General features: G+C 41.8%; 1 protein-coding gene, 1 non-coding gene and 1 pseudogene across 11 annotated transcripts; all 3 read left to right on the top strand.

Annotated features, from left to right (window-relative positions):
• The first annotated feature begins 22,984 nt into the window (after positions 1–22,984).
• Positions 22,985–94,390, top strand: INTS6L (integrator complex subunit 6 like). Of its 10 annotated transcripts, XM_064277632.1 has the most exons (19): positions 22,985–23,476; positions 23,603–23,680; positions 51,389–51,538; positions 52,553–52,642; positions 52,876–53,059; positions 53,690–53,818; positions 56,855–57,018; positions 65,706–65,759; positions 66,350–66,502; positions 70,641–70,773; positions 79,513–79,607; positions 80,792–80,902; positions 83,162–83,380; positions 84,404–84,527; positions 85,533–85,675; positions 88,669–88,903; positions 91,305–91,679; positions 92,689–92,782; positions 93,369–94,390. In XM_064277632.1, the coding sequence occupies exons 1-19, from the start codon at positions 23,366–23,368 to the stop codon at positions 93,490–93,492; spliced, it is 2,766 nt and encodes a 921-aa protein (XP_064133702.1). In that variant the 5' UTR covers positions 22,985–23,365; the 3' UTR covers positions 93,493–94,390. The 10 variants fall into 10 exon arrangements, with proteins under 10 accessions (XP_064133702.1, XP_064133699.1, XP_064133704.1 ...); XM_064277629.1 differs by having other exon boundaries at positions 22,987–23,680; positions 93,369–94,389; XM_064277634.1 differs by lacking the exon at positions 65,706–65,759 and having other exon boundaries at positions 22,987–23,476; positions 93,369–94,389.
• LOC111747811 (U6 spliceosomal RNA) lies at positions 88,031–88,137 on the top strand. The gene has a single exon (XR_002783762.1). It is a non-coding gene; the product is annotated as a U6 spliceosomal RNA (small nuclear RNA).
• An 18,154-nt stretch (positions 94,391–112,544) lies between the features above and the next one.
• On the top strand, positions 112,545–114,449 carry LOC111747806 (integrator complex subunit 6-like; annotated as a pseudogene).
• The last annotated feature ends 13,445 nt before the right edge of the window (positions 114,450–127,894 follow it).

The raw sequence follows: 127,894 nt of genomic DNA on the forward strand, positions 1-127,894 counted from the left end.
CTTAAAAGCTTGCAAGTGGCCATCCAAGGCATGACAATTAGTCTGTATTCGCCTGGAGCAACAGAGGAAGATGGAAAATCAGGAATAGGAGGAGGAAATGGAATGCATGCCTATTGCTTCCATGAACAAATACCTCCTTTCCCATGAGACCACAAGGACTGAATGGTGCCCGGCTACCATTACTGAACAATTTGATCAAAGATTCTATAGAAGAATCTTGATCAAAGGAGGAGGGGTAGAATGTGGAACACAACTCCAAATTCTCATAGAATCAAGACTTTCTGGAGCCATTGAGGCTGGATAAGCCCCTGAAATTTTTGCCCTGAGATAATCTTTAAACCTTAAAAAAAAAAATTCAAACCCACTGCCATCAATTCCAACTCATAGCGACCCTATAGGACAGATTAGAACCGCCCGATACAGTTTCCAAGAGCGCCTGGTGGACTGGAACCGCTGACCTTTTGGGTAGCAGCCGTAGCACTTAACCGCTATGCCGCCAGGGTTTCCTCTTAAACCTTAAGTTAAAAAAAAAAAAACCCTGAAGTCTTCCTTAGACCAAACAATAAGTTTGCTTATTTAGTTAGGAATGTTTGCTTTGAACATCATGTTCTTTTGAAGAACTATCTATATGGAATCAAATTGACATTAGCAACTGGAGAGGGCAGATAGGAAGCTCAGGGGTCAGTGAGTTCATGTTAATGGGTGAGGAACAATTTGGAAAAGGAGGATGAGATTGGTTGCACGACTCGAAGAATGTAATCAATGTCTGTATTATAAATACAGAAATTGTTGAATTGGTGTATTACTGTATATGCTTTCAGCAACAACAACAACAAAAAAAAACACTGTCCCTGCCTTTGCAGTTAGGGAGTATACAGCTGAGGAGAGATGGTTCCCTGGCCAGGACAGGACAGCAGGAAGCCAGAGACTGAAGCAAAAAATGGCACAGCCAAAGGTTTAGACACCAAGGTAAACGCAAATAAGTTTAAGAAGACAAATTCTTAACTGTCAAGGTCAAGTTTGAAGGACAAGTAAAGACTGCCCTTGCTTAGAAAAAAGACAAATGTACATAATTAAGGCTTTATATTTAGCTAGCAGCTTTAATGGGTATCACATTTAAAGTTTTGATACTTATAGAACTATAATAGCTAGATATTTTCTCTTGGTGAAAGTTGAACTTGGTATAGAAGTTTGACTCTAGCTCCAAGGAAAACTCTTCATGTTTTCCCCATTATTTAGTGGCCCCATTAAAAACCAAAAACCCAGAGGGTGCAAATTACAAGAACAATGACAAAATTTGGAATAAGGATCTCCAGTGAGAGGGAAACTAATGGGGGGTGGGGAATGCTTCCTAGCCTCAAGGAAACAACGGCTTTAACTTTGGCTTAGTCAATGATAATAATGTATCTAAAAAAACAATATATGTAGAAGGCAGGCGAGAGAAAGTGAGAGACTTGTTTATGTGCAGCACTGTCTAAGGGAAAGAGAAACTGAAACTCCTCATATACTGTTAAGTGAAATAAACAGGATTCTAACCTGTATAGACGATACGATCCATTGTCTTTAATTGCAATGTATACCCATAGAAAAATGCATGGAAAAAAACCCACCAATATGTTATTCAATTTTTAGGGCCTGCTTTTACAAATTACCACAAAGTGGGTGGCTTAAAACAACAGAAATTTATTGCCTCACAGTTCTGGACACTAGACATCGGAATTCAGGGTGTCACCAGGGCCATGCTGTCTCTGAAGGCTCTAGGGGAAGATCCTTTCTTATCTTCCCCGGGGCTTCTGGTAGCTCCAAGTGTTCCTTGGCTTGCAGTGGCAGCATAATTCCAATGTCTGTCTCCATCACATGGTGTTCTTTCCACTGTTCTCCCCCACCCCCACCCCTGCAATGGTGATCATGGAATTATAGGCAATAAGCAATTTTTATTTCCTTTTGTCTAGTTTTCTGTATCTTCTCAATTCTCTAGGGAGCTTGTAGAACTTTCACAGCATAAAAAATAAAAATACTGTCAAAGCCTGTTATGTCACTAGTGAAAAAGGCAGGTATGGTTAAGGTTCTCTGGATTCTTGAAGTCTACCTTGGTGCCCACCCACAGATTTCTTAGAGTATGAAATAGGTACAGAAGATGCCCCAGGAAAGAGACTACCTAATACTGAATCTCTAAGTAGTCACATATCCTGGTAAACTGGGCTGTGCTATGTGTGAAGTGAGAGGACTCCTTTTGCCCCTTAAGCTAAAAAGGAACTTAGACTAAAGACAGGCCTAAGAAGTTGGCTTTCTTCTCCTAGGCCCCACCCTGGGTAAGGTCAGGTGTGCCTGTTCATAAGCGGGAGGCAACCCTGGGCTCTCTTGTCATACCCGCCACGTGAGATGGAGAGGTTAAGGGAGAATTCCGGGAGAACTTGCAACATACTGAAGAGATTGGCCCCAGTTCTGTTGTAACTAAAACCACTTTACTCTTCCCAGAAAAACCCCAACCTCTAATAGGGGAGGGAAAGGGGAGAAGCCCTGGGCTTCCCCTAGAGCAGGGACTCTCAAACTCTGACGACAACCCAAGTACACACATACCACACACTCAAGTACACACCTGAAACAAAACTTCCACAAAACAGTCCCTCGTAATCTGGGCCTGCTCCCTGGACATATGACCTGCACAGTAGCACAGGACCCTGTGCACAGTAGGGCCCTGCCCTGGGTTTAATGCTCTTTTGTCTTAAAATTCTTAATAATTTTATTTTTGAACTTGTGTTTTATAAGCGAACGCGGATGGAGCAGTGACGTATGTACCTGAGCAGAGGAGAAGACGCTGACAATCTGTCTGTCAGCTGCCTTTCCCTGGTGCCTCATTTGCATATAGCGTTCACCGGCCCCATGAGCACAGAACTCTGGCAGACCCACAGTGAATGTGTAGGAAGGAATTTAGTGAGACTCCAAGCCAGTGCAAGATAACTATGTTCCATCCACAACTGAGTAGGGGTGGCGGGCAGGGGCTGACAGCGCAGCGAGGCCATGCTTTCCTTTCCAACCAGAACTTCTTTCCAGTGTAGAAAGAATGCAGCAGAGTTCTAAGAAACATGAAGACCATGGAACCCTATCATAGCCGGTTGCATTACTTTCATGTATTAGCCAACAAGTTATGCTGACAATGATGACATAGAAGGAAAGGGAAAGGTAGGGCAGCTCTTTCTCTTTCAGTCCTTCCTTACTCATATATTAGCCAAAGGTAGGGAGTACTGGTAGAACGTGTGTGTATCAAGAAATGAAATGAGTTCGTTTTGTGGAATGTTTCCACTAGTCTAGTAAGAACTAAATACCTAAGCATGTACAAACTACAAAATCCGAATTGTGTAAGTGTGGTGATTCTGTATATGAGTTAAAGGCACTTACATTTGCCTTTTAAACCCGTGCTGCAAAATATAAAGATGAACAGTAAAATCCATGCTAATGGTTTTAAATTTTGAATTTTCTTTACTTAGAATGATAATGAATAGCAAAGAAAAAAAACATGACAAGCAGAAAGGGAGGCCACAGAAGAAAGGAAAAAGCTGTCCTGCATTTTCATTTTGCATTGGGGCCTGCAAATTATATAGCCGGTTCTGCTGACAGTGTGTGAGGCCCTGTGTTACCTTCTACTCTAGTCATCGCTATCTCTTTTTAAATGCTTGTCAGGATCCACTAAATTGACTTAATGACCCCTATCGGAAACCCAGAAACCCTGGTGGCATAATGGTTAAGTGCTAGGGCTGCTAACCAAAGGGTCGGCAGTTCGAATCCACCAGGTGCTCCTTAGAAACTCTATGGTGCAGTTCTACTCTGTCCCACAGGGTCGCTATGAGTCGGAATCGACTCGACAGCAACGAGTTTTTAGTTTTATCAGAAACCCTGGTGGCGTGGTGGTTAAGTGCTACGGCTGCTAACCAAAAGGTTGGCGAATCGAATCCACCAGGCGCACCTTGGAAACTATATGGGGCAGTTCTACCCTGTCCTAAAGGGTCGTTATGAGTTGGAATCGACTCGACAACAATGGGTTTGGTTTGGTTTTTTTGTTTAATGTGTCGTGAGGAGCCCTGGTGGAGTAGTGGTTAAGAGCTCATCTGCTAACCAAAAGGTCAGCAGTTCAAATCCACCAGCCACTCCTTGGAAACTTTATGGGGCAGTTCTACTCTGTCCTATAGGGTCGCTGTGAGTCATAATCCACTTCACGGCACCTAACAACAACAATGTGTTGTGACCTGGAGTTGGAAAAACACTGCAGAGGTTAGAGCTAGTGGTCAACATTCCCCCAAACTTCTTTCTCCTCAACTAAACCAAGGACTTACCAGCCAGGCCTGGGGTCAATCAGATGTAGTGGAACACCATGTTCCCCTTGAGGGAGATGATTAGAGATATCAGAAAATTCCTGAGAGAACCCTCACAAGCATGCTTGACTAATTATGTCCATGGCTTCTAGAACCAATGAGATGGGTATTTGGTCCCTCAAGGCCTTATGCAAATGTCTCTTTGATCTTACCCCAGAAGTCCCTGTCATCCATCAAAGCAAACCTTCAATTAAGTTTACCCCATGGCTATATAGGTATTAGATCAAAAAGTCACCCCCTAGTCTATTTCCTATCTAAAATGATGTTCAACTCTGTTATGCTAATAAGGTCATCAGAGAGGATTCATACAATGTGTGTTAGATTTGAATATCCCATAGAGGAAATGACATTTCTAATAAAATTAATACTATGGTAGGTCAGAGTATAAACTTAGAAGTCAATTGGACTCAGATTCCAATTCCATCTCTGCCACTGTCTTGGGCACGTAGCTCAACCTTTCTGAGCTGTGTTTTCCTTGTCTGTAAAATGGGAATATTAATACCTACCTCATAGTGCCCCCACATGTCTGTCAGTTTGTCGTACAGTGGGGGCTTGCACGTTGCTATAATGCTGGAAGCTATGCCACCAGTATTCAGATACCAGTAGGGTCACCCATGGAGGACAGGTTTCAGCTGAGCTTGCAGACTAAGACAGACTAGGAAGAAGGACCCAGCAGTCTACTTTGGAAAAGCATTAGCCAGTGAAAACCTTATGACTAGCAGAGGAACACTGTCTGATATAGTGCTGGAAGATGAGCCCCCCAGGTTGGAAGGCACTCAAAAGATGACTGAAGAAGAGCTGCCTCTCCAAATTAGAGTCGACCTTCATGACATGGGTGGAGTAAAGCTTTCGGGACCTTCATTTGCTGATGTGGCACGACTCAAAATGAGAAGAAACAGCTGCAAACATCCATTAATAACTGGAACCGGGAATGTACAAAGTATGAATCTAGGAAAATTGGAAATCATCAAAAATGAAATGGAACAGATAAACATCGATATCCTAGGGATTAGTGAGCTGAAATGGACTGGTATTGGCCATTTTGAATCACACAATCATATAGTCTACTACGCTGGGAATGACAACTCGAAGAGGAATGGTGTTGCATTCATCGTCAAAAAGAACGTGTCAAGATCTATGCTGAAGTACAACGCTGTCAGTGATAGGATAATATCCATACGCCTACAAGGAAGACCAGTTAATACGACTATTATTCAAGTTTACACACCAAACACTAGGGCCAAAGATGAAGAAATAGAAGATTTTTATCAGCTGCTGCAGTCTGAAATTGATCGAACATGCAATCAAGATGCATTGATAATTACTGGCAATTGGAATGTGAAAGTTGGAAACAAAGAAGGATCAGTAGTTGGAAAATATGGCCTTGATGATAGAAACAATGCTGGAGATCGAATGATAGAATTTTGCAAGACCAACGACTTCTTCATTGCAAATACCTTCTTTCACCAACATAAATGGCAACTATACACATGGACCTCACCAGGTGGAACACTCAGAAATCAAATTGACTACATCTGTGGAAAGAGACAATGGAAAAGCTCAACATCATCAGTCAGAACAAGGCCAGGGGCCGACTGTGGAACAGACCATCAATTGCTCATATGCAAGTGCAAGCTGAAACTGAAGAAAATCAGAGCAAGTCCACGAGAGCCAAAATATGACCTTGAGTATATCCCACCTGAATTTAGAGACCATCTCAAGAATAGATTTGACGCATTGAACGCTAGTGACTGAAGACCAGACAAGTTGTGGAATGACATCAAGGACATCATCCATGAAGAAAGCAAGAGGTCATTGAAAAGACAGGAAAGAAAGAAAAGGCCAAGATGGATGTCAGAGGAGACTCTGAAACTTGCTCTCGAACGTTGAGCAGCTAAAGCAAAAGGAAGAGTTGATGAAATAAAAGAACTAAACAGAAGATTTCAAAGGGCGTCTCAAGAAGACAGAGTAAAGTATTATAATGACATATGCAAAGAGCTGGAGATGGAAAACCAAAAGGAAAGAAGACGCTTGGCGTTTCTCAAGCTGAAAGAACTGAAGAAAAAATTCAAGCCTCAAGTTTCAATAGTGACGATTCCATGGGAAAAATATTAAACGACACAGGAAGCATCAAAAGAAGTTGGAAGGTCTGACTGAGACTAGAGGGACTCCGGTGGTCATGGCCCCCAGACCTTCTGTTGGCCCAGGACAGGAACCATTCCCAAAGCCAACTCTTCAGACATGGATTGGACTGGACAATGAGTTGGAGAGGGATGCTGGTGAGGAGTGAGCTTCTAGGATCAGGTGGATACTTGAGACTATGTTGGCATCTCTTGCCTGGAAGGGAGATGATAGGGTGGAGGGGGTTAGAAGCTGGTGAAATGGACACAAAAAGAGAGAGTGGAGGGAGAGAGCGGGCTGCCTCATTAGGGGGAGAGAAATTGGGAGTGTGTAGCAAGGTGTATATGGGTTTTTGTGTGAGAGACTGACTTGATTTGTAAACTTACACTTAAAGCACAATAAAAATTATTAAAAAAAAAAAAAAGAAGTTGGAAGGAATACACAGAGTCATTATACCAAAAAGAATTAGTCGATGTTCAACCATTTCAAGAGGTGGCATATGATCAGGAACCGATGGTACTGAAGGAAGACGTCCAAGCTGCTCTGAAGGCATTGGCGAAAAACAAGGCTCCAGGAACTGATGGAATTATCAATCGAGATGTTTCAACAAACAGATGCAGCGCTGGAGGTGCTCACTCATCTATGCCAAGAAATATGGAAGACAGCTTCCTGGCCAACTGACTGGAAGAGATCCAGTCTATTCCCAAGAAAGGTGATCCAACCGAATGTGGAAACTGTAGAACAATATCAATAATATCACATGCAAGTAAAATTTTGCTGAAGATCATTCAAAAACTGCTGCAGCAGTATATCAACAGGGAACTGCCAGAAAGAAATTCAGGCCGGTTTCAGAAGAGGACGTGGAACCAGGGATATCATTGCTGATGTCAGATGGATCCTGGCTGAAAGCAGAGAATACCAGAAGGATGTTTACCTGTGTTTTATTGACTATGCAAAGGCATTTGACTGTGTGGATCATAACAAACTATGGATAACATTGCAAAGAACGAGAATTCCAGAACACTTAATTGTGCTCATGAGGAAACTTTACATAGATCAAGAGGCAGTTGTTTACACAGAACAAGGGGATACTGATTGGTTTAAAGTCAGGAAAGATGTGCATCAGGGTTGTATTCTTTCACCATATCTATTTAATCTGTACTCTGAACAAATAATATGAGAAGCTGGACTATATGAAGAAGAACAGGGCATCAGGATTGGAGGAAGACTCATTAACAAGCTGCATTATGCAGATGACACAACCTTGCTTGCTGAAAGTGAAGAGGACTTGAAGCGCTTACTAATGAAGATCAAAGACCACAGCCTTCAGTATGGATTACACCTCAACATAAAGAAAACAAAAATCCTCACAACTGGACCAATGAGCAGCATCATGATAAACAGAGAAAAGATTGAAGTTGTCAAGGATTTCATTTTGCTTGGATCCACAATCAACAGCCATGGAAGCAGCAGTCAAGAAATCAAAAGATGCATAGCATTGGGCAAATCTGCTGCAAAGCACCTCTTCAAAGTCTTGAAGGGCAAAGATGTCACCCTGAAGACTGAGGTGTGCCTGACCCAAGCCATGGTGTTTTCAATCGCATCATATGCATGTGAAACTTGGACAATAAATAAGGAAGACCGAAGAAGAATTGACGCCTTTGAATTGTGGTGTTGGTGAAATACATTGAATATACCATGGACTGCCAAAAGAACGAACAAATCTGTCTTAGAAGAAGTACAGCCAGAATGCTCCTTAGAGGCAAGGATGGCGAAACTGCATCTTACGTACTTTGGACATGTCGTCAGGAAGGATCAGCCCCTGGAGAAGGACATCATACTTGGCAGAGTACAGGGTCAGCGGAAAAGAGGAAGACCTTCAATGAGGTAGATTGACACAGTGGCTGCAAGAATGAGCTCAAGCATAACAACGATTTTAAGGATGGCTCAGGACCAGGCAGTGTTTCATTCTGTTGTGCATAGGGTTGCTATGAGTCGGAACCGACTCGACGGCACCTAACAACAACAACAACAACCTCATAGTGTTGCTGGTACAATTAAATAAATTAAATCTGTAAGTGCCTAATAGTACTTAGTAAATGATAGCTGTTATTATTGTTGTCATCTATATGTCCAACAGAGAAATTTAAATAAAAAATCTACAAAAATATCTTCCTTAGAACACCAAGGTCACATGATAACTATGAGCCCAAGAGACAGAAAGGGCCACATGAACCAGAGACTTACATCATCCTGAGACCAGAAGAACTAGATGGTGCCCGGCCACAACCGATGACTGCCCTGACAGGGAGCACAACAGAGAACCCCTGAGGGAGCAGGAGATCAGTGGGAGGCAGACCCCAAATTCTCATAAAAAGACCAGACTTAATGGTCTGACTGAGACTAGAGGAATCCCAGCGGTCATGGTCCCCAAACCTTCTGCTGGCCCAGGACAGGAACCATTCCCAAAGACAACTCATCAGACATGGAAGGAACTGGACAGTGGGTTGGAGAGAGATGCTGACGAAGAGTGAGCTACTTATATCAGGTGGACATTTGAGACTGTGTTGGCATCTCCTGTCTAGAGGGGAGATAGGAGGGTAGAGAGGGTTAGAAACTGGCAAAATCGTCACGAAAGGAGACTGGAAGGAGGGAGCGGGCTGACTCATTAGGGGGAGAGTAAGTGGGAGTATGGAGTAAGGTGTATATAAGCTTATATGTGACAGACTGACTTGATTTGTAAACTTTCACTTAAAGCACAATAAAAATTATTAAAAAATAAAATAAGAAAAAAAAATATCTTCCTTACCCAACTTTCATCCTGTTTTGTTCAGTCCAGCCAGAAGGGTCTTTCTTGAGTGCCTGGTTCAGCCAACTGGGAGCAACTTTGCCCTACCAGGCAACATTTGGCAATGTCTGGAGATATTTCTGGTTGTCACAACCGGTGGGGAGTGGTATATGCTATTGGCATCTAGTGAGTAGAGGTCAGAGATGATGCTAAACATCCTATGATGCATAGGACATCCTACTATGTCCCCAACAACAAAAATTAAAAGCCCGCTGCCATCTAGTTGAATCTGACCAGTTCAAGATGTCAGTACAGCCAAGCTTGAGAAACTCTGCCTTGGTTAAAGCCTGGGCCAGCATCTATTGGAAACTACATAGTTCCTTCACCACCTCAAAAACTGGATTACACCAATCCCATAGCTCCTTTTTTCCAAAGTTCCCAGAGCTATGAGAACACATGGCATGAACAGAGGAAATTTTGGTCCATTCGTACTACATAATACAATGCAGGCATAAAAGGAATGAGATAGACCAATAACATAATAAAAAAAAAACCCGTTGCAGTCTAGTCGATTCTGACTCACAGCGACCTTATAGGACATAGTAGAACTGCCCCATAGGGTTTCCAAGGAGCGGCTGGTGTATTTGAATTCCCAACCTTTTGGTTAGTGGCCAAACTCTTAACCACTGTGCCACCAGGGATCCAATAGTGAACATTTATTGAGCAGTCATGTGCTTTATATTCAGGATCTCATTTAATCCTTATAGCATTATAAGATGTCATTGCTGTTGTTGTTAGGTGCTATTGAGTTGGTTCCAACTCATAGCGACTAAGGTATGGATTGAATTGTTTCCCCCAAAATATGTGTTGTAGATCCCAACCTCTATGCCTGTAATAAGGAGCCCTGTTGGCACAGCGATTAAAGCATTCAGCTGCTAACCAAAAGGTCAGTGGTTTGAACCTGGTTGATAACTGCCTTAGCTATCTAGTGCTGCTATAACAGAAACACCACAAGTGGATGGCTTTAACAAAGAGAAACTTATTCTCTCACAGTCTAGGAGGCTAGAAGTCCAAATTCAGGGTGCCAACTCCAGGGGAAGGCTTTCTCTCTCTGTCGGCTCTGGGGAAAGGTCCTTGTCATCAATCTTGTTTTGGTCTAGCGCTCTGCTCCTGGCTCTTCTTGCTTGGTGTTAATGAGGTCCCCTCTCCTCTCTGCTCGATTCTGTCTTTTATATCTCAAAAGAGATTAACATAACTGCCTCTAATCCTGCCTCATTAACATCATAGAGGTAGGATTTACAACACATGGACAATCACACAATACTGGGAATCATGGCCTAGTCAATTTGACACACATTTTGGGGGGACACAATTCAATCCATAACAATAACTAAGACAGCGACCTTACGTATAACAGAACGAAACGTTGCCTGCACCTGTGCCATGCTCGTAGTCATTGCTATGTTTGAACCCATAGTTGCAGTCACTGTATCAATTCATGTCATTGAGGGTCTTCCTCTTTTTCGATGACCTTCTACTTTACCAAGCATGATGTCCTTCTTCAGGGATTGGTCCCTCCTAACAACATGTCCAAAGTATGTGAGATGAAGTCTCGCAACCCTTACTTCTAAGGAGCATCCTGGCTGAACTTCTTCCAAGACAGATTTGTTTGTTCTTCTGGCAGTTCACGGTATATTCAAGATTCCTCACCAACACCATAATTCAAATGCATCAGTTCTTCTTTGGTCTTCCTTATTCATTGTCCAGCATTAGCATGCATATGAGGTGATTGAAAACATCATGGCTTGGGTCAAGAGCACCTTAGCCCTCAAAGTAACATCTTTGCTTTTTAACACTTTAAAGAGGTCTTTGGCAGCAGATTTGCCCAATGCCATGTGTCTTTTGATTTCTTGACTGCTGCTTCCATGGCTGTTGATTGTGGATCCAAATAAAATGAAATCCTTGACAACTTCAATCTTTTCTCCGTTTATCATGATGTTGCTCATTGGTCCAGTTGTGAGGATTTTTGTTTTCTTTAAGTTGAGGTGTAATCCGTACTGAAGGCTGTGGTCTTTGATCTTCATTAGTAAGTGCTTCAAGTCCTTTTCACTTTCAGCAAGCAAGGTTGTGTCATCTGCATAACGCAGGTTGTTAATGAGTCTTCCTCCAATCCTGATGCCCCGTTCTCCTTCATACTGTCCAGCTTCTCAGATTATTTGTTCAGCATACAGATTGAATAAGTATGGTGAGGGGATACAACCCTGACGCACACCTTTCCTGACTTTAAACCACTCAGTATCTCCTTGTTCTATCTGAACAGCTGCCTCTTGATCTGTGATCCAAAGAAGTTTGGAGATACCATTAACCTTATGGGGAAGCCAGGGGTGCTGGTTTTGAGAGGAAATCATAACTTCAGAGCCTAGCCAGGTGTATTAGTTATCCATTGATATAAAACAAATCACCCCAAAACTTAGTGGTTTAAAACAACAGTAACCATCATGTATTATCTCTGCAGTTTCTGTGGGTCAGGAGACAGACAGCACACAGCAGGCAAGATTTACTTCTGCTCCTTGATGGCTGGGCCTTCAACTCAAAGACTTGAGAGCTGGGAGCTGGAATCATCTGAAGGCTCCTTCACTCACATGTCTCACAACTGATAATGGTGTTAGCTGGAGGCCTAACTGGGGCCAAAACACCAATGTGTGCTCTTTCCAAGTGGCCTGGGCTTCCTTACAATATGGTGGCTGAGAGAGAGAGATCCAGGGGAAGCCATATTGCCTTTTATGACCTTGCCTTGGGTGTTGCACAGCATTGCTTCTGCTGTGCTCCATTGGTCAGTGAAGTCACAGCTCCCCTCTCCTCCCCCAGATTCAAGGGGAGGGAACATAGACCCCACCTCTCAATGGGAAGAATGTCAGTCCCATCATAAAAAGAGCATGTAGGGTGCAATAAATTCATAGGTGGGCAATCTGTCACACTACATAATGCCTTAATGAGAATTAGACTATTAATGGCTCAGTGGATTATCACTTTCGGGGAGATTTGCATTTAGCTAAAGAAAACAGTACCCCCAATGCTTTTACCCAAATAAGTAAATCACAAAGGGTGGGGAGGTTACATCACTAAAAGTGGGGAGAATGATTTGATCAAGGGCGCTTTAATGTACTGCTCACAGGTTTTTAATATGGCATAGAAAGTTCTCAATGATTGGCTCTTGCCTAATTCTTGGGCTTAAACTTCCAATTATTTAACTTAAGTACAAGGTATACCAAATTTCTAGAAGTTCACTGAACATGCTATCTAAGTCAGGTTCCCTAGAAGCGAAGCCTAAAACAGGGTTCTGGTCCTTGTAATTTACCGAGGCAGTGCTCTCAGGAAAAAGGGGGTAAGGGAAGCAGGATAGGTTAGGGAGCCCGGTGGAGCTCAGCAAAGATGTGGTCTCCTTTGGAATCTAGCTTCAGGCTGATCCCTAAAGCACAAATGGCACCACCAAGTTTATCCCATCTTGTGACAAGGGGGCTGGGGGAGGAGGGGTGGGCAGGCGGCCAATGCCAACACGGCATGGTGCCTAACCTCTGTGCCAATGTAGGTATTTCCCATTTCTGAGGGCAGTTATCTGGAGAAGGGGAGCACCTGTGAGCTCTCAGCAACCCACAATCAGTAGTTATGAGGTGGCTGTTCTGGCCAAGTAAAGGGGACCCGGTCAGTATACCACAGGGGCCATCGCATACTTTCAACTGTTTCAAGGCTTCAGATGCTGGCTCATACTAGTCCTTTTACCCAGAATACGACGGCCTCTTTTTTTTTTTTCGCTGACTCTTCTTCAAGGTGAAGTTCAGATCTCAACTCCTCCAGGAGACTTCTCTGATAACTGGCTAGCTAAATCCTATTCTTCTGTGCTCTCATGGAACCCTGTGCAACTCTCTCTTTATCTTAGGATTTACCACATTGTATTGTATTATTGACATACCGGCCTTCCCCAGTGGAGTAAAAGCTAAGCAAGGTAGGAGCCATGTCCTATTCATCTTTGTACCCCAGGCACTTAGCAAAATACCAAGCAGAGCAAAAACCTGTTGCCACAGAGTTGATTCTGACTCATGGTGACCCTATGTGTTATACAGTAGAACTGCTCCATAGGTTTTCTTGGCTGTAATCTTTACAGAAGCAGATTGCCAGGCCTTTCTTCCACGATGCCACTGGATGAGTTTGAACCACCAACCTTTAGGTTAGCAAACCATTTGCACCACACAGGGACCTTCTAGGCAGAGCAGGCCTAAGTTAATACCTGGTGAATTGAACACCAGTTAAGTGACTCCTTATGTGGCTATGAAGGTCAGCCTGCTTTGCTGTCGAGAGCTCTTCCATCTCCATGTGATAGGCGGGAAAGTGGAAGAATAACACAGTGAAGAATGGGAATTCCAGAACACTTAATTGTGCTCATAAGGAACTTGTACATACACCAAGAGAAAGTCATTTGAACAGAACAAGGGGATACTGCGTGGTTTAAAATCAGGAAAGGTGTGTGTCAGGGTTGTATCCTTTCACCATACTTATTCAATCTGTATGCTGAACAAATAATCTGAGAAGCAGGACTATATGAAGAAGAACGGGGCATCAAGATTGGAGGAAGACTCATTAACAACTTGTGATATACAGATGATACAATATTGCTTGCTGAAAGCGAAGAGGACTTGAAGGACTTACTAATGAAATCAAAGACCACAGCCTTCAGTATGGACTACACCTCAGCATAAAGAAAACAAAAATTCTCACAACTGGACCAACAAACCACATCATGATAAATGGAAAAAATATTAAAGTCGTCAAGGATTTCATTTTACCTGCATCCACAACCAACACCCATGGAAGCAGCAGTCAAGAAATCAAAAGACACGTTGCATTTGGCAAAAAGCCTCTTTAAAGTGTTAAAAAGCAAAGATGTCACCTTGAGGACTAACGTGTGCCTAACCCAAGCCCTAGTATTTTCAATCGCGTCATACGCGTGTGAAAGCTGGACAATGAATAAGAAAGACTGAAGAAGAATTAATGCCTTTGAATTGTGGTGTTGGCAAAGAATACTGAATATACCAGGGACTGTCAGAATAATGAAGAAATCTGTCTTGGAAGAAGTACAGCCAGAATGCTCCTTAGAGGCAAGGATGGCGAGACTGCGTCTTACATACTTTGGACATTTTGTCAGGAGGGGTCAGTCCCTGGAGAAGGACATCATGCTTGGCAGAGTACAGGGTCAGTGGAAAAGAGGAAGACCCTCAACGAGGTGCATTGACACAGTGGCTGCAACAATGAGCTCAAGCATAACAATGATTGTGAGGATGGCTCAGGACCGGGCAGTGTTTCATTCTGTTGTGCGTGGGGTCACTATGAGTTGGAACCGACTTGACAGCACCCAAAAACAACTACAGGGGTTGTTGCTACACCTAAATAAAAACATGGTTCTATTGTTACATTTTAAAGGACATGCTCTAATGTGGTTTAAACCTTATTAAAAAAAATTTTAATAGCCTTAAGAGAAAGAGAGAAGAATCATGAAATCTATGCTTTTGCAGGAATAGAAGTGTTTCTTTTTTTGATTAATGGAAATGGCTTGCTGTGAAAGCTTTTAATGAATATTTCACAACACTAATCCTCCCTGGAAATTAGAAGGGAAGCTAAAGGGATGTTAGTTTTGAACTCTGTAAGATGCCAAGGGCCTAAACCAAGGGAAAAGTGAGGAGATGAATTTGAGTAATACTTCAAAGGTAAAAACCTCAACAGTCCTTGATGGCCTAGTGGATGTGGGGGAGGAGAGAGCCGGAGGATTTGGTTTCCTAGGAAGCAGGAGAGGCTGAGGGCGGCCACGGCAGGCATCGCCTTCCCCACCACTGCACTGAGACCACTCCCTTTATATGATGGGCACCCCTGCAGCCTCATGGTGACACGGGGCAGGAGTCGCAGGACGGTGAGTGGAGGGAAGGGGACATCACAGGATTCCAGGGCCTCAGCCCAGAGCACCTATGCCCTGACCAGTGAGCAAGTTACCCAAATGGGAAAACCTGCTGGGGAGCTTGTCTCGGGGCTTCCCTGGGCCAAGTTTCATCAACAACTTTTATTTTTAGCCCACACCACCTCTTAGAGTTGTCATTTGCCATCAAGTTGATTCAGATTCCTAGTGAGTCTATAGGACAGAGTAGAACTGCCCCATAGTATTTCCTAGGCTGAAATCTTTATGGGAGCAGATCGTCATCGAACTCCTGACCTTTCAGTTAGCAGCTGAGTGCTTAATCATTGTGCCACAAGGGCTCCTTCCTCTTGGAGTAACCAGGTCTATAAATGTTCACACAACTTGCTGTACCTGGGCCGGAGCAGAAGGGAGCCACTTAAAAGTATTGTGGCAGGCCCTTTGTTGGGTGCTTTGGTGCTCTGAACTGCAGATGCCCGGGTCTAGGTGCCCCAGGTTGCCTTCTGGGCCACGAGCCTCAGTTCTCTGGGCACTCCATCATCACCACTATCTCATATCAGCCTTCTGGTTCAGAGAGTGGGGTTCAGTGAGCACAGGGACAATCAACAGGGGGCCGAAAGGCAGCTCATAGCAAACCCAGCTCCTACACCATCCCACAGGCTGGGTTATCTTTTCGGGGGTGAGGGAGGAAGGGCAGTCTCCACACTGCAGTGACACCTGGGCTGCCTCTTCCTGTCTCTTCTGGGCCCTCTGCACCCTGCTACTCCGGCTCCCTGGGCCCCTCTGCTGGTGAGCCGACTCCTTTCTGGGCTTCTTCTAAGACATGTCTGGGTTCTCTGGCCCCCAGCAGACACTCTGTCCCTCTGGTATTGCTCCTGCTGAATGGGAAGGGGAAGCTTGGGTTCAGGGGCCAGGAAGCTGCCCAGCTGAGGGACCTTGGACTCTTGACCCAGCACCTCAGTTTCCTCACCTGGTAAAATGGGAAGAGTGACAAGAGGACCTCCCTCACAAGATTGCTGCCCTGAAAGAAGGTTAGTGCTCAAGACATGAAGCATCTACAACCCTAATGTAATTCTGAAATATCTTCCTGGGTAGTTTCTCCCACTCTGAGACCTTTTAAAAGATATTTAATTAAACATTAATTAACTTTAATGTCACCATTGTATTGTCTTTAGTTTGCAGCCAGTACACAATGTTGGTACAATCTTCATAGGTCCATGTGAGTCACAGGCCATGCCAAGGCAGGAGGCCTAGGGGCTAAAAGCTGTGTGTGGAGACCCCAGCCCAGGAGGAACGGGGTCAGTCTGGCTGGAAAGGAAAAGGCTCTGCGTAGCTTCATCTACGTTGAGTCTCTGAAAGGGGCATAGGTCCCCCGTCCTAGGTTCACAGATGGAGGAAACAGCCGCCTGTACAATATGAGGAACACGATGGAGTGGGAGGTTCCCCAGACTCGAATGGGAGCCCTGAACTGGTGGTCTGCTGCCTGAGCCTTATTTTTATCATTTACTCAGCCAGCTTGCCTCCTAGTTATTTCTCCTTGGGTGTCCCACAGGCAATCCAAATGTACCTTGTCCCCCTGCCTGCAGACTGACTCTCCTTTATTTTTTCTCCATAGCATTTGTCACCATCTGACACGCTATATATTTGTTTATTTACCTGTCCCCAGGGCAGGGATTTGGGTCTGTCTTGTTTACTGATTTATATACAGCTCCTGGAACGCCTGGCACATAATAGAGGCTTAATAAATATTTGTTGAGTGAATGAATGACCCCTCTCCAAATTTGCATCTCTTCCTTTGTCCCCTGTCACAGTAAGTGGCTCCACCATTTCTGCCCAAGCCAGAACACTGGAAGGATCAACCTTGACTCCTCTCTTTTCCTCAATTCCTATCTTCAGTCAATGGCTAAGACCTGACTCTTCTGCCTCCTAAGTGTACCTTATACCCCCATATACCCTCTTGTCACTACAATTCAGCTCACCTGGATTACAGAAATAGACTAACTTGTCTTCCTGATCCATGTTTGCTTTCATCTAAACCATTCTCCATCCTAAGGATAGAATGATATTACCAAAACACAATCTGCTGAGAACCCTTCAAGGTTTCCCAATGTCCTCCAGGATTCAGTTCTAACTCCTTAGCAGGGCCTACGGGCTATTCATGGCCTGGCTCCTGCTCACCTCTCCAAGCTCATGTCTAGCTATCTCTCTCCTTGTCCTATTCCCCCACTCCTAGCTCCCCACACCCCAGCCAGGTAGACTTTCTTTCCTTTCCTCCAATGGGCCTCTTTCTCCCTCTCTATCTCACCATTGCCTGTCTGGAACATTCTCTGTTCTCCCCTGCTCTATTCCTCACCCCGCACCAGCTCTCCTTCACCAGGCTAATCCCTACTTTCCCTGAAGTGACAGCTTCAATATCCTTCAGAAAACCTTCCCTGTATATCCTCTAACTTCCCCAACCCCCCTAAAATATATGCTCCTTCTCAGTGCTCCCAGAGCGCCCTGCATTTCCTCTCTCATAGTCCTTAATATAATATTGCATCCGCTCTTTTGATTGTTTTCCCTATTAGAATGTAAGCTCTATGAGGGCATGGACTATATCCATTCTTGCTCTTATTTAACATTTATATAGAGCTTGAGTAGACCACAGACTGCCAGAAGAATGAACAAATCTGTCTTGGAAGAAGTACAACCAGAATGCTCCTTAGAAGCAAGGATGGGGAGACTACGTCTCACATACTTTGGACATGTTATCAGGAGGGATCAGTTCCTGGAGAAGGACAGGATGCTTGGTAGAGGGTCAGTGAAAAAAGTGGAAGACCCTCAACAAGATGAGTTGACAAAGCGGCTGCAACAATGGGCTCAAGCATAACAATGATTACGAGGATGGTGCAGGGCCGGGCAGTGTTTTGTTCTGTTGCACACACGGTCACTACGAGTTGGAACCAACTGTTCTGGATTGTGTCCCCCAAAAATGTAAAATGTATGTCAGCTTGGGTAGGCCATGATTCCCAGTATTGTGTGATTGCCCACCAATTTGTCATCTGATGTGATTTTCCCATGTGTTGTAAATCCTACCACTATGATGTTAGTGAGGCAGGATTACAGGCAGTTATGTTAATGAGGCAGGACTCAATCTACAAGATTAGGCTGTATCTTGAGCCTAGGAGGCTAAAAGAGAAAAGTGAGCAGAGACAGAGGCACCTCATGCCCCCAAGAATGAAGAACTGGGAGGGGAACACATCATTTGGATCCAGGGTCCCTGTGCTGAGCAGCTCCCAGTTCAGGGGAAGACTGATGAGAAGGATCTTCCCCCAGAGCCGAAGAGAAAGAAAGCCTTCCGCTGGAGCTGACACTCTGAATTTGGACGTTTAGTCTCCTAGACTGTGAGAGAATAACTTTCTCTTTGTTAAAGCCATCCACCTGTGGTATTTCTGTTATAGCAGCATTAGATGACTAAGACACTGACTTAATGGCAGCTAACCACAACAACATAAACCTTACTCTGCGCTAAGCACTTTTACACGCAATTTACAAACATTAATTCCATTTCATCCTCATAACAATCCTATGAAGTGCTATCATTATTACCGGTATACAGATGATGAAGCTGAAGCAGACAGAGGGTTAAGTAACTTGCCCATGGTTAGACTGCTAGTAAATGGTAGGGCTAGGACTTGAACCCTTAAATTCATGCTCTTAACCACTATAATATGTCATTTTCCTTGTTCACCAATGTATCCTCATTGTTTGTCATACAGAAAACCCACCCAAGAGAGAGCTGAATGAAAGAATGAATGAATGACTAAATAAATAGTGCAAATAATAAAGTCTTTTGTGGGGGCAGTGGGAGAAAAAGGGGTAGCCACAGAGCGAGTCTGAGATTAAGTTTCAGAGCCAGTGACGGTGAAATCAAATAGTTCAGGGAAGAGGAGGCCGACAGGAGACACAGCAGGCTTTGAAAGACAAAGTGAGCAGGGGGCCTCAGGAGGGCAAGTGACATATAGCTCCTCAGTCAACAAAGGAAAATATAGAACAGACCATGGGATTTGGCCAGGAGCAGGCCACTGGGGACCTCAGAGCAGTTTCCATGGAGTGCTGGGGAAACAAACCAGATTGCAGGCGCTTGAGGAAGAAGTGGGTGCTGGAGAAACCAGACAGCGAGCTTATACTCCCCTGGGAGCCATGAAAGGCTGGGGCTGGGAAGGGGTCGTGAGTAGGTTAAGTAAGGTCATTTTGTCAAGATGTGGTAATGAGGGTTCACTTACCGGCAAAAGATAGCAAATCTTTGGTGAGTGGCAAGTAGCTAAGCCCTGCCCCCTCCAAAGCAAAGCATCTGCTGTCTGGTTGTGGGCTACATACATAAAATGTAAACATGGGGCCAAGTATGCTAACATTTGTTCTGAAGGGAATGAAGGCCTGGAGAGCGGTGCCTGGTAGGAATGCCTTCCTGAGATATGTCTTGTAGCCCCGGACCTGAGGTGGAAAGGTCTGGAATGGGGGAGTATGGTGAGGTATTAAAGAGAAATAAAAGCAGATAAAGAGCAGAGACATGAGGAAAGAGGAAAGTATTTTCAAGAATCCATGAGTTCAAACAGCACGAGAAAACTGGAAAGACAGGATGGTTAGTGCAGGTCATAGTGCTGCAATGGAAAAAGAATTCCATCAACTGGCCAGTGGCCTGACAGTGGAAACAGGCCTGAAATTTGGGAGCAGCTGGGAAGAGGATTTAGCTGAGAGAGACAAACAGTGAGCAGTGGCTCAAAGAAGAGCTGCTTCACAAGGAAGCATGAATAGAACAAAAGGGGAGCTGCGTCAGCTCGGGAGGCGGGTATCAGGTCGAGGGCTTGGCCTGATGGCGGACTGGGGCCCAAACCTGGAAGGCCACAAGGATGGGGAGCTGGACCTCCCACTCCGCTTGGGTGGGAGCTGTCAGGCAGGGAGCAACAAGCAAGGCTGATGAACTGGAGGAGAGGAGCTACAGGCGATGTCTGAGTACCTGGGAAGACAATGAAAGGATGAAAGCCACAGCCTAGTCAACAATCTTGTTCAACAATCTTTTATTGAGCATGTACTTTGTATCAGGCGTAGGTTGTAGGCTCTGCCTGCTCTCAAGGAGTTTCCATTCTAGTATGAGAGACAAAGCCAAGCCATGAATAACCTATAACACAAGGTAGCTGATGTTTTACAGCAGAGAAAGATGTAGAAAGGGCTCTGGGGATTTTAGCGTTACTTGTGCCAAAAAAAAAAAAAAAACCTGTAATAAAGAGGTCTGCGCACACTCAGGCATAATACAGGGTCTACTTTCCTCCAGGAAACGAAGAAGAGAGGTTTTATGTTGAGGATCTGGGCTTTGGTTTAATTGGAATCAGTCTACAAATCGACTAAATGGTTATGGTTTATGTATACTGTCGCTTTTGTAGTTTCAAATGAGGCACGGATATTTTTCAGATTCTATATTTATATCATTACAATTCCATTTGAGTTATGCCAAAAAAGAGTCAATAACATGCCCTGATAAGAAAATAAATAAATACATAAAAAAGCATTCACCTGCATGGAGAGAATATCTTTTCCCCAGAGGGCCATCCTGGAGGACCTGCATGTCCTTAACCACTGGGGCACTGCGTGACTGAAACCATTTGTGCTTCCCTAACGCTGATAAGAGTCCCTGGGTGGTGCACCATTTAACACGCTTGGCTGCTAACGGAAAGTCTGGCAGTTCACGTCTACCCAGAGGTGCCTCAGAAAAAAAGCCTGGCCATCTACTTCCGAAAAATCAGCCACTGAAAACCCTGTGGAGATTAGACAGGAAACTTAGGGGGCAGTGAGTTTATGTTAATGGGGGAGGACCAACTCAGAAAAGGAGGGTGGGAATGGTTGCACAACTCGAAGAATGTCATCAGTGTCACTGAATGGTACATGCAGAAACTGCTGAACTGGTATATGTTTTGCTGCATATATTTTCAACAACAACAAAAAAACCTATGGTGTGCAATTTGATTCTGACACATTTGGGGTCAGCATGAGTTGGGATCAACAACTGGCGGTGGTGGTGGAATACTGGTAAATTGTTTTTGAAAATTATTTTAGTAGTATTCACCTTGGAGGGTTTAAAAAAATCTATTATATATAATTTTTAACATGGCGTCTAGAAAGTAGAACTGCCCCCACAGGATTGCTAAAGCTATAAATCTTTATGGAAGCAGACTGCCACATCTTTCTCCCTTGGAGCAGCTCGTGGGTTTGAACTGCTGACCTTTTGGTTAGCAGCTGAACACTTTAACCACTGTGCCACCAGAGCTATACATATGTGTAACATATGGAACAAAAAACAGAATGTGTTGTGTGTGTGTGTATGTGTATATATGTATGTGTGTGTGTGTGTGTGTATATATATATATATATGTATATACGGAAGAAGCCCTGGTAGGTACACAGTAGTTAAGCATTCTTCTGCTCACTGAAAGGTGGGTAGTTAGAACTCACCAGTGGCTCCACAGGAGAAAAGACCTGGCAATCTGCTCCCAGAAAGATTACAGCCTTGGAAACCCTATGGAGAAGTTCTACCCTGTCCTATATATATATAAACCCATTGCTGTAGAGTCGATTCTGACTCATAGTGATCCTATGGGACAGAGTAGGACTGCCCCCGTAGAGTTTCCAAGGAGCGGCTGGTGAATTCAAACCACCGATCTTTTGGTTAGCAGCTATAGGTCTCAACCACTGTGCCACCAGGGCTATATATATATATATATATACACACACACATACACTGGGTATTTATGTGTACATATATTTATTGAATTTATTGAAGCCCAGGCTTACGTGTTGTACACAGCGTACTGCTAGGAATACACACCTCCATAATTAAAAACTGTGTTACATACAGCCAAGGAAGCGTATTCTGCCACTGACTGAGCATCTCTCCAGAGCCAGACCTGAGAGCATCCTTCATTGTTACCGTAACCTCGCTGGGCTGCAGATTCCTTTACTGAAAATTGAACACAATGCCATCTAGCGTACCCATTTCAAAGATTACATGAGGTTACTGTGGGTGCCTGACACTTCATAGGTGCTCAATAGATATGAGTTGAATCAGAATCTAGGTTGACAAACCTCCCGTGTGTAGACCCAGCAGCTAGTGGAATTATCACAGGCAGGCAGTACTTCAAAGCGCTCAATGAAACTGAAGAAGGCTGGGCATACAACAGGCTGGTTTAGGCAACTGTGTTTAAACTTAAAAAAGTTTCCTTCCTAAGTAGATATATGTGGAATGTGAGGCCAGCAGCAGACTACAAATACTGATGGGGGCAGGGGTGGGAACTAAAGGAATGCGAGTGAGTAGGTCTTGCCAGGAAAGAAGTTTGCAGCTTCTGAAATGTTTTGATCTTAGCCACTGGCACGACTGATCATCGAGTGCAGTTAGCAAAGCGTTTTCTGTGCAGCCTGTGCAACCATCTGCTTCTGTACTTGTGTACAACTGTTGCTCAAACTCTCTCTTCCTTTCGCACCATCATCTTTGAAGAGCAAGAGAAATTCCATCCCAAATACCCGAATTAATCATCGTAACAGCTTCCAAGTCCTATAAAGGAGTATCCTAGCGAGGGTCCTTAACTTTTCCCCTTACCTCCTGCCTAGGTTCAAACTTCAACTCCCAGGGTTCGCCCAAGTCCCTCCCCTTGTTCTGTCATCTAATGAATATGCAAATCTCACATAATTGGCAGCCAATGGCGCGGGTCCTGGTCACATGGTGCCCATGGTAGGTGAGCGGACAGAAGTTGTGTGGCGGCGAACAGAGAGGGCTCTCAGTCTGGAGGAGCACTCGAGTGAGCGAGGACGGATGCTCGGGCAGTGGTCCTGGCAGCGGCGGTGGCGGCAGTAGTGGTGGCAGGAGAGAGGAAGGGGGAGGGCCCCAGGGCTACACAAGCTTCCACTCTCAAGTTCCCTGGGAGGGAGGGGACAGTGGGGCTGCAGAGAACGGCAGCAGTCCCATCTGCCCCGGACCGTCTCCCCCTCTGCTTCTTGCTCCCTGGCTCGGCGAGAGTTGAGGGCTTGGGTCGTGCAGCAGGGCAGTGAGGACCAGAGGGCCAGGCGAGCGGGGAGCCGGAGCCAGGGGTGCCAAGGAAGATGCCCATCCTGCTCTTCCTCATAGACACGTCCGCCTCTATGAACCAGCGCACTGACCTGGGCACCTCCTATCTGGACGTTGCCAAAGGCGCTGTGGAGTTATTCCTGAAGGTAAAGGGAGGGGAGGGGAGAGGCAGGGAGAGCCCCCAGGGATGGGTCGGATTCAGGTGCTTCTGTAACGTCCGTGTCGCCCCCTCCCTCTTCCCTGCGCTGCCCTCCGTCATCTCTGCTCCGCAGCTGCGCGCCCGCGACCCGGCCAGTCGCGGAGACAGGTACATGCTGGTCACCTACGATGAGCCCCCGTACTGCATCAAGGTAAAGGGGCCCTCTGGGTGGGTGGGCGCGGAGGGGGCAGGTCGGCGGGGCAGCTTACCCCCGTCCCCCGCCCGCGGCGGTCCTGCGTCGCCCGGGGGCCGCGGGGGCGCGCCCAGGGCGGGCGGAGCGGCGCCGGCTTCCGAGTCGCGGCGGCGCGGGTGGGGTGGGGCCGGGTGGCCGGCCCCGCGGGGAAGCCGCAGGCGGGCCGGGTTAGGAGCAGCGGTGAGCGCCGCAGCCGCGGAAGATGGCGGACATTTTGCTTTTGTATGAGGCGGCGAGAGGAAGACTGAGGACGGTGCTGAGAGGGAGGGAGGGAAGGAGGCGGGAGGGAGGGCGGCGGCGAGGCGGCCCAGCCCCGGGCGCGCTCCGCACGCGCTGCGCCCAGGGGCGGGACTAGCGCGCGGCTCCGCCCCTGGCGGCTGGTGGCGCTGCGCGCGGGCTTTCCAGGGGCCTTAGCTCCGCCCCCGCCCCGCCGCGCCCCTGCCTCCCCTCCTCCGCCACCTCCCGCTCTTCTCGGCTTCTTAGCCTCCTTCTCCCCCCTTCCTCCTGCTCCCTCCTCTTCCTGCTGAGAGCGTGGCAGCCGGGCCACCGGCCTTCACCAAGGCTGCTTTTTCACTTCTGTCGCCTCCAGCCCACCCCCACCCAATGGCAATTCTGTCCGCCCTGCAAGCCTCCCCACGCCCAGACCCGGAGAAACGCCTTCCGTTTCTTCTCTGGAATTTGTCCAGTTACCCTAGTTACTGCTACTGTTTCATTGGCGATTCCAGCGGAGCCACGATGGGGTGGGGGCGGGATGCCAGTCAGAATCCACCCGGACTGAGCATTTTAGGGACCTGGCCTACCTACTTATATCGTAATGGAGTTTGTGTTAGCCACGTGGGGGGTTGTCCTGGGAAAAAGAAAGAGAGGGAGGGTTGGACTGTGCACAGTTCTTACTGGCACATTCCATGATTTGCTTCCCAGGGTTCTGACCTGCAGGAGAAAAGTAGGGGGGACTTCACTTCTGTGGGGTCGTTAACAATTTATGTTCCTATAGTGAGGAGATGAATGGCTTTGCCTGTGGTGGCCAGGTCAAATAGAGCGCAAATAAGATCAACCTGGCATCAGAGTCCTGCTTGAATGTTTGAACTTTAAAAATATTACTACCATAATCCTTGACGCCCTTTGCTAGGCATGTTTTTTTCTCAGAATTATCTTAATAGTGCTGAGGGGGCGCAGTCTGGATGTGTTGTAAGCCGCTTCAGCAGAATGAGGTGTTTTAATGATTGGAATCTGCCAAACTGAAGAGTTGGCCTTAGAGAGTGTTCCTTCAGAAAGAAGAAGACTCAAGGGAGGTTAATTTTGTAACGTGTGGCTTCGGTTAACAGTTTGATTAATACGTTCCTCCTTAAAAGTGTTCTGGCTTTATTGCATTGTTACCGGTTTTTAATTTTTCTATTTAGAAAAATGAGAGTAAAAGTGACATCTTCCAAAATTCCATAAGCCTTTAAAAATGTCAGTTTTCCCCAAGGGTGTGACCATTTTTTTTCCCCGCATAGAAGAGCAGATGTTTGCATGTCCTAAGTCTGAAGGTCTACACCCTTTGACTACTAGCACAGATAAGAACCCACCATTTCTAGTGTGGATAATTGAAGTCTTGCTCTTTGATTTTAAGTAGTAAAAAGAATAAACTACAAAGAAGTGTGCCTTTCTTTTTTCTTTAAAGCAACAACTATTTAACATTTTCTGAGTGCCCAGATTGTAGATGGGCTTTTTTCTTTCTTTAAAAATACTTTTATTCTATAAAACTTAAATGGCAATATTTGCAGAATCCTTGAAAAAGAAGTCTCACCTCACTTTAATAACCACTGTCAAAGCTTCTTTTTACATGGCATCATAATCACACACACAAAAAATAAACTGTACATTTTACTTTGTATTCTGCTTTTTCCACCTATTTTATCCTATGAATTTTTCTGGGTTGCCACATAGTCTTCATACTTAAAATTTTTACTGTGTAAGTTATCTATGGTATTTTAAAGGCTCCAGATCATTCTATGAGCAGAGGGGGAAAAGCTGGGTTTTGTTTTTCGTGCAAATTTCATCCATTAACTTTTTATCTTGTCATCTTATCTACTACATTTGTTAAAGCAAAAAAATTCTTCCAAATTGAATTTGATTTTTTTTTCATATGTAGGTCAGACATGGGAAGATACTTTGCATAATAGTTTTATCATTAATAATCAGTTATCTTTGTAGTCTATGCTTTTCCAAGGTTATTCAGGTTTTTCATTTTAATCTTATATGATAACTACATGTACTAGGAAATGGTTTATGATTTTCATTATGTTCTTGTCATTTTGCTAATGGTAGGCCATGTTTCCGGAACATTTTCTTTTTCTGAGGCTCTTTTGACCGCTCCCCCCTGCTCACCCCCACCCCTCCCCGCAGCATGTGGTAACTATTTGTTCTTTTACATTTGGGGTCTAGCTAGTTTGGAAGGTTTGAAATTTTAGAACATCTGGTGAATTTTTCTTAAAACTTAGTCTAGTCTTTCACTTACTAATAGCTTGGAGCCATAAATGTCTGTTTTCTGTCACACTGGTTATCAGATAGGTCTTTCTTCAATTGTCAGCAGGCGTCTTAGTTCCCACTTAAAACTTCACTCTTTATTAGGATTCTGAGGTCCTTCCATCAGTGATGTTAGATAGGGTTTTATCTGTACCTTATTTTCCTGCAGAATAATGTGAAGTATATTTTCTTAATTTCTCTAAGGTGGGAGAGCCATCGTTTATCTCTTCTCACAATAGCTGCTTATTTGTCAGGCCTTGGTTATACCCAACTCTAAACACTGCAAAATGAATTTTATTTTTTACTCGTAGATTCCCTTCTACTGGTGCTGTAACAGGCATGAGTTGTGAATTTGGTTGGGAGGATTTTTCCTAATAGGCATGTAACTATTCCCAGTATATCCACTTACAAGCTCTGACAATAAATCTTGTTGTGAAAAACTACTGTAACTGGGATTTTTTTCATGAATATATACTGTTAAGTAGGTGAATATAGTATTTCACTGAAGACTTAGTAGCATTTTACTGCACACTCCATAGTACATGCTACATGCTCTTTTAAAATTAGTCATACCTGTTACTTCCAGTTAGCTCTGCATGGATGAAATTAACTTTGTTTTACCAAAAAACCTGTTGCCATCCAGTTGATTCCAATTCATAGCAACCCTATAGGACAGAGTAGAACTGCCCCGCAGGGTTTCCAAGGCTGCCACATCTTTCTTCTGAGGGGTGGCTACTGAGTTCAAACTGCTGACCTCTCAATTAGCAGTGGAGCATTTAACCATTGTGCCATCATATAAAAAGCATATGAAGTGCAAGCATTTTGTGCTACATCTGTTTCCACTGTTACTTTGGAGTCAACCACATTCAAACAATGGTGTCTTTAGTGTACACAGAATGAAACCCTGTTAATATTTTTAAATTTCCAATGTGTTCTTTTAAGACTAATCTGTGGTTTTAAAAAGTGTGTGTGTGTGTGTGTGTGTGTGTGTGTGTGTGTTTGTAGATGAGTTCTTAATAGCCTTGGCTGAAGTTCTGCTGTCATGTATGTTTTGTTTAGCTATGAATCATAACTTCCTTTTATTCAGTACATAGCAGAGGTAGGCTCGTTACTACTATTAACTGTGGGCAAATTGAAAGTACCAGGAAGAAAGTGAATCATTAGACAGGGTGTTCTGTTGAGAAGAAAAGTACTTATTTTAGTTAGGATGTAATATTCAAAGTAGTTTTACGTTTGGAAATACTTCTTAAAATGATATCCTTTTTTTATTGAAAGAAATGCTTTTTATCATAAAACGGAGCCACTTTTCTGGAAATAGCTGAAATCCACATATAGTGGTCAGAATTTTTAAAAAATAGGAAGAGAGAGTGTTTCAAAGAAATACCGTAAGTCTGTAATTTGAAAACATGCAACATTTGAACAAGTAAAAATTGTCCTTGAATGTCACCTTTTAACATCCTGTAGCTACCTTTGCTTACTGCTCTCTGCGTGCCTTTGTCAATGTGTGTCAGCAGGAAGAATTTCAGCTTACAGGTTTAGGAAGTAAACTTACGCTTTATAAAAAAAAAATTATCTGTGTTCCAGACATTTATTGGAATTTTAACTAAGGAATCACTTTTTCATATGCCCATAAATATATTCTATGGGACTTATTCGGAAAAGGACTGATTCTTAGGGGAGACTTTCACTGTAGTTAGGAAGCTAAGGAAGTGCTTTTGGGTGAAGCAGTAGTGACTTAGTCTGAGAGAGCCCTCAAAGAAAATGGAAGGTGCTTTTAGAACTCAAAATGCCACAAAGGCAGTGCATTGACTTTTATGATGAATTGTTTCTCTCGAGAGATCTTGTTTCCTTTTTTGCCTTCCTCATTGGCCGTTTTAAACATACGATGATAGTATTTTGAAATGAGAAAAGGGGAGAGTTATTGGTAGACCACTAGATTCATGGGCAAGGGCGTAAGTGCAGTCTTCAGACTTGTGGCACCAGCTGGAAGCTGACTGGGGAACACTGACAAAATTGTGAAGCATCTTAAATCTTTCTCGTATCTGTCCATTCTTATTTGCTCTTCCCTTGTTTCAACCTTCATCATTTCTCACCTGCACCATTGTTGCAGCAGCCACTCCATTGCCCTCCCTTACTCCATTCTTGCTCTCCAATAGTTCCCCCCCACCCTGCTGCCACCAGGTTGATCATTCTTAATATAAAATAAAGTAAAAAAGCAAAATAAAATGAAGTAAACTAAGGTAAAATAAAAAGTCGTCCTTCTACTAAAAATCCTTCAGGATAAAATCATAAGTCCTGAGCCTGGCCTCCAAGGCCCTTCATGATCTGTCCCTGTCTTACCTTTCCAACCTTGTATCCTACTCTCTTCTCACGGACCTCAGACTGACTCCAGCCACTCTGAGCTGTTAGACCTCCTTCCCCCCACACACAATGCCTCTTACTTCTGTTTTCATTGCATACGTTCTTTTCCCCCACCTGGAACACACTTTGGTTCAGCTGACATGCCTCAGCTCTTCATTCTCCCCCACTGCCCCATGCGGACTCCAAACAGGGTATAGCCACTCCCTCTGTGGTCCCACAGCACTTTATCCATACCTTAAATATAGCATTTAGCATGTTATGTGGTGATTATTACTGTTCATGTTCGTCGCTCTCATGTGAGCTCTTTACGGGCACATATTTGAACTTCTCTGTATTTGTATCCCCAGTACCCAAAGGAGTGCCTAGATGTTAGTAGGCACTCAATAAATGGGAAAAAGATTTCAAGCAATATACATTAAAGCCCCCAAGCCCCCTCCTATTCCCACTGACCTGTGGAGGGCAGTCCCCAGTCAACACTCATAGAAGCAGCAGTCAAGAAATCAAACGACATATTGTATTGGGCAAATCTGCTGCAAAGAACCTCTTTAAAGTAGTGAAAAGTAAAGATGTCACCTTAAAGACTATCGTGTGCCTGACCCAAGCCATGATACTTTCAATCACATCACATGCATGTGAAAGCTGGACAATGAATAGGGAAGACCGAAGAAGAATTGAGGCCTTTGAATTGTGGTGTTGGTGAGGAATATTGAATATACCACGATCATGCCAGAAGAATGAACAAATCTGTTTTGGAAGAAGTACAGCCAGAATGCTCCTTAGAAGGAAGGATGAAGTATAACTTATATTCAGTAAAATACAGGAATCTTGAGTGAACAACTGGATGACTTTTTAAATATTTACACATTCATGTAGCCACCACCATAGGCCAAGATACAGAACATTTCTATCACCCCAGAAAGTGCCTCATGTTTCTTCCTGCAATTCCCCTTCCCCTTCTGACTGTCCTGACTTTTATCACCATGATAAGTGATATGATAAAAATGGTGTGTTTCTGGAAGATTAGTCTGACAGTGGTTTGTGAAAGGGGACCAACTAGCTATGAGGCTACTACAGCAATCTAGACATTCATTCACCATATGTGTTGATTGAGCACTTCCTCAGTTCCAAGCTCCGTTATAGGGATCTAAGATGACACTAAGAAAGATCTGGCCCAAGGGACACCAGAATAACAGAAGACATGGTCCTAGCTCTCAAGGGTCTGAGAGGATAGCCAGAGGTAACTGGAGAAGGCAGGTTAAGGTATGGGAGGTGTCAAGAGAAGAGGAGATCTTTAACCACAGGATTGGAGATGAGGAAGAGAAGATACAAGGGGCCTCAAGAGAATACAGTTGATCAGGTCAAGATTGTGTCTAGTTGGGATTGGATGCAAAAGTGCTTTGAAGCCTACAAGCTGGAGTTTGTACATGTTCCCCTGGGGTGAAGAGCTATTTGGTGGATTTGAGGAGCTGGATGGCAACTGGTTTTTGGTTTGGTTGCCGGTATGCTCGCTTGCTTATTATTATGCAGAACTATAAATTGAGATGGGCTGGAGGGAGGTGGGAGAATGAAAGGTGGGAGAGACCCAGAAGCAGTTGCAATTGCCTAGTTTTGCATTAGTGCTGGCCTGGTTGAGAGCCTTTGGCCTGAGAGTTGGGATTGGGGTGGGAGGGATGGCAGAAGGGCAGGGCACAGGTAAGGAAAGGGCAAGTATATGCCCTTGCTTCAGGAAGATGATTAGAGACAGGATTCCCAGTTTTACAGAACGGCTAAACATGGCAGCTGTTCCACATCTCAGGGAGAAATGTGCTTTCCAGACAAGAGCAGGATGGAAGGACCCTCTGTATGGGAGGATGAATAAGGAAACCGACTGGTTTAATTTAAGTCCTTAAATGAAAAACTCTTATGTAAACATGGCCTCTAGTGTATTGGGAACTTGGAACACATTATCTGCTGAATACAATGTTGGAAATAGTGATTAGGTTCCCAGACTTTCCTCTTCAGGAAAGCCTTTTTAACCCTTAATGTCACTTAACCACAGAACTATTGTGTTTAGTATTGTTTCTATTGGAGAAAGGATTTGGATTTCCAACTTGGTTTGTTGAAAACATATCCTTCCCCCCTTCTTCCTGACAACTCTGTGGATGGTGAGTCCAGTGAGGGGTGGGGGCACTATAAAGACTGCAGGAACAGGGTAAGGGACTGAAGTGGCAGTGGGGGTAGGCATGGCTCCTCAGACTTACCAGTTATATCTGTAACTTTGCTATATTCGCACTGTTGCAGTGCAGTATCCACTAGCCACGCCACGTGTGCTTATTGAACACTTGGAAGGTGCCTAGTCTGATTCCAGATGTGTTATAAGTGTAAAGCACTGGCTTTTGAAGACTTTTTATGAATAAAAGAATATAAAATACCTCACTAAGAATTTTTATATTGATTATAAGTTTAAATACGATTTTGGATATTATTAAATTAACATTATATTGATATACTAAATAGGTATTAAATAAATTGTATTATTGAAATTAATTTCATCTTTTTCCTTTTTTTTAAATTCAGCTACTTGAAAATATAAGGAGATAGGGTAGAGAGGGTTAGAAACTGGCAAAATTGTCATGAAAGGAGAGACTGGAATGGCTGACTCATTAGGGGGAGAATAAGTGGGAGTATGGAGTAAGGTGTATATAAGCTTGTATGTGACAGACTGACTTGATTTGTAAACGTTCACTTAAAGCTCAATAAAAACTTTTTTAAAAAAAATTATGCAGCTTGCACTATATTTCTATTAGACGGTGTTAGTTGATACTCATTTTTAAGATAATTTATGATGTTCCTGTCCTAGAAATTGTTTCTGAGGCAGGATCCTTTCTCTTGAAATTCTGTTTAAAATTAACAATGCCATAAAGGACTCTTTATACATGAAAGGTTATCATACAGTTCAGAGTTGATGGGCTGATAACCCTTAGCCCTGGGGCAAAATATGAAAGCATCCCATTCTTGTTTGTATTGAAAGCCAGTTTGGTGGCTTAGACTTTTGGATGCCATTGGTGATCCAACTGGTTGGGTTAGAAGTTTTTTTTTCCCTGGGCTAAGTACAGTAGAATATACATATGAACTCTGGTTTCCAATGCAACTACAGTAATTCAAAAATCTGTTTGTAATATGTGCTCACCAGTGTCACTAAACAGTTCATGCTTTTAGTATTATTAGGAATATGTTACATGCTTCTTATCAGATTTACATAGCTATTCAGCCCGATGATGCTCACCAACAGTATTCTTCAAGAAAAGCGGAATAAAGAATAAATTCTGTAGCGCGGCTTAGTATAAAACCTAAGAAACAAAGAGGGGTCTGTATCACTGCTCTTATTGAAGGCTTTTTTGATGTTCTCTCGCAGAGCCCTGTCTTATGGGAAGTCATCAGTAGCATTAAAAGCGGGGAGGGGAGGGCCACGTGACAGGAGGGCTCCCGTGCTTATTCCTTCTGGCAGCAGTTAGCTCTCTCTAAACTCTGTCCTCCTAGTGAGGGGTACAGGAGTGACTGATGATGTTCATTTCTGTTACTACGACATTTTTGTTGTTGTTAGTTGCTGTACAGTCGGCTCTGACTCATGGCAACCCCCATGTCCAATAGAACTAAGCGTTGCCCCATCTTTGTGGTCATTGGTATGTTTGAGCCCATTGTTGCGGCTGTTGTGTCAATCCATCTCATCAAAGGTCTCCCTCACCCTCGTTGGCCCTCTACTTTACCAAATATGATGTCCTCCCTTAGCAATTGATCCCTCCTGATGGTGTATCCAAGAAAGCGAGTCAAACAATTTTCTGTTGTGATTCATGAAGTTTCAATTGGCTAGTTTTTGGAAGTAGATCACCAAGCCTTTCTTCCTAGTCTGCCTTAGTGTGGAGGCTCTGCTGAAACCTCTCCACTATGGGTGACCCTGCTGGAAATTGAAATACCTGTGGCATAGCTTCCAGCATCATAATAACACAAGCCACCACAGTAAGACAAACTAACAGACGGTGGTGGGTGGCTTCCATGAATTACCAATGTCTCATTCTGAGCCTGGATGAAAGTACAGGTATACTGATAAATGCCACAGATATAAGGTGGAACCATTTTATAGCTTTAGTTTTGGATCTTTCTAAATTCCATGTTACAGCCCCAGCTTTTCTAGCATATCCTTATATTTCAGATATGATTTGACTTAATATTTGTTTCCTTGTAATAATGAGCAGTATTATAATTGCTTCTTATAATAAAACAAACAAAACAAATTAAAGAAAATGTTGCTATTGAGTTGATTCCGACTCATAGTGACCCTACAGGATGGAGTGGAACTGCACCATAGGGTTACCGAGGCTGTAAATCTTTACGGAAGCAGACTGCCACATCTTTCTCCTGAAGAGCGGCTGGGAGGGTTCGAACCTCTGACTTTTCGGTTAGCAGTCAATTTCTTAACCCACTGTGCCACCAGGACTCTTTTTTTTTTTCTTATAATGGCAGTTGACATTTATTGAGTAGTGCTTATGTACAGGGCAGTGTGCCAATGAATATAAAGTGCTTATTTTGTTTATCTTCCCCACCAGCCTATATTATGGGTACTATTATTATCCCCATTTGACAGATAAAGAAACCCAGCCCCAGAGAGGTTAAGTCACAGCTGAATAGTAACCCAGGTCTGTCTCAATCCTAGCGTCTTAAGTAATTAACCACTTCACTTTTCCTATCGATCACAATAGAGCAGTCCTTTTAACAATGTCTCACTGGTATTTACTCATTATGATATATGTCCTGGAGCCATACGTTTTTAGACAGAATTATCATACAATTATTTATAGCTGTTTTTAATATAGCAATGCTGGGTATTATAGCAAGCATTCAATGAATGAAAATAATCACTGCTTAGTATTATCATTTTTAGTACAGGCATTCCCTGGGTTGCAAATGTCCAACTTATGTACAACCCGTAGTTACGAACCAACCCTCTTAAGCCTATTATATTAAAAAATTGAGGTACGTACAATGGTTTGTAATAACAAATGGGTGCTACTTTGTGATGCTCATCAAAACATTATTATTATTATTACTATGTTATTATGTTGAAGATGTTTTAGTCAAAGTTTTGAACTGCTTCAAACTGAGTCAGTCACGATCAACGAAGCGAAATTGGAACGGACTCAAATTTTTTAAATTTGGGTGAAGTGGAGCAGGAAAAATTACGGGTCAAAGCTCTGGAATGGGAGACTCAGACAAGCTGTAGTGAGCCCTTTCAGGAGCCTGATGCAGGAGACTGGATTCTTGCCAGGACCGTGGGGAGCGAAACACATTCAAAGCAGCACAGTAGGCTGCCATCTTTGAGTGGGGCACTGCTGTTTCTGACTCTGCAGGTCAAGAGATTTGGTTGCTATGCCACGTACACGCTGCTCTTGTTTTCTAAGAGGGAGATTAAGTTTCTAGCACGGCTTTGACCTTTAATTTTTCCTGGTCTAATTATCATTCCACTTCATCCACATTTTAAAAATTCATCCATTTGAGTATTGCTTCGTTAGCCATGACTGAACTGGGTAGAACTGGTTTGAAGCCCTGGTTTTAGTGTATCTGGAAGTGTTTCTTTAATGTTTTTTACGCATGGAAAACCAAAACCAAAACCAAACCCAGTGCCGTCGAGTTGATTCCGACTCATAGTAAAGGCTCTAAGAAAATGGGAGGGGGAAGTTCTCTTTCCCTTTTGGTACCAGGGAAAATGCTATATACATATATGTATATGCCCTTTGCCCGTCGAGTAGCTTCCGACTCATAGCGACCCTGCAGGACAGAGTAGAACTGCCCCATAGAGTTTCCAAGGAGCGCCTGGTGGATTTGAACTGCTGACCCTTTGGTTAGCAACAGCAGCAGTTAACCACTACGCCACAAGGGTTTCCTTATGCATAGAAAGGTACCCTATATACTGGATACTAAGACAAACATTTGACTCACTGATGTTAGATATGAACTGTACCTAACTGTTCTGACGTACATACAAATTTAACTTAAAGACAGATTTAAGAATGGAACTTGTTCATAATCCTGGGATTGTCTGTATTTCCTTGACTGAAATAAAAAAAACCAAACCTGTTGCCATCAAGTTGATTCCGATTTATGGTGAACCCACATGCTACAGAGTGAAACTGAACACCATAGGGCTTTCTTGGCTGTAATCTTTCCAGAAGCATGTCGCTAGGCCTTCCTTCTGCAGTGTCGATGGGTGGGTTTGAACCACCAACCTTTCAATTAGTAGCCGAGAGCTTAACCATTTATGACACCCCGGGACCTTGTCCCTCATATTGCATTTGTTTGTGACACACTTTTGCCTTTGATGTCCCACAGTTATGCCCCTACTCAGGGACAGCAGTGGAGTTGTTGATGGAGCCTGATGTAGTGTGTGTGTGTGTTGGGGGGTGGGGGCAGGTGACATAGGCTGAGTGGCCTCTGTAGGAAGAGTGGTAGGCTTGATAAAGCAACAGGTTAGACCTTGGCTATCAGAAACTGATATACCATCTTTGATTTATTATTCTCCTGATAAATGTATTTCCTGTGGGGGGGGGAGGGGTGGGGAATGAATGCAATGGTTTCCACATTAGCTATTTAGTTTTTTCTAATCTCCAATCTGTTGGGAAGCAGAAGTGTTTTTTTTTAAAGGCCTGAACGGACCATACTGCCTTTCCAGAGTTTTCTGTATCAGCTGTGCCTCACCTGCTGGTGCAGTCCTCATTTCATCCAGATCTCCCATTCTCCTCAAGGCACACCCCTGTCATAGCCAGTTAGCTTTTATTCACCTGTTTAGTTAGGTGCCCAGGGGCCAGGGGTGAATTTCAGAGAAGAAATGGAGATGCTGCTGCTGTAGTTTTCTAGGGCTCTCATAACAAAATACCACAGAGTGGGTGGCTTCAAAGAACAGAAAATTTCTCACAGTTATGGGGGTAGAAGTTCAAATTCAGAGTGTCAGTAGTCAGAGCTATTCTCTCTCTCCCTCTCTTTTGGCTCTAGGGAAGATCCTTCCTTTTCTCCTTCAGTTTCTGTAGGCCTGGGTATTTCTTGAGGTTCATTGGCTTGTAGACGGATCCTTACATGTAGTCTTCCTCTGTGTGTCTGACTCTTTTTTAGTGTTTCTCCTTCTCTTTTATAAGACATCACTAAGAAGAGATTAGGATTAGGACCCATCCTACTGCAGTATAACTTTGTTAATTTAACTGATAATATCTGCAAAGAAAGACCCTATTTCCCCAACAATGTCACTTACCAGTCCAGGGGTTAGGACTTTTTTGGGGGGATACACAACTCAATCCATAAAAGCTGCCAAACCAGGCACTGAGCTCTTAACCAGAGAAAAGTTACATGAAGACTTTTGTGGGGCTGTGCCTGATGTTCATAGAAAAAGGAAGTTTTTGTATTTTCAACCATGTTCACCTGACTATACTATTCATTAATAGCACTTGCTCTTTCGTTGTTTATTCTCTTTGCCCTTGACATTTGAAACCGTTTACTGCCTCTTTCTTAAAGATACTTATCTCCTCTATTCCATTTCTCCCCCTTCTCACTGAAAATTCTTTTCCTATCTTTGAAATTTTTTCCTTCGGTGAAAGCATCCTACCTCATTCATGGTTTCAAGTACTTTTTCTATGACGATGCTTTTCCATCATCAGCTTTTTATGAAGGCCATTTCTTAGTGATTATAGTGATTAATCAGCAAATGGTTAATGTGCTTGGCTGCTACCTGGAAGGTTGGAGGTTCGAGTCCACCCAGAAGTAGCTCAGAACAAAGGCCTGGTGATCTGCTTTTGAAAAATCAGCCATTGAAAACCCTATGGTGCACAGTTCTACTCTGATACACATGGGGTAACCACAAGTCAGAATCTACTCAAAGGCAACTGGTTTGGCTATAAGACACTCTACTTGGCTGTTTATCCTGCTATTAGCTTCACAGTTAGCATACCCAATCCATTACCCATTGCTATTGAGTCAAGTCTGACTCATAGTGACCCTATGGTGACCCTATATACCACCTTATATCTCTAAAACCAACCCCCTTTCCCATATTCCCCATCTTCTAGTTACCCAGGATTGAAAGCCAGGCATTGTTAATCTTTGATTCTTTCTTTCCATCTTCAGTTAGGCACTGAGGTCCATCTATAATTCCTCTGAAGTGTCTCTTACATATGTTCCTTCATTTCAGTTTCTACTGCCATCACTTTAATCCAGGTCCTCATGCTTCTATGCCTTGACCACTATGACAACCTTCTAAGTGGTCTCCTACCAAAAAAAAGACCCTATTGCCATAAAGTTGATTCTGAATCATAGCGACCCTATAGGACAGAGTAGAACTGCCCCATTGAGTTTCCAAAGAGCACCTGGTGGATTTGAACTCCTGACCTTTTGGATAGCAACCATAGCTCTTAACCACTACACCACCAGGGTTTCCTAAGTGTCTCCCAAATTCCTACTTACACTAACTGGTAGCTTTCTAAAAAAGCTGGTGTCATCGGATCACTTCCCCCTCAAAAGGCTTCAAAGGCTTCCCATGCCTGTGGAATCACGTCTAAATTGCTCAGCCTGCCATTCAGAGCTCTGTAGGATCTGCTCCCTGTGTCTGTATAAACTTATTAGTTGCTGTCAAGTCAACTCCTACTCATGGCAACCTATGTACAATTGAAGGAAATGTTGCCCGGTCTTGTGCCATCTTCACGGTTGTTGGTATGCTTGAGTCTGTTGTCATGGCCACTGTTTATTCTGAGAGCCTTCCAATCTAGGGGGCTCATCTTCCAGCACTATTAGACAATATTCTGTTGTGATGCATAGGGTTTTCACTGGCTAATTTTCAGAAGGAGATCACCAGGCCTTTCTTTCTAGTCTGAGTCTGGAAATTCCACTGAAATTTGCCCACCATGGGTGACCCTGCTGGTATTTGAAATACATTCACGTGTCACTTAACATCATGATAAAAAATACATTCTGTGAAATAGGACGTTATGTGACTTGGATGTTGTGCAAACATTATATTATATACAGGCAACCCCTGGGTTATGAACGTCTGATTTATGTACAACCCTTAGTTACAAACCAACCCCCTTAAAGCCTATTATGTTAAAACCTTATGGGAGCCCGTTTCCGGTCGTTCTCGTCACTGCAGCTGCGGCAGCTGCCGCTGCTGTCGCTGCTGCTGTCGCTGCTGCCGTTGTTGCTGCCGCTGTTGCTGCGGCGGCGGCGGCGGCTGCTGCTGGAGCTGCTGGGGAAGGCCAGAGGAACCGGCGCGGCTGAGAGGGTGACCGCAGGGCCGCGAAGCAAGAGAAAGCAAGTGAGGAGGGAGCTGAGCGCGCGCAGCTCCGCCCGCTGTTCCGCCTGCCTGAGGAGCAAGAGGTGCCTGGGCCCTACAACCCCTGCCACTGCTGCCTGCCTGCCTGCCGGACAAAGCCTGAGGGCTTGAGCCCAGAGTCATGTCCTCTTCCTCGCTTGCCTGTATACCACCCGCGGTCCAGTGATGCAAGAGTCTGGGCTTGGGGTCTTTAAAACAATTAAAACCAAACCAAAACCCATTGCCATGGAGTCAATTCTGACTCATAGCGACCCTAGAGGACAGAATAGAACTGCCCCGTAGGGTTTCCAAGGAGTGCCTGGTGGATTCGAACTGCACCACTGTGCCACCCAGGCTCCTTCAAATCATTAGGAGGACATAATAAACAAAAGGAGAGCTGCTTTTCCTTAAAAAAGAAAAACTTTATGGGACCACGGATGTATATGGAGTTGGACATTGCCTGAACGGACATTATGTGGCACATGACTGTACTGGTGGCATAATTTCCAGCATCTCAGGAACATGCAAGGCACCACAGTACAGCAAACTAACAGACAGGTGGTGGCTGTACAGACTTATATCCCATCATTTCCTCACAGGAGCCCTGCACTTCAGCCATACCTGTCTCTTTCACCCCCTAAACTGTGCCTCTCCATTCCTGATGCCAACCCTGAGAACATCATTTAACCAAAGGAAAAGAGGACACAGAGAAGGCCAGCAGGAGGCCTGGGGGAGGAAAGGAAGTGAACTGAATGCAGTGGCATTCCATTAAGTGTGTGCCTTGAGGGGGAGGATGTGACAGAAGGTGCTTTAAAACCGCTATTAGGTAATGAGATGTTGCAGAAGGAAGGGGGAAGGGAGCTGGAGTATGACCTTCAGTGGTTGATTAGCCTGAACTAGACCAACATGGTTTGATTTAAGTTGGCCTGAAGTTGCCAGAGGCGCTGCTGTCTAATAAGAAGCCCCGGTCTCTGCATTTTTGTCTCTGCACAACGGAGCCCACATAACTAGACATTAGACAATAGGGTCCTAGGGTGAATGAATGCCTGGCCTTTAATACAGCCATGACGTTGGAAAGTTGAGGGTACCTGCTGTTTTATTTCTTATAGGAGAATGATGGAGATGTGAGGATCAAAACTCTCCCTCTCTTTTTCTTGAAAGCTTACATATACGTACAAAACAAAAAACCAAACCTGTTGCCATCAAGTCGATTCCAACTCATAGCGACCCTATAGGACAGAATAGAACTGCTCAATAGAATTTCCAAGGAGTGCCTGGTGGATTCAAACTGCCGACCTTTTGGTTAGCAACCGTAGCACTTAACCACTACACCTACAGGGTTTCCACATATGTACAGACACTGTAAACTCTGTTTCATAGTGATGTGTTTGAGCTGTATATTAGAAGTATATTTAGACTGTTGGTGGTATAAACGGTTGATGGGCTCAGCTGCTAACCAATAGGTTGAGGTTCAAGTCCACCCAGAAGTGCCTCAGAAGAAAAGCCTAGTGATCTACTTCCGAAAACTCAGCCATTGAAAACCCTGTGGAGCACAGTTCTACTCTGACATACATGGAGTGGCTAGGAGTCTGAGTCAACTTGATGGCAGCTATTTAGATCCTTTTACAAAAAATCAGATTTTAAAAAGTGTTCTTAGTTCCACCGGTCTGGTGGATCACAGCATCTACTGCCATTTGAATAAGGCAAGTTGTATCACTTTAGACACTCTGTAAAGAGGGCTGGACTGGAAGGCAGGAAACCTGGGTTCTTATCCTGAATCTGCTGCTTATGAGACGCATGACCCTGTGCCAGTCACTTAACCTTTTATGGTGTCAGTTTCCCCATCTGTAAAATGAAGAGGTTAGACTAGATTATTTCCACTGTTCCTTCCGAAAAAGTACAGGAGAGAATTGTATAATTGCAAGGCAGGAAGTGGAATAATTAGGCTTGGAACTCGAGGTGATTTCAAAATTGCTTTAGTTTCCCTACAGAGCAAATTTTAGCAAACGGTTCCTGTGCGCGCTCAGTGTGCTATACCACACACTTTCTGGTTAAGCTGGTAAATGTCACTCCATCTGGTGATGCCATTTCTGTTTGCTGTGAACAGTTGACTGTTCGGGGCAAATTCCAGTCAATGGTTACCTGTGAAGAATGCACTGGGGAGAGTTTAGTGGTGAAAGACACTAACTTTGCATTTCTGCTGGGATTTTTCACCATAAATGTGTGTTACTTTTCTAATATAAAAAGCAGTTCATAAAAAAAAAATTGAGAGTTTTTTTTAAAAAAAGAATTAGTCTGGAGGAAAGAGATGCTATATAATATTTAGAAAGTAAAAAAGAGCCATTCCGCTACCTCATTTATTCCAACTTTTTCAAAAATATTTGGTTTCACTCCTGTCCTTGTATATTTTTCCAAGGGCATCTTTGTTAATTTTTATTTTGGGTATGTGTTCATAAAGAATTTCTCTTATTAAAAACCAAAGTCTAAACAATCGAGCACGCGATCTCCACAATAGCACCCCCGCCCCATGATAGGTATTGGTCAATAGCTACAGTTGAAACCGTCTGCCATCAGGAAAGGAAACTTTTTACCATTTATATCTGACCACATTTGGTAAATTCTTTGCAACTCCAAGATGTTTCTACTTCAATAATGGTGCAATTGACTCTTGGACAGAGAAGGAAAGTTTCTAAAATTCAGTTTCCACATGTTTACCATCCACTGGTGAAGACCAAATTTCTTTTGATCCTATCATGCTTTCAAGTGAACCTGAGAGGTGTGCTGATACAGAATTCTCTCCCAGCTCCCTGAAGTAAGAATTGAAAACTCATAAATGTATTTTGCAAATATTTTTACACTATTCCTTATAATTGATTATGCACTATAGGGTCACTAAGAGTAGGAATTGACCCTATGGCACACAACAACAACAGCAGCCTAGGTATTTTAAAGAAGTTAGTAACACAAAAGTAGAATCAAACTGTAAGTCATTTCTTTGCCCAGTCGACTTAAAAAATATGTGGTCATGAGAGTCTTTAACCATCTGAGAAAACAAGTCAGCAGGCCACAGACGGTCAAATAGGCTTCTGTAATATATTAGGGGGTCAATTTCTTAAGAACTTTTTAAAAAAGAGAAGACTCAAGTAAGCTAGATTTCTTTTATGTGGTCTTGACTGGCTGTGTTTCCTGAAGCATGTGGCTGAAAATTGGTAGACTAAACCACAGAATGGTAGCATTCAGTGTTCCCAGGAAGAGAACTGATTTAATCAAATAAGACGGACTTTGCAAATTTAAGATGCTAGTAAGAAGGGCCCTTGGGGAAGTAACTTTGAGACAAGGCACTGTAAGAGAGCTGAATACTTTTAAAACAAATAATTTTATAAGAACAAGCTATGCTAGTACACATGAAACACAGAATAATAAAATGCCTCCTTTAAACCTAGAAGTATGTCAGTACCTTCAGCCAAGTGAGAAAACCACAAAAAAGTGAAATCAGGCCAAATTGCTAAAGAGTATTAAGGGAAAAACATTGTGTCAGACAAGGTCAGAAAATATAACGCAAGAAGAGAGTTTTTAAAGGAGGCTGAAGAAGCAAGATAATTCCATTCTTTTAATGATACAGTGTCTTCCTGATGTGTGCTGCACGATTTTAACAGCCGCCTTTGTAGCTGTGCTAGCTGGACACGGAGCCGTGGTGGCACAACGGTTAAGCCCTTAGCTGCTGACCAAAAGGTTGAGGGTTGGAACCCACCAAGCAGCTCTGCGGAAGGGACACCTGATGATCTGCTACAGTAAAGATTGCAAAAAAAAAAAAAAAAAAACAATCCATTGATTCCAACTCATAGCGACCCTATAGGGCAGAGTACAGCTGCCCCATAGGGTTTCCAAGGAGCGGCTGGTACCTTCAAACTGCCCACCTTTTGGTTACCGGCTGAGTTCTTAACCACTGAGCCACCAGGGTTTCCCAGTAAAGATGATAGCCTAGGAAACCCTGAGACAGTTCTACTCTATTATAAACTTGTTGCCGTCGAGTCAATTCCTACTCATAGTGACCCTATAGGACAGAGGAGAGCTGCCCCATAGAATTTCCAGGCAGCACCTGGTGGATTTGAACTGCCCACCTTTTGGTTAGTAACTGTAGCTCTTAACCACTACACCACCAGAGTTTCCCAGTAAAGATGATAGCCTAGGAAACCCTATCGGACAGTTCTACTCTGTCATATGGGGTCGCTATAGGACAGAATCGACTGGACGGCACATAACAACAACAGCTGTACACACAATTTTAAAAGAAAATTTTAACCTTTTAAGGTTATGCAGCTGTCACAGTGCGATAGCTGCATGAGGTACAATTTTGTATGGTAGTCATGTTCTGTTTACCCAAGAGGGAAGAGTTGGAATCCATTTTCGTTGTGAGAAGAAAATTGTTGAAGTTGAAAAGTTTTAACTTGCTCAAATATTTGGTATAAGGCTAGGGCAGAGACCAAGGGAAAAGTCATTTGTCTCCTCAGGAGACAGAGTTAATGGGAAAAGCAGGGCTTCTTATTCTTACATACCACCCTGTCTCCCTGATCCATTTACGAATGCAAGGACAGTGGGTGATAACAAAGATGCTAGAATGCTAAACTGGAGAAGAAAGTACATTGCTTTAAGAATGCTGTTGAAATGGGTTTCTTCAAATTGGCTGTGTTGTTGCAGAGCAAGTATCCCCCAAACTTGAGGAGAGCAGATGGCAAAAGGAAAACAGTTTCTCTTTCAACAAGAGAAATAATGGCCCTGCTAAATTTAGACTCTTCAGCTTTAACTTGGGACATCTGGGAAAATACTCAAACTCGTTAACCATCTAGTTTGGAACCACCTAGAAGAACCCAAGTTCTCAAATGGGTTTATGCGGGGCAAATATTACCAGGCCGATTTACCTTCCTTTAATAAAAGATTTAAAAGTCTTCTTGATGAGAAGGAAGCAACATGTGTAGTCTCTTTGGATTTCTGCAAAGCTTTTTATTCATTCACTGTAAAGTGCTGGCTTGGACTGGCCTGCACTACTGTTTACAAGAGGGTCCAGATAGGCTACTGGGAGGTGTGTGGCTACAATGGGTCTCTTGTGCTGTGGGCAAGTGCCTGGCTTGTGAAAATCTATAATATTGAAAGATTGGTTTTTTTAGAGTATTTATTTTGTCTAAATATTTATAGTATTACTTGCTTGTTATTTTTTTTATAATAATCCCTGTTGTTTTGTTTATTCCATATGATTATGCCAGAACTAAAGAGATAAATACCCATAGCTCTTAACCACTACGCCACCAGGGTTTCAAAACAATATCCTGAAGAAGCCCAATTATACTCTAGTTGGTATAATAATTACTTTAAGACACTGAATAGAACTATTACACATGACTGTAAAGGTTAATGTTGTATGTCAACTTGGTGGGGCCATGATCCTCAGTGGTTTGGCAGCTATGATGTAGTTTGGCAGTTACATATTGATGTAATCACTTCCACGATGAGATCTAATAAAATGTAATCATTTTCATGATGAAATCTGCTATGAGCAGCCAATCAGTTGAAAGCAAGTTTCCCTGGGGTTGTGGCTTACATCCAATATATATGGACTTTGTGGCAAAGCTTCCTGGCTCGTTCCACTGCTCTGAATCCTGCATTTGGTTCCTTATCATCTGACCTCTGGTTCTTGGGACTTGAAACAGCAGCCTGCTGTCTTACCTGCCGATCTTGGGTTCGTCAGCCCCTGCAGCTACATGAGTCAGGAGAAGCCTCCAGCTTGATGTTTGATCCACAGACGTGGGATTTTCCAGCTTTTACAACCGCATGAGCCATTTCCTTGATCTCACTCTCTCTTTCTCTCTCTATATATACGTATGTATATACATACTCTACACAGGTTTTGCTTCTCTAGAGAACCCAGCCTAAGACCATAACAATAACCTGTGTTCACAAAACTATACCTGGTGAGAATTAAACTTTGAAAAGTTATCAATTTATAATAATGTCCACATAGAAACTTGGCTAGTAAATGCACATTTATGTATCCCTAGTTCCTCTGATTTTAAACAGGCCCTATGTGCTCATCATGGTTACTTATTCCTTTGTAGAGGTTCACTATAGATGATCCCCACCTAAAGATTTTCCTTATGCATAGGCCACACCATGCTTAGATAGTTAGAGAATAAAATGTCAATGTACATTGAGAACCTTAAGAGTTTCTCTAGATATTTACACCCATAATAAAAGTTTTCATTAGACCAGTGATTTGAAATTTTATTTAGCCCAACATAGCCTAACACCAGCAATTCCGTTACCGACTACCTCGGATGGAACTGGTCCTTTTTACGAACAACCATTCCTTGGTTTGACGCAATACAATTAAAACAGTTTTTTTTTCAATCTGTAACCTGTCAGCTACCATAGGTGAAATAGCTGACAATATTGCATATGAAATGACGACACAACTACAATCCCTTAATTCATTGGTTAAAGCCCACTAAAGCAGTAATTAATAATCAAATAGCTTTAGATTTTTTACTAGCCCAGCAAAGAAAGGTTTACACCATTGCTAACATCTCCTATTGCTCTCGAATTAATACCATTGGCAAAGTTAAACAAGATGTTGCTAAGATTCATCAAAAATCTGTAACTTTACCATCCTTCTTTAATATCCTCAGTGAGCTACCTAATAGTGTGAAGGATTATTTTTGCTCTTTGAAAAGATCCACTGCCAGTGCCTTTAAATAGCTAACCAAATGAACCAAACCCATTGCCGCTGAGTTGATTCTGACTCATAGTAACCCTACAGGACAGAGTAGAACTGCCCCATAGGGTTTCCAAGGAGCACCTGGTGGATTCGAACTGCCGACCCATACGGTTAGCAGCTGTAGCTCTTAACCACTATACCACCAGGGCTTCCCTTTAAATAGCTAGCACCCTGTTATTGTTGTTAGCTGCCCTCGAGTTGGCCCCTGACTCACGGCAACCCCACACACAATGGTATCTGGCCAGGAAAAAAACCCAGGTCTCCCTCATGGAAAGCAAGAATTCTGCCACTTAACGACCACTGCCTCCATCTTCCTTAACCTGTCGCCGTCAAGTCAATTCCGGTTCATAGCAACCCCATGTGTTACAGAGTAGAACTGCTCCATCAGGTTTTCCTGGCTGTAATCTTTATGGAAGCAGGTTGCCAGGCCTTTCTTCTCCAGTGTGGCTGGGTGGGTTTGAACCAGCAACCTTTAGGTTTGTAGTTGTCTTAGTTATCTAGTACTGCTATAACAGAAATACCATAAATGGGTGACTTTAACAAACAGAAATTTATTCTTTCACAGTTTAGGAGGCTGGAAGTCTGAAATCAAGATGCCAGCTCTAGGGGAAGGCTTTCTCTCTTTGTCCACTGTGGGGAAAGTCCTCATTAATCTTCCCCTTGGTCTAGGAGGTTCTCAGCACAGAGACCCCGGGTCCAAAGAACACACTCCACTCCCAGCTCTTCTTTCTTGGTGGCAGGAAGTCCCTCTCTCTCTGCTCTATTCTCTTCGCTTTTATCTCTTGTAGGGCAGTGACTCAAGATACATTTCATCCTAATCTTACCTCATTAATATAATAAACATAAACTAATCCTCATTAACATGACCTAATTCTGCCACATTAACATAATGGGCAGCTCGCTCCCAAATAAGACCATAACTACAGGCATCCAAAAACCAAACCTGTTGCTGTCGAGTTGATTCCGACCATAGCGACCCTATAGGACAGAGTAGAATGGCCCCATAGGGTTTCCAAGAGCAGGTGGTGGATTTGAACTGCCCACCTTTCGGTTAGCAGCCAAGCTCTTAACTACTGTGCCATCAGGGCTGCACCACAGGCATAGAGGCTACGATTTACAACACATCACAAAATGGAAGATAATCAGATTACAAAATGGAGGACAACCACACACTACTGGGAATCAGGGCCTAGCCAAGCTGTCACATATTTTGAGGGGACACAGTTCAATCCATGACAGTAGTCAAGTGCAAACCATCTGCACCACCTAGGAACCATAAATGCTGTTTTTTTTTTTTTAAATCTTGCTCCCCCTGCCTTGGCATCTCTAATGACTCTATTGTCTGCTGAATCAAAGGCAAGCTCTCCTGCCTGACCTTCAAGAACAGCTCTGTCCAATAGAAATGTAATTCTAGCCATACACATAATTTAAATTTTTCAACTAGCCATATTAAACATGTAAAGAGAAACAGATGAAACTAATTTTAATAATATATCTTATATAACCCAATATGCCCGAAATATTATCATTCAACATGTAATCAACATAAGCATGTTGTTGTTGTTAGGTGCTGTAGAGTCGGTTCCAATTCCTAGTGACCCTATGTACAACAGAACGAAACACTGCCTGGTCCTGCGCCACCCTCACAATCATTGCTGTGCTTGAGCCCGTTGTTGCAGCCACTGTGTCAATCCATCTAATTGAGGGTCTTTCTCTTTTTCATTGACCCTGTACTTTACCAAGCATGGTGTCCTTCTCCAGGGACTGGTCCCTCCTGATAACATATCCAAAGTACATGAGGTGAAATCTCAGCATCCTTGCCTCTAAGGAGCATTCTGGCTGTACTTCTTCCAAGACAGATTTGTTCCTTCTTTTGGCAGTCCATGGTATATTCAATATTCTTTTCCAACACCACAATTCAAAGGCGTCAACTCTTCTTTGGTCTTCCTTATTCATTGTCCAGCTTTCACATGCACATGATGCAATTGAAAATACCATGGCTTGGGTCAGGCACACCTTAGTCTTCAGGGTGACATCTTTGCTCTTCAAAATTTAAAGAGGTCCTTTGCAGCAGATTTGCCCAATGCGATGCATCTTTTGATTTCTTGACTGCTGCTTCTATGGCTGTTGATTGTGGATCCAAGTAAAATGAAATCCTTGACAACTTCAATCTTTTCTCCGTTTATCATGATGCTGCTCATTGGTCCAGTTGTGAGGATTTTTGTTTTCTTTATGTTGAGGTGTAATCCATACTGAAGGCTGTGGTCTTTGATCTTCATTAGTAAGTGCTTCAAGTCCTCTTCACTTTCAGCAAGCAAGGTTGTGTCATCTGCATAATGCAGGTTGTTAATGAGCCTTCCTCCAATTCTGATGCCCCGTTCTTCTTCATATAGTCCAGCTTCTCATATTATTTGCTCAGCATACAGACTGAACAGGTATGGTGAAAGGATACAACCCTGACACACACCTTTCCTGACATTAAACCAATCAGTATCCCCTTGTTCTGTCCGAACAGCTGCCTCTTGACCTACGTACAGGTTCCTCATGAGCACAATGAAGTGTTCTGGAATTCCCATTCTTCACAGTGTTATCCATGGTTTGTTATGATCCACACAGTCGAATGCCTTTGCATAGTCAATAAAACACAGGTAAACATCCTTCTGGTATTCTCTGCTTTCAGCCAGGATCCATCTGACATCAGCAATGATATCCCTGGTTCCACGTCCTCTTCTGAATCTGGCCTGAATTTCTGGTAGTTCCCTGTCGATACACTGCTGCAGCCGTTTTTGAATGAATATAAGCATGATTAACGAGATACTTCACATTCTGTTCTTTTTGTTGTTGTCGTTCTAAGTGTTTGAAATTGGGTGTGTTTTACAATTACGGCACATTTCAATTCAGACTAGCCACATTTCAAGTGCTCAATAGCCACATGTGGCCAGATGCTGCAGTGCTGGACAGTGCAGCCCCAGAATGTGACTTGCCGCCACCATCACCCCCACCAACAAGACATACCTAACTCTTACCTCTTCGTTGTTTGTTAAAAAAAATAGTAATAGGGATGTACTACTGTGCCTGTTTTATAGGGTTGTCCTAAGTGAATGTGAAGTGTGAAAGTATTTTGTAAGCTCAAGCTCTACAAAATGTATTGAACTTGTTATTGGAAGTGAGGGTTTTACTGATATGACAGTAAGGTATCTTCGGAGTAAAATAACTCAAAAGAAAAGACCGTATTAAGAAGGTAAATTATTAGAATTCATTGGTGAAAAAATTGACTCCAAGAAATGAATGGAAAGTATAAATGTATACTGTCTCCCCCTCTCTCTTCATAATTATCTTTTGGGAAGAAACTTATTACAGTAATAAGGTTCTCTAATTCTTTCTGTTCATCTGCAGGCCTTTTTTCCCCATGTCAACATTTTGAGGGAGGGGTTGAGGGCCATTTATTTTCTCTCTTGTAATAGGAACTGGACTGCTACCAACAAGTCGTGCTTTTGTAGCACGTACACTTTGTAGTGCTGAGGTGGGAGCGATGTTCGAAATTCTTTTGGATTGTTCAATTCATTGCAAAGAATTGAAATTGGCCTCCAAACAGAATGCCAGTGATTCAGACGCAGAAGAAAAAAATGCAGAAAGTACTTGTCAAATGCCTCCAATTCATATTATACAGGAAAATTTAAAGAGCAATTATTCTGAAGGCTGGATTAATAATACTCCTAACAGTCAGCATACATTATTTTAAATATTGATCGCTTGGTTGCTCAAGTGGTACACAAATCTTGTCCCAATCCATCACGAAATCAAATTGTTGTTATGGTTTGTTGCCCTCGAGTGAAGTCTGACTCACCTCGACCCCACGTGTGCAGAGTAGAACTGCTCCACAGGATTTTCAAGGCTGTGACTTTTCAGAAGCAGATTGCCAGGCCTTTCTTCTGAGGCATCTCTGGGTGGGTTGGAACCACCACCCTTTCAGCTAGTAGGTCAAGCACTTAACTGTTTGCAACCCTCAGGGATTTTGTTCAAATCGAATAGTCCATTAGTGTTTCTTTACTCATATCTTCCACTATCATGTAACTATAAGTTTACTGTGTGGAAGTAAGATTGGTAAACTAAGTAACTTTAAAAAAAAAAAAAGAAAGAAAGAAAGTTGGCTCTGTAAGGTGGCTTCAGGCTAAAGAGCTCCACCGTTCCCAAGTTTGCCCAGGCCAGAAACCTCAACCTCGTGTGTGACCCTTTCTCCCTTACCCATCCCTGTAATTAGTTACCAAGTCTTTATGACACCATCACTGAACTATGTCTTTAATCTGTAGCCTCCTCTTCAGCCCCACTGCCGGCACTCAGGCTCAAGTCACTGTTCTCAGGAGCTATTGCAACAGTCTCCAAACCTGTTTCCCTGCCTCCAGCTTCAGCCTCTCCTGCACCCCACAATTTATTCTCCAACTACCCGCAGAATGGTCTTTCTAAAACACAGATCTGATCATGCCACCCAACTAATTAAAAACGTCAAGTTATTCCCAGGGCCAACAGATAAAATCCAACTACTTTGCGTGCTGTGCAAAGTACTTGACAGTGTGATCCCAGCTCATCAGCCTAGCCTCCTGCCATGTACACAGATTACTAGATAATCATATCACTTGTGACTTCCCAGTAAGCCCTGTCCTTTTTTGCACTCTGTTCCTTTTCCTTGGAATGCCCCCTCCACTCCCCATGATATTCTCTTCATCCTGTAACCAAATCAGTTGCCGTCAACTGTGACTCATGGCGACCCCATGCGTGTCAGAGTAGAATTGCGCTCCATAGGGTTTTCAATGGCTGGTTTTTTGAAAGTAGATCACCAGGCCTTTCTTCTGCCAACCATTCAGCTAGTAGTCGAGCACTTAACTCTTTGCACCACCCAGGGTCTCTTCATCCCGTCAGGCTTCCTCGAATGCCCCATCTTCTGTGAGAAACCTTCCCTCACTCTATCATCACTCGTTCTTTCAGTCTCCATTATTGGAGTCCTTATTCCGTTGTGGCAGGAACTCCTCAAAGGCTAACTTCTCTCTATATCCCCAGCATATAGTATTCTGCCCAACATAGCATAGCTGCTTAAAAAAATGTGTTGAATAAATAAAGGAAAGAATTAATGCTATCCCTTCACTGTGCATCTTTTCTCTACCCCAAAGAGGAGAGCTCATTTCAGAATTCAATGTGATTTGTAATCACCTGCTAGTATTTCTAGGTATTTTATGAGTACAATTTAAGTAATAATCCTACCTTTTCAGTAACGTTTAGTTTGTCCAGTCCAATAAGATTTTCCTTAGGCCACAAGGAATTATTTTCATTTCCTACTTTCCCTAGCTAGTACATACAGGTACTATATACAGGTATGTGGCCAAAGGAACACATGGAAAGGGTTTACCTTTAGATCTTTAGACCCTTTGACCTATGGGATATGTTGGAATTTTTTTTTTTTAGGTACATCTTTCATTTCACAGAATCCCATACTATTAGACCCGGAATAGATTTTAGCCGGTTAACCTACCTTCACCTTGTATGGTTATGCATAGTGTACTTTTGAACACTAGGGGGCGCCATTCCCCTAGGTTACAATGAGAATGACACCCTTCCTTCCCTCCGCCTTTGTATCTTGCACAACCTTACATGGCAAACCCTGCTTATCTAATCCTTCTTCCTTTTGAAATGAGGAAGTTTAGGTCTTAAGAAGTTAACAGGTTTGCTCAAGGTTGCACAGATATTTCAAGGTAGAGTCCAGGCAATAACCTGCCCCCTCTCTGCCTCTCAGTCTTTCTATTAATCCAAATTACCCCTGGAAACCATGAAAGGAAAAAAGATGGGCTTTGCTATGATTGTGTGGATAATGGACGATATGCCTTCAGCTGAACATGAAATTTAAATCGTTTAGTTTATCGCTATACAATTTGCTCTTGCTTTCCGCCCCCTACCCCCCTGAGGCTGCTGTCCTGGCCTGGTTGGCGAGACTGCAGCATTCAGCATATCACACTGCAACCCCCAGGGCTACTGAGGCACAGGTCGCAGTTCCACCTTGCTGCCAGGCTCTGCTGCCTGCTCTGGCCCTTGCTGGCCCACTCCTCTGTAACCACCTGTTGGCTTCTGTTCTTGGCATTTTGTGCTGCTTTGTTTTTGTAGCTGTCACTGACCAGTTAGCATGATTCTTTCCTCCTTTCTCACTGGCAAACCAATGAATCAAAGCATGTTGACCTTGGTTAGAAAAATGCACGTAGGTCAGGCACTCAATAGTTGATTATTTGTCTATATCAAGGACCGTGCATCTAGAAAATAACTACCGCTTCCTCCTCCCTTTACTCCATGCGCATCACCAATGTCAAACTAAGGTAACAGGTGTTTTGGTAAGTTTGGCTGAGCCTGAATAGAAGACTCGACTTATTGAGCCAAAGCCCTTCAGCCGTAATGGATGAACACATCGTTGCCTTGAGTCCTTTGCTGTTTGTCATTAAAGATGGGAGATCCTTCTGAAACTGATTGCTTGATCAGCCAAGATGTACGATAGAATTAGGTCAAAAAAAGAGAAAAACCAGTTGCTGGCTGAGTTGATTCTGATTCATGATGACAGCTATTGATTTGTTAAAAAGGTTTGCTACTTGCTGTTTAGTGGTTGTTTGTGCTTTACATATTGTTCATTGTATAATCGGGAATTTCTTTGTAAATGTTTGGTTTTCAGGCTGGTTGGAAGGAAAATCACGCAACATTCATGAGTGAACTAAAAAATCTTCAGGCTTCTGGACTGACTACTCTTGGTCAGGCTCTAAGATCCTCATTTGATTTGTTAAATCTCAATAGATTAATATCTGGAATAGACAATTATGGACAGGTAAAAAAAAATTTGAGTGAGTACAGCTAATTTATTTTGATGGCTTGGGGTCAGAATTTAAAACTGGGCTGGTTACGAAGTTTTCTGCTACTTTTTATAATCTCCGAAAGGAGGTTCGTATACTTTTTGAATGCATTTTTTTTTTAAATCCCTCTTTTTGGGTCTTGTATGCAACTTAATTATAAAATAGCCAAAATCGCCTATCATCAGCTATCAGAGAATGGGACAGATAAATTGTTGAGGAATATTGGAACAAGACAATTGAAGAGAAACTTTCAGTATCCTTAACCCTTCCTCCCCTCTCCTCCAATTCAATGAAAAAGTTCTAGAATAAGATGAAGACAGAATAGCATTTGCTGCTGCTGCCATTATCCTTTCCTACTCTAAAAACTCTGGTCACAATAACCAGAGTCACTCTTGAGGGCGTAGGGCATAAGCCACTAATGTTCACCTGTCAGTGCCAAAGTTTCAACTCAGGTGAATGGATTCATGAGATATTCGTATGGATGAGACAGCCATTATCATCTCTTAAATCTCATTCTCTTGTGATTACCTGGAAAACAGAGAGAAGGGGGCATTTATTTGGATATTATACAGTTGAACCTGCGAGAGCCGGTACCTGTATAAGGTGGAAACCTGTCAGAGAAGGAAAACTCATATTTTTCACTAAAACGTATGATAGAAAAGGGGTGACTGGACCCTGTTGAAGGCAGAAAAACTTGGGAGACCTGGGAAAACAAGGCAATCCCTCTCAGTTCTGGCTCCCACAGGTTTCACTGTAGTTTGGGGAGTTCCCCGAGGAGAAGAATTGCTCGGTTGATACTGAAAGTCACGTCTTCAGGGGTTGTCACTCTGACTCCCACCTACTTCCTTCCCTATTCTTTTCCTTCTTATTTATCCAGGCAAATAAGCACTTTATCAAACAGTTGAGAAATCACTTGCAAGGCAAATGTCAAAGTTTAAATAAAATTGTATTTCTTTACACGGCTCTAATACTTCTTAAATGTATTTTAGGGTAGAAATCCATTTTTTTTAGAACCATCTATTTTAATAACCATCACAGATGGAAACAAGTTAACAAGTACTGCTGGTGTTCAAGAAGAGGTGAGATTGAATTTTTTTCTTTTAATTTCATTTAAATGGCAGAGAACATGCAGTTATTTCTGTGGGAGGCATATATTTCTAGTTCAGAAAAAGCTTCATCAAGCCTTCGAGCTTGGTAATCCATGAAAGATGGCTTCATTTGATTGAGTTACATGAAAGAAAAGTGAACCCCTTTAACTCTTCATTTTGGTCTGGCTTGTCAAGCTGAACCTTTTCACTTTTTGCTTTATCAGCTTTTTCTTCCTTTGAATTCTCCTCTGCCCGGAAGTGAACTAACCAAAGAACCTTTTCGTTGGGATCAAAGGTTATTTGCCCTGGTGTTGCGTTTGCCTGGAGTGGCTTCTACTGAACCAGAGCATCTAGGGAGTGTACCAACTGATGAGTCTGCCATCACACAGATGTGTGAAGTCACAGGAGGTAACGGTGATGTTTAATATTTCTGAAGAAAGCAGTCAGGGAGGCAGAGCATGTTCTTAGTTGCTGTTGAGTTGGCTCAGACTCATGGCAACGTTTTGTATAACAGAATGAGACGTTGGCCAGTCCTGCACCATCTTCGTGATCATTGGTGTGTTCGAGTCGCTCGCTATTACTCTATGTGCTGGCGGCACAACCGTTAAGCACTGAGCTGCCGACCCACAGGTTCGAACCCGCTCAGTGGCTCCATGGGAGAAAGACCTGGCGATCTGCTTTTGTAAGGATTACAACCAAGAAAATCCTATGTGGCAGTTCTACTCTGTCATACGGAGTCGCTGAGTTGAAATTGACCTAACAGCACCTAACAAAAACAACAGTACTTTTAAAATGCGGTCTAGGAGAGAAATCCCATAGTTTTCATTAAATGCCATATCTAATCTTTACTTGTTTGCCCTCAAAATAGTTAACAGGGATTTATTTTAACTCTGCTGCTTAAGCTTATCGTGGTGTAATGTTTGCTGCCAATGTAACAGTGATTATTTCAAGTCATATTTTAGGATTTCAAATGCTGTTATTATTAAATCATATTTTATTTGATCAAAATTGTGTTATGTGTTTCTCCTTCTGGTATAGGTCGCTCCTATTGTGTCAGAACACAAAGAATGCTGAATCAATGTTTAGAATCCCTAGTTCAAAAAGTTCAGAGTGGTGTCGTTATTAACTTTGAAAAAACGGGACCAGATCCACTTCCTGTTGGTGAAGGTACAGTACATCATCTCTTTTTTTTTTTTTACCCTAAAGTGTATATAGACATAATGGACAGTCTTCACTATCCACATGTATTTGAGTGATTACAAACATCTATCCAAAAACAGCTCCTGATCAAAAAATAATAAATATAATAAAGAACAAACAGCTGCCATTCCTTCACTGTCTATGTGTACCTGGCAGGTGGCCGAATTCTAAGAACTAAATTTAATGTCAAACCTTCTAAGAGATCCCCTTCTATTCCCTGGTCCCAGCCTTGGGATACCACTGGACCATTGACCTCTCTAGTCACAAACTGTGTGGAGATTCACGACGGCATGCCACTGAACTAGCTCTCTTGGTTTTGGCCTTGTGGGCCCCAAATGTGCCAAGCTGTCTGTGTCAGTTACCGAAGGGCGGCAAGAGGTGATGCATGTTTATCTAAGAACTACTAGTACTCTATAAGATTGTATGCTAGTATTTTCCAGGCTACTTTTTAATTACAGAATCTCTTTTCTTTTTAATGAGTTTTTATAGAAAGCTCAACATATAAGAATAGATAAAAGCAGAGCTATTTTTGGAGTCCCTGGGTGTTGCAAGTGGTTAATGCACTTGGCTGCTAACCGAAAGGTTGGCAGTTCGAGTTCACCCAGAGGTGCCTCGGAAGAAAGGCCTGGTGAACTACTTCTAAAAGATTAGCCCATGGAATGCAGTTCTACTCTGAGACACAGGAGGGTGCCATGAGTCAGAGTTGACTCCATGGCAACTGGTTGTTGGGTACTTTTGGATAGGGGGAAGGGGCCTCCATCTCTCCGAGTTTAGACCCCCTGTACCAGGCTTCTGTAGAGCACTACTGTGGGCTATTGCTCGTCCTCACTTCTGTCTGTTCACACACATCTGTACCTGTGCATATCTGGACTCTATCATTACCATGGTGTTTGTCTGATCTGATCCATAGACTTTAAGCACATTGGTCATGATCAGTAGTAGCTGCCTAGAGAAGCCAGGGGGACAAGTGTCTAGGGGAAGATAGACACACATTTCTGTCTGAAGCAGTGATCATCTGGTTCCTGACCTTTTTCTCTTCAATTCCTGGACCACTTTGAAAAGCTGTTGAAAAATGCAGACCCCCTCTCCCTCGAAAGATGGACTCCAGGTTAAGAACATCTGCCATATAGGACTGAGGGCTCACAGCCTATTTTAAATTCATTGTAAAGGAAAAAAAAAAAAAAAAAAACAAACCCAGTGCCATCGAATCGATTCTGACTCATAGCGACCCTATAGGACAGAGTAGGACTGCCCCGTAGAGTTTCCAAGGAGTGCCTGGCAGATTCGAACTGCCAACCTTTTGGTTAACAGCCATAGCACTTAACCACTACGCCACCAGGGTTTCCTCGTAAAGGAAAAAGGAAGGGCATGTTATATTGCTACCAATCAACTGACTACTCAGTCCCTAAGTTCGTGTTCATTACTTTAATGTGAACCAGGAATTTTCATACTGAAATCCTAGTGGGAGGCCACTTGATGTACAACTCAGATTTTCTTTCTAACTCCAGCTCCCCTTTGTCCAGAATTCTTAACCTTTGAGATTCTGATGAAAGCTAATAACCCTTTCCTCAGAAAAATGCACATTCCCAGAATTGTGAGCTCAACTTTAGAGGGGTCTTTTGGTCCCCTGAAGCCATTAAATGTATTCCCTAGGGCTCCATAACCTGTTGCCGTAGCGTTTCCAAGGAGCACCTGGTGGATTCAAACTGCCAACCTTTTGGTTAGCAGCCTGAGCTCTTAACCACTTCGCCACCAGGGCTCTAGGGCTCCTATGGACCCCACTAAATCTCCTGGTCTAAGTTAAGAAAAATGAGACTGAAATCATTAAAGCATATCTTTTACAGGGAACAGCGTAGCGGTGCTTCAGTGGTAGAATTCTTGCCTTTCATGTGAAAGACCCGGGTTCAGTTTTCAGCCAATGTACCTCACGCGTAGCCACCACCCGTCTGTCAGTGCAGGCTTAGATATGACACCAAAAGCATAAGCAACAAAAGACAAAATAGATAAATTAGACTTCACCAAAAAACGTCTTTTACAAATGTAATTTAGACTAAAACCTGTTGCATAAAGGTTATGTAATTGTGTCTTGCCCTGTTTTGAGGGGCAAAGGAAATGTGCTACTTTAAAGAATTAAAATGCATTTAGGATACAGTATTTCTCATTATAAAATGCTTACTTTCCATGGAATTTTAATGGTGAATTGGTCCACAATAAACTTGATGCTTTTTTTTGTGCTCCCCCCGCCAACTATTCAGGGATTAATTTGTACATAGATAATGTTATCAGCATTCCTTCCACCTTTAAATGAATTTGGATAGCTTTTATTTTGCCTTTGTGGTCATTGGGTCTAACTGTTTAATAAGGTCTGACTGTTGAATAACTTTTCATCTAGGGGGGATAGAAAGATTATGTAAATGGAGTTTATGGCCTATTTTGTCAGATTCCAAAAATGTAAACTTAAAAAGTATACCTGGAATGAGCAATTTCATTTGCTTAATTTGGTAATTGAATTCTGGAAAAATAACTGAGGTATTTTGGTGTATTTAATCTAGGAGCCCAAGTCTCTGAAATTTTAAAACTAGCTTTAAAAGTTCAGCTGCTAACCAAGAGGTCGGCAGTTCGAATCCACCAGGTGCTCCTTGGAAACTCTGTGGGGCAGTTCTACTCTGTCCTATAGGGTCGCTATAAGTTGGAATCGACTTGACAGCAATGGGTATATAGGTAGCTTTAAAATAATTTTTCACATAACTGCATGTTCTGGTGGTAGGTTGAGGATCAGGTGGGGTGGGTGGGAGGTTGGCGTTGGATTAGAACGGATGGAAGGAAAAGAAGTTGCTGGAAACAACATTCAGAACTCCTAGTAGAGTTGCTTTTTTTTCTTCTACCATTTTTCATGAATCATCATTTTCATTTTGTTTTGTACTTGGTTTTTAGCTGGCAATGTTCTTAAAAGAAGATCAGCAGCTCTAAAAAGTGATTAACTGCCTTTTGTTTAACTTTTAGATGGACTTACAGATTCATCTAAGCCAAGCAATCCATTTGCTGCTCAACCCTGGCATAGTTGTCATAAGCTCATTTATGTACGACCGAATCCTAAAACTGGCGTTCCTGTTGGACATTGGCCAATTCCAGAAGCTTTCTGGCCAGATCAGAACTTACCGTCCCTAGTAAGTATCATAAAAGAAAAGGTAAACATCATTTGGTATTTTCAGTTTTCTGATTACAGTGAACCTTTTCAAATAACTTCGAGGCTTTTAAGTCATGCCACAGGCAGGTAAGTCTTCTCTTCTTTTCCTTCTGTCTCTTGCTGGGAGTCTGGCTCCTGCTTAATAACAACAGAGGATTTCCTTCTATTCTGGTGCTTTTCATTCTTACTTGCCACTTGAACTGCCCTCTTTGGATGTTAAAACACTGCTGTGTGTGATGCTGTTCTAATCTGCGGCTTGGTTTTTACAGAGAAGCTGACTTGCTTTACATAATAAACACGTGTCTAAGCCAAAAACCAAACCTGTTGCTGTCAAGTTGTTTCTGACTCAGCGACCCTATAGGACAGAGTAGAACTGCTCCATAGTGTTGCCAAGGCTGTAAATCTTTACGGAAGCAGACTGCCATATCTTTGTTCCTCGGAGTGGCTGGTGGGTTTGAACCACCAACCTTTTGGATAGCAGTTAAGCATTTTACCCACTGCACCACCAGGGCTCCTTTGGCATGTACAGCCTCTGGAAATTTGGACCTGGTTTTAGTTTATACCTTGTATAGGTTCTAGGAACATATTCAAAACAGAAGTCATTCAACTTCTTAGGGAATCACCTTCATTTGAAACTTAATGGAACTTTGTAGGCCCCCTTTTCATCCTTTTGTAACCAGTGGGCCACTGTACCATAGCAATGCACCTTTCAATTATGGGTGTTTAAGCAACACTTGTAAAATGATCCCTAAGCAAGGACTTAGGAGCCCCCTGGTGGTGCAGTGGTTAAGAGCTACAGCTACTAACCAAAAGATTGGCAATTCAAATCCACCAGCCAGCCACTCCTTGGAAACCCTGGGGGAAGTTCTACTCCCATCCTATAGGCTTGCTGTGAGTTGGAATTCACTCGAGGGCAATGAGTTGTTTTTTGTTTTTTTTTTAAGGAGCCCTTGTCAAACAAATGTTAAACCCTCGGCTGCTAATTGGAAAGTTGGTGGTTCGGACCCACCAGTGGCTCCACAGGGGACAAGACCGGCAGTCTGTTCCCGTAAAGATTTGCGGCCTAGGAAACCGTATGGGGCAGTTCCACTCTGTCATAGAGGGTCACTATGAGTTGGAATTGACTCGACAGTACACAGCAGCAACACCAAAACTTAGACTTGTCTTTTTCTTCCCTTCGTTTTGTAGAAGACAGTTTGATAGTATAGTTGCCTCTAGTACCGATTGATGCATCTTATATGGCCGCTGGAAAGCTTTTAATACCCCAGATGCCACTTACCAAAGTGGGAAGCAGAATGTTTTCTTAATAAACTTTGTTATGCGAATTGATCTAGATGCCCTCCGAAATAATGGTCCCTAGACCCCCGCCCCTGCTACTCTGTCCCTTGAAGTGTTTGGTCATATTCAGGAAACTTCTTAGTTTTTGATTTAGTCCAGTTGTGCTGACTTCCCCTGAATTGTGTATTGTCCTTCCCTTTGCCTAAGATAATTCTTGTCTACTATCTAGTTAGTGAATACTCGTCTCTCTCCTTCCCCACCCTTGTAACCATCAAAGAATGTTTTCTTCGGTGTTTAAACCTTTTCTTGAGTTCTTATTATAGTAGTCTCAGACAATATTTGCCCTTTTGCAACTGCCTAATTTCAATAAGCATAATGCCTTCCAGATTCACTCCATGTTATGAAATGTTTCACAGATTCATCATTGTTCTTTATCGTTATGTAGTATTCCATTGTGTGAATATAACACAATTTGTTTATTCATTCATCCATTGATGGGCACCTAGGTTGTTTCCATTTTTTGCTATTGTGAACAGTGCTGCAATGAACATGGGTGTGCATATATCTATTCATGTGACGGCTCTTATTTTTCCACAATATATTCCAAGGAGTGGGATTCCTGGATCCTATGGTACTTCTATTTCTAGATTTTTAAGGAAGCGCCAAATTGATTTCCAAAGTGGTTGTACCGTTTTACATTCCCACCAGCAGTGTATAAGTGTTCCAGTCTCTTCACAACCTCTCCAGCTTCTATTATTTTGTGTTTTTTGGATTAATGCCAGCCTTGTTGTGGTGAGACAGTATCTCACTGTAGTTTTGATTTGCATTTCTCTAATGGCTAATGATCGTGGGCATTTCCTTATGTGTCTGTTAGCCACCGGAATGTCTTCTTTGGTGGAGTGTCTGTTCATATCCTTTGTCCACTTTTTAATTGGGTTATTTGTCTTTTTGTTGTTCAGGTTTTGCAATATTTTGTAGATTTTAGAGATTAGACGCTGATAGGATTTGTTGTAGCCAAAATTTTTTCCCAGTCTGTAGGTAATCTTTTTACTGTTTTGGTGAAGTCTTTGGATGAGCACAGGTGTTTGATTTTTAGGGAGCTCCCAGTTATCTAGTTTCTCTTCTGGTGTTCATGCATCGTTAGTAATGTTTTGTATACTGTTTATACCACAGATTAGGGCTCCTAAAATTGTCTCTACTTTTTCTTCCACGATCTTTGTCATTTTAGATTTTGTATTTAGGTCTTTGATCCATTTTGAGTTAGTTTTTGTGCATAGTGTGAGGTATGGGTCTTGTTTCATTTTTTTGCAAATGGATATCCAGTTATGCCAGCACCATTTGTTAAAGAGACTGTGTTTTCCCCCATTTAACTGACTTTGGGTCTTTGCCAATATCAACTGCTCGTATGTGGATGGATTTACATCTGGATTCTCAGTTCTGTTCCATTGGTCTATGTGTCTGTTGTTGCACCAGTACCAGGCTGTTTTGACTACTGTGGCACTATAATAGGTTCTAAAATCAGGTAGTGTGAGGCCTCCCACTTTGTTTTTCTTTTTCAGTAATGCTTTACTTATCCGGGGCCTCTTTCCCTTCCATATGAAGTTGGTGATTTGTTTCTCCATCTCATTAAAGAATGTCCTTGGGATTTGGATCGGAATTGCATTAAATTTATAGATCGCTTTTGGTAGAATAGACATTTTTATAATGTTAAGTCTTCCTATCCATGAGCAAGGTATGTTCTTCCACTTATGTAAGTCTCTTTTGGTTTCTTGCAGAAGTGTACTGTAGTTTTCTTTGTATAAGTCTTTTATATCTCTGGTAAGATTTATTCCTTAGTATTGTATCTTCTTGGGGTCTATTGTAAGTGGTATCCATTTGGTGATTTCCTCTTTGACATTCTCCTTGTTGGTGTAGAGGAATTCAACTGATTTTTGTATGTTTATCTTGTATCCTGACACTTTGCTAAACTCTTCCATTAGTTCCAGCAGCCTTCTTGTGGATTCTTCAGGGTTTTCTGCATATAAGATCATATCATCTGCAAAGAGAGATACTCTTACTTCTTCCTTGCCAATTTTGGATGCCCTTTATTTCTTTTTCTAGCCTAATTGCTCTGGCTAGGAACTCCAGCACAGTTTTGAATAAGAGTGGTGATAAAGGGCATCCTTGTCTGGTTCCTGTTCTCAAGGGGAATACTTTCAGGCTTTCTTCATTTAGGATGATGCTGGCTGTTGACTTTGTATAAATGCCCTTTATCGTGTTGGGGAATTTTCCTTCTATTCCTATTTTGCTGAGAGTTTTTATCACGAGTGTGTGTTGGACATTGTCAAATGCATTTTCTACATCAATTGATAAGATCATGTGGTACTTGCCTTTTTTTAATTTATGTTTTTGATTACACAGATTGTTTTTCTGATGTTGAACCATCCCTGCATACCTGTTATGAATCCCACTTCGTCGTGGTGAATTTTTTTTTTGATATGTTGTTGAATGCGGTTGGCTAGAATTTTGTTGAGGATTTTTGCATGTAAGTTCATGAGGGATATGGTCTGTAATTTTCTTTTTTGTGGTGTCTTTACCTGGTTTTGGTATCAGGGTTATGCTGACTTCATAGAATGAGTTTGGGAGTATTCCATCCTTTTCTATGCTCTGAAATACTTCTAGTAGTAGTGATGTTAACTCTTCTCTGAAAGTTTGGTAGAATTCTCCAGTGAAGCCGTCAGGGCCAGGGCATTTTTTCTTGGAATTTTTTGATTACCTTTTCAATCTCTTCTTTTGGTATAGGTTTATTTAATTGTTCTACCTCTGTTTGTGTTAGTTTAGGTCAGTAGTGTGTTTCTAGAAATTTGTCCGTTTCCTCCAGGTTTTCAAATTTGTTAGAGTACAATTTTTCCTAGTAATCTGATATGATTCTTTTAGTTTCAGGTTGGTCTGTTGTGATATCGCTCATCTCATTTCTTATTCGGATTATTTGCTTTCTCTCCTGTTTTTCTTTTGTCAGTTTGGCCAATGGTTTTGTTGATCTTTTCTAAGAACGAGCTTTTGATCTTGTTAACTCTTTCAATTTTTTCTCTATTCTCTGTTTCATTTAATTCTGCTCTAATTTTTATTATTTGCTTTCTTCTGGTGCCCGAGGGCTTCTTTTGATATTCTCTGTTTGAGTTGTAGGGTTAATTCTTTGATTTTGGCCCTTTCTTCTTTTTGGATGTATGCATTTATTGCTAAAATTTGACCTCAGAACACTGCTTTAGCTGTGTCCCAAAGGTTCTGGTACGATGTGTTTTCATTCTCATTTGCTTCTATGAATTTCTTTATTCCATCCTTAGTTTCTCGTATAACCCAGTCGTTTTTGTGCAAGGTGTTGTTCAGTTTCCATGTGTTTGATTTTTTCCTTGCTTTTTCTGTTATTGATTTCTGCTTTTATGGCTTTATGGTCAGAAAAAATTCTTTGTAATATTTCAATGTTTTGGATTCTGTTAAGGCTTGTTTTATGGCCTAATATGTGGTCTATTCCGGAGAATGTTCTATGTGTGTTGGAAAAGAAACTATACTTGGCTGCTGTTGGGTGGAGTGTTCTGTATATGTTTATGAGTTCATTGTGGCATTTAGATCTTTTGTGTCTTTATTGAGCTTCTTTCTGGATGTTCTGTCCTTCACAGAAAGTGGTGTGTTGATGTCTCCTACTATTATTGTGGAGTTGTCTGTCTCTCTTTTTAATGCTGTTACAGTTTGTTTTATATATTTTTGGAGCCCTGTCATTGGGTGCGTAAATATTTATTGTGCATATGTCTTCCTGATGTATTGACCCTTTGATCATTATATAGTGTCTTTCCTTATCCTTTGTGGTGGATTTTACTTTAAAGTCTATTTTGTCAGAAATTCATATTGCCATTCCTGTTCTTTTTTGATTGTTGTTTGATTGGTATATTTTTTTCCCCATCTTTTGAGTCTTAGTTTGTTTGTGTCTTTAAGTCTAAGGTGTGTGTATTGTAGGCAGCATATAGACGGATCGTATTTTTTAATCCATTCTGCCACTCTCTGTCTCTTTATGGGTACATTTAGTCCATTTACATTCAGCGTAATTACTGATAGGTATGAGTTTAGAGTACTGTAATTTTGATGTCTTTTTGTGTCTGTGTTGTTGACAGTTTTTTTGTTTCACTTAATTTTCTGTGCTGAGTCTTGTTTCTTCATGTATTTTTTTCTTTTCCTCTTTTTCATTGTTGTTGATTTTGTATTTGCTGAGCCTTTATGTTTTTCTCGTTTTTAATTTGATGTGTAGAATTGTTAGTTTCCTTTGTGGTTACTTTAATATTTACCTCTATTTTTCTAAGTTTAAGGCAATCTTTTATTTCTTTATATTTCTTTGACTTCCTCTCCATATGAAAGATCTATGACTACATTTTTAGTCACTTTTTTTTGTTTTAATGTTGTCATCTTTTATATAATGGTGTCGCTGTTTCCCTGTTTTGAGTTTTTTAGCTTTGATTTATTTTTGTGATTTCCGTATCTGGTTAATATCTAGTTGTTCTATCCTATGTTCTAGTATGAGTTGTTATCTGATGTTATTGATTTTTTAAGCAGAGGACTCCCTTTAGTATTTCTTATAATTTTGGTTTGGTTTTTGCAAATTCCCTAAACTTCTGTTTATCTAGAAATGTCCTAATTTTGCCATCATATTTGAGAGACAGTTTTGCTGGATAGATAATTCTTGGCTGGCAACTTTTTCCTTCAAGGCTTTATAAAGTCATCCCATTGCCTTCTTGCCTGCATGGTTTCTGATGAGTAGTCCGAGCTTGGTTTTATTTACTCTCCTTTGTAGATGACTTTTTGTTTATCCCTAGCTGCTCTTAAAATTCTCTCTTTATCTTTGGTTTTGACAAGTTTGATTACAATATGTCTTGGTGACTTTCTTTTGGGGTCTACTTTGTGTGGGGTTCGATGAGCATCTTGAATAGATATCTTCTCATCTTTCATGATATCAGGGAAGTTTTCTGCCAACAAATCTTCAATAAATTCCGTCTGTATTTTCTGTTATCCCCCCCTTCTGGTACTCCAATCACTTGTAGGTTATTCTTCTTGATATAGTCCCACATAATCCTTAGGGTTTCTTCATTTTTTAAATTCTTTTATCTGATTTTTCCTCAAATATATTGGTTTCAAGTGCTTTATCTTCAATCTCACTAATTCTGAAATCCATTTCCTCAATTCTGCTGCTGTGACTTTCTATCCAGTTTTCTAATTCTGAAATTTTATTGTTAATCTCCTGGATTTCTGTTTGCTGTCTCTCTATGGATTTTTACAGCCTATTAAATTTGTCATTATGCTCTTCTCTAATCTTCTTACGTTCCTCTATTGCTTTGTCTTTGCGTTGCTTGGCTTGTTCTGCATTTTGGCTGATCTCCTTCCTGTTATCTTGAAGAGTTCTGTATATTAATCTTTTGTATTCTACTTCTGGTAATTCCAGGAAACTCTCTTCATCTGGAAGATTTCTTCATTCTTTGTTTTGGGATCTTGCTGAAGCCATCATGGTCTGCCTCTTTATGTGATTTGGTATTGACTGTTGTCTCTGAGCCATCAATAAGTTATTGTATTCATTTATTTTATGTTTGCTTACTGTATGCTAGCTTTTTGTTTTGATATGCCCACATAGGCTGCTTGAGCAAGCTAGTTTGATTATTGGTGCCTTTGAAGCTTTAACAACCTTTCACCAGGTGGTTAGAGCTGTGACTAGGTATGTAAGCCCAGGAATCCATTTGCTTTTCTTATATGGATTCAGCTCAGGTGTCCAGGCAATCAGTTACCAAGTGTGTGGTGCAGGTTCTCACCTACAGTCCTAGATGAGCAGGGGTGAATGGTGTAGGTACGGGTATCTGGCTGCAGTAGGGGATCATGTGCTGGGCAAGGCAGGGGGCTGACAACTGCCTCTGAGTGTCTGTGTGGAAAGTGTGCCCCCATTCCCTAGAGTGTGTAGGTGGGTGGGTTTTGCAGCCACACTCTGGGCACCCAATGCTGTTGGCTAAGGACTGGAGGCACCACTTATCCTTGGACCCTTGTCGCAGGTGGCTAGATGGCATGGGTAGAGCCACCAGTCCTCAGGCCCCTGATGTGCGTAGGTGAGGACCCTGCTTAATAGGCAGGGTGGTGTCAAATGTCATGAACCTCCATCTCCACCATATAGCTGAAACAGTTGAAGTTAGACTTTGGTCATATACCCTGTTGTGCTAGGCTAATGAGAGCCTACACTATTGAAATGGGCGCACACAGGTCTATGCAGGGGTGAAAGGCATTCAAAGTCCTTGGACCCCTTATACCTGTACCTAGGCAAAGAAGCTGTGCCTGCCTTGAGTTCCCTGCTTAGGGGAGCCTGCAGATTATTTTTTCCATTTGTTAATTTATTCTCTCTCGAAGGCCGGGAGAATGGCTCAGGGTGCGTGACAGGTCCTATTTCCAGCCCAGGGGACACGGCACTCTCTGAAGCTGGCTCAGACCCAGTGCAGAGTGGTAAGGGGGCAGGTAAGTGGGAGAGAGGTTTTTCCCAAAGGGGTGCTTTTGATCCACGTGGGTAGGTTAGACGCATGTACTTATTTTTTGCTGATTGAGTGCCGTTTTTTGCTGATTCTGGAGGTGTGAGTAGACTCTCCACCACTCAGTCTCTCCCGATGTGGAGAATGCACCCCAAATGCCACTGCTTGCCTCACTGCTGGTGCCAGTCGATCCTGGATTGCAAGGTGCCAGTTCTCGCCGAGTCAGGTCTGGCAACTCCTCGCCACTTCTGAACCATCTCTTCCTCCCTGCCACTCAGTCTGACTCCTCAACTTTGCCTTTGATGTTCAGGTCTCCTAGAATGTCATATATAATCAATTCACTTGTTTTGGGGGGTCTTTGTTGTAAGAGGGATCCCGGAAGCATCTGACTACTCCACCATCTTGGCCCCACCTCCAGAACTTCAAATTCTTAGATTCCAGACTAACTGGACCCATTGAGACAGTAGGAACCCATGAATCTATTGCCATGAGATACTCTTTAAACCTTCAACAAACACTATCCCCAGAAGTCATTTTTAAACTAAACAACAGTTTAGCTCAATTAGAACACATGCCTTGAGTACTGCACTCTTTTGAGAGATTATATACATGAGACCAAATTGACAATGGTAACTAAAGCATAGATAAGAAGTTTAGGGGGGCAGTGAGTCTAAGTGAATGGTGGTGAAACAATTAGAGCAGAAATAGTGAGATTATTGACGCAGAGTGAAGAATATAACCAATACCACTGAACTGTACGTGTAGAAATTGTAAGTGAGTGCATGTTTTGCCCTGTATATTTTCACCAGAAACAAATATTAATAAAATAAAATGGCTTCTCCATTCATCTGTTCTGGTACTCCAGGGACACAGGCCTTTGCAGCCCAGCCAAAAGCATCCTGAACCCCAGCTATACAAGGCAAGTGTGTGGGTGTGAGGCTGCTGTAAAAATTCATTTGGGTCCCAGAGTTGTGACTGGCTCAGTATCAGTCTCTATCTTGCCCTTTCTGTGCCTTTACTCTTTTTCATTGCACTTATTAGCGGCTCTAACTTTGTCATTACCGCATTAGAAAGTTTCATGGATTTCTTCTTTTCCACCAAAGTCTGGACTATCTGTAACCTCATTGTATAAAGGGATGGAGAGCATATAATGCTTGGAGGTTACAAAGTGGATTTGAAATTCAGGGTTCAGCCTGTGAATCATAAATGAATTTTTAAACTATATTCAAAGTGGTTCTTTTTTTTTTCTTTTAACTTTGCTTAAATCCTCGTTACGAGCGTTGTAATTTACCTTTCCTCTTCCCAATACTAAGTGTGTGGTGGAGATGAAGAATCTGAGTCCCCTTCCCCATGGAAGATGTTGGTGATGTCTAGAGATCTAGAACCCTCTTTCTGGAAACACTAATCTGTATCTCAGTGATGGGTGAACAAAACTGAAAAGGGGTTGCAGAGTTGTCAGAAATGGAAGCTCACATGATAACTGACCATATTTTTCCTCTTCTCTTTTAGCCACCACGAACATCTCATCCTGTTGTGAGGTTCTCCTGTGTAGATTGTGAGCCAATGGTAATAGACAAACTTCCCTTTGACAAATATGAACTTGAACCTTCACCCTTAACTCAGTACATCTTGGAACGCAAATCTCCCCATACCTGCTGGCAGGTACTTATCCTCACCTGGTAGTCAGAGGTCTGTAACCACTCTGGATCTGGGAATTTTTTTAAAGGAGTTTCAAAGGTTAATCTAAGTCTGTAAATGATATTTCTCACAAATACTATCAAATAAGAAATAGGGCCAAGCAAATAATTTCAGACTGATATTTTAGCCTATTGTACGTTGCCACTTACACTGTGATATAACCTATGTATTGAAGGATTTGGGGGAAGCCTGTCCCCCCGAAACCTATCCATGGACCCCAGATTAAGAATCCCTAGCTTAAAGGATGAATTTCAGTGGTGGCTCAGTGGTAGAATTCTCCCCTTCCATGCAGGAGACCTGGCTTCAATTCCCAGCCAGTGCACCTCATGCCTAGCCACCACCCATCTGTCAGTGGAGGCTTCTGTGTTGCTATGATGCTGAACAGGTTTCAGTGGAGCTTCCAGACTAAGATAGACTAGGAAGAAAGGCCTGGTGACCTACTTCCAAAAATCAGCCAATGAAAACCCTATGGATCACAATGGTCCAATCTGCAACCAATCATCAGGATGGTGCAGGACAAGCAGCATTTTGTTCTGTCGTGCATGGGGCTGCTGTGAGTCGAGAGCCAACTCAATGGTAGCCAACAGCAACAACTTAAAGGACGTAATCCTATTCAAGTATGGCTTCTACAGCTGAAGCAAGGTTCTCAGCCCTTAGTTTGAAATTGGCAGATTGAAAGTACAGAATCTTTTTGGCAGAGAGCCATAAGCCCTGAAACAAATTTGTATATTAGTGTAATATAATAAAACTCTTCTGCTGCCTGTAGTGCAAATCACACTGGCATAGGTAGTGTGGATTTTACTTGGATGAGGCAAATGCACAGAGATGTCGTAACACTGGTTCTTCCAAGTATTCAACTTCAGCCAGAAGAGCTTGGAGATTGGTTGATAGATTTACCTATGGATTTTATTTTGCAAAATCTAGGCACAGCCTTTTTTTAAAAAAAAATAAAACAAGGAAGTCCTTCACTGTGAGGATGCCTGTTCTATTTATGAACCACAGGACCATATAGCCGTCAGTAGTTGTTAGGTTTTATTTACATAAGAAACACTTTCAGACTGCCATCTGTTTCACCCTGAAATGTGTGATGAACACTACTAGTTGTCTTTAAGCTACTTAAATTCTCCCAAGATGTGAAAACCAGGTTGAAAAACAGGGATTGGCTTAAAACAAGGATGTAAAAGTGCTAGAAACAGAAGGCTCTCACAAGCATAATATTGAGCAAAAGAAGCCAGACAGAAAGCTCACAGATGGTATGATTTCACTTCATCCCAGTTCAAGCACAGCTAAAATTCACTTGCTGTGTGGGACGTCAGGAGAGCGGTTTCTCTTGGCGGTGCAGGCTAGGGACCGGAAGAGGTCATGAAGGGGTTTCTGGTCTGGTTCTGTTTCCTAACCTGGGCACTGGTTGCATGTGTGCATTCACTGTAGGAATGAACAGTCATTGAGCTGTACACTTCGAGTTCATGCTGTTTTTTGGATGTGTTTATATTTCAAGAAAATTCACCAAAAAGTGCTAGAAATTTAGAGGTGTGAATAATAGGATGCAAACATGAAATCAAGATGTGAGGTTTGATTTATAGGATGAAAAATGTTTTTACAATGGAAGCAAATAAAATGACACATTATACTTTTCCCCTAAAATAAACCCTCTTTTCTGTATAGGAAATTCCTCATAACTTTCTCCAAAGAAACCCTGTCCTCGCTCCCTGTACCTCTCCTCAAATATGCCATGTGCTTTGCTCTGTACCTTATGTTACTTCAGTCTAGAATAGTTTTCATGTGATGAATTAGTGGGAGTGAAAAAGAATATGATGAACCAGGAGCCAGGAAATTTGGCAAAACCATAATGGAGACTAGATTCTAGCCCCAGCTCTGCCACCAACTATGTGGCTTTGGACCAGATACTTACTTTCTCTGGACTAGATGGTTTCTAAAGATCCTTCCAAGCCCAAAATTCTATGTATCTGTGGGTAACAAGGTATTTGGAAAAACTCAAGAAGCTTATGCTGAGAGAAAGAGAGAGAGAAATACAGAAAAAGAAAACAAAAACAACAACAAAAACTGTGCTACTGTTTTTCCTTTCATCGGAATCATAGGTCTGACCCTGTGTATCTGACTTTTTTTTTAGTCTTTATGGTTATTCCCCGCCTCCCCACCCCCCGCTTCTAATATGCACACTTAGGAAGTAGGGGGAAAAATAGGATGCTGTATTACAGCTATCTTTGTTTCTATTAAGGTTCAAATTAAGACATGAAATCTAAAATCATGTTTTAGCACAATTCATTGTTTTATGGAGTCATAAATAACATAACAAACATTTCTCCTTAGCTATAATAAAATATAGCAAGAGTTTAATGAACTGCTAGATGACATTGCTGGTACAAAAGACTGGCAAGGTAAATGGATTCTGTTAAATATCAGGGTTTGACTTTTGTCTTAAATGATCCTGCTAAAAGACTTTGGAAAAGGTAATGTCTAGGTCTTTGAACAATCACCTGTCTGTCAGTTTGTTGTACGGTGGTGGCTTGTGTGTTGCTATGATGCTGGAAGCTATACTTTCAGTATTTCAAATACCAGCAAGGTCACACATGATGGACAGGTTTCAGTGGAGCTTCTAGACTAAGACACACTAGGAAGAAAGGCTTGGTGGTGATCTACTTTTGAAAATTAGACAATGAAAACCCTATGGAACATAACAGAATATTGTCCAATACAGTGCTGGAAGATGAGCCCCTTGGATTGGAAGTTACTACACAATACCCACAACAATGGACTAAAACATATCAATGATCATGAAGATGCCACAGGACCAGGCAACATTACATTCTTTCTACATAAAGTCACCATGAGTTTGAGCCTACTCGGTGGCAACCAACAACAAGTCCCTAAAAGTGTATACTGGGGTCCTGACTTGGACCAAAGAGTCTTAACATGGAACAAAGAGAAAACTTGGTAGCTAGAGGACTCTAGCACAGCATAGCAAGTATGTGGAGGCTACTGATGAGGTAAAAATACATCAAATCCTGAATCTCGATAAGGAATAAGATGAATCTCGATAAGGAATAAGATGATAGTCATATGGAATAAAAATAAACGTTTTAATCATTATTACATGTTTGCACTACTAGCATAACTTAGAAGAGAAAATGTCTTCCAGGTTGAACCAAAGTATCTCCTTGCTGCCTCAAAATAATTAGCACCAGTGCCTGGCTTATAGCTGAAAAAAAGCCAAACCAAACCCATTGCTGTCCAGTCGATTCTAGCCCATAGCGACCCTAAAGAACAGAGTAGAAATGTCCTATAGGGTTTCCAAGGAGCAGCTGATAGATTTGAACTGCCAACCTCTTGGTTAGCAGCCATATCCCTTAACTACTGCAGCACCAGGGCTCCGAAATACTTAAAAAACCAAAAAACCCAGTACTTATTGAATGAAAAATAAATAAATGGATAGAGAGATGGAGCAGCAAAGGGAAGTAGAGCAGAAAGGGGTAAGCAAGACTTAATAGTAGTACATACAGGGCTGTTTGCATCATCCTTTACATGGGCTCTCTTGTGGTAAACGTGTGCTTTAGGCATTGGACCTTAGTCCATTTTCCTAAAGTCTTCACTCTGGTCACTACTTGCTCTTTTGAGAAGTTAATTTGTTTTAATGGCTGGTATCACTTTTTTTTTTCTATCACTTAGCAGTATTTCAGCCTTATTTTCTGTTGTGCTAATCAAGTAAGGAAACCCTGGTGGCGTAGTGGTTAAGAGTTAAGGCAGCTGCCCAAGAATTGGAATCAACTCAATGGCAACGAGTTTGGGTTTTTTTGTTTGTTTTAGCCAAGTAAATATTTGGGTACTGTTGATGTAGGCTGTGGTCTCCGAATGGCTATGGCATAGTGTAGCTTTGTTTCTTAATATAATTTATGAAGAAATCCTAATCTGAACATTCCTATTTAATATGATATGTTTTGATATAATCATAGGCTAAAAGCCATATTCCTATCTTAAAATTACTATTAAATTGGGCCATAGATGTTGCTATGGAATACCGCGTGTTTGGCTTTACATGAAATCCTTATTGTCGTAACTATACATGATTTCCTGTTCTTGTCAGGTGTTTGTTAATAACAGCGGAAAATACAATGAACTTGGATATCCATTTGGTTATTTAAAAGCCAGTACGACTTTAACTTGTGTAAACCTCTTTGTGATGCCTTACAACTACCCAGTTTTACTCCCTCTTTTAGGTAAGTACAATCTGTGCCATTTCATCACCTTTGTAATACAGCAAACACAAAACTAGGTCACGGACTAAGTACTTTAAATGTAATCAAAGAATAATTGGTAGCAGGATGTGTAAGTCTAAAAACTGATTGGGAAGGGTAAAATTTGCATACAGTTTTTTGTTGTGTTCATTTTCTTTTGTTGTGTTTAGATCAAAGGGAAGAAGAGACAACCTCTGGTGCGTGATTCTTATGCTGTTCTTTAGGGTGCAAGCACTGATGCCCCCCACCCCAGTTTTAAGTGCAGTCAGCTTTTTTATACACTAGTTTGGGCCAAAAAGTACTGTGGATTGAGGTCAATGCCACACAAACCACATGGTTTCCTTCAGAAAATAGGACTTCCGTGGGGGCATTGGCTTACAGTATTTTCTCCACAGAGGAATGCTAAATGCTCTTGAGGCATATGTTTTAGGCATGGTAGCAAATTGAGGAACTAGGTACAAGACTAAATTTTGCAATACCTCTAGTTGTAGAAGCTGTGGTTTCCATGGCAAAATTGTAAAAGGAACAACTCCAGAAGCTGTTACTCAGATACTACTAAAAATGTCTGTGGAGATTTTTTTTCTCATTTGAAAAGCCGCATCGTTTCAGAGGACTAAAGTACTGCGTGGTATTCTTCTACTGGTAAAGTTGTGAACATTTTGATTTGGTGGGATTTCTTAATTTTTGTGAAAGGGATCAGACCTTTACTAAGTTTTCAATAGTCATGAAAAGCATGACATTTTTCTTCGGGCTATGAATACTACATGTGTTGTGTGTACTGAAAAAGCAATACTTTAAAACATCATGAGTTAAGAAGGTTAAAGATGGATCATCACAAATATATTAGCATGGTTGTTTTGGGTAGCCTATCTACTTTATTGGGAAACCCTGGTGGTGTAGTGGTTAAGAGGTACAGCCGCTAACCAAAAGGTCGGCAGTTCGAATCCACCAGATGCTCCTTGGAAACCCTATGGGGCAGTTCTACTCTGTCCTATAGTGTCGCTACGAGTCGGAATCGACTCAACAGCAGTGTTTTTTTTTATCTACTTTATTTGTTAGTCCAATCTAAAATATCTTCTAAGAGTTGGTCATCACTGATATAAAATATAGATTATGTTTCTGAGACTAAGAGTGACAGCACCAAAGTATCTGTATTTTGTGGGTTTCTTTACTCCCTTTTCGTAGATGTGCCTTTATGACCGCAATTTCCACAACTATAAAGTGAAGACTAGATGATCTTCACTGAGACTCCGTTAGTAGTAGTATTTTTCTGTTTATTAAACTTTTTAAAAGACAATTGTAGATTCACATGCAGTTATAAGAAATAATACAGAAAGATCCCATGTGCCCTTTACCCAGTATCCCCCAGTGGATATCTTGGAAAGCTGTAGTGCAAGACCACAACCAGGATGTTGACACTGATACAGTCAAGACAGAACAGTTCCATCAACAAGGACCCCTCATGTTGCCTTTAACAGCCACACCTGCTTCCTTCCAACTTCCACTCCCTAGCCTTAACTGCTGGCAATTACTAATTTGTTCTTCATTTTTATAATTTCATCACTTCAAGAATGTTGTATCAATGGAATCATTCAGTATATAATCTTTTGGGATTGGCTTTTTTCACTTGGCATAATTCTCCAGAGATTTAACCGGGTTGTTGCATATATCAATATTTCATTCCTTTTTCTTTCTTTCTTTTTTTTTTGCTGAGTAGTATCCATGTTATGGGTATACCATAATTTGTTTAACTATTCACCTGTTGAGGGTCATCTGTGTTATTTCCACTTTTGGGCTGTTGTGAATAAATCTACTATGAACATTTGTGTACAGGTTTGTGTGTGAACATAAGTCTTCATTTCTCTGGGTCAAATGTCCAGGGGTGCAATTGCCAGGTCCTGTGGTGGTTGCATGTTTAGCTTTTAAGAAACTGCCAAAGTGTTTCGCAGAGTGGCTGGACCATTTTACATTCCCACCATCAGTGTGTGAATGATTGAATTTCTCTTCGTCCTCTCCAACATTTGATGGTGTCACTTTTTTTTTTTAATTTTAGCCATTCTGATTGGTGTTTACGGTGGTATAGCAATGTGGTTTTAATTTGAAGCTCCCTGATGGTTAAAGATCCCTGGGTGGTACAAATGGTAAAGCTAATTGAAAGACTAGAGGTTCGAGTCCACTCAGAGGAGTCTCAGAAAAAAGGCTTGATGACCTACTTCTCAAAAATCAGCCACTGAAAACCCTGTGGAGTGCGGTTTTACTCTGACACATATGGGGGCCTCCATGAATTGGAATCAACTTGACAGGAATTGGATGTTTTTTTTAACGTGTGGCACAAATGGTTAAGTGCTTGACTACTAGCCAAAAGGTTGGCGGTTCGAACCCACCCAGAGGCACCTCAGAAGACAGGCCTGGTGATCTGCTTCTGAAAGGTCACAGCCTTGAAAACCCTACGTAGCAGTTCTATTCTGCACACATGGGGTTTGGAATTGACTCAGCGGCAACAACAACTATACTGTACGTCTTTTCATGTGCTTACTTGCCATCTTTATATCCTCATTGGTGAAATGTCTCTCTTCATGTCTTGTCCATGTTCTAATTGGATTGTTTATTTTTGTTATTGTTGAGTTTTTAGAGTTCTTTATATATTCTAGATACTAGTCCTTTGCTGGATATATGGCTTGCAAATGTTTTTTTTTCCACTCTGTAGCTTGTTTTCTCATGTTCTTCATGGTCTTTTTTGAAGCAAAAGTTTTTAATTTTGATGTTCAATTTATCAATTTTTCCTTTTCTGGTTAATGTTTTTGGTGTCGTCCTAGAGCACTGTGCCTAGCCCTAGACCCTGCAGATTTTCTCCTATGTTTTTTTTTTCTAAAAATTTTGTAGTTTTATGTTTTGCATTTAAGTCTGTGATCTATTTTGAGTTCATTTTTGTATAAAATGTAAGGCTTAGGTTAAAGTTTATTATTCTTGCCTGTGGATGACCAGTTGCTCTAGCACCATTTGTTGAAGAGGCTCCCTTTCCTCCACTGAATTGCTTTTACACCTTTGTCAAAAATCAGATGGCTATATTTACATGGGGTCATTTCTGGGTACTCTGTTCTATTCCATTGATCTATTTGTCTATCTCTCCACCAATACCACACAGTCTTGGTAACTTGTAGTTATATAAATAAGTCTTGAAATTGGGTAGACAGATTCCCCCCATTTCATTCTTGTTTTTAAAAATTATTTTGGCTATTTTAGTTCTTTTGATTTTCCATATAAATTTTAGAATAACTTTGTCTCTATCTGCGAAAATTCTTGCTGGGATTTTGATAGGAATTGCATTAAGTATGTGTATAAATTTAGGGATAATTGCCATCTTTATATTTTTGTGCTTCTAATCCATAAACTTCTAGCACTATGTTGGCTAAGAATGGTGAGAGTGACTGTCTTTGCCTTGTTCCCAATCTTAGTTGGAAAGCATTCAATCTTTCACCATTAAGTATAATGTTAGCTGTAAGTTTTTTGTAGATTTCTTTTATCAAGTTGAAGAAGTTCCCCTTTCGTTTCTATTTTTCTGAGAGTATTTTTTAGCATGAATGGGTGTTGAATTTAGCCAAATGTTTTTCCTGCATCAATTGATGTGATCTTTTTTTTTTTTTTTAGTTATCCCGCTACTATGATGTATTACATTGATTGATATTCAAACATTGAGCCTGCCTTGCATCCTTGGAATAAACCCTACTTGGTCATGATGCATAATTCTTTTTATATATTCTAAATTCTATGGGCTGATTTTTTTTAAGGGTTTCTGTATCTATATTCATGAAGGACATTGGTCTGTAGTTTGTTTTCTTTTCTTTTCTTTTTTTAATTGTCTGCTTTTGGTATCAAGGTAATACTAGCATCATAAAATGAATTGAGAAGTGTTCTCTCCTACTCTATTTTTGGAAGAGATTGTATATAATTGGTATTAATTCTTTAAACATTTGGTAGATTTCTCCAGAAACCACCTCAGCCTGGAGATTCCTTTTTGGGAGTCTTAAGATTATTAGTTCAATTTCCTTCATAGTTATAGGGCTATTCAAATTATCATATTGGGGGAATTTGGGGATTTTTTTGTGTGTTAAAATCTCCAACTGTAATTGTGGATTTGTTTATTTCTCCTTTCAGTTCCATCAGTTTTTCCTTCATGTATTTTACAGTTCTGTTATTTGATTCGTACACACTTAATATTACTGTATATTCTTGGTGGACTGATCCTTTTATCATTATGTCTCTGGTAATTTTCTTTGGTCTGAGTTCTCCTTTATCTAGTGTTGCTACCCCTGCGTTTCTTTGATTAATGTTTGCCTGATATATCCTTTTCCATCCTTTTACTTTCAACCTGCCTATATTGTTATATCTGAAGTGAGTTTCTTGTAGACAGCACATTTTTGGGTCATGTGTTTTCTTCCACTGTGTCAATCTCTGTATTTTAATGGATGTATGTAGGGTATTTACATCTAATGTAATTATTGTTATGTCGGGGTTCAAGTTTTCCATTTTGTATTTTTGTTTTCTCTGTTTTTCATTTTCCTAATTTATTTTGGGTTACTTGGGTTACTGCACCACTCTATTCCCCAAATGCCAAGTTGTCCTTCTGTCTGAAATGTCTTCTGTCACCAGCAAGGCATGTGTGGCATCTGTCCCTGGCCCTCCTTAGTCTGCACTCCTGCCTAGAGCATGGTGACCTAAATGATTCTAGCTGCCCAACAGCCTTCTGGATGTTTCTAGGGTGACTTCAAGCCAAGCAGAACTTATCTTACCCATTCCTACCATGCTCTTCCTCCTCTGTCCACACTCTAGTTAGTGACACCAGCATCCTTCTACAGATGTCCCAAACTGGAAACCCTGGAGGCATCTTTGACTCCTCCCCCTTTCTTAACCCCACACATCCAGTTGAGGGCTTTCCTACTCTTAACTCAGCTCCCATTCTGCCTTTGGCTTCATTCATCCCTCTGTGTCTTCTAAGGAGCATAGAGTTTCTCACCCCCTTTGAAGCTATAAGTACTTCTGCCTCAGAATCCCCACTTAGTTTCATGTGGAGGTTCTGAAATACACACAAACTCAGCATTTCCACCATTACTTCATTTTTGGGGGTAGTGTAAGTTCCACAGTGGTTAAGAGTATGAGCTATGAGGCATGTTTGCCTGAGTATGAATCCTGGCTTTGCCATTTGCTAGTTTTGTGACGTTGGACAAGATACTTAACTTCTCTGTGCCTTAGTTTCCTCATCCATAAAGTGGGAATAATGACAGTATCTACCTCAAAGGGATTTAGTTGGAATTAAATGGGCTAATAATACAGGTGAATTGCTTAGAACTATGCCTGGCAAATAGTACGTGCTCAATAAGTGCTATTATTATTGTCTTTATTAATATTCACATTATTTTAGTAGCTCTTGAAGGCTTTGGTATTCTATACGAAGGATATAATGTAAGGGTATAGGAGAGTTTTGAAGTTTTAGTGGTCAGGGGCATTTAATAAAAAGTTAAGTCACACATACTTCATAATGTCCAGAAACATCATTATATTACTGTATGATACAATAATTGTCTGTAGTGATGACCCCAGTTTCCTCTTCACTAATGTAATATTTCCATCACAAATAGTTAACAAAGGTTTAATTATTTAGGCACTAAAGCTGACCTGGGAAATGTGAAACATCTCATTTCCTGGTGATAGATAAATGAAGCTTAAGTGGATCAATGAGTTACCAGAAGAATCATATCAATAGGGTGGACACAAGATTGTTGCAGTTGGCCAGGGAATTATCTCTCAATTAGGAGATTATTTTTTCTATTAAGGGCCAATAACTGAAGAAACTAGGGCATTTGTAGCAACTTCACTTTTTTTTTTTTCTTAAATTCACCATATTCAATTCACTTTTGTTTTTTTTTTCTTCAAGAACTGGTGACTTGTACAAAAAAACAAAATTTTTTACCGTATTAGGCCATTTATGATGAGGAGGAAGAAGGAGAGAAGTGTGGGGATAGAGAACAGGAGGATAATTTGTTGTGTACCAATCACTCTGTGTCTAATGCTTTATGGTTTACACAGTTCTTTTCATTTTATGCAGTGTTTTCACATACGTAATCGAGTTCCTTGCAACAATCCTTTGTGGTAAAGCAATTATCATTAAACCCATTTTATAGACGAGACTCAAAAAGAGGAAGTGATTTCTTGAAGCTCACTCACCTAAGGATGTGACTGAGCTTGGACTCAAACCCAGGTCTCCTCCCTCTTTGAAGAGGGAAATGGGGAGGAAGGAACCGGAAGAGAAAGTGTCAGTCATTTTTGAGATGTTGGTGGTATCATTTTACTCTATCATGTCTTCATCTTTCAAATGTTGGTTAGCCAATTGTTTCTGACATCTTTACTGTACCATCCTAGAAACTCCATTTGAATGGAAATATGAAACCAGAAAAGTCATTTTTCTGAACCACAGAGGTAATGACTAAAGCAGCGTCACTCTTAATCTAGACTGTGAAAGATAAAAAGTCAAAAAAAAAAAAAAATCCAGCAAGACATAATTAGACTAAACCAGCTCCTGGATGGAATCGTTGAACTTGGCATTGTTAAAAGTATTAAGAGTATTATTAACTCTGATGACCTAATGTATTTATATCTAAAAATCTCTCCTGTCATGTGGTATTTAAATTTGTCAGTTACTTTCCCAAATCTGCCTAATTCCCAACAGATTCCACATAAAGACACAATATAACACGATATGTCCAGGGTCTCTCTTTGCTTTCTGTCAAGATATGAATGGTCTTTAAAAGACCTCCTTGCTATAATGAAGCAGAAACCTCCGCATATCTTTTTTAGTTTGCTCTTTCTGTAACAAAAGAACAAAAGACCTAAATTTTATGACTTTGTGAATTCATTTAAATTGGTGTCAGCTGGAGGGAATAATTTATTATAGGAGTAAAAAGAAGAAAATATATAGTTGCTTAAATAAAGTAATTCAGAATTTCAAAGAATAGCCCTGTTTGTACAGAAATCAAGCATGTGGCAAAGGGATGGTTTCGATTTCTTTTTATAAGAACCCATAAAATCCGAAGAGCCAAAATAGAGGATGAATGTACAATATCTTTGGTATTTATAGTAAGCGTGGCAGGTTCTTGTTGATGTCTGGAGGTACCAATTTTGAATTATTACATTAGAAAGAAACTTTTTTTTCTTTTACCCAGGGAAAGAAATGATGAGATGTTTTGGAAATTTTCGTATAGTGTGTATAATATGGAGCCCTGGTGGTGCAGTGGTTGAGAGCTATGGCTGCTAACCAAAAGGTTGGCAGTTTGAATCCACCAGGCGCTCCTTGAAAACCCTATGGGGCAGTTCTACTCTGTCCTATAGGGTCACTATGAGTCGGAATTGATTTGGCGGCAATGGGTTTGGTTTTTGTTTTTCTATATATAATATACTTAGATTATTAGGATAATTATATTTACATATGAAAAGATAGAAGGTGTCTGTTTATTTGAGGTAAATATTTTTAGTTATATTAATGTACATGGTATTCAAGAAACATGTTTAGTCATATGAAATTTTAAACTTCAAGTTAACACCACTATAGGCTATCGCTAGTGCCATCACCCAATTCTTAACTAATATATGAAAGGCCCAAGTTTTGGCTCAAAATGCTTGACTCCAAAAATCAAAGAAATGAAGTGAGGGGGGAGGAAATATGACTAAAGAAAGTTTGGGCTGATTAAGGAGACTCCAAAAGACAATTTAGGGTTTGCCTTCATTGCCTAGAAATTAGACGCTTAGCTTTTGTTGTCATAGACTTTGTAAAGTCTCTTACCTTGACCTTTCAACAAAAAGTACAATGCCCTCTATGTTTAAATAAAAAAAAATGTTATTCCATCAACCAGTGAGGGTGGATTTCCCCTCAGGTGAAAATTCTTACAGTAGTGTTACTAATATGTAACAGGTCAGAGAAGTATTTCAGGTGGATCAGAGTCGGTGTTGGTGTTGTTATGTTGTATGTAGCTTCACAGATGGAAGAGTAATGTTTAACTTGATGTCTTAGTTTCCAAGGGCTGCCGTAACTACCACAAAGTGAGTGGCTTTGAAGAACAGAAATTTCTTTTTCTCGCGATTCTGGAGGCTAGGAGTCAAAATTCAGGGCATGGGCAGGGCCGTGCTCTCTTTGTCCACTCTAGGGGAAGATGCTTCCTTGTTTCTTGCAGATTCTGGTGGCCCTGGGCGTGTCTTGGCATTCTTTGGCTTTGCAATGTGTCTTCAAGTAGTGTCTCCTGTGTGACTCTGTGTCCATGTCTGTTCTCCCCTTTTATAAGACACCACTGAGAAGAGATTAGGACCCACCCTACTCCATTATGACCTCATTAACTTTACTGATAACATCTTCAAAGAAAGATCTTATATCCAAACGAAGTCATATTCACAGGTACAGGGGCTTGAACTTCAACATATCTTTTGGTGGGGGAACACAATTTAATCCGTAACACTTAAGAATGTATTTTATTTTCTAGAAAAATACTATATATAATTTTAATAAATACTACCACCACCAAAAAGATCATTAAATAAACTCCAATGAAAGGTTCATTTAATGTAACTAAAAATCAAGATTTCTAGTAAATGACATAATTGATGTGGATTGCTTGATTTCGCTTTTGGCATGCAGGACTGGAATAATGTAACGTTTTCCTTGGTTTTCTATTACAGATGACTTGTTTAAAGTTCACAAACTTAAGCCCAATCTGAAGTGGCGACAGGCTTTTGACAGCTACTTAAAAACTCTGCCTCCATACTTCTTATTAGTATGTATTTATGTGTATATATGCATTAACTATAGAAATGATGATTCTTGTTTCGAGCTTTACCCCTGAAATAAGATAGTTATCTTTTTTATTTTACAAGTATTTTGTGTTGTCATGGTCTTCTCAAACCATATGTAAGAGTTTGGAGATATCAATGACAGCGCAAAAAAAAAAAGAACTATTTTATTTACTTTAACTGTCATGGTTATTTTTATAAAACACTTCTGTGTTTCTCTTATTAAAACTAACCTTATGAGATTGTAATTTTGGAATTTAAGAATAACTAGGTCTGGATTCATGTATTATATCAGCTTCCCTTTTTAACTCTAGAAATTCTCAATGTGGGGTTTCCCTCTGAAAAAAGAAGATTTTCTGTAGTCATTATATATACTTATTTCCTGTTAAACGTGTTTTAGAAACTGCAAGAAGTGGGGTGCTGGAGGGGGTACAAAGAAAGTAAAAACCTTCTTGGCTTCATTTTGGCTTTTATGATTTGAAAAAATTATGATAATTTTTGAACTGGTCCCTGGGTGGTGCATGTGGTTTGCTCTCAGCTACTAACCAAAAGGTTGGTGGTTCAAATCCACCCAGTGGTACTGTGGAAGAAAGGCCTGGCAATCTACTTCCATAAGATAACAGCCAGGAAAACCCTGTGGACCAGTTGTACTTTGAAGCACATGGGGTCACCATGAGTCAAAATTGACTCTACGGCCACAGGTAATATGGCCTAAATTAAGATCATCCAATTGTTTCAGAGGTTGACTTGGTAAACTTTGAGCCAAGTTTCTAGAGGTGAAAAGGTAGAGCCTTAACTGATATCACTGGTGTCACTGGGAGGAGAAATCGGGTTGTGTTAGGATTTGCCATGGCAGGAATGGGGTGCACAATAAAACGCACTGTGAAATGATTTTAGGGCTTGGGACTTAAGACTGAAAGCAATTTGCCAATTGTTTGAATTTGTTGTTACTTGCTCTTCTGATCCCACTCTCCTCTGATTTTTTTACTTTCTGCTCCTTACTTCTCTGCTATTTTTCATTCCCACTTTTTAATGTTCCATGTTTGATTTTATGTGCAGCACCTTGACTTCTAAGAAATGAATCATGTCCCTTTGCCCCTTGTAACTGAACTTTGAGTATTTTAAGATTTATTCTATTCTTACTGTTGTGTATTTTGTTTCCTTATAGCCATTAAAGAAAGCACTAAGGATGATGGGAGCTCCAAATCTGATATCAGATAATTTAGATTGTGGACTTAGTTACAGTGTTATCTCTTACCTTAAAAAACTCAGCCAACAGGTAGTATTGGTAAAAACAAACAAAAAAACTCCTTTGCCCTCAGAAGTGCATTTCCTTATTCTTTAGTGTAATTGTAATTTTTCCAATTAAATGTGTATATATTTCTGCACTCTATGGATTAGTAACAATGTGATTCTCTATGGCTTCTAGCTTTACCATTAAACTGCAGCTAAGGGTCTGTCAGTATCATTTGATGCTGTGCCATTTCTCCTTTTACTTACCCGTTTGCCCTGCCCACAAGCTGGTGGATATTCTGTGGCTTAAGAGGGGCAGAGGCTTAACAGAATTATCTCCTGGGTCACATTTTTGTCTATCCTCAATCTAGTTTCTCCTCAAATTACTTTGGACAAGTGCATCTTATTTTTTTAGGTCAGCACACTGAGGCATGGTGTGGTTTACATGACTTGCCTAAAAGTAATTTTCAGGCATGTGAAGGACTTACACTCACATGCTAGCCCTTGGATAAATGTCCCTATGCTTTTCCTGGGGGGTGGGGGGAGATGAGACCAACGTTTTTCAAACCGGAGGGTGGTAGGCCCCAAGGGGACCTGAAGAGAGAAAATCCATTGTACCTCCACCTCATTTACCATTGTTTACCTTGTCCCTTGCCTGCCCCTCTCTATTAGTGCCTCATTCTCCACTCACCCCTCCTTACCATACTTCTCACCTCTACCTAGCCCATTCTTGCAGGGTGGAAGCGTTTGACAACTACCAACTTAGAGCTTTACTGCCATACAATATGTATTACGTTCTATGACAAATCAATGCTGCAGTTGTACTTTCTTCTTATGTACAAACGTATTCCCAGGTAGGAAACAGTAGTAAGCACTTGCAGTGACTATAATGCTTCAAGCTGGAGATGTTTGGAAGCTGGCCCTTTAGAAAACAAGAGAGTAGTAAGCAAAGTGACAGATTTCCCTCAAAAACCAAAACGGTTCCACGATTGGGATGCTGACACACCTTGCTAGGAACTGGCAGAAACTTAAGTACCACCTGGAGTTTACCAGCTCCTACCAGTCCAGTGTGCTCATAAGTGAAACCGAAAATAAAGGCAAACCCAGATTTCTGATCTACCAAGTGTCCCCTTAATCCCTTTTCTTTTCTGCTAATAGGTTTTTGTTTTTGTTGTTGTTGATGATGTTTTGTTTTGATTATTAATTTATTTATATATTGGTTTATTTCTTTATTTGATGTTTACCTTGGGCCTTTAAGGCTGTATCAGCAGGGTATGGCCAGAAGGAAGAATACTAAACAGAGTTGAAACTAATATAAGTTCTAGGACCTTCTAGGACACATTGCTTGAATATTTTTATAAATGAACTTCCCAGACCATTTAAGAAAACAGAGCCTTCATTTGCTCTTATCCTATATTTCATGACTTAAGAATTTTTTAAAGAGAATAAGCATACTTAATTCCAATAATTGGAGCAAATTGATAAATATCTCTGACCAAACCCCAAGAACCCCATAATTATTTTGGACTTATCAAACATTGGTGGAGTTCTACCTTTAGAGAAAAAGAAAAGATCGTTATTAACTTATGATGATGTAGATATAAAAGCTCTATGTCATCAGTGTCCCTTGAACTATCTCTGATGTATGTAAAACATAAAATATGCTCAAAATGTAATATGTTGCAACAATTCACTCTTAAGCACTGTTTATCAATATGAGATAATAGTGTCTATTAAGGGGATTTTTCTTTATAAGTTAGTAGGAAACTTATGGAGTATACATTAAAAATTATTTACTTGGCCATATTTATTAAATTAGGCATTATCTTCTAAGATGTTTTTTGGATGGTCTGATATTAAAAATACATAGTTTAACTTTTTCAGATATAATGCCAAATCTGTAACCTGAATTTCAGCACTAGTTTGCATTTATAAATACAGAGTCTTAAAACTTTTCATCTGAGTCTCAGATGTTGACTTAGACTCATTTTTACCATAACAACATGTGCTTCTAAGTGTCTTTGAAAGACATTCTTATCCCTGGTGTCCATTCTTTCCATGACTCAATCATAACTTGACACTCAGCAAGAGAAAAAAGTATTAAGGTTAATTGCCTATCTATTCTCCCCTCTCTGTGTCTTGTGGTAGTACAGAGAAGCATAGGGAAATTATAATTATCCATTTTTCTGTGATTTGCAATGGAAAAGTTGTTCTGTTGGGTTCTTAAAGTATTATCTTTCTTAAATATTAAGAAGACAGTGATATTATAGGTCTTTTCATAACATGCTATGTACTTTCATTTTAGACCAAACTAGAGTCAGAGCGAATACTAGCATCAGTAGGGAAGAAACCTCCCCAGGAAATCGGAATCAAAGTGAAAAATCATGCTGGAAGTGGAGTGTCTTTAACTCACAGTCAAAATTTTAGAAAGCTGTTGAATGAAATCACAGGGGAAGCTGCACTAAGACTGGCAGAACTGAGTATCAAAGAATTTGCTGGTTTCCAAATAGGGCTCTTAAACAAGGTAAATTGTGATGTGAACAGTTCGTATTTGTTTATCTGATTCACTTACGTCTTTCACATTGCTTTCGTTTTGAAATAATGATGATTCAGTTTGAGACTTAATAATTATTAATTGACCAGTTTAAGAATTAGGTAGGTTGGATCCTCCTGCCAGCAGACGTCAATATAGAATTGTGTCACAAAAATTACACGTCACAAAACAATATGTGTAAATTTTTGAGTGAAAAATTAACTTGAGCTGTAAAGTTTCACCTAAATCACACACATGCACACAAAAGAACTTTATACATCCCCCTAAAACTACAGAATTAAAAGTACAAGATATTTGGGGGGAGCAATAGCCATGAAAAATGGAGAAGGGAGCAGGAGGAAGCAGGGAGAGCCTTCAGACCACAGTGCCGATCTTGCACCTGTGAGGGAAGAGGGGGAAGTAAGGAGCGATGGGTATGAAGAATGGTATAGCATGTAGAAAGTCCTGGAGACCTCTGGCACCAAGATTTCCCATAGAGGAGGTCCCCGTTGGGCAAAACCGGGCAGTCACTAACACCCCACTGTTCTCAGTCATCGTCTGGGGCAGTCTGGGAAGAGTATGGCCTCAGCTAACCACTGTGGCAGATCCCAAAGGCACTGCAAGCTGATGGCTTTCAACTAACTGCACTGCTCACAGTGGATCGGCAATTGCTTCCTAAAGGGAGATCCCAGTGGCTCATTCACCTCCATGGCTGTCAGAGATAAAACCTAGATGACAAGCCACAGTCCTGCAAGTCTGCTGCAAGCATAAATCTCAGGATTTCATGTTTCAAATAACATACTTGAACAAGGATATTCCTAGTGACTTTAAGGCTTTGTGGGTGTATTAGAATGAAGAACAAGGCCAACAAGTGGAAATTTTCCACTGGGAAAATCCTATTGTTTGTTGTACTGATTGTAGAGTCCTTCATTAATATTTTAGGAGGGTTAAGTATTACACGCCTGTATTAAACGCCTCAGGAGTAACTGAAATTATTTGTTTCATCTCAAACAGGATTTGAAACCGCAAACATACAGAAATGCTTATGATATTCCACGTAGTGGTCTTTTAGACCAATTAACCAGAATGAGATCTAATTTACTGAAAACACACAAGTTTATTGTTGGCCAAGATGAAGGTAAATGAACAGTGAGGCACATTTCCTTGATTATGAAAATGTCAAGTCTGACTTACATAAAGGTTCTTATTGCACAATGAGTAGGTTATTTTGTAACGTTTTAATGTTTAGAATGCCTGTTTTCACTGAATCCCAATGTTTACCCAGATACAAGTATTTCTCAGATGCAAGAAGTATGAGTTACTCAGTGCTTACACTACACTCCCCATGCTTTATCTCTCATAATCCTGAAAACAGCCCCATGAGGTAGATACTGTTTTCATGTCCGTTTTATGGACATAGAAACTGAGCGTGAGTATTTAAGGAGTTTGCTCAGCTTTAGCCAGTTGAAAGTGGCAAAAGCTAGGTCCGTCAGTGTCTGGACACCGCACACCCAAACACTATACCACACAATCTGCCGTGATGAGTTCAATAGAGAATTCCTCATCTACATGAGAATAATGGACTTGATAGGATCCAGGATAATTGATGACTACTTAAAATTCCCCTGTACTCCATTTTGTTAATTTTAAGCAAAGCCATCTGTCCACTAAATTGAGCAAATCTTTTCCTGGACAACCCTTTCAAATTATACACCAAGTTTTGTGTGAAAGGGGACTTTTTCCGGGAAGAAAATCTGTAGATTAAATCAAATTCTCAAAGAAGTTAAAACCCACTCCTCCAGGTTCTCTGGATGATAAGAGACGGCCATGGAGCCTAGATTTCTCCTAATGGGGAACAAATAATGGTTTTTTGAGTTGAGATGGTGATATAAGGGAGGTCAGCCTGGTTTGAAGGGTAAGGGAATTGTTCTGGGCCTAGTTATTTGAGGCTGTAGGCAGGAGTAATGGTGGGCTGATTAATGACTTGAGACGAGGGGAGAATATTCTAGACCAAGGATAGGAGGATGCTATTCGAGATTTTAGACTGTATTTGGTGCCAAGACAGCAGTCTATGATCACAACCTCTCAAAAGATCATACCCTTCAGACGTATAGCATTTCTTTCTTTTCCGGTGATTTGGCAGATTCACTTCATAGTGTTCCAGTTGCACAAATGGGAAACTATCAGGAATATCTGAAGATGTTGCCTTCTCCACTTCGAGAGATTGATCCAGACCAACCAAAAAGACTTCATACTTTTGGCAATCCATTTAAACAAGATAAGAAGGTAAGATACCTATCTCTATGTCTGTGTAAATTGTGATGTACAAGTAGTCCCCAACTTAACGATGTATTCGAGTTATGACAAACTGCACTTATGAACATCTGTTTTTTTTAATATGTCTTACTGTTAGTAATACGTACTACGTATGATATTAAAATAGATCTGTAAGTTTATATGCAATGTTTCCAACACCCAAAGACAAATAAACATCAGATTTATAAAGATACTGATAATAAAAGGCAATAATAATGAAAACTAAAAAGAAGAAGTATTCTACTTACGTCAGAACCGACCTACGACACGGAGTTGTCAGAACAGAATCCCGTCATAAGTCGGTGACTACCTGTACTTGCAAAAATTCTTTTCTTCTGGCAAGATGAATACATTTGGATGCTCTCTGTTTAAAAGATATAATATGACACAGGGGCTGTTATGTGGGTGGAAATTAGGAGCTTGCTGATATGAGTTTTTTGATTGAACAGAAATAATACCTGCCATTTATTGGGTACTTACTAGGGGGTGGTGTTTTGAATTATTGCATTTAATATTTGCAGCTGTTCTGCAGGTAGGTATTACTATCTGCCCTCTAGTCAGAAGAAATCAAGGCTGACAGTGGTCAAATGCCTTGCCCCAATGACACAGATGATAAGAGGTAGAGCCAGAATTTGAACCCACATCATTCCAGCCCCAGACTTTGTATTCTTTCGTACCACTCCACACTAACTTCTTTAAAAAAAAAAAAATTACTGTGGTAAAATATGTATAACAAAAAGTGCCATTTTAACTATTTTAAGTGTGCAATTTAGTGACATTAATCACACTCGCCATGTTGTTCTTCCATCACCATTATCCATTTCCAAAATTTTACATCACCCCAAACAGAAACTTAGTGCCCCTTTAGCTATAACTCCCATTCCTTCCTTCCTTCCCCCAGCCTCTGGTAACCACTGATAAACTTTTTCTCTATGCATTTGCCTATTCTAGAGAGTTCATATAAATGGGATCACACAATATTTGCCCACACTAACTTCTTTAATATCAAGATCCCCATCTACTCCATTTCCATTATGGTGATCACTAGTGCTTTATCTAGGCAATGACTAAGTGTTCCTCTTGAAATATGAGGGTCCAGGGGATGTTGCCTAACTTGGATTGTCCTACTGGAGATCTTAGGAGCTCTGGCGGTGCAGTGGTTAAGTACTCAGCTATAACTGAAAGGTTGGCAATTTGAATCCACTAGCCGCTCTGCGGGAAAAAAATGTGGCAGTCTGCTTCCATAAGTAAAGATGACAGCCTTGGAAACTCTATAGGGCAGTTCTACTCTGTCCTGTAGGGTTGCTATGAGTCAGAATCCACTTGATGGTTGTGGGTTTGGTTTTGGTTTTACTGGAAATCTTCATGTGGGGTGCGTGTGTGTGTAAGAGAAAAAGAGAGAGACAGAGACCTACTGACTTGACCATCAAAGCGTGAAGACAAATGGGATTATATTTGTACTCATGGCGCTTATTGGTATTAAGGCCCCGAACATGCAAGAATCTCTTCTGTAACAAAAGTAGACGTCAAGGTATTCCACCTTACCCTAATCTTCAATTAATTGGTGTTTTTCTTAATCGTTCTATGCCTTAATTTCCTCTTTCATAACATTGGTGATAATAATTGCACCTAATTCATAAGTTTTTGCAGAGGATAAAGCGAGTTAATACAGGTAGAGCATTTAGAACAGTACTTGGCAGGTAGGAAATGCTCAGTGAAAATGTTTTCCCCTTTTCTGCGCTTTTCTTTTATGGGAAATACAAATGGTACAGATAATTTATCATGATTTTATCCAAATAACAAAGGGCATATTCTTGTGTTACCCTTGAATGAGAATAGATTTAAGCTAACCTTCTATACCACTGACTCTCACCTTTTATCTATCCCCAACAGTGAAAAGCACCTCCCCATCAGCCTGGCACCAAGGTGCACATATTTGAATATCTGTGGGGCTAGGGGCTGGGCAAATTACATTTTCCTTCTACCTGACTTTCAATGTCTACAAAGCGTTGTATACAGTGATAATCAGTATTTGCTAATGATGAGTTTAAAGCACAGAATAGGGAATTATTTCCCCTAACAAGGGTTGATACTTCTTCAATGAAGTAAAGGTGGGTTTATCCCATTTTGGTTGATGATATCTGTTCATTCCCCCAGCTTTCTGGTTAACCATGGTTGTACCATATTTGGCTTTGGACAACACCTTGTATTTTACCTCCCTTCAGACTGCGTTAAAATTGAGTTGCATTTCTTGAGAACAGAGTGTGTGTTGGGGGATGATAAATCTTTGGCCCATGATTAAAACTTCTACTAATGATGTAATGTGTGCTCGCTTCAGCAGCACATATACTAAAATTGGAATGATTCGGAGAAGATTAGCATGGCCCCTGTGCAAGGATGACACGCTAATTCATGAAGCCTTCCATATTTTCATAATACATGTGAGGAATGTGTTTCTTAGTTCAATCAGGTATAAGAGACCAAATGGGCAGCTTCTGTCCAAAAGCAGGATGAGAAGTCAGGAAGGGACAGGAACTGGTCGAATGGGGGGTGGGGGGAGACAGAAGTATTCGGTTTCAAATTTTAGTTCTACCACTTGCTAATCATGTGCTTTTAAAAAGATTTCTTAAACTTTCTGAGATGTTTCTCTAACTAAAAACATGCATTTAAACACCATATAAGGTTGCTGTGAGGAGTAAATGTGATAGCTACATGAAACACCTAGTACAGTTCTTGGACTTATTTGATGTTTGTTGAATGGCAGCAAAACTGTTTTCATTAGTGCATCTAAATATAGAATGTAATAATCCCTCTTGACAGCAGATTTCCCTTAATAAAAGTCTAGTATGTGAATTAAAAACAATAATGTAATACATGGTTGTATAAGCCTCTGAAGACTGTTTGCAATTTTGAAAGAGTTGAATATTCATCATTAATGGAATATATTCCTTGATGTTTTGTAGGGAATGATGATTGATGAAGCAGATGAGTTTGTAGCAGGGCCTCAAAACAAAGTGAAACGGCCTGGAGAACCCAACAGTCCTATGTCATCTAAGAGAAGGCGGAGTATGTCCCTGCTGTTGAGGAAACCACAAACACCACCTACTGTAACTAACCATGTGGGCAGAAAGGGATCACTCTCAGCCTCGTGGTTCCCATCTTATCCAAACCTCATAAAACCCACACTAGTACACACAGGTATAGAGTAGTGGTGTGAGCTCCTTATGGCCCCTAGAAGACTAAGACCCTAAACAGTCCTATTTTCCTTTGTATTAATTTCTTTTGTGTTCAATTTTGTTCACCAAGTGAACCATTATTAAATCATCCACGTGGTAGGTACAATAGGCCCAACGAAAAGCAGAGACCCTGTCTCAAGGAGCTCCATCTATATATGAGGAGAAAAAAGATCCACACTTGAATGGTAATTAACTTGGAATGGAGAAATGGACAATATGAGTCAGTTGGCTTTGCTAAGGCAAGGTAAAAGAGGGGCAACCATTTGGGGTTGCTTCAAGAGTTAGAAGGGCAAAGCAGGTTCCTGAGGTGGGAGGGGGGTGGGCTCAACCAGAGGATGGGTCTGCCCTGGCTCTCTGCCTAGCCTCACCTCCTGTCCCTGCAAGTCTGGCATCTGCCTCCTCAACTCTGCTGAAACTGTTCTCATCAAGGCCACCAGTGTCTGCTGACATTGCCATGAATTCCTGAGCAGCACTTGCCATGGTTGTTCACACCCTCTTCATGCAAGTCTTCTTGGATTCCCATACACCAAACTCACCTAGATTTCTTCCCTCTTAATGGCAACTCCCTTTCATTTCCTTTTCTGGGTTTTCCTTTTCTTCCCCAACCCTATTTTTAAAGCTCAATCATTGGCTCTCTCCACTTCAATGCACCCTTTCTCTAAGTGATTCCATGCAATCTTTGGGCCTTAAATATGATGTACATCTCAACACCTCCCAGCCTTGGTCTTGACCTCCAGAGTCATTCATATATAAATACGTACATGCAGTCTCCACTATGGTGTGTAATCGATAGCTCATGCTCAACTGGCTCCATGTGTTTAAGCTGAACTCCCAAACTGGCCTCTCCAAACCAGCTCTACTTACAGCCTTTGCAAGCTCAGTTAAACGACACCATCTGTCAGTGTGCTGGAAAAACTGTAACAAGTGACCGTTCACCATTTTGGGGGTAGGAAGGCAAAGAGGCCCTGATTTGTAGTGTTTGAAGATATCTATTTTTTTTTTTTATAGTGTAAAAGCTCCCAAAATGGTCAATATCAAGCTGCCGATGTGAGGGCACTGAATGCAGAATCAGGAAGGGTTGCACAGAGGCTGGTCTGGTGAGCTGTTGCCGGCCGGCTCCTGCACACACTGGCACGATTATTTACCCAGTGGTTCAGGCCCAACCCTTGGAGTCACCCATGATGTAGTTTTTATTCTTCTCTCCCTTCCCATCCATTAGCAAATCTAGGCCACTTGGCCTTTGAAATAAACCCTGCACTCTGCCATTTCTCTCTATTCCTCTATTTCATCTTACATTGATCTCTCAGCAAGCTGCCACAGAGCGCCTTAGCTGATCTCCCTGTTTCCCGTGCTTGAGCCCAGCTAACTCATTTTCTGCCCTACGGTCAGGCTGATCCTGTCGACATGTGATGCTCTCCCACTGGTCTCCTCCTTGCTCTCTCTGCTCTCTGTCCTTTGCTCGGTTGCACCAGGCTGGCTCCTTCCTCACGGCCTCTGCCCGTGCCCTTTCCACAGCCTGAAGCACTTACCCTGGGTCTGCACATGGCTGGCTCTTTGTCCTCCTCCAGGGCTCAGCTCAAAGGATGCCTCCTGAGCAAGGCCCTGCCTGCCCACCCTGTCCACTGAGGCCCCACCCCATGCTCCATGCTCACTGCCACCCTTACAGGAACCCAGGCCTTCATCTCTCTGTTTGCTCCTTGGACCCCTTACTGTCTGATTCCCCACGGGAATGTCGGAGCCACAGGGCTGGGCATTGTTTCTGTCTCTTTCGTTCACTGCTGATCTCTGGCACAGAGGAGTTTGGATAAATGAGACAGACGTGGCAGACATGGAGTAAAAAGAAACCCACTTCTCTGAGACAGACAGAAGCGAAGGATGAGGAGAATGACGTAACCACAGGGCTGTCTGGTGATGGAGGGGAGACACAGCGTTCAGATCTAACGGCCGCTTCTGTTTTCTCAGAAAGTTTGAGGTAGGGCGAGGGGTTATGGGGGCCACGTTGTCTGGCTGCCAGCTCGGTAAAGCATGACAGCTTATAGGTGAATTTCAGAAATTACGGCATCAAGTGAGACTTCTAAATGGCTACAATATGGCACTCAATCGTGAGTACGAGGGGTCTGCGAATGTTTATTACTTACACCTTACTTGGTTTCCATGTGTATTAATAGTGCCAAGAAGGGAAGAAGATGGTTTTGTCGTATTATTTTTCCCGAGCTTAATTTAAGGCATCCGAGATTTCCATCTGTCACATCCTCTTGCTTCTTGAAATAAATAATATTCTCAAAACCGGGGACCACAGAGATGTACCTATGGGGGTGATGAAATGCACCTCCATCACAGTTCAATCTTAATTTGGCTTCCAGATGCTACTGTCATTCATGATTTCCATGAGGAGGGAATGGAAAATGGTCAAACAGCACCTGATGGCTTCTTGTCAAAATCTGTCCCTCCAAAGCTCATGAATATGGCAGGAGATGATATTCTATCCAACAAATTGGATTCTCCGTCTGATGACTTCGCTTGTCTCAGGAAAGATGGACTGATTCACAAACCTGGTAGTAGTGCACTTGGAGGAGGAGCTGTAAACTGCAGCCTCTCAATAGATGGCCCCAAAGCCACAGCAATGGCTACTTTGGAAACTGTGGCAAATACAGTGCAAATAACTCCTGCTATGGCACAGGGGATCAATGCTGATATAAAACATCAACTAATGAAGGAAGTTCGAAAGTTTGGACGAAGTAAGTAGTGAAAGAACATCTATTATTAAAAACAATGTTTGTGATTTAGACTAATTCAAGTTACCTCTTAAGTCACATTTTTGGGCAGTATTCAGTTTACATATAGTTAAAGTGGTCCCTCTTTAACAAAAAGACCCAATACACCGTTTTCTTTTTTTCCTACTTGATATAATAGTTTGTATTGCTGCTCTAACAAATTACCACAAGCTTTAGGGCTTTAAAACAGCATAAATTTATTATCTTACAGTTCTGGAAGTCGGAATTCTGAATTCATTGTCACTGGACTGGTGGTGCAGTGGTTAAGAGCTCAACTGCACACTGAAAGATCATCAGTTCAAATCCACCAGCTGCTCCTTGGAAACCCTATGGAGCAGTTCTACTCTGTCCTATAGGGTCACTAGCAGTCAGAATCGACTCAACGGCAATGGGTTTGGTTTGGTTTGGGACTAAGATCAAGGTTTTGGTAGACCAGTGTTCCTTCTGAAAGCTCTATGAGAGAATCTATTTCCTTGCCTTTTCAGCTTCTGGAGAATCCTCAGCCCGTGGCACCTTCCTCCATCTTCAAGCTAGCAACGTAGCATCTTCTCCTTGTTGGCCGCTGCTACCATCCCTACATCTTCTCTCTCTGGCCCTAACTCTATTGTCTCCCTCTTATAAGGATGCTGGTGGTTACAGTGGATAATGGATAATTCTGAATAATCTCCCCATTGCAAAATCCTCAACTTAATTATATCTGCAAAGTCCTTTTTGCTATATAAGATAACATATTCATAGGTTCCAGGGATTATGGACAGCTTTGGAGAGACATTATTCAGCCTAGTACACTTGGTTAGTGTTCACAAGCATTTCCTTAGTAGATATGTGATATCTTGATTTAAGTGTTTGAACTTCAATCTATTATTTAGCTTTCCACTCATGAAGACTGATTACTGAGGATGCCCAAAGATTGAGTTCTATTTCCTCTTCATATTTTTAGAAATATTGAAGGCTTTCTTTTTAATATCTTCAGAGTATGAAAGAATTTTCATTTTGCTTGAAGAAGTGCAAGGACCTCTGGAAGTCAAGAAACAATTTGTTGAATTTACCATCAAGGAAGCAGCAAGGTGGGTGTCAACAGAAACTCTTTTTAAGCAGTAGGACTTTTTACAGGATGTGGGAAGAAACAGGTTCTGCCTTGTGTTTTCAAACCCTAGCCCTCAATCATAGTTCATGCTGTCTCCCCTGGCATTTAGATTGACATTATCTGAATCTAACTCATTCATCCAAGCCTGTAGTTCCTTCTAGGTTCACCATAGCCTGGGGAGCTTGGGCCGCCAATTAACACTCTTCATATTTGCTAAACCATATGGGAGTCCCTGGGTGGTGCAAACAGTTAACATGGTCGGCTGCTAACCAAAAGGTTGGGGGTTTGAGGGCACCCAGAGGTGCCTCAGAAGGCCTGGCAATCTAGTTCTAAAAAAATCAGGCATTGAAAACCGTATGGAACACAGTTCTACTCTGACACACAGGGTTGCCATGAGTCACAAATCAACTCTGTGGCAACCGGTTTATCTTTGCATGAAGATGTGTTTTATATTCCCCTGTAGATTGTGCCCCCCACAGTGCCTTTTTGTGTCCCCCGCAGTGCCTTGCACATCATGGGTGCTTTAAGTATATCTATTGGTTAACGAAATGTCTCTTTATTTTCAGGTTTAAAAGACGAGTCTTAATTCAGTACCTTGAAAAGGTACTAGAAAAAATAAATTCCCATCACTTTCTCAACAAAGTTAATCACATCAACAACAGATCATCATGTTATCGCAAAGATCAATGAGAAACAAGGACAAGTTTTCTGTGCTCTAAAATGGAACAAGATACTGCTGAAACTTCCTAGAGTGTGGCAGTCAAGGGAATTGTCTTCCAGAGGCTAAATAAAAGAAGTGGAGCTTTTCAGTGTTATGATTCTCTGTCAGTAAAAGCTGAGATTTTGCCCTAAGAATTTTCTTTGAAAGTATAATTTGTTGTTTTTTTGTTTGTTTTCCATTTGAGGAAGGTGATGTTAATTGAGTAAACATTGCTGCCCCTACCAAAGTGATAAGGATTCCTTCATTTGAACTTTGCCCTTCTGGGCATTTCCAAAGTGACGAGGGGCCACTTGTAAATGCAGCACTACTTGGAGCTCTTACTATGTCCTTTAGAAGGAATAGGTGCACAGAATCCAACCGGTAATCTTGTGTATGCCAAACAAAGTTTTCAGCAATTCCTAGTTGTGCCTTTTAAACCATGAAAGATTCAGGCTAGTTTGAATCAAAGTGTAAAGAAGCTGCTATTTTGGGTTTTATTAAACAATAAAGGCATCCCTGTAACTTATTTCTCTGTGGGAGGGGGCAGGAGGGAGTCACAAAGCAATCTACCTCCAACTCCTTTCTATTTTGATGAGAGACATTATAAAGTGCACCTGAGGCTGCCCAAACGCCTGCCATCTGTTCTTTTTTGCATGTAACAAAGGACAGAAAGTCTTAAGGTGGACTTGCACATTCTGTGCTTTGGAAGCACTAAAAGAAAAACAAAATAATGTGTATTTTTCCTTTAATGTTTATACAAAGTTTATATAGAGCAGTATTGGTATGTTTTTATTAATTTGCAAAAATTTAAGTGTGCAAAAATATTTTGACTTTGCATATATAAAATAAATTACTTTATTGATTTCCACAAATGTATTAATGCTGGAGAAATTTCTAATTATGTCTTTCTCATGATTTGTTATTCCTTCCAGAAGAAAAGTGCACAATTTTCTTTAAAGACATTAAGATGTGAGCATAAGGATTTAAACTTCAAAACATCACTCACATAACAAAGTGTTAGTAAAAATGGTGGCGTAGGAAACTCTGGGAACCAATCCCTCCCCCAAAACACTAAAAAAACACTGTAAGAGTCAACTTTGTCAGAACTCTGGAAGATAGTCAAATGTTTACAGCAACCAAATGAACATGGAATCAGGAGAAAAGCCACTAAAACATTTTAGGAGAGCTTTTGACACTTTAACTTACCCTTATTCCACCCCCTCTCAAGGTTGGCAGTGGTCTGGAAGATGACAGCCTTCATTCTGAGTGTGGGTTCTTAGTTCAAGAGGAAGCATAGCTGACCTTGTTTCCAATAAATTGTGTTTGTCTGTTTTGAATTGTTTAGGGTTCCCTGAAGGACTGACACAAGGGGCTTGCCTTTGTTTCACCTAACTCAGAACTCTCAGAGCAGAGAAGCAGCTATGTGTAGGATGTTCTTCAAAAACACTGAAAGAGAAAGAGAAATGAACAAGGTTCTGTCACCTGGGACAAACAATTGACATGCCGAAGGACTGGAGGGAATAAACTGCAGAGTAAGATACTTTAGGAATTAAACGCTTTGAAAAGGACCCACGTATACTGGGGTATCTAGAAGCCCATGCACTTGCCTGGGTTAGAACTCATAGTCATAAAAGACTGCAGAGGCTTTCATCTCTGGCTGATCTTCAGACTCAGCACAATTAGGAAGGGAAGGCTAGGGCAGAGTTATAAACAGCCTGGCTAATCATTGGCATGGTACAACATAGAGCCAATCTAAAAATACCTGGAAAGTATATTGTCTCTGTCTCTGTCTCAGCTCCAGGCATGTAAGGTAATCTCTGTTGAACAACTTACTGACCACTAAGCTAAGGAAACAGAGGCTTCAGAGACCGCACATGGCAAAGAATACAGTCTACAAAAACCATTTCAAAAAGCCGGTAAATAAGCAATTACAACCCACAGAAAGAGAAAACAAATACTGGGGAGGGGTCAGAATCTAATTTCCAGAGTTACCACGTCATAATATCCAAAATATTTGGTTTTCAACAAGAAATTATGAAACATACAAAGAAATAAGAAAGCATGGCCCATTAATAGGAAAATAATTTTTTTTTTAATTAGCAGGGACATAGAAATTGGACTTAATAGACAAATACTTTAAACCAACTGTCTTAAATATGCTTAAAGAGCTAAAGAAAACTATCGGCAAAGAGCTAATGAAAACCAGGATAATAATGTCTCACCACACAAAGAATATTAAAAAGAAATAGAAATTATAAAAAGGACCCAAATAGAGACTCCAGAGCTGAAAACTACAATAATTGAAATGAAAAATTCACTAAAGGGGTTCAACAGCAGACTAGAACAGGCAGAAGAATGAATCCATGAACTTGAAGCTAGGTCAATTTAAATGATCCAGTCTGAGGAAAAGAAAGTAAAAATAATCAAGAAAAATGAACACAGCCCAAGAAACCTGTGAGACACCATCAAGCATAACAACAGAAACACCATGGGATCCCCCAGAAGGAGAGGCAAAAAAGGGGAAGGGAGACTAAAGAAACAACGCCCAAAAATTCCTAAATTTGATTAGAGGTATGAATCTATATATCTAAGAAGCTCAACAAACTCCAAGTAAGATAAATTCAAAGTGATCCATGCCAAGTAACATTGTAATCAAACTCTTGAGCACAAAGACAAAAAGAAAATTGAAAACAGCAACAGAAAAGTGACTTGTGATGTACATGGGAGCCTCACTAAAGTTAAGTGCTGATTTCTCGTCAGAAATAATGGAGGCCAGAAGGCAGTAGGATGACATATTTAAAGTGTTGGGGGTGGAAATAACCTGTTAACCAAGAATTCTATATCTGGCAAAACTGTTCTTCACAAACAAAGGAGAAATTAAGACATTCCCAGATTTAAAAAGAAAAAAAAAAGCTGAAGAAGTTTTTGGCTAGTAGGCTTCCCCTACAAGAAATGTTAAAGGGGCGGGGTGGAGCCAAGAGGGCACCCTAGACAGACGCACCACTGCATCCCTCTGCAGCAAAGACCTGAAAAACTAAGTAAAGCAGATTAAAAACGTCAATCCTGGAAAACTTAACATCAAATGAAGCGATAAAAAACTAGATCAAACACCAAATGAAAGAAAAAACTGATGGAAAACAGAAAACAAGGAGAGATACAGAGTGGAGGTTAACTGCCAACTAACATGACACAGTGTGGCCATCTTGAAACACAGCCAGACAGGGAGTGCAGGAAGGCAACATCACAGAGTTCCCAACAGGAGACAGAGTACCTGGTAACCAGAGAAACACGGTTTCCCACTGCTCACCCTTCTGGTGAATAGCAGCAACAAGAACTCCCTCACCCTAAAAGCCCCTCCCCCGAGATGGCCCTGCCCCCTCCCATTCTGCTGACCGGCTTTTTTTCTGTCTTCCTTTTTTTTCCCTTCCACCTGGTCCTATACTACACCTCCCCCCCACGCCCCACTGGACCCCACCATGCTGCCATGGCTAGAGAGCCACCAGCACACTGGCCTGCTGTCCCAGGTCCACCCTGCCCCCACCCACCAGCTCCCATTAAACTGCCATTTTTTCATTATTCTTTTTCTTTCTTTTCTTCTCCCTCCCACTTAGCCCTGTACACCACCTTCCCTCCTTCCCACCAACCCCTGGGACCACCTCACCCCCACCCACCAGCTTCTGCAGCACTGCCCCCTTTTTATTTCTTTTTTATTCCAGCTAGCCCTGGACACCACCTACACCCCTTCCCACCAGCCCCAGCCATGCTGCCATAGCTAGAACACCCCCAGAACTCAGGCCTGTAACACCCCTCCCCTCCCACCACTTGATAGGCTGCTGAATGGTGGGAAGCAATGGCATACCACTCCCCATCTGACACCCCTGCCAAACTGGAGAGTGGCTGTGAATGCTCCCACACCACTGGACCAACATCAGGAGGCAAACAGTGCCTGCCTAGTCCACCCTCAGCCATCTCACCAAACCAGTGTACAGAGAAGTGGGCTCACCCTGCCTGATGCTGCTTGCCCATCTGGACAAAGTAGTGAGAGCTAACATGCCCACAGATGAACAAACAGCAAAGCACACCTGACATATCAAAACAAAACAAAAAGTTGGATGAAACAAATAAATCAATAAATAAAGAAAACAATACATTAATGTCTAAGGATACCAGACAATATCAAAACATAAAAAAACAGGACAAGATGGCTTTAGTAAGTGACCAAAATAAAGAATCAGATAACATTCCAGTAGAAGAAAGGGCAACAGAACTGCCTAATGTGGAATTCAAAAGACTAGTATTTAGGGCCCTCCAAGAGATTACGAAAAGGACCAAGGAAAACACAGACAAAACCAAGGAAAAAAAATAGACAAAATTGTGGAAAACACAGAAAAAAAAACAACCAAAATCAAGGAAAACATGGACAAAGTAACAGAAGAATTCAGGAAAAATAATACAAGAACAAAACATCAAAATAAATAATTAGAAATCATATAAAAACAAGAATTAGAAATCCAAAAGATAAAAAGCAAAATTTCAGAAACGGACAACTCAATGGAAGATTTTAGGAGAATTTTTGAAACAATGGAAGACAAAATCAGTGAGATTGAAGACAAATCCATGGACACCCCTTTGTTTGAGAAAAAATCAGAGAAAGTATGAAGAAAACCTAAGAATTATGTAGAACACAATCAAGAGCAAAAATTATGCATGATCGGGGGGGCAAATGGAAAACATAGAAAAGATTATTGAAGATTTGATGGCAAAAACTTCTCAAATATTATGAAAGACAAAAAGCTGACCATCCAAGAAGCTCAACTAACCCCATATAGGATAGACCCCAAAAGAAAGTCACCAAGACATATCATAACCACACTTGCCAAAACCAAAGACAAAGAAAATCCTGAGAGCAGCTTGAGAAAAATGAAAAGTCACTTACAGTGGGGAAACAATAAGACTAAGCTCTGATTTCGAGGGAGAAACTATGCAGGCAAGAAGGCAGTGGGATGACATATATAAAACCTTGAAAGAAAAAAAAAAACTGCCCACCAAGAGTAGTATATCCTGCAAAACTCTCTCTCAAATATGATGGCAAAATTAGGACATTTCCAGATAAACATAAATTAAAGGAATTTGTAAAAGCCAAATATAACTTACAAGAAATATTAAAGGGAGTCCTTCAGTTAGAAAACCAACAACATCAGATAGCAACCAGAGTCTAGGACACAGAACAGCATCAGCCAGATACCAACAAAGCTAGAAGACTTAAAACAGGGAAAAACAGACATCAATCTGTAAATGACAATGTCAAAACTATAAAACGGGGAATAAAGAGTGTAGGTATAGAACTTTCAAATGGAGAAGTCAAGGTGATATCAAGTGTAAAAGACTGGTTGAAACTTAGGAAAACAAGGGTAAATTTCCAAGGTAACCACAAAGAAAGTTAACAAACCTAATCAACAGAATAAAAAAGAAAAACATAAAGTCTCAGTAAACACAAAATCTACAATAATGAAAGAAAAGAAAATCCACAAACAAAAGGAGCTCAACACAGGAAAGTAAGAGGAACAAAGAAAATGTCGGCACAATAACAACACCAAAAGGAACACAATATGACAGCAATAAACTCATACCTACCGATAATCACAGTGAATGCAAATGGCCTATATGCACCTGTAAACAGAGAGAGAGAGTGGTAGAATGGATAAAAAAGCATGACCCATCAATATGCTGTCTACAAGAGACACACCTTAGACACAAAGACATAGATATATTAAAAATCAAAGGATGGAAACGATATATCAAGCAAACATTTACTAAAAAACGGCAGGAGTGGCAATACTAATTTCAGATAAAATAGACTTTAAGCCAAAATCAGCCATAAAAGACAAGGAAGGAAATATAATGATTAAACAGACAAACGATCAAGAAGACATAACCTTAATAAATATCTACACACACAACAATAGGGGTCCAAAATACATAAAACAAACTCTAAACAGTGCTGAAAAAGAAATAGACAGTTCCACAATAATAGTAGGAGACTTCAACACACCACTCTTGATAAAGGACAGAACATTTAGAAAGAAACTCGATACAGAATATCTAAAGGCCAAAACCAACCAACTTGACATCATAGACATATATAGAATACTCCACCCAGCAGCAGCAGAGTAGACATCTTTTTCCAACTCACATGGAACGTTCACTAGAATAGACCACATTTTAGACCACAAAGCAACCCTCAATAAAATCCAAAGCATCAAAATAATACAAAGAATTCTCTGTAATCACAACACCATAAAAGTAGAAATCAATAACAGGAAGAGCAAGGAAAAAAATCAAATACACAGAAACTGAATAACATATTGCTTAAAAACAACCAGGTAATAGATGAAATCAAAGCTGGAACAAAAAAATTCCTAGAATTAAATGAGAATGAAAGCACATTATACCATAAACCTTTGGGACACAGCAAAGGCAATGCTCAGAGGTCAGTTCATAGCAATAAATGTACACGTAAAAAGGAAGAATGGGCTAAAAACAAAATGTTAACCCTACAACTTGAACAAATAGAAAGAGAACAGCAAAAGAAGCCCACAGCTATCAGAAGAAAAGAAATAATAAAGATTAAAGCACGAATAAATGAAATAGAGAACAGAAAAACAACAGAAAGAATCAACAGGACGAAAAATTGGCTCTTAGATCAACAAAATCTACAAACCACTGGGCAAACTGACAAAAGAAAAATAGGAGAGGAAGCAAATAAACCAAATAAGAAATTAGATGGGGAACATTACAGCAGACCTAACTGAAATAAAAAGGATCATAACACAATGCTATGAATAATCATACTACAACAAATTTGAGAACCTAAAGGAAATGAACAAATTTCTAGAAACAGACTACATACCCAAACTAACACAAACAGATAGAAATTCTGAACACACCCATAACAAGAGGAGAGATTGAAGAGGTAACAACAACAACAAAAAAAAAAAAACCCTCCCAACAACAACAACAAAAAAAAACCCTCCCAACAACAACAACAACAAAAAGCTGTGGCCTGGACGGCTTCACTGGACAATTCTACCAAACATTCAGAGAAGAGCTCACACAGTACTACTCAAACTATTTCAGAGCATAGAAAAGGAAGGAATACTCCCGAATTCATTCTATGAAGCCAGCATAACTCTGATACCAAAGCCCGACAAGGACACCATACACACACACAAAAATTACAGACCAATATCTCTCATGAAAATAGCTGCAAAAATTCTAGCCAATGGAACTCAGCATCATATCAAAAAAGTAATATGCCACAACTAAGCGGGATTAGTACCAGGTATGCAAGGACAGCTCAACATTAGAAAAATCAATCAGCATAATCCATCACTTAAATAGAACAAAAGAAAATAATCACATGATCATCTCAATTGACACAGAAAAGGCATTTGATAAAGCCCAACACCCATTCCTGATCAAAACCATCAATAAAATAGAAATAGAAGGGAAATTCCTCAACATGATAAAGGCATCTATACAAAACCAACAGCCAACATCATTCTCAATGGAGAGACGCTGAAAGCATTCCCCCTGAGAACGGAAATAACACAAGGAAGGCCTTTATCACCACTCCTATTTAACATTGTGCTGGAAATCCTAGCTAGAAAAATAAGGCAAGAAAAAGAAATAAAGGGCATCCAAATTGGAAAGGAAGAAGTGAAACTATCCCTATTCGCAGATGATATGATCCTATACATAGAGAACCCCAGTGATTCCATAAGAAAATGACTGGAACTAAGAGAAAGTTTCAGCAGAGTAGCATTCCTGTATGCCACTTGGATTCCTATACACCAACAAAGAGAACTTCAAAAAGGAAATCGGGAAAACAATACTGTCATTCATGGATTGAATTGTGTCCCCCCAAAATATCTGTCAACTTAGCTGGGCCATGAGTCCCAATATTGTGTGGCTGTTCATCATTTTATGTGATTTCCCTATATGTTGTAAATCCTATCACTACGATGTAATAAGATGGATTAGCAGAAATTACACTGATGAGGTCTACAATATTAGGTAGTGTCTTAAGCCAATCTTTTTTGAGATATAAAAGAGAGAAGCGAACAGAGAGACATGGGGACCTCATACCACCAAGAAAGAAGTGCCATGAGAAAAGTGCATCCTTTGGACCTGAGGATCCTGCACTGAGATGCTCCCAGATCAAGGGAAGACTGATGACAAGGATCTACCTCCAGAGCCAACAGAGAGAGAAAGCCTTCCCCTGGAGCTGGTGCCCTGGCTTCGGACTTCTAACCCACTGGACTGTGAGAGAACAAACTTCTCTTTGTTAAAACCATCCACTTGTGGTATTTCTGTTCGAGCAGCACTAGATGACTAAGACAAATACCATTTATAATAGCCCCTAAAAAGATAAAATACTTAGAGGTAAATCTAAACAGGGATGTAAAAGGCCTATACAAAGAAAACTGCAAAACACTACTGCAAGAAACCAAGAGAGACCTACGTAAATGGGAAAACATACCATGCTTATGGATAGGAGGATTTAACATTGTGCAAATGTCAACCCTCCCCAAAGCGATCTATAGATATAATGCAATGCCGATCCAAATACCAACAGCATTCTTTAACGAGATGGAAAAACTTATCATCAGCTTTATATGGAAAGGAAAGAGGCCCCAAATAAGCAAAGCATTACTGAAGAAAAAGAACAAAGTAGGAGGCCTTACACTACCTGATCTCAGAACCTACTATAGAGCCATGGTAGTCGAAACAGCCTGGTAACAAAGACAGACGCATAGACCAATGGAACAAAATCAAGAACCCAGATGTAAATCCATCTGTCTATGGTCAGCTGATGTTTCACAGAGGACCAAAGTTCCTTAAAAGGAGAAAAGAGAATCTTTTTTAAAAATGATGCTGGTAAAACTGAAAGTCCATCTGTAAAAAAAATGAAACAGGACCCATACCTCAAACCATACACAAAAACTAACTCAAAGTGGATTGAAGACCTAAATGTAAAACCTAAAACAATAAAGATCATGGAAGAAAAATAGGGACTATGAGAGGGGCCCTAATACATGGCATAAATAAAGTACAAACCATAACTAACAATGCACAAACACAAGAAGACAAACTAGATAACCGGGAGCTCCAAAAAATTAAACACTTAGGCTCATCAAAAGACTTTGCCAAAAGAGTAAAAAAACCTACAGACTGGTAATCTGTTTTCAAGAAAATGTAACCAAATCTTAATGAAGTTTAAGTGAAAAAAGGAGGTAATATACAAGGTGTTGTCCAAAGCCAATCATAGTACAACCAAGGTTAATTATGATACTTGGGGGTTGAGTAGATATCCTCAATCGAAATGGGATAAGCGTATGTTTACTTCTTTGAAGAAGCACGCATCATTTTGCTGCAATCCTTGTTCCCACCTTGTTAGGGGGGAAAAAAAGGAAAAAATGAGGGTTCATTACCTAGGTCGGTATTTGGCTGATACTGACCTGTGTGTCCTAGATTCTGGTTGTTGTCTGATGTTGTTGGTTCTCTAACTGAAGGACTCCCGTTAATAATTCTTGTAAATTTGGCTTCATTTTTACAAATTCCCTTATTTCTGCTTATCTGGCAATGCCCTAATTTTGCTATCATATTTGAGAGAGTTTTGCAGGATATGTTATTCTTGGTTGGTGTCATGGATTGAATTGTGTCCCCCCAAAATTTGTGTTAACTTGGTTAGGCCATGATTCCCAATATTGTGTGGTTGTCCTTCATTTTGTGATTGTACTTTTATGTTAAAGAGGATTAGGGTGGGATTGTAACACCCTTACTAAGGTCACATCCCTGATCCAATGTAAAGGGAGTTTCTCTGAAATGTGGCCTGCACCACCTTTTATCTTACAAGAGATAAAAGGAAAAGGAAGCAAGCAGAGAGTGGGGGACTTCATACCACCAAGAAAGCAGTGCCAGGAGCAGGATGCACCCTTGGACCCAGGGTCCCTGTGTGGAGAAGCTCCTAGTCCAGGGGAAGACTGATGAGAATGTTGGCAGAGACAGAAAGCCTTCCCCTGGAGCTAACGCTCTGAATTTGGACTTCTAGCCTACTAGACTGTAAGAAAATAAATTTCTCTTAGTTAAAGCCATCCACTTGTGGTATTTCTGTTATAGCAGCACTAGATAACTAAGACAGTTGGCAATTTTTTTCTTTCAAGGTTTTATATATATCATCCCATCGCCTGCTTGCCTGCATGGTTTCTGCCAGGTAGTCAGAGCTTAGTCTTATTGTTTCCTCTTTGTATGTGACTTTTTGTTTTTCTTGTGCTACTCTCAGAATTCTTTCTTTGTCTTTGGTTTTGGGGGGTGTGATTATGATATGTCTTAGTGACTTCCTTTTGAGGTCTATCCTACATGGGGTTCGTTGAGCTTCATTGACCTTTCATCTTTCATGATATGAGGCAAGTTTCCTATCAGCAAATCTTCAATGATCCTCTCTCTGTGTTTTCCATTTTCTCCCCTGATCACACGCAAATTTTTGCTCTTGATTGTATCCCACGTAATTCTTAGGTTTTCTTCATTCTTTTCTCTGATTTTTGCCTCAAAGTGACATCCACGGATTTGTCTTCAAATTTGCTGACTGTCTTCCATTGTTTCAAATTTGCTCCTAAAACCTTCTGTTGCATTGTCCATTTCTGAAATTTTGTTGTCAAACTTTTGAATATCTAATTGCTGTTTTTGTATAATTTCTAATCGTTTATTTATTTTGCTTTGTCTGTGTTTTCCTTGATTTGGGCTATATTTTGGTCAGTTTTTTCCATGTTTTCCATGATTTTGTCTGTGTTTTCCTTGATGTCTTTCCTAATCTCTTGGAAAGCCCTGAATATTAGACTTTTGAATTCTTTATCAGGTAGTTCCAGTGCGTTTTCTTCTGCCAGAAAGTCAACTGATGCTTTATTCTGGTAGCTTACTGGAACCATCTTGTCCTGTTTTTTTTTTTTTTTAAATATGTTTTGATTTTATCTGCTGTCTCTGAGACATCCAAGTATTATTTCTTCATTGATTGTAGGTTTGTTTGTTTCATCCTGCTTTTTTTGTTTTGTTTGGTTATGTCTGGACGAGTGGGCTGGGCGTGCTTTGTTGCTTGCTCATCTGTGTGCACGACAGTTCTCACCACCTTGTCCACGAGTGCAGGGCCAGTTGCTCAGCTATGGTGCAGCATGGGGGGAAGGGACAGGCATGGGTCATTTGTCTGCAGCATGAACCAGGCCAGGGGCTGGAGCAGGGCTGTGGTGGTTGGTGGGGGGGGCCTGGGGCCAGCAAGGTGGGGCTTGAGGTCAGGATGGGTTCCCTTGGGCCCATGGGTGGGACGGGAGGGTGATCTAGGGCTGGAAGGAAGGGGCCTGGGCTCTGGGCTGAGTCCCCTTAGAGCCATAGGTGTGGTGGGAGGAGTCTGGGGCCAGTGAGAAGAGGCCTGTGGTCCTGGCTGGTTTCCCTCGGGGCCATAGCCAGCAGGACAGAGGAGAGAGGTAGGAGGGTGAATGAAGTCAGGGGAAGAGGGGGCTAGATGGAGAAGGGCAATAGGTTGGATTGGTCCTGTGGTTCCTGGCAGTTGGGGTTGCCCTGATGGTGATTATAGCTGCTGTTCACCAGAGCAGTGTAGGTTGTAGGAGTGTGGTCCTGTGGTTACCAGGTGAGAGAGCTTGGGCTTTCCTTGAGTTACAACCAGAAAATATCGTCTTACTTAGTCCTGGGTGTGTCCACACCATACCTGTATCTCCTACTGAGAATTCTGCCGAGGTGCCTTTGTGTGTGTGGGGTTGTTGGCTTTATTCCAAGATGGTCACACTAAGTCATGTCTTTTGGCCAGGAATCTCCACTCCATATCTCTATTCCCTCCCCTTTTTCTATCAGTTTCTTCTTCTCCTCGGTGACTTCCAATCTAATACTTTATCCCTTCATTTACGGTTCAGTGTGCCAGGATTGGTGTCTGTATCTGTTTTACTTGGTTTTTCAGTCTTTGTTGCAGTGGGATGGCTTAGTGCATCTGAATAGTCTGCGGTCTTGGCTCTACCTCCCTTTTTCGTCCTTTCTGCTTAAAAACATCATTAACAAATATTGATTGATGCTATCAACTGCTACATGTAGATGATACAGGATAGGGTAGATTGAAAATCTAAATTTCCCTACCTCCAACCTTACAGGGATTCAGATATGTCGACCTTAAAGTCAGGCTAGGGTGGGGGTGCCTTTCAATGTTGGTGGTAGATAAAAGATGAAATTGAAGGGTTATAGAAAGCTGTTAAAGCTGTTATCATCAAAGGATAACCCAAGAATATAACTCTCATTATTTGAATAAAACCATGTTAAATTTTTTTCTGAGCCCTTTGCATTTTCCGTAAAAGAGGAATGCAGGATGGGTGCAAATATTTTCATTGAGCATTTCCTACCTGCCAGGTACTGTTCTAAATGCTTTACATGTATTAACTCACTTAACCCTCTGCAGAGACCTATGAGTTAGGTGCAATTTTTATTCTCATTTTCAAAAATGGAGAAGCTAAAGCATTGAAAAATTAAGAAAACTCCAAATAATTAAGGATTATGGTGAGGAGGAACACCTTGAAGTTTACTTTTGTTACAGAATATATTATTGTATGTTCTATGCCTTATACCAATGATCCTTTCCATGAGTGTAGATATAATCTCATTTGTCCTCCTACTTGGATGGTCAAGTCACTATGCATCACATACACTCACAACACACCTCAGATTAAGATGTATAGTAGGATAATCCAAAGCAACATGACCTGGTACCTAATATTTCAAGAGAAACACTTAATCGTTGTCTATATACAGCACAGGTGATCTCCATAACAGAAACAGATGAAGTAGGTGATGATCTTGATATAAACGGAGTTAGTGTGGGGTGATAGGAAAGAATACAGACTCTGGAGCCAGAAGGATGTAAGTACAAATCCTGGCTCTATCTCTTATCAGCTGTGTCACTTGGGGTAAGCCATTAGACCAGTCACTCTTGATTTCTTCTTATTAGAGGATGGGTAGCGATATTCTCCTTGAAAAATGATTGTGAGCGTTAAATGTAATAATTTAAGACACCAGATCTTAGTAGATGCCCAATAAATGGCAGTTATTATTTCTGTTCAACCAACAAACTCTTGTGTCAGGATACTCCCATTGCCCATCCGCATAAGACCCTAACAGTCATATTTTATCTTTTAAACAAATACAAGTACACCATTTGATTTATATTCATCTTGCCAAGAAGAAAATAATCACAGCAAGAATGTTATAATTTGGGCAGAAATAGAAAATAGTTATCCTACCTTCTTATCATGTTTAAATGGATTGACGAAAGTATGAAGTATTTTAGGTTGACCTGGATTAATCTCTTAAAGTGGAGAAGCCAGTGTCTTCAGATATTCCTGATAGCTAACTTCTCGTGTGACTAGAACACTCTGAAGAGAAACTGGAATGTCACCGGAAAAGGAATTAATGATATACAGCTGAAATATATGATCCTTTTGAGAGGACATGATCATAGACTTGTTTAGATATTTGTACCTCAGCACCAGAGTTTAGAATCTCATATCTAGAATCACGTTCTAAGATCTAGAATCATCTCCCTTCATCTCAGTCATTACTCAATCCACCATTGGTATTGCCTGCAGGTTCAAATTACAAGGCCCAGAAACTTCCTTATGCCTCAAGCCAGGTTTCAGAATGGGCTGACCTTCCTTATATCAGCATCCCAACTCAAAAAATCATACTTATTCCCATTAGGAAGAACCTAATGGGAAACTCCATGGCAGTTTCTTATCATCTAGAGAACTTTGGGTAGTAGGTCTTAACCTCTTTGATAATTTTATTAAATCTACAGACTTTCTTCCCAGAAAAGTTCTCTTACACACAAAACTTGGTGAATAATTTTAGGGTTGTGTTCATGCCACGATCTGCTTAATTTTGTAGGCAGATGACCAGGCTTAAAATTTTTTAAATGAGGTAAAGTGACTTTGTAAATAAACAGCCGCCGATTAAACTGAATACTATCAAAAATTTAAATGCAAATTGTTTTGTGACATTAGTTGTCATCCCTGCCATGTGTCATCACTCTCTGCTTTCCCTTTCCACCCTGGGTTCTCAGTGTCCATTCATCCAGTTTTCCTGTCCCTTCCTGCCTCCTCATCTTTGCTTTTGGGCAGGAGCTGCCCATTAGGTCTCCAATACTTGATTGAACTAAGAAACACCTTCCTCATGTGTGTTATTGTTTATTTTATAGGCCCGTCTAATCAAAGGTGGACTTCAGGAGTGGTTTCAGTTCTCAGTTAGCAGGGTGTCCAGGTGCCGTAGTCTCTGGGGTTCCTCCAGTCACCATCAGACCAGTAAGTCTGATCTTTTTGTGTGAATTTGAATTTTCTTCTGCATTTTTCTCCCGCTCTGTCCGGGACACTCTATTGTGATCCCTGCCTAGGTGATCGATGGTGGTAGCTGGGCACCATCTAATTCTCCTGGGCTCAGGTTAGTGGAGGCTCTGACTCATGTGATCCATTATTAGTCCTTTGGACTAATGTTTTTCTTGTGTCTCTGGTTTTCTTCAGTCGCCTTTGCTCCAAACGTGATGGGACCAAGAGATGTATCTTAGATGGTCCCCAGCCCTCAGTCTCAGTAACTCAGTCCCTCAAGGTGTTTGGATGTGTCTAGGGAGCTTCTGTGACTTTGTCTTGGTCAAGATTTGTTGACTTTCCCTGTATTGTGTGTTGCCTTTCCCTTCACCAGTTAACACTTGTCTACTATCTAGTTAGTGATTTCCCCTTCACACCCCTTCCATCCCTCGTAAGCATCAAAGATTTTTTTTTGTGTGTGTGTGTAAACCTATTTTTGGGTTTTGATAATAAACAAACAAAACCCGTTGCCATTGAGTTGATTCCAACTCAAAGAGACCCTGTAGTGACCTCATATAATATTTGTCCTTTTGTGATTGACTTATATCACTCAGCATAATGCCCTCCAGATTCATCCATGTTGTGAGATATTTCTTGGATTCATCATTATTCTTTATCGTTGCATGGTATCCCAGTGTGCATATGTACCATAATTTGTATACCTATTCATCTGTGAATGGGCACTTAGTTTGTTTCCATCTTTTTGCTATTGTAAATAATGCTGCAAGGAACATAGGTGTGCATATGTCTATTTGCGTGATGGCTCTTATTTCTCTAGCATATATTCCTAGGAGTGGGATTGCTGGATTGCATGGCATTTCTATTTCCAGCTTTTTAAGGAGGTGCCAACTTGTTTTCCACAGTGGCTGTACCATTTTACATTCCCACCGGCAGTGCCTAAGAGTTCCAATCTCCCTGCAATCTCTCCAACATGTGTTATTTTTTTTTAATTGTATTTTAGGTGAAAGTTTACAGCTCAAGTTAATCTCTCATACAAAATTTTATATACATATTGTCATGTGACACTAGTTGCAATCCCACAATGTGACAGCACACTCCCCCTTTCCACCTCGGTTTCCCACGTTCATCCAACCAGCTCCTATCCCTTCCAGCCTTCTCATCCTACCTCCAGACAGGAGCCGCCCATTTGGTCTCATGTATCTGCTTGAACTAAGAAGCACACTCTTCACAAGTATTATTATAGTCCAGTCTAATCTTTGTCTGAAGAGTGGTCTTCAGGAATGGATTTAGTTCTGGGTTAACATAGCTTCCAGGGGCTGTGGCTTTGGGGGTTCCTCCAGTCTCAGACCATTAAGTCTGGTCTTTTTACCAACATTTTTATTTTCTGGCTTTTTTTGGTTTGTTTGTTTTGTTTTTTTAAATAGTGCCAGTAATGTTGAGGTGAAGTGGTATCTCATTGTAGTTTTGATTTGAATTTCTCTAATGGCTAATGATCTCAAGCATTTCCTCATATGTTTGTTAGCTGCCTGAATGTCTTCTTTGGTGAAGTGTCTGTTCGTACTCTTTGCCCATTTTTTAATTAAGTTGTCTTTTGTTGTTGTTGGGGTGTTGAGGCATTCTACAGATTTTAGAGATTAGATTCTTGTCTATTTGGGAACTCTTAGGACCATAATTGTAATTAACATTAATGATATAAATGCGTGGTTGTATATGCCTATGAAAACTGCTTGAGATTATGAAATCATTGGATTTCATCTCTAATTGAAATATGTTCATGGATGTTTTTCAGTGAATGAAGATTGATAAAGCAGATCTGGTTGCATCAAGGCCTCAAAATGAAGTGAAACATCCTGGAAAGCCCAATAGTCCTACCTCATCTAAGGGAAGGCAGACTTTGCCCCTGTGATTAAGGAAAGAGCAGGGGACTCCATAGTGGGAACTCAGTGTTGTCACAGGAAGATGGTAGTTAAGTTTTTGAGGGATAGAGAGATAAGAGCATGTTTGCAAGTGGAAGGGAAAGGCTCTAATGAGGGGCAATCATTTGGGGTTGCTGTAAGTTAGAAGGACAAAGCAGGTTCCTGAGGCAGTAGAAGGGTGGGCTCAACCAGAGGATGGGCCTGCCCTCCCCCTCTGCCTGGCCTCACTCCTGTCCATACTCTAACCTAGTGCAGTCTGGTATCTGCCTTCTCAGCTCTGCTGAAACTGTTCTCATCAGGATCACCAGTGTTTACTGCACTTAGCCATGCATATCTCAGCAGCATTTGACAGGGGCTGTTCACTCCCTCCTCCGTGAAAACCTTGTTGAGTTCTCAGGCACCACACTCTCCTGGATTTCTTCCCCCTTTTCTGGTGACTCATATTCGTTCTCCAGGTGTTTCCTCTTATTTCCCACCTCTAAATATTGCAATGCCTCAAAACTTGATCCTAGGCCCTCTTCTCTTTAATACACCGTTTCCCTAGGTGAGGCTTTAAGTATGATTCACATTATAATTCCCAGCTTTATATCTTTAGACTAAAACATGTTCCTGAACATGGTCAACTGTGTACATGATATCCCCACAGGTGCCTAATAAACATCTAATACTCAACTGGTTCATGTGTTCAAACTGAACTCCTGAACGCCCTGTCTTCAATTCTGCTCTACTTTCAGCCGTCCTTATCTCAGTCAATGGCACCACCAGGAGGTGTGCTGTTAAGGTTTAATAGTCCGCTGTCCAAGGGAATGTGGGCATGGGAGGGTGGAGAAGCCCTGGTCCTTGGATTTTGCAGATTTCCACAGTGTAAATACTCCACCAGGGCTGATTCCAAGCCATCAATGCAAGGACACTGACCACAGAATCAGGAAGAGTTGCACAGAAGCTGGTCTGTTGAGCTGTTGCTCTCCGGCTCCTGTATACACTGACATGATTATTTACCCGGTGGTTCAGGACAAGCCCTTAGAGTCACCCATGATGTAGCTTTTATTCTTCTCTCCCTTCCTACCATTAGCAAGTCCAGGCCACTTGGTCTTTGATATCAGCCCTGCACTCCACCATTTCTCTCCATCCCTCTATTTCATCTTACATTCATCTCTCACCAAGCTGCCACAGAGTGCCTTAGCTGGTCTGCCTGTTTTCCGTGCTTGATCCCACCTAACTCAGTTTCCCCGGTCAGGCTGATCCTGTCGACATGTGATGCTTTCCTACCAGTCTCCTCCTTGTTTACTCTCCTCTCTGTCCTTTCCTCAGTTGTACCAGGCTCACTCCCTCTTCATGGCCTCTACATGCCCTTTCCACTGTAGCACTTACCCTGTGTCATGGATTGAATTGTGCCCTCCAAAAATACTTGTATTGTTTTGGCAAGGCCATGAGTCCCAGTATTGTGTGACTGTTCACCATTTTGTCATCTGATGTGATTTTCCTGTGTGCTGTAAATCCCGTCTCTATGATTTTGTTGAGATGGGATTATGGGCATTTATGTTAATGAAGCAGGACTCAATCTACAAGACTGAATTGTGTCTTGAGCCAATCTCTTTTGAGGTATAAAAGAGAGAAGCAAACAGAGAGACATGGGGACCTCTTACCACCAAGAATGTATAGCCAGGAAAATAGTGCTTCCTTTGAACACAAGGTCCCTGAACTCAGGAGCTCCTAGTCCAGGGGAAGATTGATGACAAGGATGTTCCTGCAGAGCTGACAGAGACAAAAACCCTTCCCCGCGAGCCGGAATTCTGAATTTGGGCTTCTACCTTCCTAAATTTCTCTTTGTTAAAGCCATCCATTTGTGGTATTTCTAGTATAGCAGCACTAGATGACTAAGACACCCAAAGGTCTGCACATGGCCGGCTCTTTGTCCTCCGCCAGGGCTCAGCTCAAAGGACGCCTCCTGAGCAAGGCCCTGCCTGCCCACCCTGTCCACTGAGGCCCCTCCCCCACTCTCCAGCACAGCCATGCTCCCTGCCCCCCTTACAGGAATCCAGGCTCTCATCTCTCTGTTTGCTCCTTGGACACCTTACTGTCCAATTCCCCACAGAAATGTCAGAACCATGAGGCTGGGCATTGTTTCTGTCTCTCTTGTTCACTGCTGATCCCTGGCATGGTGCCTGGCACAGAGGAGGTTGAATAAGTGAGGTAGACATGGCAGACATGGAGTAAAAAGAAAATCACTCCTCTGAGACAGACAGAAGCGAAGGATGAGGAGAATGACATAACCACAGGGCTGTCTGGTGATGGAGGGGAGACACAGCGTTCAGATCTAACTGCCACTTCTGTTTTCTCAGAAAGTTTGAGATAGAGGTGAGGGGTTGTGGGGGCCACGTTGTCTGGCTGCCAGCTCAGTAAAGCATGACAGCTTGTATGCGAAATTCAGGAATCACATCATCAAGCGAGACTTGCAGCTTTGCAACTTGTAAAGGGCAACAAGACAGAGCTAAATCATGAGTACCAGGGGTCTGCGAATGTTTGTTTACAAGTTGTACTATCTCACTTGGTTTCCTTCTGTATTCATAGAAGGGAAGATGATGGTTTTGTTGTGTTATTTTTCCTGAGCTCTACTTGAGGAATCTGAGATTTCCACTTATTACATTCTCCCGATTCATGAAATACATGATTCCCTGGAGACTGAAGAGCACAAAGATGTACCTTTGGGGGAGAGGAAATTCCCCCACCTCTCGGCTCAACCCCTTAATTTGGTTTCCAGATGCTATTGCCATTCACAATGACCACGAGGAGATGATACAAAATGGCCAACCACCACCTGACAGTTTCTCGTCAAAATCTGTTCCATCAAAACCTAGGAATATAGCAGGACATGGTATTCCATCCAGCAAATTGGATGCTCTGTCTAATGACTTCACTCATCTCGGGAAACACAGAGTGATTCAAAAACCTGGAAGCAACACACTTGTAAGAGAAACCATTACCAGCAATCTGTCTGCACGTGACCACGAAGTTACAGCAATGTCGACGTTGGGGACTGTGCCAAATGCATCCATAATAAGTCCTGCTATGGCACAGAAAATCAAAGATGATATAAAATACCAATTAATGAAGGAAGTTCAAAACTTTGGATGCAATAGTGAAGTCTATCGATAAAGCAATGGGAGTTTGCTCTTATGCTATGATTTAGAAGAGATACAAGCTACCTCTTGAGGTGCATCTTTGAAAGAATTGTGTTTTCACCTAATTTATGACGGTTCATTCTTCCTTTCACTAAAAAGGACCAGTAATGCCTTTTCTCTCCCTTAATTGTCCAGTAGCGTTCACAAGAATTTCCATAGTAGATATGAGCAGGTGTCTTTATTTAAGTATTTAAAAGACAAACTGTTTCTAACAGTTTAACCTACAGAGAATGGTTATTGAGGTAGAGGATGCAGGAAGACTGAACAGTGTTTCATCTTTGTCTTAGTTATCTAGTGCTGCTGTAACAGCAATACCACAGGTGGATGGCTTTAACAGACTGAAATTTATTTTCTCACTGTTTGTTGTTGTTGTTGTTGTTAGGTGCCTTTGAGTCGCGTCCAACCCACAGCAACCCCACGTACAACAGAATGAAACATTGCCTGGTCCTCCACCATCTTCACAATCGTTGCTGTGTTTGAGCCCATTGTTGCAGCCACTGTGGTCTTCCTCTTTTTTGCTGGCCCTCTACTTTACCACGCATGATGTGTTTCTCCAGGGACTGACTCCTCCTGATAAACCACGTGCAAAATATGTGAGACATAGTCTCACCATCCTTGCTTCTAAGGAGCATCCTGGCTGTACTTCTTCAAGGACATATTTGTTCGTTCTTTTGGCAGTCCGTGGTATATTCAATAATCTTCGCCAACACCACAATTCAAAGGCACGAATTCTTCTTCGGTCTTCCTTATTCATCATCCAGCATTCACGTGCATATGAGGTGACTGAAAACAGCATGGCTTGGATCAGGTGCACTTTAGTCTTCAAGGTGACATCTTTGCTTTTCAAGACTTTAAAGAGGTCTTGTGGAGCAGATTTGCCCAGTGCAATGCGTCTTTTGATTTCTCACTGCTGAGGAGGCTAGAAGTCCAAATTTAGAGCACTGGCTCTTGGGGAAGGTTTTCTCTCTCTGTGGGCTCTGGAGGAAGGCCTTTGTCTCTTCTGAGCTTCTGCTCTTGGGCCATCTTCACGTGGCTTGGAATGTGTCTTCCCCCATCTCTGCTACTGGCTTGCTTGTTTAATCTCTTATATCTCAAAATAGATGGATTTGAGATTCACCTACACTAATCCAGTTTCATTAACGTAACAGAGATGACCCATTCCCAGATGGGATTATAACCACAGGCACAGAGGTTCAGACTTACAGCTCATATTTTGGGGGGCACAATTCAATCCATAACAATCTTCATATTTTTAGAAATACTGAAAGGATTTTTTTTTTTCTAGTGTCTTCAGAATTTGGAAGAATCTTCAGTTTGCTTGAAGAAGTACAAGGACCTCTAAGTCAAAAAACAGTTTGTTGAATATACCATCAAGGAAGCAGGAAGATGGATGTAAAGAGAAACTTCAATATTGTGTTAAGTATTACGGCCCCTTACAGGATCAGGGAGGGTAGGTACAGGCCCTGCCTTGTCCTTCTCAAACGCAGGCCCTCACTCTTACGTTGTCTCCACAGGTGTTTGGCTTGATATTATCCGAGTCTACAGCATTCTTGCAAGCCCACAGGGCATTCCAGACTCTCCATAGTCTGGGGTGGGCTTAGACGTTCAGCTGACTCTGTTGGCATTTGCTACAGTGTGTCTTTCCATGAGGGCGCATTTTCTATTCCCAGGTAGATTGTAAGCTCCTTTTTGTAATTTCCACAATGCCTCCAACATCACAGGTGTTTTAGGTATCATTGTTTAATGAAATATGCCTTTATTTTCAGATTTAAAAGGCAAGTCTCAGTTCAGTCTCTTGAGAAGCTACTAGAAAACGTAAATTCCAATCACCACCTTGTCGGTAAAGTTAACCACATCCAAAACACATAATCGTGTTATCGCAACAATCAAGGAGAAACACAGGCAGGTTTGCTGTGCTCTAGAGTGGAACCAGATATTGCTGAAGCTTCCCAGAATGTGGCAGTCAAGGGAATTGCCTTCCAGAGGCCAAAAACAGCAGTGGAGCTTTACAACGTTACGATCCTCTTTCAGTAAAAGCTGGGCTTTTGCCCCATAAATCTCCTTTGAAAGCATTGTTTATTGGTTGGTTATTTGTTTTCCCGCCTGAGAAGAAGGATTCTAATATCTCACCAAGCTAAATGCTATGACAATCTTGGTTTATGCAGATGGCTACACGTCAGTAGCTGGTATTTATAACTGCCCTCTTTCGTTAACTATTTTCTTATTCCCTTTCTCCTCAGCGAGTACCTCAGCTAGTTCTTTCCGAGGAGGATGACTTAAACCTTCCTTCCTGAAGGGTCTGGCCATTTGATACCCTTCCCGAATTGGGTCGTTGTGTTTTCCATCAACTTTAATAAAAAAACTCCGGAGTAGTAAGAACTGCTCCAGTCCTATCAGACACATTCTTCCCTGTCCCCTTTGTAGTAGCAACACATTGCCCTTTGCTAGTCAGGTTCCATTACCCCAGACAGTACGGGACCTCCTTTTGTGCCTACTGTCTGAAAGGTATGCAGAGTCCAAAGTGGTCAGCTGGGAGTTTCAACTTCTAATTTAATGGAATCGCTCTTTTATCCACTTCTGTAAAGATTTCTCCCATTAAAACTAAGACCTCTAGTTCAGCAGAGCTTAGTCATTGGGATGGCAAGCCACAGTTTCGCTAGTGGATCACTAGGGGTGCTAGTGAGAGGAGGTACTCCCATGTCCACAGCCTGTTTCCTGGACTCCTGCGTGCTGGCTATGGGAGAAACAGCACCATACTAAATGCTGAGATAGAGCATTACTACCTCCTAGAGGACATTTGAATAATAGTCATATTAAGTGGTCTTCCTCCTAGGTGTATGGATATTATCCTGTCACTGGCAGCATTGTACTTCAAGACAGACCCTGAAATGTTCTTTTTGAAGATGAGTGCAACGCCCTTCCTCTTCAAGTTGGCATTCCTGGCGTGGTAGACCATATGGTTGTCCGATTCAAAATGGCCAATACCACTCCATTTCGGCTCGCTAATGCCTAGGATATGGATGTTTATGCATTCCATTCCATTTTTGAGGATTTCCAAATTTCCTAGATTCATACTTTGTATATTCCACATTCTGATTATTAATGGATGTTTGCAGCTGTTTCTTCTCACTTTGTGTCATGCCACATCAGCAAATAAAGGCCCCGAAAGCTTGACTCTATCCACGTCAGTAAGGTCAACTCAACTTGGAGGAGGCACATCTTCCCTCTTCGTATTTTGAGTGCCTTCCAACCTGAGGGGCTCAACTTCCAGCATTACATCAGACAATGTTCCACTGCTTTCATAAGGTTTTCGCTGGCTAATTCTTTTCAGAAGTAGACTGCCAGGTCCTTCTTCCTAGTCTGTCTTAGTCCGGAAGCTCAGCTGAAACCTGTCCTCCATGGGTGACCCTGCTGGTATCTGAATACCGGGGGCATAGCTCCCAGCATCGCAGCAACATGCAAGCCCCCACAGTACGACAGACTGATAGATGCCTGGGAGGGGGTCTGTCATTTCAGGAGGTGGCATATGATCAGGAACCGATGGTACCAAAGGAAGAATTCCAAGCTGCACTGAAGGCACTGGCAAAAAACAAGGCTCCAGGAACTGACAGAATACCAACTGAGATGTTTCAACTAACAGATGCAGTGCTTGAAGTGCTCACTCATCTATGCCAAGAAATTTGGAAGACAGCTACTTGGCCAACTGAGTAGAAGCAACCCATATTTGTGCCCATTCCAAAGAAAGGTGATCCAACCGAATGCGGAAGTTATCAAACAGTATCATTGATATCACATGCAAGTAAAATTTTGCTAAAGACGATTCAAAGATGGCTGCAGCAGTATATCGACAGAGAACTGTCAGAAACCCAGGCTGGATTCAGAAAATAGCTTGAAACCAGGGATATCATTGCTGATGTCAGATGGTTCCTGGCTGAAAGCAGAGAATACCAGGAAGATGTTTACCTGTGTTGTAATGACTCCACAAAGGCATTCAACTGTGTGGATCATAACAAATTATGGATAACATCGCACAGAATGGGAATTCTGGAACACTCGATTGTGCTCATGAGGAACCTGTACATAGATCAAGAGGCAGTCATTCAAACAGAAAAAGGGGATGCTGCATGGTTTAAAGTCAGGAAAGTTGTGCGTCAGGGTTGTATCCTTTCACCATACCTATTCAATGTGTATGCTGAGCAAATAATCCCAGAAACTGGACTGTATGAAGAAGAACGGGGCATCAGGATCGGAGGAAGACTCATTAACAACCTGCGTTATGCAGATGACACAACCTTGCTTGCTGGAAGTGAAGAGGACTTAAGTCGGAGCACTTACTGATGAAGATCAAAGACCACAGCCTTCAGTATGGATTACACCTCAACATAAAGAAAACAAAAATGCTCACAACTGGACCAATAAGCAACATCATGATAAATGGAGAAAATATCGAAGTTATCAAGGACTTCATTTTACTTGGATCCACAATCAACGCCCATGGAAGCATCAGTCAAGAAATCAAAAGATGCGTTGCATTGGGCAAATCTGCTGCAAAGGACCTCTTTAAAGTTTTGAAAAGCAAAGACGTCACCTTGGAGACTGAGGTGTACCAGACCCAACTCATGGTGTTTTCAATTGTATCATATGCATGCAAAAGCTGGACGATGAATAAGGAAGACAGAAGAAGAATTGACGCCTTTGAATTGTGGCGTTGATGAAGAATATTGACTATATCATGGACTGCCAAAACAACGAACAAATCTGTCTTGGAAGAAGTACAACCAGAATGCTCCTTAGAACCAAGGATGGCGAGACTACGGCTTAAATACTTTGGACGTGTTATTAGGAGGAGAAGGACATCATGCTTGGTAAAATAGAGGGTCAGGGAAAAAGAAGAAGGCCCTCAGTGAGCCCACTGGCTGCGACAATGGGCTCGCACAACGATTGTGAGAACGGTGCAGGACCGGGCAGTGTTTTGTTCTGTTGTACATAAAGTCGCTATGAGTTGGAGCTAACTCAATGGCACCTGACAACAACAACAACAGAGGACACTGGCAAGCCCTACCTGTGCCTGTCCCCTAGCTAGAATCATAACGGAGTCTTCAAAAGGCCATCTATTCTCTATTGAGCCAGCCACTTCAGAATGATGCGGGACAAATAAGACCTGTGAATTCCATTAACTTGGCCCTATTCCCTGTAAAGGAAGTTCCTTATTTAGAAGTGATGCTGTGTGGAATTCTTGGTGTTGGATAAAGGATTTTCTAAATCACAGATAATGGTTTTCAAAAAAGCACTGCGTGTACGGAAGGAAAATCCATACCCAGAATAATTGCCTGTTCATGTAAGAACAAAGTGTCACCCCTTCCATGATGGAAGTGATCCGGTGTAAGTAACCTGACACCAGGTAGATGTCTGATCCCTCTGCAGATGCTGCTATATTGGGGGCTCAGTGTTGGTCTCTGTGGTTGGCAGATTGGGCACCGAGCAGTGCCTCTAGCCAGGCTGGCCTTGGTGAGCAGAAGTGCATGTTGCTGAGCCCATGCAAAATTCCATCCCTGCCACCACGGCCACTTTGTGCGTGAACCCACTGGATTACAACACGAGGGCTGCGGAAAGAGGCTGATTGGCATCTAGAGAATGAGTACCCTATGCATCAGGTTATTAAAACTCTGCTCTGACGAGGCTACCCTTTGCTGGGCATTCTACTGAGTAACTAATATCTTCATACCCTGTGCCCATTTGGACATGTCTATCCACATACCACTTTCCCAGACGTCCTCGTTACAAATTTTCAACCGCGTGCCGTCAAAGTTCCTGACCCTCGGCCAATCATTTGGACTCAGCCTGTACAAGGATATACATTCGTAGCTGTAGCCACCTCTCCTCCAGGCCGAAGGAGCAAACAGGTGTACTGCTCACACCTCTGCCCTCTGGGAGGAGTGCCCTTCACAGCGTCCTTCGGGGCCGTCCCAGAGTGGGACTGTAGTGCTGCAGCTGTCCTCTGTAGGCTTGTGTGGCAGACAGGATTCTAATTATGTCCATCCAATGTCCTGTCTTCTGGCTATCCAATCAAACACGCATATGAGTATTGCTATGATGGAATATTGCAGACGTAATTAAAGTCCCGATTCACTGGACCCCGAGAGATACGGAGATAACGCTGGTGGGCCTGACCCACTCAGTTGAGTCCTTTAAAAGCAGATCATTTTCTCTATCGGGGAGCGGAAGAGCAAGTCAGAGACGTTCGATGGACAAGAAGGATTTGACACAGCTTTATTGCTTTGAAGACGGAGGGGTCCGTGTGAGAAGGCATGCGAGTGGCCCTAGGAGCTGCGATCAGCCCCTGGCTGACAGCCAGCAAGGAAATGGGGATCTCATTTCTAGAACCTCAAACACATGAAAAGATCCTCAACAGCATCAGTCATCAGGGAAGTGGAAATCCAAACCACAATGAGCTACGTCTCCACACCCACTAGAATGGGTACCCAGTACCCAGTGCCGTCGAGTGATCAGAAAAATGGAAAACAACAAGCGTTGGGAAGATGTGGAGAAATTGGAACCCTCAACCATGGCCGGTGGGAATGTAAAATGGTGCAGTGGCTGTGACAAGCAGTCTGGTTGTTCCTCAAAACATTAAAAATAGAGTTATCATATGAGCCAACAACTTCACTCCTAGGTATATACCCAAAAGAAATGGAGCATATGTCTACACAAAACTCGGACACAAAGATTTGTAGCTAGATCCAACATTATATTGCTTCCTACTTCATATCCCACCCCTGAGGACCATTCCCACACGTATTCCCCGGGTCACAGTTTCTATATATTGGAAAAATCATGCAGTTCTTTTGGGGCATAGCACACCTGCTTGGGGGCGACAATGTGTCCCTCACATTTCGGCCTGTGGGAACGTGAGTCTAGGTGTAGGTTAAGGAGCGATGACCTCTGGTGGATGTAGCTCCCGAGAAGGGTCAGCAGTGCCATGGGAGGCAACCACCTTAGGTGAGACCATAGCAAGTTACTCAGGCAAGAGATAAGTAACCTCCTTAGGCAAGAGTGGAAGGGCTACTTCTACATGCAAAGTCAATGTGCAGAATTTAGGCATTCAAAGGCTTCATTGTAATCTGTTCATGTGTTCTCATTCCAATTGCCAGCTTCTCACTCCTTCTCAATTACTGCCCTAATATTAACAGAAGACCCAACCCAATCATACGATTTTGGAGAATCAGTTTGTGCTGTAATTCAGCCACTCATAGGATTAGGCTTTGGTATTTGGTTTTCCCAAATCTTGGCCCTGTGGCTGCTAGAAATCATATTTGCTTTCAGGGAAGTCATAGAATCCTTGAGTCCTTCAGTCAGACCTCAGGGTGGGAAATCAAAGCCCTGAATTCATCATTTTCTTTCCCAACTCTTATGGATTGAATTGTTCCCCCCCCAAAAAAAAATACGTGTGTCAACTTGGCTAGCCCATGATTCCCAGTATTGTGTGATTGTCCACAACTTTGTCATCTGATGTGTTTTTCCTCTGTGCTGTAAATCCTACCTCTATGATGTTAATGAGGCAGGATTAGAGGCCGTTCTGTTAATGAGGCAGGACTCAATCTACAAGATTAGGTTGTGTCTTAAATCAATCTGTTCTGAGATATAGAAGAGAGAATTGAACAGAGAGAGATGGTGACCTCATACCACCAAGAAAGTAGTGCCAGGAGCAGAGTGTGCCCTTTGGACCTGGGATCCCTGTGGTGAGAAGCTCCTAGACCAGGGGAAGATTGATGACAAGGACTTTCCCCTAGAACCGACAGAGAGAGAAAGCCTTCCCCTAGAGCTGGCACCCTGAATTTGGGCTTCTAGCCTCCTAAACCGTGAGAGAATAAATTTCTCTTTGTTTAAGCCATTCACTTGTAGTATATCCGTTATAGCAGCACTGGGTAACTAAGACACCCACATTCTGTATTTTGAAATAACAAACTAACTCCTTTAACTCCTTGTTTTGATTAAAAGATTCTAAAACAGCATTTCCTTGGTCACCTGGGAACTTGTCTGTTGCTGGTATACTTGATTACAGGTGTCTAAAGGTAAAAATTTGAGCAATGCTTTCCCACCTCCTGCTAAGATTCCCGGTGTCCACTTTACCACTGGAACAAAGTCAGTAAAGCTTTAAATCTGGTCAGATTAAAGAATGTATTGCAGAAACCTAGAATCAGTTCAGAGAATGAACCCTCAAGGTCCTGATCCTCTCTACCAAAATCTGTCAGTCAGACTTCAACCAGAAAAACAGAACCATCAGGAGATAAAAGTGTGTGTGTGTGCATATTAAAAGGAGTTGCCCTGGTGGTACAGGGATTAAACTCTCGCTGCTAACCAAAAGGTCAGCGGTTTGAACCCACAAGCTGCTCCAGAAGAGAAAAACCTGGCTATCTGCTCCCGTAAAGATTACAGCCTAGGAAAACCTAAGGGGCAGTTCTACTCTGTCATATAGGGTCGCTATGAGTCAGAATGTACTCGATCCCACACAACAGCAACAACTGCCTATACCAGTCAGAGTTCAACCAGATGCAGAAAAAGGGTTAGAGATAGGTAGGTAGGTGGGTCGGTAGGTGGGTAGGTAGGTAGATAGGTAGGTGGACAAATGGGCAGACCGATAGATAGAGGACAGATTTGTTAAAGGAAGTTGGGCTTGTGGAATTGTAGAAGGTGCTTAAGCAGGTTACATAAGGCTTTGTCATAAGTGAGGGTGGGCAGGTAACGAACAGGCTGGAACCCACAAACATGATCTGAACCTATCAGGACAGATTAAAATACATCTCCACTCTTGTTGCCTCTGACCTTGGTGACAAGAGTATCTTAAAAAATCCAGGACCCTATTAAACCCTGGTGGCGTAGAGGTTAAGTGCTCACAAAAGGGTCAACAGTTCAAATCCTTGGAAACCATATGGGGCAGTTCTACTCTGTCCTATAGGGTCACTATGAGTCGGAATCGACTCAATGGCAGTGGGTTTTGGCTTGGTTTATTACACGGGGAAAAACATAAACCTCAGGCTATCCAAAAGACAGAAAAGCTGACAGGAGGCCGGGGAAGGTAATAATGGGAAATAGTGTCAAAATAAGGGTTTCCGCTGCTGGCGGGAGTGTCAAATGGCACAACTGCTTTGGAAATTGATTTGGCGTTTCCTTAAAAAGTTAGAAATAGAACTACCATACAATCCGGCAATCCCACTCCTTGGAATATACCCTAGAGGAGTAATTGCCTTCTCACTAACAGATATATGCACACCCATGTTTATTGCAGCTCTGTTTACAATAGCAAAAAGCTGGAAGCAACCAAGGTGCCATTAACGGATGAATGGTTAAATAAATTGTGGTATATTCACACAATGGAATACTACGCATCGATAAAGAACAGTGAGGAATCTGTGAAACATTTCATAACATGGAGGAACCTGGAAGGCATTATGCTGAGTGAAATTAGTCAGTTGCAAAAGGACAAATATTGTATAAGACCACTATTATAAGAACTTGAGAAATAGTTTAAACTGAGAAGAAAACATTCTTTTGTGGTTACGAGAGGGGGGAGGGAGGGAGGGGATGAGAGGGGTATTCACTAATTAGATAGTAGATAAGAACTACTTTAGGTGAAGGGAAAGACAGCACACAATACAGGGGAGGTCAGCACAACTGGGCTAAACCAAAAGCAAAGAAGTTTCCGGAAAAAACTGAACCCTTCGAAGGCCAGCGTAGCAGGGGCAGGGGTCTGGGGACCATGGTTTCAGGGGACATCTGAGTCAATTGGCATAATAAAATCTATTAACAAAACATTCTGCATCCCACTTTGTTTGAAGAGTGGCATCTGGGGTCTTAAACGCTAGCAAGCGGCCATCTAAGATGCGTCAATTGGTCTCAACCCACCTGGATCAAAGGAGAATGAAGAACACCAAGGACACAAGGTGATTACTAGCCCAAGAGACAGAAAGGGCCACACGAACCAGAGACTATATCATCCTGAAACCAGAAGAACAAGATGGTGCCCGGCTACAACCGATGACTGCCCTGACAGGGAACACAACAGAGAACCCCTAAGGGAGCAGGAGAGCAGTGGGATACAGATCCCAAATTCTCGTAAAAAGACCAGAGTTAATTGTCTGACTGAGACTGGAAGGACCCCGGTGGTCATGGCCCCCAGACCTTCTGTTGGCCCAGGACTGGAACCATTCCCAAAGCCAACTCTTCAGACATGGATTGGACTGGACAATGGGTTGGAGAGGGATGCTGGTGAGGAGTGAACTTCTTGGATCAGGTGGACACTTGAGACTATGTTGGCATCTCCTGCCTGGAGGGGAGATGAGAGGGCGGAGGGGGTTAGAAGCTGGCGAAAAGGACACGAAAAGAAAGAGTGGAGGGAGAGAGTGGGCTGTCTCAGGGGGAGAATAATTGGGGGTGTACAGCAAGGTGTATATGGGTTTTTGTGTGAGAGACTGACTTGATTTCTAAACTTTCACTTAAAGCACAATAAAAATTATTAAAAAAAAAAAAAAGCTTTTCCAGAACTCGGGAAACTAACCAAAGGCTCGCAACAATCTGAGCAGCGTGTACTGGGGAAACATGGCAAATGGCAATAACAATGGCAAGCTTTGTGGCGTGTTAACTTGCCCTGTTCCCATTCCCCTCTGCTTGGCTCCTGGGTAGCCTTGAAAACAGACAATAGCAACTGCAGCACAGCTCTGAAAACTAGCAACTTCTTGGCCACTGGAGGGGGCCCAACAGATTTGGAGCTCCCCACAAAGGCTCCATCCCCAGAGAAAAATCACTCTTTGCTATGCCTGGCAGCTCCCTGAAAGGCACCATTCTCGGGGCCTGTCCTTACTTCCACTGACTCGGAGCTTGCTCTGTGTGAACAGCCCTATCCACTATCTTCAGATGCAAGCTAGGTATCCCTGCAGCGCAGTGTTGAACAGAAGTGATGATAGCGGGCATTTATGTCTTGTTCTTGGTCTTACAAAGAATACTTCTAAATATTTCTCCACGAGGAGTAATGTATGCTGTAGGTTCCTGCTCCATACCCTTCTTAACAAATGCTTTTATGTTTTTACTCACGAATGGTTGTTGCACTTTGTCACATGTGTTTTCTGCATCAGTTAGGATGATTGCAAGATTTTTCTCCTTAATCTGTTAATGTCAAGTGCTGGTTATCGATATATTGCTCCTTAGCTCCGCATTCACCCTTTTTGCCTGCTCTGTGAAAATGGTTCTGGTTCCTTTAAATATTTTTTTTTCCTGTGGCAGCTGTCGCTGAAGAATGTCTGTAGGGGGCACTAGAGAAATATTCCAGGGAAAAGTTTTGCTTCCTGGTCCTGCTGTTCACAAGGCTTCTCCAGCACCAGGCTCTAGCACTGCACGGCTTCTCCGGTGCGTGGCTGGTGCAGGGCACGGGGGCCAGCAGCACCCAGTGGCCAGTAGTTTTCCTTATACCTCTCTCAGGTAGGATTTATATCAGAGTGATTCTGGTGAGATGCCTTCTCATGTACAATATCCCCAGAAACCCCAGAGGAGGGTTTCTAGAAAGTTCCACTGGTGTGGTACCACAACGATTTTACTATCAGCTATGGCATTCCTTCCAGGCTCCTCCAACAGGGTGAGGGTTATAACAGGGAGGGTGGGGGATACTTTTTATTAGGTGATATATCTCATCTCTGAAAGGGGCTTTTCCTGGGGTGTTCTCAGTGCAGGAGGTGGTACTGTTTACTGAATGCTTTATCTCAACAGTGCAGTGGGGGTCTCTTCCTTGGGCCCTTATCTGAGCACTGGGGGAGGACTTTGCCTTGGGTGAGTGCTCAATCTCAGGCATGGTGCTCGATTTCAGCTCTGGTAGAATACTCTTTCTTGAGTGCTCTATAGCAGCCATGTGGGGGTCTCTTGGGTGCTTGTCTTAGCACCTGGTGGGGGGCGGAGAGTAGATTTCTTTTGTGTTCTCTCTCTCAGCCATGTGGTGGGGGGGAGGTGCTTTCCTTGTGCTAGATTTCAGCCCTGGTAGGGGACTCTTCTTCCTTGAGGGCCCTCTCTCAGCCCTGTGGGGGAAGCTCTTCCTAGGGCACCCTATATTAGCCATGCTAGCAGAGTTAGCAGAGGGATTTTTCCTTGGGTGCCGTGCCTCAGCCCTGGTGCAGGCCTTTTTTTCCTGTGTCAGTTGTAACCAAGGTTAGTCTGTAGCAGACACTAGAGAGACAATGCAGAGGAAAAGTTTTGCTTCTGGTGCGCATGTGGCTTCTCCAGCCCCAGGCTTGGCACCGCACACAGCCTCTTCAGTGCCTGGCTGGTGAAAGGCACAGTGGCCAGCATCACTCAGTGGCCAGCAGTTTCCCTTACAGACTCCCTCGAGCAGTATTATATCATAGTGTTTCTGGCCACACACCTCCTTGTGTACAACATTCCCAGGCACCACAGAGGGTGAATTTTCGGCAATTTCCAGTAAGTTCCGCTGGTGTGGTACCACAACAACTTCACTGCCATTCTTTGATTTGCTTCCAGGCTTCTCCAACAAGGAGAGGATTTCAATGCTCACTAGGGGTGGGAATACTCTTCTTTGGATACTCTACCTCAGCCGTGCAAGAGGGGGAGGGTGGTATTCGAGGACTCCATTTCAGACCTGTAGGGGGAGCTTTGCAAGGGCACTCTGTCAGCCATATTTGGGGAGGGACTCTTCCTTGGGTGCTCTGTCTCAGCCCTGAGCAGACAGTCTACCTTGGAGACTACATCTCAAATTTCAGAGAGTGGATTTCCAGTGAGTTCTGCCAGTGTGGCACCACAACAAATTCTCTGCCACACATTCAGTCACATCTGAGCCTCTCCAACAAGATCTGGACTTCAGTGTTTGTGAGGGAGTGTTCTTTGTGTGCTCTCTCTAAGCCCTGTGGAGGACTTTCATTGGCTACTCTATCCAGGCCTTTTCAGCACTGGGGGTGGGGGGGGCAGAAGAATTTAACTTGGGTATGTTGTCTCAGCTACTTAGTTGGGGGCTTTCTTTGGATGCAGTATTGCAGCCCTGGTGGGGATTCTTCCTTGTGGCTTAGCTAAGATTCTGAGGGGGGAATGTTTCCTTTGATGATTTTTATCAGCACTGTGGTAAGAATCTCCATACTGTGTGCTCTATCTCAGTCCTAAAGTGGGGGGTCTTCTTTGGGTAATCCTCAACATTGGCGAGAAAGGGTTTCCTAGGATGAGCTATATCAGTCTGGTTTTGGGGTGCACTCTTTAGGAGAGCTTTATCTCAGCCCTGTGGGGGTCAGAATCTTCCTTGGTTGCTCTATCTCATATTGCAGAGGGCAGATTTCCAGCAGATTCAGTCAGTGTGGAACTACAATGCCTTCTCTGCCATTCAGGAGTCACAGCCAGATCCCTCGAAATAGGTCAGGATTTCAACATTGGTTTCATGGTACTCTTCCTCCGATGTTATGTCTCAGCCCTGCAGGAGGGGCGATTTCCTTAGTGCTCTATGGGAGCCCTGGGAGGGACTGACTCCTCCTTGGGAGCTCTGTGTTAACCTGGGAACAGGGAGTGCAGGGAGAGGTCTCCTTTGGTCTTCTATCTTAGCCTTTCAATGGGAATGTTCCTGGTGCTCTGCCTCCGCACTGTATGGTTATTCTCTTGCTAGGTGCTCTAGACTCAGGCCTGGAAGGGGCACCTTCCTTGTGGGCTCTAACTTACCCCTGAATAGGATCTCTTTCTTTGGGGGCTCCGCTTGGTGGGTGTGGAGCTCTTTCTTGGGTGCTCTATCTCAGACATGTGGTGGGGGATTTTCTTGGATACACTCTCTTGGCCTGGGGTTGGGGGTGGGCCTATATTATATGTGCCCTCATGGAGGGGTCCTTTGGTATTAAGGCACAGGACATGCAATAATATCTTCTGTAACAAAAGAAGATTGTCAGATATTCTACCTCACCCCAATCGCCAATTGACTGGACATTTTCTTGGTCTCTATGCTTTGGTTTCCTTATTTGTGACAATGGGTTGATAATCGTACCTACCTCATAGGCGTCAGAAAGAGATTAAGTGACTTAATTGCAGGTCAAGTGGTTACAACAGTACCAGGCAGGTAGTAAATACTTAGTGAAAATGTTTTTTCCATTTCTGTACTTTTTTTTGCTTTATAAGACTTTTTAATTTTTAATAATATTTCATTGTGTTTTCAGTAAAGATTTTAATAATATTTCAATGTGTACTTCTGGTGAAGATTTACACAGCAGTTGAAGTTCCTATTCAACAATTTCTACACAAGTTGTTCAGTAACAATGGTTACATTCTTAACAATGCATGAACATTCTCATTATTTCCACTCTGGTTGTTCTGTTTCCATTAATCTAGTTTCCCTGCCCCCTTACATTCTCATCTTTTTTTTAATGTATTTTATATATATATATACGTATTCTTATTATTATACTTTAGATGAAGGTTTAGAGAACAAACTAGCTTCTCATTAAACAATTAGTACACATATTGTTGTGTGACATTGATTACGAACCCCATGACGTGTCAACATTCTCCCTTCTTGACCTTGGGTTCCCTATTACCAGCTTTCCTGTCCCCTCCTGCCTTCTTTTGGTAAAGTACAGGATCAGCGGAAAAGAGGAAGACCCCAAGGAGATGGATTGACACAGTGGCTGCAACAATGGGCTCAAGCACAGCAACGATTGTAAGGATGGTGCAGGACCAGGCAGTGTTTCCTTCTGTGGTACATAGGGTCGCTATGAGTCCGACCCGATCCGACAGCATCTAACAACAACAACCTGCCTTCTAGTCCTTGCGCCTGGGCTGGTGTGCCCCTCTAGTCTCTTTTTGTTTTATGGGCCTATCTAATCTTTGGCTGAAGGGTGACCC

This window comes from Loxodonta africana, chromosome X, assembly GCF_030014295.1.
Source record: "Loxodonta africana isolate mLoxAfr1 chromosome X, mLoxAfr1.hap2, whole genome shotgun sequence".
NCBI classification, from domain to species: Eukaryota; Metazoa; Chordata; class Mammalia; order Proboscidea; family Elephantidae; genus Loxodonta; species Loxodonta africana.

Coding starts and splice junctions, on each gene's coding strand:
- INTS6L (XM_064277629.1), top strand. CDS start 23,366: ATGCCCATCCTGCTCTTCCTCATAGACACGTCCGCCTCTATGAACCAG. Junction 84,528..85,532: donor TATTGTTGGCCAAGATGAAG/GTAAATGAACAG, acceptor GTGATTTGGCAG/ATTCACTTCATAGTGTTCCA. Junction 91,680..92,688: donor AGTTCGAAAGTTTGGACGAA/GTAAGTAGTGAA, acceptor TAATATCTTCAG/AGTATGAAAGAATTTTCATT.